Source organism: Tachypleus tridentatus, chromosome 13, assembly GCF_004210375.1.
Source record: "Tachypleus tridentatus isolate NWPU-2018 chromosome 13, ASM421037v1, whole genome shotgun sequence".
NCBI classification, from domain to species: domain Eukaryota; kingdom Metazoa; phylum Arthropoda; class Merostomata; order Xiphosura; family Limulidae; genus Tachypleus; species Tachypleus tridentatus.
The window spans coordinates 76,989,947-77,107,441 of record NC_134837.1 but is presented as its reverse complement, the minus strand read 5'-3'; the positions used below and the strand labels follow the sequence as shown (position 1 = coordinate 77,107,441).

Here is a 117,495-nt window from a genome sequence, read left to right as displayed (position 1 = left end):
GGCTGAAAACTAAGAAATGGAGAGTTCTGGAATGGCCGAGTCAAAGCCCAGATCTTAATCCCATTGAGATGCTGTGGAGTGACTTGAAACGGGCTGTACATGCAAGAAACCCCTCAAACATCTCACAGCTGAAAGAATTATGCATTTAGGAGTGGGGCAAAATTTCTTCAGACCGATGTCAGAGACTGATAGATGGCTACAAGAAGCGTCTTACTGCAGTTATTTCAGCCAAATGGGGTAGCATAGCTATTAGAGGGAAGGGTATCCTAACTTTTTTCCTCAGTTAGAATATGTATTTTTGTAGAATTACATTTACAGAAGATCTTGAAAAGTCTTTTCTTCAGTTTTACTTGTTTAGTTATATTCCTATAATCTCTTAGTATTGTTGAAATTGAGATTTAATATCTATATATCCAAACATGTTACAAAAATACACAGGCTTTCATAGGGTGTCCTAACTTTTTCACACGACTGTGTGTTGCTAATGCTGTGTTTGAGCTACTCTTACATTGTTATAAAAGAATTTAATGAATTCAGCCATTTCTTCCCGCATTTGTGTATGTATAAACATGCAAGTGCGTGCGTAAGTAGGCATTAATTTTATTGACTTCAAACTTGTGGTACAACATAAAGTAATATAAATCTACTTAAAGTGAAAATACTTTGATTGTGTGTTTTGTACTGCAAAATGGGCTATATATGTTGTGTTCATTGAGGAAATCGACCTTCAAATTGTATTGTTATAGGCCTCGAACTCACTGCTGAACCATCAGAGAGCAAATATTTTTGTCTTAAAATCTCACAACTCAAGTTAGGTTATTTTTTTCTTTTATGGCTATAAATGTTTAGTAAACTTTCAACACATTACTAAAACTGTTAAAATGAATTTATTTCAAAAGAGTTCATTTTTGTTTTGTTAAGAAATTATTTTAAAATAAAAAAGGTACACAAACCGTTTAGTATCTTTGTTCGAAAGTTTCACTCTTTGATCAGTCATTCTTAAAACACAAGCTATATTGTTATAATTTCTCATTATTTAGTAAGTAAACCAATAAAAATGCAGGTAATCAAATATTTGAGATAATATTAATGAAAGTTTTTTAGGATAACCTACACAAGGGTTATATGAGCTAGCTGTCCATAATTTTGAAGAGCGATATCGTGGCAACGGAAAGCGAATCATGGACTTTTAGGTTTGATAATTTGACATGTTCTTTAATAGGCCTCGCTAAGACTAAGGTACATCAGCTTGTAAAAAGTGTCCCCACCATAAACATAAACTATACAATCTTTTCCTTTGCATTTTTGAGCAAAAAAAAAGTTTTATTTGCTTTCTGTACTTTCAAATAAATTAAATTTCAGCTCTCCACAGGTTTTGAATTTCGTATGATATAATGCGGTTAACGTTCCTAAACATTAAAAGCTTGGTTTGGTTTTTGAATTTCGCGCAAAGCTACATGAGGGCTATCTGTGCCAGCCGTCCGTAATTTAGCAGTGCAAGACTAGAGGGAAGGCAGCTAGTCATCACCAGCAACCGCCTACTCTTGGACTACTCTTTTACCCACGAATAGTGGTATTGACCGTCACATTATAACGCGCCCACGGCTAAAGATCGAGAGTGTTGGGTGCAACGAGGATTAGAACCCGAGACCCTCATATTAAGAATCGAGTGCCTTAATCACCTGTCCATGTCGGGCCTACTTTAAAAAGCAACATCTGAAAAAATCAAACTTTCACAGCATCGTAAGTATTCTATCTGATAACACGATGTAACAAAATTTTTACTTTTTCTTCTTCCTGGGCAGAAAGTGTTATTTCCCAATTGCTTATGCCTAAAGTAAATGTTTGTTTTGGAATTTCGCACAAAGATACTCGAGGGCTATCTGTGCTAGCCGTCCCTAATTTAGCAGTGTAAGACCAGAGGGAAGGCAGCTAGTGATCACCACCCACCGCCAACTCTTGGGCTACTCTTTTACCAACGAAGAGTGGGATTGACCGTCACATTATACGCCCCCACGGCTGGGAGGGCGAGCATGTTTAGCGCGACGCGGGCGCGAACCCGCGACCCTCGGATTACAAGTCGCACGCCTTACGCGCTTGGCCATGCCAGGCCCTAAAATAAACGAAAAAGAGAGCGTATAACAAAAACATGATGGGGTCTGATGCATGAAAGTGATTTACATTACAGTCGCAAATATCGAAAAACTACTCACTTCTAAACATTTTTATTCGTTTTTGTATAACTTTAGTTATAAATACATGTAAATCTTGATTCATATGTTGTTTCATTCAGACCTTATATAAATGAAAATGTGCACATTTGCCTATTTTTACGTACAAGATAGTTTAATTTCTAAATTTCATTATCCATGTCACTAAACCAAAGTTTAAAGGGAATAATGACCATTTTCTGTACTTTTACAACATGAAAAATTAAGAAATAACACGTACTATTTAGGAACAAAATTTGTGTTACCTAATGTAATCGTTTTGTTGTTACCATGTATTATGTAAAACTGATAACAACTAAGTTACACTTCAGTATCTTAATCATGATTTCCTTTTGCCCTTTATTTTCCAGTTTCTCGACTCTCGAAAATAACGCATAACTCTTACAACCTTGATATTGTAAATCTCAAAAAAAAATTGCTTCCGCTCGTTTTCCTTTTTGTTATTTTATTCAAAAGCATAGCGTTAGAAAACCTCGAAAATAAGGTTTGTCTGTTTTTCTACCGTAAAACTGCATCATAGAGAATATCAAACACCTTGTTTTATATTCAAGTAACTAAGGACGACCACACTGTTTCTACTGTTAGGTTCGTTAGGTGTTTCAGTGTTGTGTTTTTAATTTTAACTTGAAGATAGTAAAATATAAAAAAGTTCTGTTTTCCAATCTTGAGTTTGTGAGCCATGTGAAAGAAAGGTGCCCATGGATTATTATAAATGTGTAGGTAGTGCCTTATAAATAACATTGAGGTTACCATGAGTTACAGAAATAAAAATGGTGTAAAAGGCATCATAAGCTCATGAAGCTCTGAATGGTCCAAACCTTTTTCTTTTATTCTTATAAATAAGTCATTTGACAATACCTATTTTGAGACAGAATTCATGAAAGATGCTCAAATCCACTATTTTCCATAAACCGTCAAGAACTATCGAAGATACTGTTATATCACTTACTTCGGGATACGAAAATAATGGAATGCTTTAATACCCCATTTCCTATTTTCTTACGTTACATCCTTGATGCAACAAAAACACTAAAGTACTGTATCATTTAAAAGTAGTTCTACTGATAGGTAGTTTTCTGAAATTAAATGTGGATTTCCAGGAGAACAAATAATGAATTTTTTACTATTTGATTTTTTATTGGTTCTTTGAATGTGTGTCAAACACTACCAGCTAACTTTTGGTTTTAAACCTCAAATGTCTTAAATTTTTAAAGTACTGTTTGGAAGCTATTATAGAGAATGATGTAAATAAATATTTAGAGAAATTATGTAGATTCATTTAATTTCTGGCATATGGTAGTGAATTTGACAGGAATTGCTAAACACATCAATAATATTAAAAGTTGAAAATAATTAAAGTTTTGTGTATTTAATGCGTTTTTTCATGTATTCGGGAAGATACTGATAAATTTTCAGTGACGTAACACTCGATGTATGCTAACAAAATGAAAAACAACAAGTCAAAGAATTTTAGAGTAAGTTAGCATAAATGAAATAAAAAGTACTTGTTTCTCGATTTCATATACTAAGCTTTTAACAAACGCTATCTAGTAAATAATTAATGTTTTCTTGAGGGAAAATGGAGAGAAACCTAATCTTAAATAATTTGTTCTTTTTATATTCGTTGTAGCATGTGTTTGTTCAACACGCCTTGCAAGCGTACTTTTCCTCATGACACTGCAGTTAATTCTGAAAGCCGACTCAACGATAATGGCCATACTCTTGAAAAGGCCTACTATTCTTACATCAACAAGCACTTAAGAGGAGAACATAACTTATCAGAAAAGTGTGAACAAACATCATACACTGTTTCCTCAAAATAATCTCTATACTTTCAATATCTTCAAAACGAAAAAATTAAACTAAATCATTTATTCTACACTTGGATTTAAATATTCTACGAAGTGATGAACTATTCTATACGTTTTTTAAACAAATATTAAGATTCAGTGTGAGATTTTATGCCGTCACTTTTCCTATGCTACAATATATTAAAATTAATCAAACGATATTTAAAAAGAATTTTAGCCTTGAACAGCTTGAACGATTTGTATAGACGTTTATTTTAGTAACTATGGTATGAGTAACATACTATTAAATGGCTCTATGTAATACGTGTGACTCTTCTCCTCGAGGGGAAAGAATATAAGCTACACGTCTCTTATTTTAATAGTCAGCATCTTAACATATATAATAATGATATTTTAAAGAATTATACGTATGTTTAGCGCTATCAATACAGTTATAATGTTTATATATATGTTTACCGCTATGAATACAGTTATAATGTTTATGTATATGTTTACCGCTATGCATACAGTTATAATGTTTATATATATATGTTTACCGCTATGAATACAGTTATAATGTTTATATATATATGTTTACCGCTATGAATAGTTATAATGTTTATATATATGTTTACCGCTATGAATACAGTTATAATGTTTATATATATGTTTACCGCTATGAATACAGTTATAATGTTTATATATATGTTTACCGCCATGAATACAGTTATAATGTTTATATATATGTTTACCGCTATGAATACAGTTATAATGTTTATTTATATGTTTACCGCTATGAATACAGTTATAATGTACAAGAAAAAGAAACTCATGTAATTCCGCGACGTCGTATTTGTTACTGAACATAAATAAATTCAAGTGCATCATAAGTTACACAATCTAAGAAAAAAATTAAACAAATTATGACTTTGTTCGTCTTCTTCCATCAACTGCTCTTCAAAAACGTGTATAAACACATCAAACGTTATTCGTGGATTATTTAACGTCAGACTCGATGTTACAGACATCGAGAAGCTACAGACGCTATTCGTGGTTTATTTAACGTCAGACTCGATGTTACAGACATCGAGAAGCTACAGACGCTATTCGTGGTTTATTTAACGTCAGACTCGATGTTACAGACATCGAGAAGCTACAGACGCTATTCGTGGTTTATTTAGCGTCAGACTCGATGTTACATTCATCAAGAAGCTACAAATACTCTTACAGAAATATAAAATGCAACTTTCTATTAAAATGAATCTATAATTTCAACAAGCGTTGTCAAAAAACAGTAGAAAGGTATTGATACTTGGTCTGCACAGCTGTGGTTATTCACACAGTTTTCTCATTTTTCAGTATATGATAACTATTGTTTGTAGCTGTACACACTAAAAGAAGTTACTATCTAACACGTTACATATTTCTTCAACATATTTTGTATATGTGACGGTTTTCTTCCCATCGATAGAGAAAAGTTTCGTAAATTTTTACTCTATTGTTTGTTTGTTTGTTTTTTGGATATTTCGCACAAAGCTACTCGAGGGCTATCTGTGCTAGCCGTCCCTAATTTAGCAGTGTAAGACTAGAGGGAAGGCAGCTAGTCATCACCACCCACCGCCAACTCTTGGACTACTCTTTTACCAAAGAAGAGTGGGATTGACCGTAACATTATACACCCCCACGGCTGGGAGGGCGAGCATGTTTAGCGCGACGCGGGCGCGAACCCGCGACCCTCGGATTACGAATCGCACGCCTTACGCGCTTGGCCATGCCAGGCCCAATTTTTTTTTTACTCTAATATAAAAGTCTTACCAAAACCAACTTGAAATTAAAAGTTCAATCAGTTCAAAAGTTCAAAAACTTTAATGCCTCGTTTGAAAGAAATATGAAACAGAGAATATAAAAACAAGTCTACCAGAAAATAAAATAATGGAAAATCTCTGCAGAGAACGTTTCTGAGGTCTCAACAGTGAGCGCTAAACTTCGATACAAAGCTTTAAAATGTCGGTATGTCGTTTTTTGTCTAAATGCTATAGTGGTTTGGTTAGCTGAAAGTCGAATGAAGAATGTGAAATTCTTTTCCGTCAATGTACCGCGAAGCAGTTCAACAAACTTTATAAACAACATCCAGTATTCACTTCTTTCATGAACAAAATACAATAAACGAGATGTCTCTTCTCCAGTTCAGTTTCCCCGGAACGAAAGATTTTCACGACTTGTAATCAAGTTATATTGAAGTAAGAGTAATACATGAAATATATCAATAGGGGTGGTGCAGGACTGGTGAACCCTTTAATATTCTGAGAAACTGCTTATAGTTCACTTGTGTTCTAAGCTTTCAAGCGTTGAATTGTTATTTTGAATAAACACTATTCTTATCCGCTTACAGTTCTTGGCCTACTCAATATTAACTGCACATCTATACCGATAGCTTAAGGAGCGTAAAATAGACCTGAAGAAGGAAGGGTTGAACAGATTACAAGCTCAACATGTATATCACAAAAACCCATAAATAGTAATACACGTTTTTAGTTAGAAGAACGGCACTATTGTAGAAGATATGTCCTACTAGTTGGATGTGAAACTTTATACTGTGACTTTTGGTTTAAGCTACGAATCTGTCGTCTTTAACAAGGTGGTTTATTAGTCAACATATTTTTATGCTGAGCATGACTTTTGATCTAATTTTTAATGACCTTCAATTTAACCAACTACTGTAAGTTTTTGGCTTTCATATCGCTGTGCTACACACAGGTTTTCATGTAGAGAAACAAATATTAATCGTGCGAGTAGACTAATAAACAAGTCACTGGTGGATTATCTTGTATACTTTAAACATGTGATTTACAACTTAATAACCAGTAAATAACAATATACGTGATGTGTAAATAAATTATACTTAATAAGCAAAGCTATCCCTGAAGTAGAGATAGGTAGACAGTAAATATGAAAAAAAATCATATATATTTATATTTAAAAGAAATGGATTTTACAGTGGTTTTTTGTACTATGGATAATCATAAGATATGTTTTTCTGCCAAAACATCTAGAATGACTCGTTTGTTTGTTTGTTTGTTTGAAGTTAAGCACAGAGAAAACCGATGGACTATCTGTGCTCTGCATGGCCAGGTGGTTAAAGCACTCCACTCGTAACCCGACTGTCAGGGGTTCTGAACCCCGTCACATGCTCGCCCTTTCAGCCGTGGGGGTGTTATAATGTGACGGTCAATCCAACTATTCGTTGCTAAAGAGTAGCCCAAGTGTTGGCGGTGAGTGGTGATGACTAGCTGCCTTCCCTCTAGTCTTACACTGCTAAATTAGAGATGGCTAGCGCAGATAGTCCTTGAGTAGCTTTGCGTGAAATTCAAAACAAACCAAACTCTCCACAAGTATCGAAATCCTTATTTTAGAGTTATAGGTCCGCAACCATACCGCTGTGTCATTGGGGAATCATCTAGAGGGAATAAATCTTATCAGTAATATGACAATAGAAAACCGGAATTATCACTGACCGTTAACCAACAAGTGGACAAAGAATTTAGAAAGATTGAATTTCATCAAAAATATAACAGAAAAACTCATAGAAACTGAAGATGGTTTAGAAATTCGTTAGGAAAAAATAAATGAATACAACCGGCGATATGGGTGAATAAACCATCAAAAAGATAGATTTAGGTTATAGTCATTAAGATGCCTACGCTTTTAAACATAAGCAGTGAATTGTTTGATAAAAATAATTTTTTATCAGTGTTGTTTCAGAGAAATGGAACTAAAGTCACTTTCCATAAACTTAATAAAAAAATGCGTGTAGTAATCGAGAGGAAGAAAGTTTGATGAAGCCATCGTCTAATTTTTTATCTCCCAATATATATATATATAATTACATAATAGGGCGTTTTGAGTAAAATTTAAATATTTTTTTCTAACCTTACAAAAGGTTTTAAAGATATAATCACAAGTGTGTTTGCATTTTCTTGCAGCAAAGTCACATCGGGCTATCTACTGAGTCCAACGAGATGGAATCGAATCCCTGATTTTAGAGTTATAAATCCGTAGACTTACTGCTGTACCAGCGGGGCACTGTTCAATATTAAAGATATAATCATGAGAAAAGGAAGAAAAGACCTTATTTATTTAATAATTTATTTCGATATTTTTATACAAGAAACTGATGAATATTTTTTGTGTTTTGTTGTTGTTGTTATAGAGAATTCATATAATATGATTTGATCATTGAATCTCCAAGAAATTTATGAAAAGAAAACTGAATATTTGGTACGCATTTTAGTTTTCAAACACAAAGCTACATAACGGTCTATCTGTGATCTGCCCACCAAGGGGATCGAAATCTGGTTTTTAGCGTTGTAAGTCCACAGGCATGCTACTGTGCTACTGGGTACAGAAGAAAGAAGGGTGATGTATTGTAGACTATACGGAAAGTTTTGGGAATAACTTATAAATAAAGAAGTAGGGTATGTTTTGTATAACAATGATACTGAATATTTCTATAGTTTGCCAAATATTACACAAATTTGAAACTTACAGAACATTTTTATTAATGACATCAGCACTTAACTCCCTAAATCAGAATTATTTTTTATAATTTCCCAATAATTATTACCACACCTTACAAAATTTCAGTTTTCTTAATTTTGTTTTTCCCTTCAATATAAGGGGTATCAACACAAGGCATTGTTGAATAAATATCTCTTGTTGAACACTTGATGATAGAAAGGTTTGTAGAGAGACTGGTGGGTGGCTGATGTAATCTTGAATGCTTAGTCATTTATCAATGCCTTTTGATGTTGTCATCGCAATTAACTTCAGTAGCTCATAGTTGGTAAAAGGAGTCCAGTTCAAATACTTAACTACATCTGCGCATGCGGTTACTTTGGAACTTTGACGTACTACTCGTTGATAGCAGTGATGAAAGCGTTACTTACATCTATAAACAGAGCTCTGAAACAGTCGACAGGAGTTAAAATATCATTAATGTCGGCTTGTACACCAGAATCACGCCTGTTTTTTCAGCAAAAACTCAAAATCATTACTTTTTACCAACTTATTTTGCAGATCTACCTGCTCTGATAGTGTACGTAGATCTGGGAGGTGTATCAGGTTTAGCTGAGGCTCGCTTTTGTGGCTTCTGTGTACCACTAGTTACTAGTTGGGGCGATGAGCCTCTACGATCAGCTGATTGAGAAACACTGAAACTGGCTCTTGATGAGTCGCCTTTATCACTAGAGTCTCTTCCAGACCAAAATTCGATGTCAAAATCATCATCATCACTTCGTTCTTCATTTGACTCACTGAACAGACTCAGCTGTAAAACATTTCACTGGTTTCTTTTTACTTGACATCTTTATTTTACATTTGATGTAAACGAGTTGTCAGAATTCATAAACAAGTGCCGAAAAATAATCGGTCTCAAAAAAAACTTTTCATATAAAATTCATGATACTTCCAGTCTGTTTATAAAAGGTGGATAATGTTGTGGTTTGGATCAGTTTTCAACCAAAGAGACAAATGTTATCAGACGCCATCATCGTCCGATGAGTAAATTGGGATCTTTGCCCGGGCTCTGGCAGCATCCGTTCAGATTTAAGGAGTTGACTGATCCACTGTTGAAACACTTTATTATAAAGATGATAAAAAAGTTGCCAAACGTTTTAGCAAAATCATTCATGTAATACACAATCTTCTATTTCCAAATTTGTCCCACGGTGCGAGGATTGTAAGTCTACAGATTGCAACGTTAAAATCTGAGATTCGATTTCTTATGGTGTAGAAGAAAATGGCTCATTACTAATTTTACTTGCAATATACAGATTATGCATATATTTTATTAATAAAATTCTTAAGAAAACCAAATAGGATGTTATTTATTCTTTATGTCATAGCTGTATTTCACATTACATCAGTATACACACATTTATGGATTAAAATCAACTTTTGATTACTTTTCTCACAGATATAAAGACACTTTGGAATCTAGATTTAACTTTCTCTCTTTCTTTTAGAGAATATTACGTAACGTATATACTTTTGAATAGTATGAAACTGAGTGAAATGATAATATAGAAGTTAAATAAATGTTAATATGTATCCAATTTATGATACTTTCCAACAAGGTTGATACACATACACTTGTTTCTAAATGTAAATATATTTTAATATATAAACAGTAATACAATTTACAGTAACGGTTATTACAAATAATGATCTCGGTATAAAAGTTTTACAAACTTATAAACAATAATGAGTCTTCTAATTGGTTTGGAAATTCCTTGATGCCTTTTCGAGGGTTCACGATGAGTGAATTAATTTCGAGTTGATGTAGATACAAAACATTTAACTAGAACCTAGAACTAGCTCTGTATTCTTTCTGTGTCAATCACACGCCGATTTTTCTACCGCTGAAGTTAAATAATATTTTTGTAAAAATACTAATGTCCAGTGTGAATCGACTGAAATTAAACGGCTTATAACAGCTGAAGTTCCCTATAAGTAAGCTTAATCACACACAGTTGTAGCTTCCGAGGTTTATAATATACCAATTGTAGCAAACCAATAATATATACTGTCTCTTGGCGTGTCGCATTGGTTTATAAGCATTAGGAAAGATTCTAGAAATTTCAGTTGAAAGAACAATGTTGACGATACACCAGTGTTTACGTAACTCATAAATTGTTCACTCTTATTAAACTCGAGATTCGTCTACAACTTTAGTGAATAGGCCGGAATTTCACAATACAGATGTAACAGTGTGTTATGTACATATCTAAATATAAATTTAACTTAAACAAACATCGATATTAAAAGTGATATACAATAATAAACCAGAGTTTTATTTCTCTTTTAGATCACATTCGTGTTAGATTATTGTCTCTGATCTGCATGGCATCGAACGGTTGATTTTAACGTTGTAAATCTGGAGACTTACCGCTGTACCAGCGTGGTACCCAGACGTAGTTAAAAAATAACACTTAAATCACCAAACCCACGAGCTTACAACACTAAACTACGGGGTTCGTATTCTCGCGGTGGACACAGCAGGTAACCCAAAGTGGCCTTACTTAAAGAACGGACAATCACTTAAATTTCTCCATGAGTAGATAATTACTTGATCAAAAACCACAGTATTGTAAGAATTAATTATGTATTACTTATCGAATACTCAGTCAGTCCTCCCGTCCAAAAAAAGACATATCATACTGTAATGGAATGATACTTGAATGATACTTGATAAACCTTTTTATTACGCGATGTGCAACCCCAACTTCGCAAAATGTTTATCTTGTATGCATGTAGACTTGCAATAGGGATCTTTTGTTTTTTGTTTGTTTTTTATTAATTTCGCACAAAGTTACTCGAGGGCTATCTGTGCTAGCTGTCCCTAATTTAGTAGTGTAAGACTAGAGGGAAGGCAGCTAGTCATCACCACCCACCGCCAACTCTTGGGCTACTCTTTTACCAACGAATAGTGCGATTGACCGTTACATTATAACGCCCCTAAGGCTGAAAGGGCGAGCATGTTTGGTATGAAGGTTCACTAGGTCCGTGGGGAATCACACACAAATTTTCAATTTTGCATTTTGCGATTTGTACGAGTGTTTTTGCTGTCGTTGTTTTCTTTACCATTACTTCGCCCCTGTTGATGGATTTCCACCAAATTTGGCATGCAGGTTTATTGAGTGAATGAGGAGATACGTGTAAAGTTACGGTTTCACATTTTGTGTTTTGCTGTTTTTATGGGTGTTTTGGTTTCATTTTACTTATATATAAAAGAAGCAACTCTTCATATCCTAAAGTAAACTTTCATGAATTTACATAACTTTCGTCCAGAGTACGGGTACCCCAGCTAGAAGAAATAATCGACATTTTAAAATGTTGTAGATACAATACCATTTTGATTCTTAGTGTCATCCACGTTTCTTTTATTTGCTTTTACAAAACCGGTTATTTCCCTCATCCGCCTACAACTGTGAAAAACGCTGTAAGACGTCACTTAAAAACTAAGTTAGTTGCTTCTGTTCTCCTCATATAGCAAACAAAAAAAAAAAAACAGACAGTCATTGTCTTGTTGCATATTTTTTATATCATTACTTTTTTGTTTTACCTAAATTTTAACCGTTTCGTACGAGCAGAAAAGGAATGTGTTATAAAAGGGAAAATAAATCAGTTTCTGTTTAGACTAAAATAAAACACAAAAAACATAATTTAAAACATATATCCTAACGATATATATATATATATAACGAGATATATATTCGATATATTCTAACGATATGAGTATTGTTTCACGACGTAAGAATACATGTTTAAATACGTTGATGACTTTAAAGGCTAAATAAAAATTAAGATAATTAAATATGTGTTTCGTTGTAAAATTGTGACGATCGGATACCAATAGTTGTCATTGTTATTAATCTATACTATCATCCAAACCTACGTAATTATTACTTATTTAATATTGTGTTATTATGCAAACATTGCTGACCAGCTTATTTTCTATTGCCAATCTGCTGCTGTAATCTGGAAACTTTTGATAACAATTCTTTCCATGGTGGTATTGGTCATTGTGTTATCCACTCATCCTGGTACACCAGCCTTCCTTGGTCGTTGTTTTACCCATTCGTCACGATTCATCATCATTCAATGCCAATATTCCTACCAACTATCCATGGCACACCAGCCTTCCTTGGCCGTTATGTTACCCACTCGTCACGGTACATTACCCTTCCAAGGCTGTGGTGCTACCCACTCCTCAGGTTACTCTATCCTTCCTCAACCACTGTGTTATCAAATCGTTTTGACACACCAGCCTTCTCTTGGCAGTTATGCTGTCCATTCGTCATGGTGCACCAGTCTTCTCTTGGCCGTTATGCTATCCATTCGTCATGGTACACCAGCCTTCACTTGGCCATTATGCTATCCAGTCATCATGGTACACCAGCCTTCATATCAAGATATATTTTTGATATGTGTAGAAATTAAACTTTCCTACGAGATATACGTTTTTATTTTAGAGATCGACAAGTTTTACTTATAGAGCTGAAAATATAATTTATTGCTATTGGTTTGCACTTTTTGTTCAATCATAAAACAAAAAGATTTTATACCATAAGTTAGAATAACTGAAGTTAAAACTAGCAACCAAAAAAATTACCATAAGTCATTTTCTTTGTAAGTCGTTATATTGTTATTGTTGCGGTGAGTGAGATAATGTGTTTCCTTCTCCTTCTTTCCAACGTATGTACATGCTTTTATGTTTCATTCAAAATACTTAAAATACAGCACAGCGTTTATTAGAGCAATATTTTACTTAACGTCTAAAGTATCATTTAGGCCAAGCAGATTTTCGTGGATTTATATTATATAGATGAGTAATGGACCACAGTGGCTTTGTCCTGTCGTTCATCTGTGTATTGGAATATGTGTGATTACGCTTTGGGGTTACAAAAGGGCTTGTTATGCATCAGCTTTCATTCTTGCTCTTTCGATTTATTAGCTTTTCAAGTTAAATTGGACTATTTTGAGATAATCGTTGACTTCTATGGTTACAATAAGTAGAATTTTTATGTGTTTTATTTTGAAATTTATGACAGTGAAATTGAGGTTTTTGAGATTACTTAAATGGTATGCGTTGAGCACAAAGATTATCTGACGTAATAGATTTTGTAGACGCATTTCAATGTTTTATTTGCATTGTTTTCTCCTTTAATGGTATGTTTTAAAAAAGTGAAAATCTATTTGGCATGAATATGTTCGGCACGTAGTATAATTCTATGAAGAGTTAAACCTAACTCATACTTAAGTAAAGTGATGTTTCACGCTTAAGTACTCTTGCAGGTAATAGGTTTATGATGTTATTACTCTGATGAAACAACGTCTTCCTAAAATCGAAAAGACAGATGTCAGAAATACCACACAACTTGCATTTAGGCCCGGCATGGCCAGGTGTGTTAAGGCGTTTTACTCGTAATCTGAGGGTCGCGGGTTCGAATCCCTGTCACCCCAAACATGCTCGCCCTTTCAGCCGTGGGGACGTTAATATGTGAAAATCAATCCCACTATTCGTTGGTAAAAGAGTAGCCCAAGAATTGGCGGTGGATGGTGATGACTAGCTGTCTTCCCTCTAGTCTTACACCCCTAAATTAGGGACGGCTAGCGCAGATAGTTCTCGTGTAGCTTTGCATGAAATTCAAAAAAATCAACAAACAAAATGATTTCTATAATGGAAAATGTGACATACACCTTTAGGGGAATTTCAGTTCGTTGAAACTTTAAGAAACTGTGCACTTTGCTTAAATTAGGTTTTAGGAGAGATAAGATAAAAATTATATAATATGCAACCGAAAACGGGCTGTCAAACGATGATAAAATGATCATGTCACATTTATTTATCAACCTGTATTTAATCAATATCTGAAATAATTAATAGTTTATTTTGCACAATACAACACAAGCGATACCTGCAATAGCCATCCCTAGTTTTGAATTGATAGACCAAATAGAAGTTAGCTAGCCAACAGCACTTACCGCCAACTTTTGGCTGTCATTCATATGGCCCATGAATGATTCGAAAGTGTGACGTGTAATTTTCGGCAACTGAAAGCGAATGGATCGCTTTTGGATTTATAGTTTGATGCGCTAAACACTAGACCACTCCCAGCTCACATCTGAAATGACTGTACAAATATAGTGTTAATCATTTATTGAAATAAGCTATGAATTCTGACTGTACAAAATAGGTACAATTCCAAAGGCAGAGAAACACAGAGATGGGGTATTTTACCTCAGTTTTTACGTGAGGGTATAAATCGTCTAATATTCGCGGATAAAAAACGAACAAACAAGCAAGTTTCCTTAGAGATAGAAAACCAAAGTTTGATGTCTGAACTTGTTTGTTAATATTCAAAACACCGCTTGTAGAAGAAATAAATATTTTTCTTAGGATTGTAAAATCGTTATGTATTCCAATGAAAATACAAAGAGGATAAAAAAAAATACGCCGAACTTCTAACATGAAATAAAACCCTGCAACAAATATTTGTAAGAATAACTTTCAGTAGTTGGAAACCATGTTGTCACTTATGAGGATTAATTGTTGGAATCGAGCATGTAACACTTCTGAATCAGAAACACGGGGTAAAATCCCATACCCGAGGCCCTAACTACAATACTTGTGCCTATGACCTTAGGGTAAGATAGTCATGTAAATGAAGGAGGATAAATTATGATGAGGCTATCTTAGAAGTTATAAATTTGTTTCACTTTCACAAGTAGCATTTTTTACTATTTCGATTCGATCTCATTCACGTTACTATGATAAGAAACATTTTAATTATATTAGCTAAATTTACATTTTATGGTTTGCATACAAATGACTGATCTTAAGACATAATAAACCAGCTCTTATCCAGGACACGTTTAAATAGCTTCATAAACATATTTATTTATGAAATATATTCTCCCTTGACTTTTGAGAGCTGGGATATTTTAATTTGATTATGAAAATTAGAAATAAAGCCTTCAACAGAAGCGGGCACGGTATGGCCAGGTGGGTTAAGGCGTTCGACTCGTAATCTGAGGGTCGCGGGTTCGTATCCCGGTCACACCAAACATGCTCGCCCTTTCAGCCGTAGCGGCGTTAAAATGTTACGGTCAATCCCACTATTCGTGGGTAAAAGAGAAGTCCAAGAGTTGGCTATGGGTGGTGCTGACTAGCTGCCTTCCATCTAGTTTTGCACTGCTAAATTAGGGACGGCTAGCTTAAATAGCCCTCGAGTAGCTCTGCGCAAAATTCAAAAACAAAACAAACAAATCCACAGAAGCGTAGCTTATAATGTTCACTTATTAACAATATTTTAAGGTATAAGGAAATTTGCACCTATATCAACAATATTAAACACCAAGTACTAGATGTTTGGATTTTAGGTTAGTTAAAACCATCTGCAACAGACAAAAATTAAGTTGCTATTATATATATGTATTAATATTTGCGCTGAAATACAATACTGAATACGCTAATTTACAATAATTTCGAACATATAAATCAACAAGTCACATGACAAGCACAGCCGATATATAAAAAACGTGTATTATCCCAGTTACATTCTAACATTTTTGGCGCTATGTAGGTAGTGTGGTGCACAAAATTACCAAGAAAAGGCAATAAATTATAAGCATATGGATCAATATGGGTTTCAGGAACATCCAAAAAGCGACTTGCAACAAGTCATACCCCAGCCATGATTAGCTAAATGCGACTATGGATTTTAGTTATACCTCACCTTAAAGAGTTACATATCACAAGCAGCTGCGATATGAAGCTTTTATTATCTTATTCTATAAGAAAACATGCAGATGAAATCAATGGAAATTTGCCTTTAGACTTATGTATGATCAAAATTGGCACTGGAAATTCTTAGTTCTCTTACACTAGATATATTGTAAAAAAATAATGAAGGAGGAATGTTATGCTTTTCACACAAAAGCCTTAGAATGAAACTGAACTATTGTCAAAATGCATGGTCATCAGAGAGATCATAACCGGTCGTAGTGTCATGGAGTGTAACGATGTTCTGAAGTAACATTATTCGAGTAAAATAACACCAGTTTTGTAAATACATTATGCATTAGGTTGGCATTGCTGTCAATTTAGAAAAAAACATATGTTTGGTGAAAAGAATAATTCCGTGATGAGTTCATGTACATGTTGACATTTCTACTTTTTGGTTACACATTGCTATTGGGTTTATACTATAATTATTTTCCGGTTTTTTTTTTTCACAAAACGATGAAATAATTATATACGAAGGTTTAGTGAACTTAGTTTTTAAAATTTTATAAAGCTATAATTTGAAATTCGACGTTCTGGCTGACGTTCAGCACACTGTGCATATTTGAACTAAAATAAAAACAATTTAAAAATGTAAGAAGTTTAACCCTTAAATAATGGTACCGTATTCTTCTAGACAGGTTTAGGTTTTGTTCTCACATGTGAGTCATCTAGAAAGAGGTAAATTGTGTTCGAAGGTATTGATTAGTTCGTATACCCACCAACTAAGAAAGTCATAGAAAATCGGTCGAACATAAAAAAGAACAACACGTTTTTTTTTTTTCTTATTTCAGTATCGGATTTTTAGTGTTTAAAATGATAAGTAAAAGTTTTGACAAATCTATATAGAGGGCGATTTAATTGCTACATGCTTATATTATAGGTGTCTGTAGAGAAAGAGAACTTTTGCATTTCGTGAAGTTAATTTCTTCTTCGGTTACCAGTTTATAATGAATTTTAAACTTAACTATAACATAATTTTTTTCTTTTCTTTTTCCAAAAAAAAACACGTTATTTGTATCAGTGATGTCGAGAAACCCACTTGTTGAGAAATTTATATGCAAAAACGGCTCGTTTGGGTTGAGAAAATATTTTACATAGAAGAGCGAACAACGTTTCGACCTTCTTCGGTCATCGTCAGGTTCTCAAGGTCATCGCTCTTATATGTAAAATATTTTCTCAACCCAAACGAGCCGTTTTTGCATATAAACGTTATTTGTATCATTCAAGAGCCGTGATCTGCGTCTTCAGGGGCCCTGCATGACCAGGTGGTTAAGGCTCTCGACTCGTAATCTGAGGGTCGCGGATTCGAATCCCCATCGTACCAAATATGCAGACCCTTTCAGCCATGGAAGCGATATAATGTCACTGTCAATCCCACTATTCGTTGGTAAAAGAGTAGCCCCAGAGTTAGCGGTGGGTGGTGATTACCAGTTGCCTTCTCTCTAGTGTTACACGTCTAGAGCAGATTGCCCTCGTGTAGCTTTGCGCGAAATTCGAAAAACAAAACAAAACAAACAAAGTGCTTTCAGTCCTTCGCTTAACGTATTTCTTTTCAGATGCCATTTATTCGTCACGATCTACTTCACATCAATGTGTTTACAGTTATACCACTAATTTATTTTTTTGCATGTTTTCTCAATATAAAGACTGTTTACGTTTCGAATTTGACGAAAGAGAGAGAAAGAAACACGCGAGGCCTGGGCTGTTTGTGTATTCTTCCACTGCCATTCCTATTTTTGTGGAATTTCATTAGTAATCAGTAATACAAGACCACCCAAAGAATAAAAACAGTACTCTTCTAGTGGTTACTACAATGATATTTGGGCTCATTTACCCACCACCAATGAGCTACTGCTGACAGTGGTATTTAAAGAATATGTATTATTAAATCAACTAATTTATTCTTTCAAATTCTTCAGCAAAAACAGAAATGTATAAAACTAACAATTTTGTCAAAGACTAAATAGTTTGGAGTGGAAAACTTCATACTTATGAAATGAGCTTTGTATCGTGAAGTAAGTGATCCTGAATTTAAATAAAAAATTTATATTGTTCAAAATCCATTATGTACAATTGACTATCTGTGCTGTGCCCGCCAGGAATATGGAAACTGGTTTTCTGAAGATAGAAGACTTACTTCTGTGCCACAGAGTAACAATAATACGAAAACAAGGCTGAAGTGTTCCATTCTCAATCTATTAAGCCTAAATAATCATAAATAAAGTATTTTGCCAAAATATGAATTTCTATAATTTTATGGTTAAATATGACACTGCTCAGTAGTATATTAAATACTGTACTGCTACACATCAAGAATAAATTTGTTTCTTTGTTTCAAATATACACGAAATGTTGTACAAGCGGTATCTTTCAATGATATTGTACTGATAGGCTAGAGGTAAGAAATTATTCGACAACTGTCACCGCCAACTCTTGAACCACTCTAATCAAATAATTGGATCTTATAGTCATTCTGATAATGCGCCTACGGCCCCAAAGTGCGGATAGCGGTTTTGTGTTTCTGTATGTGTGACAATGGGACGCAGACATGAAAACTTGTATCCACAGGCCTGTGGGCTAACCATAACAACAGTAAAAAATACGAATAACTGCTTAAAACCGATTATTGTAGCACTAGGCACACGAAGATAATGACTTCATAATGCTAATCAAGATTCTGTTGCACAAGTCACGCGTGATATTAGAATATTTTCAGTCTCGATGTCGTTCTAGACTTTCGACTCTTTGCATCCAATCTCATGGTAACAACAAGCAAACAACTTAATGCGATACCGTAAAGGCTAACCTGAGGCATACTTGCATCCTAAACTATGTTACATATATATAGTTCATTTCTTTTTTGGCTTGTTATTGGAGAGGGTACCTTGCGTCCCTCGAGGGTGTTCGAGGGCTGCACGTTTAGGTTGCCCATTAGTTTCGGTCACCACAACGTATTTAACTTACATGATTATCTCTACCTAATTACGAATACAAACAGCTGCATAAAGTGATATTAAGACGGATAACGTTATATATATATATATCTTACACAAATTAACGATCGTTTTCCAACCTTTTATTATGCGGACTTTTCTGGCAATTGTGTTTGTGTTGGGTTTAAGAATAATGTATGTGATCGTAACTATGTTAAAACCAAATTTCTCATTAATTTTAAAAGCTAATTAGTTTTTAGTTTATCGGCTACCAATGACCTTTGCCACAAAGTAACAATAACATTGCTTAGCTTAAACATATTATTGCAAACTAGAGATTCTTTTGCAATTTTGGAGAAATAAAAACAACAACAAAACGCAACGGTTTTGGTCAATGAAAGAAGGTCTGTGGATAAAAGTAGCGGATTTTGTTTCGATAAAACAGTAATGGCGAAACAATAACTTAACGAATCTTATCTCCTGTCTCGTTTGTTTGTTTGTTTGTTCGTTTTTTAATTTTGCGCAAAGCTACTCGAGGGCTATCTTCGCTAGCCGTCTCTAATTTAGCAGTGTAAGACTAGAGGGAAGGCAACTAGTCATCACCACCCACCGCCAACTCTTGGGCTACTCTTTTACAAACGAATAGTGGGATTGACCGTAACATTATAACGCCCCCACGGCTGGGAGGGCGAGCATGTTTGGTACGACCAGAATTCGAACACGCGACCCTCGGATTACGAGTCGAACGCCTTAACACGCTTGGCCATGTCGGGCCCTCCTGTCTGGAGGAATTTGACAGTTGTTATTCTGTTTTAATCTTTTGAAGCAACAATAAATTTATCTATAGTTGTATGGTTACATGTTTTTGTTGGCACTGGATGAACATTGTATTAAAGATATATATTTACATTTCGAAGATTCTGTATATAAATCTAATCACACGAGATTAAAAAAGTGTTTGATCAGCACACTGATGAAAATGTGTTTTAACATAAATGCTCTCACAAGAAAATTACGCTAACTAGTAACCGTTAATGTAACAAACCATGGATCAGTGATTCGCGTCCCGTTAACCTCTCTCTCCACCAATAAAAATAAAATAAAATAAAACCCTTAACTTTGTGACCGTGAGTAAGTGGGGGTAAAATATAATTATTTGATCCAATAACGTAGCCGAAGAATTTACAGGGTATAGAGTTAACTATTTGTTATTCTTGCTCTATTCTGTTGGTCTTAAAGTTGCTTTCAATCTGGTCTATCACTTCTCAAATAGAGGTAGCTAGTGCAGATAGCTCTCGAAATTAAACAAGCATTGAAACAAGTTATTTTGTATGATATGGACATAAATAATCTCTGTTATGGCACTCGACTCGCAACTTGAGTGTCGTGGGTTCGAATACCCGTCACACCAAACATGCTCACTCTTTCAGCCGGGGGAACGTTATAAAGATTCGATCAATCCCACTATTCATTAGTAAAGGAGTAGCCCAAGAGTTGGCGGTTGGGTGGCGATGACAAGCTGCCTCCCCTCTAGTCTTACACAACTAAATTATGGATGGTTAGCGCAGATAGCCTCGTGTAGCTTTGCGCTTAATAGTAGAATTGAACGTCACATTATATCGCCCCCACAGCTGAAAGGGCGTCCCGCAGAGATCTCATTCCGAATATTCGCGTTATTTGTATAAACGCTCAAGCTTATCATTGAACATCCAGGAGATTTACACTATATATGCATTCGCTCAACATAATGAAAGTTAAAGTTCATTTGTAAGAACTTAAACAAATAACACCATTTATTTTGATTTCATTTGTTTCGAATTTCGCGTAAAGTTACATGAGGGCTATCTGCACTAGCTGTCCCTAATTTAAAAGTCATAGACTAGAGGAAGGGCAGCTAATCAACATTACTGACCAATAACTTTTGTGCTACACTTTTACCAACCAATAGTTGGATTGAGCGTAACTTTATAACGCCCCCACGGCTAAAATGGCGAGCATATTCGGCGACAGGAATTTGAAACCGCGACCCACAGGTTGTGAGTCGAAAGCCTTAACCACCAAGCTGTGAAACGTCTTTGGTATTTCCTACAATTACGTCATTCATGGAACTATAAACATTAAAAAAAAACCACGATTCACAAAACAGGTGAACAATCTTACCACAATATATTTTGTGGTGTGGTGAATGATAGTGAATCTTGACAATGCAAGGGAAGCTGACTTAAAATTATTTTAGTATAAATTTTTAGACTGTCTAACCACTAAATCTCTCAGTGGCTCGGCCATAAGTCTGCGGGCTCACACCGCCAAAAACCGTATTTCACAATCTGTCGTGGGCACAGCACGGATAGTCCCTTGTGTTTAGCTTTATGCTAAACAATAAACACACTTTGAAAAAATAATTAAAAAATAGTTTCTCCTGAATGAGAATAACTTTATTTTCTGTTTTGTTAAGCATTTTTCTTTCTAAATATTTTGATATAAAAGGGCCAGAGGCCATGGCAGTTAGTAACCATAAAAACTTAGATGTTATCCAGATGATCCTTTTTTTCAAGTTTCAATTTTTATTTATTTCGTCATGCTTAGCAGGTTTGCAACAAAAAAGGGACTATCGTAGTCTAATAGTTAGCTTACCTGGTTAGAGGTAAGAAAGCCCATGATTCAAGTCCGCATTGTACTGTAAAACATTTTCCATATTTTCAGTTGTGGGTATTATAAAAGTGATATTAAACCCGCTACCTAATTAAGTTAAAGAAGCCATGTTGTCAAAAAATGCTTCTGTTTAGCTGCTTTCAATCTTCTTAGCAGTTTAAAATGATGGACAGCTATACATGAACTTTAGGGTCTCTGATTTGACTGTATAACATAATGTGCCATTCAGAATGAATACATCAAATAATGATTCTTACATTTTTCGTGAACTAGCAACTATTTAGGTGTTATACCTCATGTAAATAGTGGACGAATTGGTTTGGTTTGTTTTGAACTTCACGCAAAGCTACACGAGAGCTATCTGCGCTAGCCGTTCGTAATTTTGCAGTGTAAGACTAGAGGGAAGGCAGTTAGTCATCACCACCCACTGCCAACTCTTGGGCTACTATTTTGCCAACGAATAGTGGGATTGACTGTCACATTATAATACTCCCATAGATGAAAGGGCAAGTATGTTTGGTGTAACGGGGATTCAAACCCGCGACCCTCGTATTACGAGTCGAGTTCTATGTCCGGGCCTAGACGAATTGAGAACAGAGTGAAGGCTGATTTGTCTTCTTAATTTATTTTTAATTTTATAGTGAAAGGGTTGTCGTTTTGTAGAATATTCATATTGTTTTATATAGAATGCCTTAAGGTTTTAGTAGATTCTTTAGTTTCTTTTGTTTCACTTGTTTTAAAAACGTTGTGCGCATTGTTCTGGACAACAGTTCTGTGAGAAGAATTTTAAAGCGCATTGTTCTGAGCATCAGTTCTGGTGGAGTAATTTTCGCGCTCATTATTCTGAGCATCACTTCTGTGGGATTAATTTTAACGCGAATTGTTCTTGGTATCAGTTCTATTACAGTAGTATTTTGCGCATTGCTTTGTGAGAGTAATCTTCACTGTACTCTGCTTTAATAGTGAATTCTTAGGTAAAGCACTTTTTTGTCTATGTTTTAGGAACAATGGTAATAATTTCCCTTCAAGAAAGTTCATTTGATGGAAATACATACATAGATAATTAAGCTTTGCACGCGGTTTTTGCGTGTGTTATTTATGCGTCCAATAAGAACAAGCTTTTGTTCTACTTCTATCCAGAAGCCTCTATCTAGATTTTGAGACAAACCGTACTCCAGGAGGTATGTAAACTCTATGTTATTTTATCATGTGCTAAGTTTAGCCACAAGTGAAATCTCATTTGGTGTTGTCTCATTCCTAATATGAATTTGCCACGTAGAAAAAAATAAAGGACTGAAACACTGATAAGTGTAATAACAATTTGTTAAACAATTACAAATACAATAAATATGTCAAAATGTATGACGTAGAAAAGAATCAAGGATTTCGTTTGCTTTGGATATTTGAACAACGTTAAACAAGGACCATCTTTCACTAGTGGTTCTTAATTTTCAACTGATAGACTAAGAGGAAATAAACTAGTCAACAACACAAACTTCCATTTATTAGATTTGATTGTCTCTTTTATAATACATCTATGTCGTGTGCGATAGGCAATTTTGCGATAATAAAGCGCCAGCTACGAACCCTTGTATCCACCACCTATACACCAGTGACCGGCCCCAATCAAAGATTTATAAATACATGATTAGTATAATAACAATTCAATGAACGTTTACTGTAGCTTTACAGTTTTCAATGATCAAATAAAGAAAATCATAAAACACAAAATAGTGTTAATATTAACATTGCTTCTTCCTCTATAATATATATATATACATACGTATAAAAAATGTTATGGTATTAATGTCCTGCATTCTGCCTTACATATAATGCAGATGGCAGGCATTCTTTCAATACCAAAAATATGTGTAGAAAGATAAGAGAGACACGATATGATCACGTCGTGTTTTTATATAGCAAATTGAACATATTTCTTCTCTTGTTGTGTAGCCTCGGAGGTATTGTAAACATGTAGCGTTTTATTTTTTCATTTCGCACAGCAAATACTTCTCAGTTTTTGCTTTACCCAAAAGCTCGTGTTTAGTACAGACTATAACGTTAGATAATACAAAAATATATGTGAAAAGAACCGTTAGTTATTCTCACCGATATAGATACCAAAAATTTACTGGAATCACGGGAAAGTCCATTTTATAGATGGTGTAATAAAACTGTTCAATAAAAGTTTCCTTTCCTATTGAAAAACTCACGATAAAGCATACAGACAGATGTTCAAAAGGAGGTAGCGCCACCTCCTTCATTTCTGGAATTATTAAGCTCAGTAAAAATTTTATAGCTTGGACCGAAAACCCAAGTTCTTCAAAGATAAATATATGGTCATTTATTAACAGGTCTGTCTGACAGAACTATATTTTACGCTTCACTAAAGAAATTTTAATATTTATTATGAAGAAGTAAAAGTATTATTCCAGCTGTACCTCCGTAGTATTTCATAAGGTGCAATTATAACTGTTGATAGACTAACTGTTCCTGACTTGTTTTCGACTTATGACTGAAACGGTTAGTGTTCTCGGAATCCTCTTTTGCAGTTTGATAGTTTGAAGGTCTCAAAAACCAACAGCAAAAGACCAAGTAGTTTATGCGATGTTCACGTGTTTTGAAATGAAACTATCAAGATATTATCTTACTAGTTGTTGCACGTAAATAAACAATTAAATATGGCTTCCGTTCCCATTTAAGTGTTCTGTTTTAATTTTACTCCAACCTAAACCGAACATGAAAAAGCGATATGCTGTATTTACAATAAACCTTAAACGCATAAATCGAATTCTCTCTCTATACTCCTTGCTTTCCTTTGGGATTTACAAAATTTTATTTTCAAAGCCATAAATTTTCTTTTTCCGACTTAGTTCTTCAGTTTATAGACATTCGGCAATTTGACCACAGCTTAACTTTTCAGACTTCTAGTTAATCATCTTAACATTCGTTTATTTGATTTCTCTTTTACATAAAGTTCAGGTCTAATGTAATAAATCTTTGGGTTCTCTATAAAGCCATCTATGTTTTTATTTTTTTAAACATATGTATTCACGTTCAAAGTACTTTTCATGTCTCAGTTCTATCCACATGTAAATACGTGAATTTCTCAACACAGTTGAATATTAACCATTACATATTTCACCAGTATTTAAATTATAATTTAAACACTTAGTTGTAGTACCTTGACTTTGAACCCTCTCACTTTTACAGGAAAGGATAAGCTTTCTAAATGCTAAATACGAAATCCCTTAAAACGGTTAGACAGTCATTCCTCAGCAAGATGTTGAAAATAACCAAAAACAAGGTCTAAATATCGTGCATTATTTTAACTACAAATCTGCGTAAACTTTATATTCATATTAATTTAAAATGTTATTTCGTAAAGATATATGTATATGTCTGTGTGTCTATATATATATATATATATACATATATAGACAGATGAGCTTTTGCTTCATGATTTCAAGCAAACTTCACAGGGACCATCTATGCATAGAGGTCTCTACTTTTTACCTGATAGATTTTAGACAAAAGGGAAGTGTCAACACTTCCCACTAACAATTCTTTGGATACTTTTATCTCAGTGAACAGGAGTATTTGGTCGCCAACCTTATTAGGTAGTCACGATATCAAGGTGTGGAGCGATCCGTGAACAGTGAACCATAGAATTCATAAACCGGTAACTCGCGGCCCATAACGAGTTGTTATTCTTCACTATAAAATAATACAGAAAGAAACAAAGAGAGGATGATAAAATTATGTGACTTTCCAGGTTGATAGATAAATAGACAAACAAATAGAAAGAGAGATATATACGTCTACATGTTCCGCACAATAATATGGGTGTTCTGTTTATCAATAGCATTGTAGTCCACAAGAAAGAGAAATATATATGTCTACATGTCCGCATAATGATATGCGTGCTCTGTTTATCAATTTATTAAACAGCTCATTTAAAATTAATATTCGATGTAAATAAGTTATATGGCTATGCGTTGTGAAATAACAGCTGTGGAGTAACGCTACCAAGGAAATATAGCTCCACTGATCTATGACGTAAATTTCAAAGTAAGTTACATCTAGAAACTGTAAATAATGTGCGTGCACACCGAAGACCTGTCTGAGAAAACCGGTTTCATCAAACCTACTTATCACACATAAAATTTAAAATTTAATTTTTTTAAACGTCCTAAAGCAAAATTTTAATATTTCATATATTTATCTGTATATCAGCATACCTACTTATCTTAAAATCTGTACATTTATCAGTCTCTCTGGCTATGAAGTGAAGATGACCTAGGAAGGTCGAAACGTTGTTCTCTCCTTATCAGTGAAAGTGTTAATACCCATACCAGCCGTTCTGAAATACACAGTGAAGTTATGTTTCGTTATGTAAGAATGCTACAAAGCTTTTCTGAGTCAAAGAAAAATGTTTTATTGGTCGAGGACAAAAATATATTATTCTTGCATAAAGCAGAACTATCAAAGAAAAACTTAATATTTTGAACGTACTGAATGTTCATTGATTGAGTTTTGAATTTCGCACAGTATTTAATTAGTCAAAGAAAAACTTAATATTTTAATTTTGTGTTTCAAGCGTTTTAGGTAAATGTTCATATTCTCGTTTCTTGCAAACTTAAGAAATAACCTTTTAAAAAGTTATGTTAGTGTTTGAGCCCCAAAACGAATATCTTTTGATAACATAATTAATATTTGTTGTAAACTGTGGCATATATGTTACAGAAGATAAAAATTCTTAAGTTTCCTTTTATATACAAAAAATATATTGAAAATGTTTCCTGTTATTTCACAAACTACTTTTAAACGTGCGAAGAAGAATTTGTTAAAATCATTGTTGTCAAGACTATATTCTTGTTTGCTTGCTTTTGTAAACGAAGATCTAAATATTGATTGTTTAGTAGACTGCTTTGATCTCATGTTTTAAAACTTAGTGTAAAGCAGATAAAATTGTTCCTTTTCAGCTATCCTCTCTTTATACGAAAGTTTTTTATCAGATTTCTCAAACATTTCTTCAGGCATTTCTCTAAAATCGACTGAGTTCATAGATATAAATTAAAAGAACGGTCAGATTAAATATCTCAAGATCCAATAAGCCCAAGGTCGTTAGCCGTGTCTCAAAACTCGCCTTTGGTCTCAGGAACACCAGTAAATAATAACTCAGAGGTCATTAGCCATACCTCGAAACTAGCTCCCTGTTAAGTAAATTGTATGAACATCAACTCAGAGCTAACTCGCTCATTGTGAGTGTGTTTGTATGTTTTTTCTGATAGCAAAGCCACATTGGACTATCTCCTAAGCCTACCGATGGGAATTGAACCCCTGATTTTAGCGTTGTCAATCTGTGGACTTACCGCTGTTCCAGCGGGGGACCGCTTATCGTGAATCCTCGATAAGACATCAAGAAAGTTCCAGAACAGATAGAAGACGATACTGTTCATACAACTTTTGTATTGACTCGTAATCCGAGGGTTGCGGGTTCGAATTCCCGTTGCACTAAACATGCTCGCCCTTTCTAATTTAGCAGTGCAAGACTAGAGGGAAGTCAGCTAGTCATCATCACCCACTGCCAACTCTTGGACTACTCTCTTACCAACGAATAGTGAGATTGACGGTCACATTATAATGCCCCCACGGCTGAAAAGGTGGGCATGTTTGATTCGACGGGGTTTGAAACCCGCGACCCTCTGGTTACAACTCAAGCGCCTTAACCACCTGGTCATGCCGGGCCAACCAGAACAGACTATGATTTACTATCGTTGAAAGCATATATCAAAGACGTATCAGTGCATTAGCATATCAAAATCGTGAACTAAAATGCAATTAACATTTAACGACTATTGTACACACACCAAGAAAATAGTACTTACATGCTTACGCAGTTTTTCTAAATTGTTTTATTTCTGCTATTGTTTTGTTTTGGTAATCGTTCATTACAAAAACGTTGATAGTCAATAGGAAACAAAGTGGTGATTAGTACCCATGTGTTAAACCCTTGCACCAGATTATTTACCACTGATGATTAAACTGTTGTAGAATGAAATATTAGCGTGCAGGCTCTCCATGAATGCCATGGTTATTAACAATACATTATTTGAAAGACTTGCCGCGATGAACAACAGTCGATCAAACCACGAGGTGTGACAAGTCAGCCCAACATAAATTATCCACTTGTTCCAAACAGTCACCAATTCTACCATCATGTAATTAAGTGTCTTTTTGTGTGTGTTAGTAGATTACTACAAGAATGCTTTAATGCGTGTTCAAAGTTAAATTATTTATATTTTTTTTTTACAAATGAGGTGGGAAATTAACTTCTTTTTTAATTAATAGTCCAGTTTAATCATATCGTACATGGTTGTAAGCATATGTAATCAGGTACATCTATTTATTATTCAACAAAATATAATGAAAGGAAAATGTTAGGTTTTGAAAAGTAAATTAGTCATTAGTAGAATACTTACGCTCCACAGCTGTGTGGTTATGAAGGAAGAAACATTTATCTTTGATACAGATGGATAGAAAAACACAAGTATGAAAGATCATCTCTCTAACACACATAAAACGACTGTTGAACTGCAATCCTCACTAATATCTAAATAACTGAAAATTTGAGCAAAGAAATTAAATTGAAAAATTAAAAGTAATTTTATACAGATAAACTCTGCTGTGAATTATTTTAGATAACTGTAAGTCCAGCCTAAATTATATATAAAGTACTGAAAATAATTTTGAAAACGATAAAAGGTATTCAAGGCAAATACTGTACGAGAATGCTACAAATTGCATCAGAGTACAATAACTTGTTGATTGTTTACATTGTGATTGGTGGTCATCTAACCATTTAGAAAGTGACATACTAGTACAAAAGCGCAGCAATAACACTATGCCCAGTAGTAGTAATGTAAAATGTGTTTCATTCATAACTTCTGGGAGTTTAGTAGACATTAGATATGTGTGTTTAACTGAACATTAGATGTTATAAAAGATACTACATACGAAAAATTATATTAAGAATTCACGTTTTCTGTGAAACTGTAACCAAGACTCTAAATAGGTCGAGATAGAAAAAAACTACAACGCTCCAAAATTGATGTTTACTATTTCAGGACACGTTCTTTAGGAGTTAGATGAAGGTAGAGTATATATCATGGTGTAAATAGAAATGCGAATGAGCTAGACAAAATTAGTGGCGACTTACCTGTTAAAAGTGCACACAGATTCTGATCCATTCTACCATTTCATCAGAAACACGGTTCATTAGGTAATAATTTGTCTACCAACAAGATAATGATCTCAAGCAATACAACCAATCTGGTGAAACAATATCATGGCGGTAGATCATTGTTTGTTTGTTGTTGTTTTTTATTTCGCACAAAGCTACACGAGGGCTATCTGCGCTAGCCGTCCCTAATTTAGCACTGAAAGACTAGAGGTAAGGCAGCTAGTCATCACCACCGACCGCCAACTCTTGGGCTACTCTTTTACCAAGGAATAGTGGGATTGACCGTCACATAATAACGCCCCCACGGCTGAAAGGGCGAGCATGTTTGGTGCGATGGGGATTCGAATCCGCGACCCTCAGATTACAGGTGGATGCCTTAACTCACCTAGCCATGCCAGGCCGGTAAAAAAGATCATGAAACACTCGTAAGCATGGCTTTGGCCTGCACGAAGTCCCTATATGAAAATTCTTAAGGTTTTATGGGCTTATGTGTAATCGTGGATGAATAAACAGCTTGGCTGAATTTTGGTTAGTAATATTGGATAGTTGGGAGAATGTATGTCAGCACGAAACAAGGTATCACCTTCTGTTTAAGTCAAAGGGCAACTTAATTGCGTTTCGTTTATATTTTGAACCATCACATAAATTTACGTTATTGTTACAACTTCCCGTTGTTTGTAGCTTTGGGTGTATGTTGTTTGTGTGTTCATATAATTATTTTCATTACTTTATATAATTATTTTCATTACTTTATGTAATTATTTTCATTACTTTATATAATTATTTAATCATGTTTTTTGTATTTTATTTTGACGTAAATGAAGTATTTGTAATATTATTCAAAGTGTTCGACTGCTACCAAGAAAGCAAAAACTTACTTATTAAAAACTTGTTTCTCAACAGGTTTTCATTCATATGAAATGTTACTGAATGAAAACTTGGATCATGACATGACACTGAACATGTTCCTCCCTTTCAAATGTTGAAGGGCGGATATGCTTGTAACAGTAAACCTTATTATTCGGGTAAGAATAGTTGCACGAATCACAATTACTCTGGTTATCATTATTAACTGTAAATTTTTGAAGTTCTATTGAGGTTTACTATTATTTAATATAATAATTCGATAAGATGTTTAATAGTATTGTTGACTATGCTGCTGAGTCTTAAGAAGGAGGTCAGTTGGCTATAACCTCATCTTTTTTTAAAATATAATCGTGATTTTACTCTGACAAGCATTGTTTTTGAAACAAAATTTACAGCCAGTGAAGTCTCTACCAAAAGTTTAATAACACAGTCTTGGCCAAAATGTTTGCATAGTTTGTGATAGATAAGATCATTATTATTAAGATGGGATAAATAAAGAAATAGGTTCAATTTTTTTTCCACTATAATGAATAGCTGCCCAAACATGTACTGCGCCACCTGTAAAAAGACAGTCTCCCTCATCTGTTTTTCAAGCAAACGACGAACAAGAATTCTACCATTATCTGTACTAAGCCAGAAACAGGAATCATATAAAAAGATGACATATCATTAGTATCCTAACTGTAAGTTGACATGCTTTCTTGCCCAAGTAAAACAGTCACAGCAGTAAACCCTGATTAACATTAGTTTGCTCAATATATACAGAACAAAGTAACAAATCATATATGTTTGTCTGATCGTACGCTACCTTCACTGTTACTGTTCAGGCATTTACTCAATAATTGCTCTGTGCATGTACACAATAACATCAGTATAGAACAGTGTACAATCATTTTGGCAAGTACTGTACTATAATACATATGAGCCTCTCTATCGTAACCGTTGTAATAACACAAACAAAAAAACATTTGAAAAAAATTGCATTTGTTTGTTTGTTTTCTGAATTTCTCACAAAACTACTCGAAGGATATCAACGCTAACCGCTCCTAATTTTGAAATGATAGACCAAAGAGAGGGCGGCTCGTTTTAGGAATACAAACAATTCGTTTACCTTGCATATTAGAAGTCTCACCGGTGAAAGAGCAGTAAGTGTTCGGCTTCATAACGCTAAAATCTGGAGTTCGATTCCCCACGATGGACACAGCAAATAGCTTAATATGGCTTTCTTCTCAAATGAAAAACCAGTACACATTAAAACTATTTACTTTAACAAATTATCCTAATTATATTTAAAACAAGTTGTGTTATTTCATCATACATTCAAGTACAAATGATTAATTTAAAATACTTATTTTTATATTAATTACTAGTGTAAATTTAATTATTGAGGATTCTATGGAAGAACAGTTTAAGTACAGACACATATAACACGACTTGCTTAATTAATATTTCGCCCTTAACCTCTAACGCTCTCTAAATGAGGTTAAATAATTACCTTTTTTATATTCGTAAAAAACAAGAAAATTTTAACTTATTTGAATGTAAAAAGTTCTCAACTTCAGATTTATGTGTTTTACTACTTTTGGTTTGCATAGTCGCAAAAGCGCTTGCTCGACTTTACGTAATATTGTTCCTTTGTTATTCTTTTAGTGCTTTACAATAATACACAATTACTCGGGTTTTCATTCTTACTGAATTAAGTGAGTTTAGCGGAAATACGCGTGCTGTAATTTTACTGAAACCAATATTTTCCTCTCTAATACAGTAATGTATTTATTCTGATCATCATTGTTATCACATAGGTTTGTTTGTTTGTTTGAATTTCGCACAAAGCTACTCGCGGGCTATCTCTGGTAGCCGTCCCTAATTTAGTACTGTAAGACTAGAGGGAAGGCAGATAGTGATCACCACCTACCGCCAACTCTTGGGCTACTCTTTTACTAACGAATAGTGGGATTGAGTGTAACATTATAACGCCCCTACGGCTAAAAGAGCGAGCATGTTTGGCGCGACAAAAATGCGAACCCACGACCTTCAGATTACGAGCCGCTCGCCCTAACACACTTAGCCATGCCGGTCCCCCTAGGGTGAGAGGAAATAAATGTAATTTTATTGAAAACAATACTTTTCTATTTAACACAATCATAAATTGGTTCTGATTATGGGTCTTATTGAAAGAAATGTTTTTTGTTTGTTTGTTTTTGTGGAAAACATCCTGCGTTAAAATCCTTATTTTTTTATGGCAATCTAATACTGTAAAACAATGTATATCTGTCTCTCTGTCGCGCACTGATGTCATGGCAACTTATTACGTAATTTCAGTAGTTTAGCTTCTTGTCAATTAGAAGGAAGTTGTCTATGATTGATCAAAATTAAAGATACATTTGAACTAAATGTACTAAAATAATGTATCTGTTTTGGAATTTGAAAAAATATCTTTGTTAAATCGTTGAGTTAGGCCAGAAGAGACGTAACTAAATTTCAGCAGACATTGTATACAACACATTAAAAGCTTAGCAAAGTTTTTAAAAGAGGGATGTTACGTCGTATATTAATAGTGGCAGATTATATATTGATAGTATTAAGCGCCGTAAGGGTTAGCCCTACCTCAACTAAAACGTACACAAATTACGATGTTAATTTATCCTTTAACGAATATAGGCCGTAATTAATAAAGGCTTAACTAATGTTAGGACTAAGGCAAGTGGACTTGTAGATTTCAGTGTCTGCGATTAGAATTATAATTAGATAAATATATTACTCTAGAAATATTTTATTTACGAATGTACTGTTACAATAAAGATGCTAATTTGACCGGTAATGTTTTGCGGTTCTCCGCTAGTAAGGAATTACATTACTATTGTCCACGTTAACAACTACTAAGGAAAATAAGAGTAGTCAAAACTTTGACGGTGAGTGTTTCTGGGAGCTGCCTTCCCTCTAGTTTATTAAAATAAGGGACGAACCATTTTATAAATATATCGAATATTTCTTTTTGCTTCACCTATCATGAAATTGAAAATATAATTTGTGACTTAGAGGTTCACTAAAGATTTTGAGTTACCACGTTCTCTGCTGCTGATTGGGTCAGCAAAACTATAAAAACACACAGTTAGGCCTCTTATAATGACGATGTACTTAAAATATTTTGATGTTTTTAAAGTTATTCTTAACTTACCATACGATAACCTAAATTAATTTAGGTGTGTGAATAATATGGCATTCCACCAGATTTATTTTGAAGTAATATATAGATATATATTTCCCCATTTCACCAAAGTTAATATAATCATTGAAAAGTTGATCTGTTATACAATATCCAATAATGAACTAGGTGCAATGCCATGGTATTATTCACGAGTTTCTACGTCAGTTAGTGGTGTGTTTACGATCGTAAACGCTAAATCGTGGGGTTGCATTCTCTTCGGTTAACATCAAAGATAGCTTTGTTCAAAGAAAATTATACACACACACGTAAATGAACTAATTTAGGTCAATTATATGGTGAGTTAAAAAGGACTTTAAAATGGCTAAAATAAAATTAAAGACAGTTATGTTCAGCTCGCCCTTTGTGTATTTTTGCGTGAAAATTCTGGAACAAAGAAAGTGTAAATTCCGATACCAAAGGAAAAAAAATTAAAACTCGTCATACCATACGTTTGACTCCCCTTCTATGAATTCCCGTGGTTGTTTCCGATCAAACAAATTACACTTATTGACTTTTAGCGTTTTAGAATAAGTACTTTTACGACTGATTTTCCACTCGTGTACTCTCGACTTCAGTAATCATTTCGTAAAAGTCTGACAGAGTCTGTACAATTTCCTGTTTTGAAGTTTAAACACTGAAATACGTTTTATATTTGGAATGTATGAATAATCATAAAGAACTAGAATCTGCTCTGCAAACTAAGCAAAAGGAAAGTGTAGCAGACAATACATGATAAAATTCCATGCCTAGATTGCAACGAACATTACAAAATATTATGTTAAACCACAGAAACAATAACAAGTGCTTATGTCCTTTTTTTAGTGGATAAAAATAAAAGAAAACTGCTACTCGTTTCTTCGTTTAAACCTATACAACAGTCGATCTACACTCTATCCTACGCAAGTCACTGAAACCCATATTTTACGGTTGTAAATCTGTAAATTTATCGCTTACTCATCGGAAGATATTTTTTTTAATCTGTAACTGATTGATAAAAATTCCTTATTACTGCAAGAGTTCCCTGTTGGTACAGCGTTAAGTCTACAAATTTACAATGCTAAAATCAGAGGTTCGATTTCCCTCGGTTGACTCAGCAGATAGCCCGATTTGGTTTTGCAATAAGAAACACACACACTACTGGAAGAAAACTGAAATTAAACAGACGATAAATTGTACTTGCATTTGGATGTCACAAGTTGAATATAATGAATCAACTTTTATTTTCATTAAAAGAAATTTAATGATTCGAAATATAACAAACATATAGCAGTTTTTGATGTGAGACTGGTTAACGGTTGAAAACCCAAGTCTTAAGTGAACGTATTTATCTACTTTGGAATATTGTATACCTTTCTTTGTCGTTAAACTGTTATGATAATTTTCTTGTTATAGTTGAAAACTTTAACTTTTCGTTAAACTGTTATGATAATCTTCATTGTTATAGTTGAAAACTTTAACTTCATGTTAAACTGTATGATAATCTTCTTGGTATGGTTGAAAAATTTAACTTTATGCCAACAGTTGGAATATCAGTTGAGATAAAAGTGATAAATGGAAAACACTTTCTTTATTTCCCGATTACGAAATATAAATAAATATATATATATGAGCTTCTTATAATATCGTAACATAAGAATATATCATACGTTTCTTCTTTCTGTATCCTTTATAATTATTCTGATTTTCTTCATTTTTCTATATTTGTGCAGATTTTTCACATGGTCAAGAAAACCGTTCAACTAAACTTGTTTCAAGTTACTTTTGTTTCTTTGTCATTATCAAAAATGGATATCTGTTACCGTTCGCGGAGAACACTGATACGTTACACCTTGGGTAAAGTTAGGGCAATGTTCTTCCCTGGTTGTACAGGTAATATTTATAGATTACGGACTCATAAATGTAGAATTAGAATTACCAGTCACCTGGTAGCTCAGTTTCTTAGGTAAATACGAGATTTCGTTTTGTATAGAAACTTTTCATTTATTTGGTCTGACAGAGATATGTGAAACGAAGCGACTGTCTTAAGTAGCATAAGCAAGTGCACACTTTATGATTGTGTTTTCAATGTTGAAAATAATTATTTTCGCTATGTATTTCACATTGTGTCCACTCGCTTTATTATTCCTCAGCTTAAGCCTAGTCACTCAGCAACGTTCTGCAATAACCTTATCTTGTCGAATCTCTTGTTTAGCGGACTTTTCCGATGAAGTTCAAACTTATATTAAGTTCACCTGAACATAATATATTCGACAAATTTAAAAATAATTATAATATTTTATTGAATTAACAACGATTCATATTAATGGCAGTTTTAACGTTTTATCTGTTTTTGTAGTTTAGTATAAATATTTTCACTCCTTATGATGCAAGATGTGCTTGGAACTAAGCTTTTATGATCTGATATTCTGATTGTTTCACTTTCAATATGGCAAAAACAACTACTTAAATAAAACTTGTAGAGTTTACAATAATCACTACTTTTGTCAGATCTGTGAAGTTTATGTAATTTATAAATTTTTACACCTCTAGAAGTTATAAAAATCTTAAGACTTCAATGTGCTGTTTTCATAGTCATAAAACTCATAAAATTAGTAAAGTTTTCAAACCTGAATAATTTATAGAATTCGCCATATGTTTTCCAAGATTTGTAAAATCCTAGAAATCACTACGTTTGTCAAGCTTGAAAAGTTAATATAAAATGTTTATGCTTTTGTGTGGTTCCCATAAGCTAGTACTTTGTATGACTTGTAAACTTCATAAAAAACACTACTTTCTTACGTCGTAAAAATTTCTTAGAAATCAATACTTTTGTTGGATTCGAAAATTTAAAAAATCAGTACTCTTTCCAGACTCGTGGTTTCATAAAAATAATTACTACTTTAAAATATAAATAATTTCTAGAATAAAATGTAAATAATTAGTATATAAAAATGTAAATAATTTCTACATAAAAATGTAAGTAATTGTTACATAAAAATGTAAACAATTAGTATAAAAATATAAGTAATTCCTATATAAAATTATAAATAGTTATTACATAAAAATGTAATTAATATGTACTGTGTAAAAACACCATTACTATGTAAATAATTTCTACATAAAAATGTAAATAATTACTATACAAAAATAAAAATTATTACTCCCTTACTTTTTATGTAATTCAGCTGAGTATCAACGATAAGTTTGCATACTTACAATGCTCAAATCCGGGGTATGATTCCCAGCAGTAGATAAAGTACAGATACTTCAATGTGTAGCATTCCACTATAAAGTCAGTAATAACCACAACAATTATTTATTAAACTTATATACAACACTACACTTGGTAAAACTAAATGCTTTATTTAATTTATAATTTAATTTAATTAATAATTTTCATACAAATTGGAGATTTCGTAGATAGTTCTTCAGTTCGTACAAATCATTAATTTTGCAAGACTTGATAAAATTAATATGAATCACTATTACAAGAGTGAAGAGATTGTACAATTACTACGTTTGTTATAACTTTTGGGTTTATATAAATATTTACTTTTGTTGATCATTAAATTTTATAGACGTCACTGTACTTTTAATATTTGAAGAATTCATCTAGAAAACTATTTTCTTTTGATTTTCCAAGTTCATGGAAACTCTTCAGATATAAGTCAGATATTAATTATGTTTGTTTATTTGTTTACTTTTACTCAAAGCTACTCAGAAATTATCTGCTTTCCTTAATTTTGCAGGGATGGACTAGATGGAAAGCGACCATTTAACACTACCTGCCCACTATCAATTCTTGGGCTACTTTCTTGCCCGGCCCGGCATGGCCAAGCGTGTTAAGGCGTGCGACTCGTAATCTGAGGGTCGCGAGTTCGCATCCCAGTCGCGCCAAACATGCTCGCCCTCCCAGCCGTGGTGGGCGTTATAATGTTACGGTCAATCCCACTATTCGTTGGTAAAAGAGTAGCCCAAGAGTTGGCGGTGGGTGGTGACGACTAGCTGCCTTCCCTCTAGTCTTACACTGCTAAATTAGGGACGGCTAGCACAGATAGCTCTCGAGTAGCTTTGTGCGAAATTCCAAAACAAACAAACAAACAAACTTTCTTGCCCACTAAAAACTGGATTAACCGTCACCTTTTATTAACCGATACGTGTGATACGTCGCCTCCACGTGACTTTTAATCAGTATCATTCATGTTAGTTCTCTGCGAATTTTCTTTAAAATCTGTTTTAGCTTTACTTTCCTAAAGCACTACTATGAACGCTTAACCACTAAATATCTTCTACACCATTTTTTGTTTCAAGGTTTGAGTTTTCTTAAACATCCAAAACAATCTCAAGGCATTCTGTTTGCCTCCGGTAGTTTGTTTGTTTGTCTGTTAAGCACAAACCTACGCAATGAGATATCTGTACTGTGCCCACCTAGAGTATCGAAACCGATTTTTAGTGCTATAAGTATTCAGTCTTACCGTTAAACGGCAACTTGTGCAGAAAAACATTCTTTGGTGTGATAATGTGTGCTGTCACCTGTTGTCCATTTTATGAACATGATCTAATGTTTTAGATGTAAGAACAATAATTACGAAAGAAACTGCTTTTCAAATACATGTTGAACATGAAGGATATTTTTAGTAACATATTTCCAGAACCAGCAATTGATATTTCAACCACCAATTAAACCTTCATGTAAATCAACTCAATCTTAGTGTATATATTTTTATAAGCCCACATTTGAAAAAATTAAGTAAGTGAAATAATTAAAAAAGAAAAATTAATTTTAAAAGGATTTACGTTAAAATCATTTACTGAAAATGGATAAGTGAATATAAACTGTATAAAAAGTGTAATATAATATTTGCAGTATTCGTATTAGCTACTAGATGGCGCGACATTATATAAATTTATGTAATTTGTTTTTTTGTTTGGGAATTTCGCACAAAGCTACTCGAGGGCTATCTGTGCTAGCCGTCCCTAATTTAGCAGTGTAAGACTCGAGAGAAGGCAGCTAGTCGTCACCACCCACCGCCAACTCTTGGGCTACTCTTTTACCAAGGAATAGTGGGATTGACCGTCACATTATACACCCCCACGGCTGGGAGGGCGAGCATGTTTAGCGCGACGCGGTCGCGAACCCGCGACCCTCGGATTACGAGCCGCACGCCTTACGCGCTAGGCCATATGTAATTTACCAATAATGATAATTATATATCTACATTCTTTTTATTTTTTAGTTGGAACAATTTCATTTGACAAGACAAAACACTGTAACATCTAAATTTATGTTGAGGGTTTTTTAAAATAAGTTTTACATCAGTATTTGTTACAATAAAAACTCAAGCATAGAAATAGAAGTAAGTAACATGTACCCGTGAATTCGGACATTGGAAAAGATGGTGCTGGTAGAAATCTCTCATGCTAAGTATTCTTAGGGTTATTATCTGTGGAGTGATAACCTTTAGACATTATGTTCATGCACTGAGTTAGAGCTTTATTAAAATCCTAGTGATCAATACAGAATAAGGAAAGTCTATTATAATTTTTAATACATAATATATATATCACAGATAAAATATCACTGGTATTATAATTTGAATACATGGTGCACCACTGATAGGATATACTGACATTATAGTCTTTAACACATAATGTTTCACTGCTTCGATCACACTGATGTGATGACTTTTAACACATAGTTTATCATTGGTATGTTTATACTGACATAATATCCGTTAATATAAGTGAATAATGATTATGAACTGTGATCAGCGACTGACGTTGGGCGGACATCAGTGCTAGATGGATATAGGCACTGTAAGCTTATTATCCTTACAGATGGATGCTTTACATTTGGAAAATGTTTTACCATCTTCACCAGCAAACTTTCCCTGATACTCAATGGTTTACATACTTGTGCTGGCTTTTCTCGTTATTAGCTCAGATATTTTTGCTTGAAATAAAGAGCGGATCCAGATGGTCATGATTGTAAACTATGTGTTCGATATCAAAAGATGTCACCTTGTTATGTTGGGATCTTTGTGTCTCACGTATTTCCGAAGCACCAGGCATCAGCTGATCTGGTTGAAAATTTTGTATTCAGTATATTGGTGAAAAAACAAGCTTTGATTCATCAGGTTGAAAACTTTCTATTTGATATGTTGCCGAAAAAAATAGGCCACAGATGATCTGGTTGAAATTTTTGTATTGGAAATAAACAAAACAAAAATAGGCCTGGATTGATCAAGTTGGGTTTATTTGTGATAAAGCACAAAGCTATACAGAGGACTATCAGTGCTCTGTTCACCACGAGTATCGAAACCCTTTTTTAGTGGTGTGAGTCCGCAGACAAACCGCTGTGCCACTGGGGAAGCTATTATTTTTAGTGTGATGTGAGAGGGCAACAGTTATGAAGTTAATGTTTCTAGCGTAATGTGAGAAACATAATAATAGTAGCATTCAGCCTATGGAGTAGATCTAGTAACACTTTAAATTTGTCCAAATGTTTGGTCATGTATTTATAGAGTTACGGCAGTGTGACTTCATGCTTCAAACTTGGCTGTAGTGACTTTCGTGTCTTGCAATCCATCCGTTTACTTACAATCTTTGAACCTTTTAATTTGTTTCGATGTATGTTTTATGATATTTGCCAACAAGGTTGATAGACACAATTTTCTTTCTTAACACAAATTCGCAAACAACAATACAATTTATAATAACGGTTATTACAGACAGTTATTATAAATATTGATTAATATACAAAAGTTTTTTAAACTTACAAACTATACTGAGTCTTCTATCTGGTCTAGAACTGAATATTTTATCGACGATCCAGGTTCACGACGAGTAAATTAATTCTGAGTTGAAATTTTTGCACCTCACTTAAGCTAGCTAGATTGGCTGGTCTCACGCCGCTTATAAGCTGACTTTTTACCGACGAAGATATTTAATGTTTTCGTAGAAATACTAACATGAAATTAATTCACTTGAGTTAAATGGTTTGTAATGCTCGAAATCTATAAACGTTCGTGGTCAAATTCTGTAGTTTTTCCGATTAGTAAGCATTTGCCACAATTATAACTTCTGAAGCTTATGGTACACTGACTATAGCTAACCAAACAATATTCTATTACTGTCGGGTCGGTTTATATACTTTAAGGCGAAATTCTCGAAAGTTCAACAACCTTCTAAGATACGCTAGTGTTTTCGTATATATTTATACAGAGTTAATTCACTGAAATTGAATGGTATGTAATGTTCGAAATCTATAAACGTTTGTGGTCAAATTCTGTAGTCTTCCGATTAATAAATATTAATCACACTTATAGCTTCCGAGACTCATTATATAGTGACTGTAGCTGATCAACAATATTCTATTACTGTCTGTCTCTCGGCGTGTTGCGATGGCTTGCTTTTATACTCATTTGGCGAAATTCTCTAAATTTCACTTGGCAAAGATATATTGTTGATTCTTACGCTCTAGAATCTTCTATGCGTTTAAAGAACAGACAGGACTCGCGCAATACGCATTTAGCGGTATACATTACATGCATTAAACTGAAACAAACGTAGATATGATAATAAATGTATAACAGTAAACCCGTTACACATATTATAATAAACAATAGTTCTTGTAGTTTAACCATAAATTTTGAAAAGTATATCAAGTGACTCAAATTGTGTAAACTCTGAATTAAACCGTTTAATATTTGCCTTCGTTTGGGATGACCAGCTTAAACGATTCGTACTATACTCATTTAGTAAATTTATCATTTTATAAGCATATAGAGACATCTTAGAGAGGTTAATATTATCTTGTTTTTAATATCCGATAAAGATAGAAAAACTATACCAGAAGAGTACATTAAGTACAAATACAGCCTGAAGCCAGTAGTCGATCGTGTTTTGCACAGCAAGTAATGTTTTATCTCAGTAGTATAAGCTTACTGATGTACAAGTCGCCTACACGTTCTCACGCTCACCATATATTTACGAGGTATGCGCTTTGATATAAAAAAGATAGAAATAATAACTTGACGACAACTTATTAGACCAGCTAAGTCATAAATCCACATCTTAGGCCCAAGATGTCGGGACATCACTTTACTGTCACCTTTTGTGATGGACGGCTTACACTCGCGTCGACCGTGAAATTGCGTGGTCGTGACCCGACGGTAATTCAAGTGAGAAGTAACCCGAGTCTAGTAGAGTTGGTACGAGCACCGTTTCATCGACACATAAATTTTTCCGGAGACGACCTCTCTGTCTCAGATTCTTGTATAACAACGTTAAGTATTTAAGCTGTATATCTGTAGAATTTGTGCTCGAAATACAGACTTACGAAATGTTAAGTGTATTATTTGATTAGGAGAGGTTACGAATTTGTTTTTAAAAAAGCAATCGAATTACGTAAGCAGAGTTGAAGTATTCTGACATGCGTATTACAGGTATTTAGTAGTTCGATAAACTTATAAAGAGAAAAATTTAGAATAGGTATATACTGGTAGGCAAACAATACGAACGTTTTCAAAAACAGAATGATACGAGATTAATCAGATATGGGAACTATCGTACGCTGCTTCACCTTTCGGTGTGAATATTTGTTTTAATAATTTATTAATACAGTGCGTATGTAACTACAACATTGCCTGATAAATAAGTTGAAAGAATTAAGTTAGAAAAATTCGTTATCAATTTGGTTGATTAAGAAATATACCTAGAAGTTAGACATAAACTTGAATAACTATTGTTTTTTGGGAGGTGTGTGTGTGATTAAAGCAATGTTCTCAAGATTCAAGACTTTTGACAAATAGGTTAAGTACGTAAGAGATGGCGAAATATAATACATCTAATTAAGCGAATCTTTAATAATAACCATATAGTTTGGTGATTGTTTAACTACGACGGTTCCCTCCAGTGGCACAACTGTAAGTCTGCGCTAGCAATTGTGTTTCGAATATCCTGGGAGAACATAGATAGTCATCGTGTATGTGGTTTTGTGCTTAACTTCCAAAAACAACAACAACTAGCTGTGGCGAATAAGTGACCTTTTGTGCAATATTTTATCACTACTAAAACAGCCTTTCTCAAGGCTGTGTATTTTAATACGCATTATAACCACAGATTAGTCAGTACTACTTGTAAAAGTATGTCATATAATTTTGCTAAGAGTACACGAGTATAAGATTTGTAAAGTTTTAAAAAATATATAAATAATTTTATTAACAAGATATTTCTGGTTCTTCTTTCAACTTGTTAGTAATAATGTTTGTTTTTGAATTTCGCGCAAAGCTACACGAAGGCTATCTAGGCTAGCTGTCCCTAATTTAGCATTATAAGACTAGAAGGAAGGTAGCTAGTCATCACCACCCACCGCCAACTCTTGGGCTACTCTTTTACTAATGAATAGTGGAATTGACGGTCACGTTATAATGCCCTCACGGCTGGAAAGGTAAACATGTTTGGTGCGACGAGGATTCGAACCCGCGACCTACAAGGTTACAACTAAAGCGCCTTAACCACCTGGTCATGCCGGGCCGACCAGAACAGAGTATGATCTACTCTCGTTGAAAGCATATATCAAAGACGTATCAGTGCATTAGCATATCAAAATCGTGAACTAAAATGCAATTAACATTTAGCGACTATTGTACACACACCAAGAAAACAGTACTTACCTGGTTACGTAGTTTTTCTAAATTGTTATATTTCTGCAATTGTTTTGTTTTGGTAATCGTTCATTACAAAAACGTTGATAATCAATAGCAAACGAAGTGGTGATTAGTACCCATGTGTTAAACTTGCACCAGATTATTTACCACTGATGATTAAACTGTTGTAGAGCGTGCAGGCTCTACATGAATGCCATAGTTATTAACAATAAATTATTTGAAAGACTTACCGCGATGAACGACAGTCGGTCAAACCACGAGGAAAGAATATATTACAAATCACAGATAGAGTGGAACTTGCTACAAGGATATCGAATTACGTTCAGGGGTTTGTATATTAAATCTTGTTTTTATTTATATATTTGGCGCGAAAAACAAGCCCATCCTCTCCTTCAAGCCTTACAAAAGTCTGTTACAAAACAAAATTAAAATAATAAACACAAACCAATGGAGAAAAAAATTAAGCAATGATTTTGGAACCATTTCCAATTCTGGTTGCATGCTTCCATCAAAATATTTGTGTTGTGATTACTTCTTTACGTATCATTTAACTTGTTGCTTCCTTGCGTTCTAGTGAGTATCAACTCGACCTTTGTTAAAAATCTTTTACAGTAGGCAGACTTTTCCTCATGTAAGATGCGTTTCTTTTGTGCATTCATTATTCATATATTTTTCTGTTCTTTAGGACTTAACTACTCAATAAATTTGAACATTCAGTTGTTCTTAAGCAATTCCCCTCGGTGGACACAGCAGATAACCCAATGTGGCTTTGCTATAAAAAAAAGCACACACACACTGTTCTTGAGCAAGCAGCTCCACCTGGTGATAATATTAAAATTAACGGTATGTATCCTAGCCAACCGATTTTTCTTTTGAGGAAACTGTAATTGTCAAATATTACTAATAGCATATGAAACTCTCCGTTGTATAAATTAAAGATCGTTAGTCTATTTTGTATTTATTTTTTACCTTATCTTATCTTGTTCCTAGAGAAACGAGCCTTTGATAAATGTGTAGAAGTTTTTGGCAGAAAATTATGACTCTTAAATAAAGTTTGCATTCACATCCTCTTAGAAAAACTAGCAGTATGACCGGAAGTGGTCAGAGGTCATCAGTACTCTACTGTATCCTTCTGTCAACAGCAACCTCCCACTTAACCCCAGCTGGCTGGTCAACAAGTGAGTCTCCACGGGTGATTGTCATTGGCACAAGACGGTTGTCACAGTCCGTCAGTAGACAGAATCATAACTTTCCCTTAGGCCGAAATCAAGGGCGGGTGGAGACAATCGCTTGTTCTAACCTAAGAGATTTGTGGTTGAGGGTTTACAAGGGAACTAACAGACCAAATGCTTAAATTAGTGGCCACATTTGTTAACTGATCTCTGTGGCTGTGACGAGATATTCGCTAGGGAGTTCGGTTAGTCATGGGTTTTTCCTCGCCGAAATAAATCACTCGAGTGGTCGCAGGGAATGCTGTAATGGGAGCAGGACAAAGATTTACTGGCTAAAAACTGGGAGGCAGAAGAGAGAGGAGGGGGTTTACAACAGTGAGGGCTTAGGCTTCTCCCACACAGTTACAGGAATTACATCACTCGTGTCAGAACTGTATGGCATACGGAGTTTAGTTAATACCAGTAGGTTGTGGTATAAATTAAAAAGCAAGTATTGTACATTATGCAGCGATATTGTGTCGCAAAGATATTTGCTGACTTTCGTTTGAAAGGTTTGTTAAATCGAAGACTGAAAGATAGTCCCCAGATGGATCAGCGGCACGTTTCTTGATTTACAGTGCTAAAATTGAAGGTTTGATTCCTGCAGTATACAGAACTTAGGTAGCCCATTGTATAATTTTGCGCTAAAACCCAACAACAACAAGGCTAAATGGATATCATACTATGATTTATTTGTATCTTTATTCTTTGAATAAAGTAACAAAAACAAAATGTTATCACGTTTGGGTATAAAGTTTCATAGTCGTTTACATTTGAAGTTTCACTGCGACGTCACTTTAGATATAAATTACAGTACATCTGTGTGTGTGTCTTTTCTTTTGATAATTAAACATAACTGACAAAAATACCTTCTGTGGTCGTTTTTTAATGATATTTTCCACCTTAAACTTCCTTACTTTGACTATCAGTATTAATTTATCATCATGGTCAGGCAGAAATCCCATTCCGCACGCGATTCGTAAGTCTAATAAGTAAATACTTTACACAGTCGTTACTCTTTCGTTTTAAGGCCTGACAGTTAATTACTGTCTGTATTCATAAACCCGACAGTCAAATATTACTGCTTTTTTATTTTCACGTCAACAGCAGTTTTGTCGTTTTTTTAAATCTAAAGTACAAACCTTTTGTTTAACGTGTTTCGCTACTCCCTACTGAATGGTAAGTTACATTAAATGAATTTTGAAATGAGTTCCTTTTTTAAAAAAAAAAAAAATTGGTTGTTCAGCAAATTGTATTTTAACATTGCTTTAAAAAATCAACAACAAAGTCTCACGGTATTTCTGTTAAATAGAAATGTGAACGTAGAGTTTGCCAACTACATCAGTTAACATTTTTTATCCTCGCGTTATCACACTTCGTTTTGTTTTATATACTTCCAACAGTACAGTTATTAATAAAATAAAGTTCTAAGTTCTACGTAAGGTAGTGCCGATACACTGTATCTATTGAAATGTATATAAATCTTGTGTTTAGACCAGATCTCAGTTGCTGTTGTCAACATCATACCAGTGTCTTGAACAGCTTGTTATGAATTGTCAGTGGTAGTCCCCTTATTAATATATCAGTTCCTTGATGGAGGTCCTTGTTTAGGCTTATTTTGTTTTTGTTTTGTTTTTCCCTTTGCAAGATTGATTGAACTTATTTAGAATTTGAGGAATAATTTAGTTTCAGAACGATTGCATTAAAAGGGAACTTTAGAAAGCGTGGTTACAAAGGTTGACTGTATATATTAGGTCATCCCGTAAGTAATATCTGCACATTTAATAAAGAAAGTGTATCATCAGTTCTATCTTTGCAGAAGGATTTAATGACTAAAATATGTAATAGGACGTGTATAAAAATGTTCAAACAAATAAAAGAAACTAACCCAACTCCACTTTTTCAGATCATTAATCAAATAAACCATTATGAAGATGGATGTGTCTGAGAAGCACATTAGGCATATAATGTTTTATGAGTTTCAAAAAGGCATTAGTGCAGCAAAAACTACAAAAAACATTCCAAGCTTTTATGGTATGGAGACTCTCAATGAAATAAAATGTCGAAGGTAGTTTCAGAAGTTCAAATCAAGTGATTACAGCTTAAGTGATGCGCCACGTTCAGGTCGTTCTGTTGAGTTTAATGATGACTTGGTGCTGGCTGCACTTGATGAAAATTGTGCTGTAACAGTTGAAGAACTAACACAGAAGCTTAATTCAACCCATTCAACAGTTCACCATCATCTTCAACAGCTTGGAAAGGTGTCAAAACTTAGGAAATGGGTATCTCATGAGTTGACAGAAGCCAACCTTAGAGCATGTGTGGACATTTGCACTTTTCTGCACTCTCGTGAACGTAACTCACCTTTTTTGAACAGGTTGGTGACTGGAGATGAAAAAGTAATACATTATACAAATGTTAAGCGCTGCAGACAATGGCTAAACTGAGCACAGCTCAAAATGGGCCTCCAGCTTAGGAATGTCTTGTTAAGCGTTTGGTGGGATATTGTTGGTGTGATCCACTTTGAGTTGCTGCCACTCAGTGTAACGATTACATCAGACTTCTGTTGTCAACAGTTAGAGCATTTCAATGTTGCACTGAAAGAAAAGATGCAGGCATTGATCAGTCGTAGAGGTGTTGTGTTACACCAGGATAATGTGTTGCCTCATACAACAAAGATCATATCTGCAAAGACTGAAGAGCAAGACTGGGAAAATCTTCCACATCCTCCCTATTATCCAGACCTTGCCCCATCTGATTATCATCTATTCTGAAGTTTTCAAAACTATCTTGATGGAAAAGAGCTTGGAATACATGAAGATATAAAACTACCATATCTATATTATTTTCCTCCAAACTCCAATAATTTTATAGAAATGACATTCAGAAGCTTGTGAATAGTTAGCAGGAAGTAATTAATAATAATTAAACATACATTATTGATTAAATAACATTTTTCTGAACCTAAAATCGGACATTACATAAGGGATGACCTGATATTAGCGTGAGACAACAGTAAGTTTATGGACTTACCGTGCTGAAATCCGAGATCTCATTCCCAGCTCTTCTTGTTTTTACATTTGACAAGTAAGTTCTTCAATAAGAAGAGGATCTTCTAACTTATGACTTCATCCTTACTTCATTGGTACTCAGAACTAGTTTGTGCTAAGGATTTCACGAAAGCTCAACTTCGTGGTACTCAAAATAAAAACTGCAATTTTTAATATATTTTTTGTTTCCTCCAACATTTGTCTTATTGCGTTTAATTACAGTTTTTTTTAATTATTAGCTTAACTATAATACTTTTTAACAACTTTGCTAGTCCGATTGTAATCCTATTTTATTTTGGATTTCTTAAAACCAGTTCCCTAAGTTTATTATAGAAAGCGCTAAAGCAGGAATCTTTTGCCTGTTATAATTTTGACAAGAAAAAAATGTATTGGAGTTTTTTTAGTTTTTTTTTATCATTGCTTCTTGGATTAGGCGTGGCTTGGTAACTAGTATGCTCCGATTGTAAATCTGAGGATTCACGATTTGCGCTCTGCATTTAAAAGTGATGATAATTTCCTACTAATCTTTTAGACAAGAACAACGAAAGAGTTCGTTGTGAGTCTTATTAATAAGGTGCCTTCTCAGTTATGTATTAACTTAAAATCAGAAACGACTTCATCCGGATCAGCTTTTGTGTAGTTTTGTACGAAAATTCTGAAACAAATAAACAGACTCGCTTATTTTATTTATCTATTTTTTTATTGTAGACTACAATCTAAGGGGATGTAACGTTTTAAACGAACTCCATTTAATTTTCTATTTTGTGAAGGAGAAAAAAAAGTTGAAATTCTTTCTCTTTAAAGACAGTTTACTGGTCGGAATGTTTCTTGTGCTCAGGGGAACACATGAATACACTTTCCAGTACGCTTTAAGAAATCTTCATAAAGCAGCAGGTGCCTGGCAGGAAACTGGTTTAGTGTATAGAGTAGCAACAACTGTAGCTTTACGATGTGAAACTAGCACTTCATAAATATCAGTGGTATAGCTTCCCTCCCGCTAGGCGCCGCTGTTCCGCTTAGGTTAATCTTTATGTGCCACTTAAAGATTACCCATTTACACCAATAATAATTTCACGTTGTGAAAATCCTATATTGCACATAGATTTAGTTGTGAGATTTGTGTTGCCGGAAGAATATACGGAAGTAGTAAGTAGTCCTATCTGTGTACGTAGCCGGATCAAACTGCACGGTGACACTGATATTTGTATAACTGTGAAGTTCTAAAGATTACAAGGAAAACAGTGTATTATATGGTGACACATTTCTGAATAGAATAATCTAAATGATTTAACTCGTAATGAAATTCGCCACTAATATAAACTAAGCACTGAATATGTTAATACAAACTGGAGGTTAAAGGATCTATTGTAAGTTCAGAGGTTCCTGCAAAAGCAGTAGAAATCACTCACGAATAGAATTAAACTTTTCATCATATTTAACTTCTCTCACATGTTGCTAAACAGAGATTTTGCTATTATAGTATATTTGTATGTATTCCATAAATGTAATATTTATTTTGTTATCTGATTTACGTAGTATTTATTTAACTGACTATTCTACATATTTTGTGAATTTTTTGTACCTTACTTAATATATCAGTTGCTTGATTAAGTTCTCTTCTTATGCTATTTTTGCAATATTTTTCTTTGTAAAACTGAACGAACTGCTTTTGAGTTTTAAAACAATCTTATTTTCAGAACGATTGCATTAAAAGGTATTTTTTTTTAAAAGTAAGATTACATAAGTTGAAAAATATGAGTTTAAAAACCGTGATAATGTCTTAGTTTTATTGTATACACATGAATTACTAGAAAAGAGTTTGAAAAAAACGGAAAAAAGAGAAGTGACAGTTTAAATACTTAATATATAGATGTGTGGACGGTCCCTTCACGTTTAAACTTCTAGGTTTTATTTACGAGAAAACTCGTAAAGTATACGACCAAGTTTAAGTTTAGGTAGTTTGGAATTACACTATTTCCTGATTTTTATTACTGGACTCCTTGAAGTGGATTTAGACATAACTGTAACACAAACCAGTTTCTTGAGATTAAACTGAAAATAACTGAGCCTTGACATCAACCAGAGTCTAATTAAAAAATTTTATAGGCTAAACTTAAAGGCTACATATTTAACTTCAACCAATGGTTGTAGATCAATATAGAGGGAGGTTACAGTTTGCATTACAATTAAAAACTATTTAATCCCATTAAAATTATAAATGACTGTTATAGCTACAGATATTAATATAGCTGTGTATAAAACTGACTCTAAAATCCAGATTCAAAACCGAAATCGAAATCCCATATTTTCTAGTAACAACAGGCGTTAGAGTTGAAACATTTACAGTTAAGGATAAATTTTGTATTCTAGTATTAATAATATAATAGGTGTTGCAAAGTGAAATTGATTTTTCCTTTATTTTCAGGAGATTTGTTTCTTTCGTGTTATCTAGTGTGTTTCATTTGTGCGATAACTCCTGACATCTTGGTATAGCACTAAGCAAATTAGCTTGAACTTCATTGACACACTTACTAGTCTGATTAATTAGTTTATAATTAGAGTAACTATCGTTGGTTTTATATTAAATAATTGTGTTTTTATACAACAAATAAATGTTTTGTTGAAGTATTCTCAAATAATATTTCAAAGTTTAAGAAACAGCACTTACGATAAAAGTTTACAAATATTTAGGATTCGGTTTTTTCTATGTTCACGTGATTTATTGTCGTATTGTACGTTTTATATTTTCATTATTTTGAGTTTATTTGTTGAAAGTTATTAGGCGTTATTGTCACTCAAAAGTTAATGTAGATCTCATATTTTCTTAGGGTAGTCTGGCACGTGTGACATTTATTCACGTACCTCACATACTGCTTAGTAATTATGTTTAAGAATAGATTAAAACGTACAAGCCTAGAACGTTCACTTTCCTACCATGGTATACACCCAATTGTGGGAAGGTGTTGGCTGCTCATTTATAATATATAGATATATACATAGAAGGTTATATGTATATAAACAGGTTATTCGAAGTTACTAAAGGTTCGTTTGCCTAATGAAGTAACTTACTGTTCCGGTTTTCATAATGGGCTTCAACAGTCAACAAAGAGCTGAATTGCTGTGCAGATGATAAGACCTGTATACTGCTGTTAAGTGAACGACAGTATTAACTATTTAGATGTGTAGAATTATTTATACCATACATCGACGCCCGTACTGTCGAGCAGGAAAAACGACACGCTATCTGTATGGCGATAAAGCAATTAAGTTGAAACGTTTCGGGGGTAGAAAATGTTCTACGTGATGATACATAACGTAAGACTCAACTCGTGACGAAATTCGTCAGTTTGTTTCTTGTCGTTATTTAATGGTTGGTTTGTATGTTGTTTTTCGTGTTGTAACTCTGGACATCTTGATAAAGCACTACAAAAGTCAGTTTCCAGTTTATAGGTATATAAAGAGTCAATAGACATCATAACCTTGATACAATATTAATATTTCATAATATTTACTAACTTCTTTTACTTGCAGTCTTGTTTGGCAATAGCAGTTTCGCAAACATTCCATTTGAATGTGTATAACAGCTCAGTTTGACTTTGTTTTATTTTTAGAGAAACAGAATTATAGAGAGAGAAAGAGAAAGGCGTAGGGAAACTGAGAGACGCAGTAAGAGAAATAAACCACTTATGCCTAAAGAAATTTGAATTTTTCAAAGTGAATTATTTCCGACTGCTTAACGCAGAAGGTTGTTTTATTTAATACTCGTTCTATAACACAGCAAACAGCGTGTCATTATAAGCAAAATAAGCGTAAATGTCTTTTTTATAGTGCTTAAAATTACATAACTCTAACTTACTACCATTAATACTGGTTGTTTCTTTATTTTGTAATGCGAATTCGAATAAAAACATATGGTAGTATCACGGGAATTGTTTCGTAGTCGAGCTAGACGTGTTTCCATAAGAGTACATGTCCAGTTACGGTACACTTTGTATTTACCTCAGTAATACCATATCAGTTTTTTTTTATGTCTTTAAACTGTTTAATTTCGCTTAGAGACAATCAATGCAAAACACTATTGGATAAATTTTCTCCTTGGAACAAATGTTGGAATACATAGTAACGATCCAGACCTTTTTAGGGTTTTTTAAAGCAAAGTGTTGTGTGCTTAAACACAGAAATGAGGATTCTCAAAATAACTGTGTTGAATGTATATAGTTTTATTGCACTTTCAATGAACGTGATTATAAAATACTTCAGTAGAGCATCAGTTAAGTCTATATGTTTTTATTTGTATCTCTTAAGGCATTGATTCATATACAAATACAATACTGTGTCCTTAACCGTAGAAATTAGAATTCTTAAAACAATTATGTTAAACGCATATACTTTTATTACAATGAACACGACTATAAAATACTCTGATAAAGTATCAGTTTAGTCTTTCTGATTTTTATTTGTATCTCTTAAGGCACTGGTTTGTATACAAATACAATGCTGGGTCCTTTAATGTCGAAATGAGAATTCTTAAAACAACTTACTGTTGTTTTTTATTAACCACAAAGCTACACAAAGGTCTATCTGTGCTCTGCTCATCACGGATATCGAAACCCGATTTCTAGTGGTTTAAGTCCGCAGACATACATACCACTGTGCCACTGGGGGGCCTTAAAACAACTGTGTTAAACGAATATTTTTATTGCACTTTCAATGAGCATTATTCTAAACAATGTGGTTCTAAGATACTTGACTAAAAGAGCGGTTGGTCTTAAATTAAGGTTTTCTTTGCTGTGTAACTCTTGATTCGTCTACAAAGAAAATGATGATAACATAAGCGAAAAATCCTTGTCACATTTAAGTAACAAATTCTAATGAAATAAGTTATTTAGAAAATACGAAGTTTATATTTAACAAGTATAAACCTGTCCGCTGGTTCGCACAAATGTGTGTTTCTGTTTTTCCTATAGTAAAGCCACATCGGACTATCTGCCGAGTCTACCATGGGGAATTGAACCTCCATGGGGACCTCACGAAAGGAAGACTTGGGGAAGAAACATTGGTCTTCCCTTTCTATAGCTTTAGTCAGTCAACAAGTAATGAGACTGATGAAGAAAGTAGCCAAAAATGACCTATTACATAGACTTGAATCTGACAGCAAACCCAATCATTAGTCGTTTTAAAATAAAAAAACGATTTACTTTTGCAGTCCAAAAATATAACTTAATTAGATTGGGCAATTTTTTTAGTTAAAGAAGTTATTTTATTTTACAACTGTTATAAAATTACAGCTCACCCATTATAACATTTCGTGTAGCTGGAAACGAGATTCGACGTAAATGTATCAGGTTGTTATTTATTTTAGAATTCTTAAATCTAAGGTTATATTGCACAATACGTCAATAATTTTCACACAAAAAAAAATCAAAGAACATAACAAAAACAAAACACACAACATTTTTTTTTTGTCTGACCAACACCGTATTTCAGGTCAAAAACTTTTGCACCGGCATTAATAACGTCTCCAGACGTTAAACAAAGCAGACATACATAAGTAACAACAATATCTCTTTATCCATATGTCTCCAACAGAAGAGTGTTTTGTCTGCTTGGTAATCTCTAGTCATGTTCTGTAGATCCTTGTTGCGAGCGTTTCGTTCTGCTAGAAATATTTAGTTTGTGTTATGTAGACGAAATTCTTCAGCCAAATGAACGTAGGACTTCGTCAACAGGAGAAGCTATCTCAGGAATATCTGAAAACAGTGACAAAGACACCTCTATTTATAATACAATATGAGCTTATTAATAAAAAATGAAAGTAAGGAAGTTCAACCATTGCTCATTACGAACGGATGAGTCTTAGACTTGCTAACATGTTTTACGCGTAGTCTTATTTGGCAAGCGTAATATGGCAACCAATCCATTTGAATTCCTTCTTGAAACATTTTCTACACAGGATGATCCGTTGCCATGGAGAAGGCGTTGATAAGGCTGCCGGAAGTTGGACTGATGCTCTCTACGATTAGTGATAAGCAATCGAGACTGGATACTGAAGAAAGTTGTTGTTCGCCTCCTATAAGAATAGATCGAAAACGACCATGAATAATGATAAACCGTAACTACATTATTATTATTTATTTACTGGTATCACCGGTACGTTTTATTCACTCTTTTACCCAAGTTTTATAAGTATGACCATTAAGCCACAATTCAATTATGAATTCATGACGTCAGCAGTGATATGTATAACTTATTTTAACACATAAATTTTAAAAGAGGTTAAGCACCTTTCTTCATCCTTTACATAAAATTACAAAATACGTTTCAATTATGATTTATATGTTGCCCAAACAAAGACTTCTTAAGTCAAACTTTCTAATGATATTAATATCTCATAAAGATAACCAAGATCTTTAAAATACAAAGTAATTTTTAGTTATTACTAGCAGTAAAATATCTAGTGTAATAGAAATACAGTTTTACTGTGAAACGTTAAAATTTACATTTCACAGTTGGTTGGAACCTTTATCAAGCACAGTGCTTCCAAATAATTACGTTATATATTTACATAACGTGAAAGTTATGTAACTTAAATGTCATAGTTTAAGCTCTGAAATTTCGAGTTCAGAGTTAATTATAACGTTGATGATATTAATATCTCATAAAGATAACCAAGATCTTTAAAATACAAAGTAATTTTTAGTTATTACTAGCAGTAAAATATCTAGTGTAATAGAAATACAGTTTTACTGTGAAACGTTAAAATTTACATTTCACAGTTGGTTGGAACCTTTTATCAAGCACAGTGCTTCCAAATAATTACGTTATATATTTACATAACGTGAAAGTTATGTAACTTAAATGTCATAGTTTAAGCTCTGAAATTTCGAGTTCAGAGTTAATTATAACGTTGACTTTCTATAATTACGTCTTATATCTAGCAGGATATTATATTTTAAACTTTAGACTTTGGATTTTAAGAAAGCTACTAATTAGCATAGAAAACAGGTAGTTTAAAACACAATACATAAACAAGTGAGTTTAGCCATAAGGTAAGAATCTCTTTCAGTACATCACTTATTAAACGTTAAATATGTTGCATATTTTATCGGCTAATTCAGAAGTTGTCTACCTAAATCAACGTATTTAATAACCTAAATGTGTTAATGATGATATTTTATCATAAATAGTTTTCATATTTTATGTGTTATTTTGTCTCAAATAATGTGTATAAGACGTTAAGTCTTTCTTAGAATATACCCTTATGGTCACCCATGAACTTATCACGTAGTTATAATAAAAAGTGTTTTCCTTGTAACTAAATAAGTTCACAATCTAACATGACTTGACTGGTGGCTAGTACATAGGTTATTAATGAAATCTGACTACGCATATATACTTTTTATCTGTTCGAGGCAATTAGAAAACCATAAAACACCATTTCAACAGTGATGTTCCTTCAATAATAATTAAAATGGTTAACGTCTAACAAAATCATTATGTACCCTTTGCAATCGTTTTCAAAAATCAAACTTGCATGTGCTTGAGATAATGTACTTGCCTAGAGGAATTTCTCACTATCAGGTTATTACATGTTAAGATATAGAAAGAAAAACATGCAGTCAAATACTAACTATGAATGCTGATCCACATTATTTTAACTTAATAGCGTAACTAGCACATGAACTATGGTTACAAAAATTGACAAGGTCGAAGTCGTTTTAATGTGTTTATATCTCTTTAAATTGCATTCAAAACTTGTTCTTTAGGAGCCACATAAACTGAAATTTCACCCTAGAAGCTTTGTATTACGTGTCCTCCTGTCGACGACGACGTTCTATCGACAGGCTCATAAAACAAGGTGATCTTCTCTCTAGGGTGTGATTTAACTGTCGCCGGATGTGTTTCTTTTCACATTTCGTCTCTGTAGCTATGTTTCAATGCTGGTTGCTTCCCTACTTTAAACTCTTTAAAATAGCGCTCTTCAAGAACGTAAATAACCACCAGTAAGTTCATTCTTTCCTCTAAAACATGTCTGTTCTCTGGAAGTCAAGTTAACTAATTATGTTACAGTAAGTTTGAGTGTTTAGAAGAATTTCTTTAGAATGTTTTCGGTTTAAGAATGTCAACTATACTAAAAACACCAGTTTTATTTTTCATTTTTATTTGGAACGTATTTTGAATCCATTTGCGCAGATAGCCATAGTGTAGCTTTGCTCGAAATTCAAAACAACAAACAATTTAATCCATTTGCAATAGATGGCGTACAGTATATAAATTGACGTAAGTATTTACTTAGTCTTACGTTCACAAAGTCAGAATATAACCAACCCTTTGGTTTCTCTTTACCAACAAATAGCGGGATTGACTGTAACATTATACTTCTCCCAGAGCTGATTGTTCTTTGTTTATTTTGAATTTCTTACAAAGCTAAACGATGGTTATTTGCGCTAGCCGTCCTTAAATTTGCAGTGTAAGATAAGAGAGAAGGCAGCTAGTCATCAACAACTACCGCCGACTCTTGGGCTACTCGTTTACCAACGAATAGTGGGATTGACCGTCACATTATAACGCCCACATGGCTGAAAGGGCGAGCATGTTTAGTGCAACGGGGATTCGAACCCGCAACCCTCGGATTGCGACCTAAACGTTCTAACCACTGAGCCATTCAAGGCTGAAAAGACAAGCATTTTCGGTGATGGGTTGCAACTAACTGAAGCAAATGGCTTGGAATATATTATTCTGATTATTTTACACAAAGCTTCTTTTTATAAATAAATGAATATTTAATTAATCTTGTTTTTTTTTTCTCCTTTACCAACAAACTTTATTAACTGTAGTTAATAATTTTAATATATATATACGAGGTTTGCTTTAAAGGAAACCTCTCTTTATAGCAATATATTAAACACTAAGAAATTAATAAAATAAACCAGTGGTATACTGTCTAAAGGAAAATCTATTGTATTTCTAGGTTTATTAATTGGAAAATGTTGTAATGATTATTGCATACAACAGAAACGTAATTCGCCAATCAGTAGAAATAGTATTTTAACCCTAACCATCTGCTTCAAAATTGCATTCTAACTCCAATTTATTTATCTATTATAATAGTTTTTTTTTTTTTTCTCGAGTGTCGGAAATTATTTTCAATTTTTCATCTCGTGAAATTAAAATACCGTGAGAACGACTTAGTCTACAGTATGTTAGTTAGTATTAAACGTATATACATTCAATGCTTACAAACATTCTGTTGCCCTTGATACATTGCCCCCCCCCCCAGTGACACAGTGGTATGTGTGTGGACTTACACACTAAAAACCGGGTTTCAATACCTGTGATGGTTAGAGCAGATATAGCCCATTCTGAAGCTTTGTGCTTAATTCTAAACAAATAAACATTACCCCCAAGTGGCACAGCGGTAACTTTGTAGATTTTTATAACGCTAAAAATCGGGCTCTATACCCGCGGTGATAGTTCACTATATGGCACTGCGCTTAACAACAACGAAAAATGAATAAAAAATATATATCTGTGAATCGGTAAAATTACCGTCAAAGAGGATATCAACTCGGAAGAAGGTAGAATATCTCTGTTGAGTAACTGCTACGAACATCTGCCTCACGCAGTAGAACGTTACGCGCCGCATACAAAAGTCCTAGTAATGAGAGAAGTCATTGTGTGTGGGCGGGAATACAGATAAGGTCATAGGTGACCAAAGGGCTGTAAACACTAGTTCATTCTCGAAAAGTATTTGTACTTGGAAGACGCGGAAACGCAGAGAGAAAAAAGTTCGTCGAAGAGGTGGGCTCAAACACTGATATGTAGCAAGGCGTGCAAAGCGTGCTTTCTGCTAACGAGCTATGTATGTAGCGTTTACGTGTGCGACAAATATTTTTCTACTTTCCCTACCGAACGCTCTTTCCTCCTCATTTTCTCTGAAGAAACCGCTTATTGCGTTTAAAGATGGAATTCTATTGTTTAAATGAAATCTCACCGGAACTACGTCAAATTAATCAGTGAAGGTTTTTTTGTTGTTGTTGTTGTTAAATTTCAGCGTGTGTTCCCTTCCAACTTTCCCCCATTTTTATTTTTATTTTTTGTAGTGACTGCTCATCCCCCTACATTGAATAACTCCCACAGTCAGAACTTTTGGTCTGTAAGGCCATTCGAGTAAAATATACAACATACATATATCATATAATCACTGAAGGCGCTGGCTATAGTCTGGAGTGGGGGCATAGAAATATATTAAAACGAATTAAGCGCCTTGATAAAAAAATCTATTTATTTAACCAACGTTTCGGCTTACACCTTCATCAGAGTGCAGCTGTTTTACACCAATGGACACATCGCAGCTATAGTCTAATCCTGATGGTTAAAACAAATAATTATCCCTAAAAGAATAATTGTCGCTTCAAAAAATATATTATAAATATACATGTATAAATGTGTATGTGCAAGAATACTAAGTCAAACTGTTATGTTTTTTTGTTGTTGTTTTTTGGAATTTCGCGCAAAGCTACACGAGGTCTATCTGCGCTAGCTGTCCCTAACTTAACAATTTAAGACTAGAGGGAAGGCAGCTAGTCATCAATCCCTACCGCCAACTCTTGGGCTAATCTTTTACCAACTAGTAGTGGGATTGACCGAAACATTATAACGCCTCCGGCTAAAAAGACAAGCATGTTTGTTGTGACGGGGATTCGAATTCGCGACCATAAGATTACGAGTCAAGCACCCTAACCACCATGAAGTATAATTAAACCTTCACGTTAAATGTAATAAAACGATTTGTATGGATATATACATATATACTTTTATACTGAATCATATACAAACATTAAAATTAATTCTTTAAACAAAAATATTCCCCACCAACACCTGTTAGTTAAACCTCTTGACTAATGTGGTGAAACGTTAGGCTCAGTGCAAACAGTTCCTGTTTCAATACAAGTGGGGAGATCTGAAGAAGAACAAAAACATTAAATTATGGCATGGATACTACACGTTTAACAGTAAAGTTACGTATTTAGTTTAGTCAGCCTTACTGGTCACTTCTTTGATAAAATATTATAGATTTGGTTATTACTTAACAATTAAGTTACAATTTATACTAAGGCCCACACCCATCCCCCCCTTGGTTTATGTGCCTTCTGAATTTATAAACGTTTTCTATCTGACTGTTGAAATGTTTACTGATGTTATATATGATTAATCTCGTAGATTTTTCTGAATATTTAAAATAGTTTGTTCAAAAAATAAAATAACCTGAGATGCCAAGTCGAGTGAATATCTGTTACGAAGTTGTAGCTATTTAGATACAAACTAGAGTGAGTATCTGTTACGATGATTGTAGATCAAAGGATTCGATAGCTTAAGATGCAAGTTAGAGTGGATATCTGTTACGGTGTAGTAGTTATATTAATCAAAGGATTAGATGATATGAGTTATAAAGTAGAGTGGATATCTGTTATGATGTAGTAGTTACATTATTCAAAGGATTAGATAACTTAAGATACAAATTAGAGTGGATATCTGTTACGGTGTAGTAGTTATATTAATCAAAGGATTAGATGATATGAGTTATAAAGTAGAGTGGATATCTGTTATGATGTAGTAGTTACATTATTCAAAGGATTAGATAACTTAAGATACAAATTAGAGTGGATATCTGTTACGGTGAAGTAGTTATATTAATCAAAATTGAAAAGCATACTTGTCTTTTATGGACTGTCTTATATTTAATGCACTGATAGATATTTACAACCTACAGTTAGTAGTCTCACTTGATGTAAGTATAAGCCACGTGTGCGAAGTTATACAACAAAAAATCGTTCAAATATAACGAAACATTTTGGGCGCGCCTACGCAAAGACTCACTAAGAGTAAAAATGGACTGTTTTCAGTTATTTTGTAATTCGGACATCATAGATTACCTTGTAGAGTATTAGTACTTGAATATATGGCAAAACTACTGAAGCTATCTGTTGCCCTCCCTAATTTTGAATTACTGACAGAGAGAAGTTAGCCATCCAGCAGCACCTTATCAAACTCATTTAACGCTAAGAGAATGAATGTCACTTATATGACACCCCAATTTTTCTAACGATTCGAACCCGTCTCGCTAGCACCTAAACCGGAAAAAGGGACAAACATATCTGGTGGAACCGGGATGAAATTAACGGTTTGGTTTGGTTTTAATTTCGCGCAAAGCTACACGAGGACTATCTGCACCAGTCTTCCCTAGTTTAGCAGTGTAATAATAGAGGGAAGGCAGCTACTTATTATCACCCACCGCCGACTCTTGGGCTACACTTTGACCAACGAATAGTGGGATTGACCGTCACATTATAACGCCCCCACGGCTGAAAGGGCAAGCATATTTGGTGTGATGAAGATTCAAATCAGCAACCTTCAGATTGCAAGTCGAGCGCCACCGGGCTGAAATTAACGAAGTTCAAGAGTTGGTTAGTGGTTTAGTGTTTATTGATGCAAAGTAACTGGAGTAACTGCGCCAAACAACCGGTAAAAAGATAAAAAAGTAAAACCACTAAACTACGTAAAAAGGAATCATACTAAAACAAAACATAGTCCAATTTTCAAATTAAAATCTTAAAGTTAAAAAAAAAGACCAACGACTTTTAAAAAATTTTAAACACAACTGAGATGGACAAAGTCACCACCGCTAATGGCACCGTCCAACATGAAGGGTAAACCCATGGTAAAAATATGTTTAAAATGGTGACGTCGCACTCGATCGTAATGACAGCACGACAGTAAAATGTGGGCTATTGTAACCTGAGTGTCACACAAACCACACATTGGTGCGTAGCCAAACCAGAACAACTTCCTCCTTCTGCTTCTTACGGCAATAAGACGGCCAAGAGCAACAGAAGGTTTGATCTGGAAAAGCTTGCTATCACGTTGCTCACTCCTAGTCAACTTCCAACTGGCGAGGAGCCGAGCCTTGAATATAAGGACTGTAGTCCATGTTTGGGACAGGCACGACGGTGATAGTGCCAAAGCAGACAGAATTAGTTGTGATGTCAGCTAATTCGTTCTCGCGAATACCAACGTGGCCTGATATCCGGGAAAATCCGGAGAGAAGTAGATGTGAGAGAGAAATGGGCTAGTTGGTTTTGAATATCGACGAGAACAGAGCGAGAACTAACGTGAAGCAATTCCAGGGCAAATAGAGAGCTAAATGAGTCAGTCAAATAGTACAGTTTGTGTACTGCATAGCTTCTATGTGATCCAGGGCAAGAGAAATGGCGTATAGTTCAGCAGGCAACACAGAAACTATAGAGGGGATTCTGTGTGCAACAAATGAATCACGGTAAACAATGGCAGAGCCTACAGATTCAACTGATTTCGAGCCATCTGTATAAATAAGAGTGGAAGGATGGTTCGAAAGATGTTCAGCAAATAACAGACAGTATTTCCAATCAGGAGTATCTGCCTTCTTCAGAAGACTCAAAGAAAGGTCACATTTGGAGATGGTAATAAGCAATGATGGAATGGGCTGATCAGTGGATACAGCTATGTTATCCAAGGACAGACCCAATTCATCCAACTGTGTCTGGATACAAAGGCCAAAAGGAGTAGCGGCAAACCGTTTATTCTGAAAAAAGCATGGTCCACTGAAGAAATAAAACACAACCCCAAGTGGGATGTTATGGTAAGGATTGAAGTTTTGAAGCATACAGTAAAGACAGTTGCAAATGCAGAAGGTATAGAGGAAGCTCATGAGACTCAGTGTACAAACACTGGACTTGAGAAGTATGGAAGGCCCCTGATGGTGTAAAGGGCCCAACGTCTTTAAAGCCAATGTCCTGGCAGAACTATAGACCAGAGTCCCATAGTCCAGTTTGATCAAATAAGGGTACAATAGATTTTTAGCATATAACATCGATCTGCTCATTGAGAGGTGGAAGAGAGGACGCGGAGAATATTTACTGCCCTTGTACACTTGACACGTATCTGCTTAATGTATGAAATAAAGGTCATCTTACTGTCAAAGATAAGCCCCAAAAACTTTGTCTCAGAGACCAACAGGAAGCACAACTTTTCCAAGACGGAGCTCGGGATCTGTCTGAATACACCGTTGGCAGTAAAAGTGCATGCAAATAGTTTTGAAGCAAGAAAAGGTAAAATCTTTTGTGGTGGTTCACTTGAGTAAGCGATGGAGGGCAGTCTGTAACTGCTATTCAATAAACCTTATGCTCGACGAGTGACCCGAAATGTAGAAATCGTCGCCATAGAGACCATTTGCAACTGTAGGGAGAAATTGTCCACTGATGGGATTAATCTTTATAATGAAAAGTGTAACATTCAAGGCACAGCTCTGAGAGTCTCCAAGTTCCTATGGGAAAGAACAGGAAAGTGTCAAACACACAAAGACTTGGAATTGCCAATTCATTAAGAAATGCTTAAGAAAAATGGGTAAATGACCATGCAACCCGTATAAGTAGAGGTCTTGCAAGATACCATACCTTCAAGATGTACCATAAGCTTTCTCGAGGTCAAAAAATACAGAAACAATATGTAATCGCTTGAGAAAAGCTTTCCTGCTTGGCATTTCAAGTCACTTCAGGTGGCCCATAATGGAGGGCTATCGTCGGAACCTACACTAACTTGGTGAGAGAAGGTTATTTTTTTCAAAGAACCAAACAAGACAATCATTAACAATCTTCTATAAAATTTTACCGCGACAGCTTGTCAAAGCAATGGGACAGTAGTTCGAAGGAATCTTGGAATTTTTTCTAAACTTAGGAAAAGGGAGTAAAATAACATGGCGCCAAGCATCAAGAAAAACATTCTCCTGCCAGATCCAGTTTTAAACAACCAGAAGAATAGCAAGAGAAGCAGGAGAGAAACGGTGCAGAATCTTGTAACGAATATCATCGGGTCCGACTGATGTACTGCCAGACCTATGAAGAGCAAGCTTAAGTTCCATCAGTGTAAAGGGGAGATATAGTTATAGAGACGATCAGCCAAAAAGCAACAAGGCGATCGCTCTGCCCGTGTCTTGATGGCTATGAAGGTATGGTATGAACCAAAACTGCTAGATCCATGAGAATAAACTTTCGCTAGGAACATTGCTGATGCTCTAAGCATCAGCAACTTCCTGGCCATCAAAAAGCAAGTTCGAAAGGGGAGCAAAAGTATACTGTCCACTAACCTTTCGAATATTGAACCATATGACTTTGGAATTAATGGGAGAAGAGATGCTAGAGGTGTGTTTAATCAAATATTCCTTCTGGCTTTGACGTCTGACTTGCCAAGCATGAGTATTGGCCCGTTGAAATACAATGTAGTTTGAAAATATGGGATATTTACAAAAAGTATCTCAAGCCCATTTTTGAATTTTTCTTACCATGTCGCAAGCAGAATTCCAAAAAGTACGAGGATACTGTAGGAAACTTGTTGAGGTTTTAGGAAAACACTGAACAGTTGCCTGGACAATACAGTCACTCATTGCTGTCACACAGTCGTCTATCGATGGTTTACAGACGCTGACAAGATCAAGTTTTGTTAGAGCAATGAAAGAGGGCCATTTGGCCTGGGCCAATTTCCATCGAGGCATGCGAGTGGAGTGGCATTGATCACGGCCAATCTCTCTCAAAATGAAAGGAAAATTATCACTACCCCGTGGGTTGTTGTCAGCTCTCCAAGAAAAGTGAAGGGGAATAGATAGAAAGATCAGTAGTAGTAAAAGACTGACTAGGTGTTTAAAAATAAGTATAAGAAACAGTACTAAAGAGAAATACATTGTGATCCAAGAGCATAAGCTCTATGGAACGACCACTCCCATTAATATCAGCATCAGCCCAGAGGAAATTATGTCCATTAAAATCCTCAATGATTAGAAAGGGAGAGAGTAATTGTTCAATGAGAGCATCAAGGTCTGACTGATCAAAAGTAGACAGGTAGAGAGAACAAATAGTAATGGTACGACCCAAAGAACCACAAGTGGCTACAGCTTCCAAGGGTGTATCACGTGGCAAAGACAGGATGGGCACATGCTGATCAACCAGCAGTGCCACCCAACCATGCATTCGTCCATCACACAATGTGTAATTTCTGTATAAATAAAACTGCCGAAGGGTGACTGTATCAGAAGGTTTCAGAAATGTTTCCTGCAAGAAGAGACACGCGGATGGCAAGAATCAATCAAATCCTTAATGTCATGTATATTTCAATGAAAATCCCGACTTTTTTTTTTCAGAAATGGAGGTAGCCATAATAGAGACGCTACATTTCAGTGCCCACTGACTTCACCCACCATGAAGTCCTACTAGGGGACGCACTACAGGCGGCCTTGGGGTGGTCCTCCTGGGTTAATCGGTTGGTCCACATGAGCTAAGATCATCTGAGTACCAGTACTGGACGTTCTCAACAAATGTTGTGGACATGGTATCTGATACTGGTGTTTGGTTGGCCCTAACCCAAGTGGACCAACCGACTGACCTCGGGGGGACCACTCCAAGGCTGCCTGTCTACATGAATTCAATGTCAAAATGGTTTGTTGGAATGGGACCCCTTAACCACCAGATTCCTCTCCTCCCCTTCACAGGTCGCTACGCACGGCAAACACGTGAATAATTGTTTAGATCACAGAGAAGGTAAACTAAAAGTATAGAATTTTCTCTGGGAGGTCTCCTCACCACGTACAGGAATCTACCTCGAGAGGGGTTCTTAAGTTATTTTGTAGTTCGTCCCTTTCGTGATATGCATAATACAATGATAAAAAATAATTGACTAAATGCTAGATTACTTGCATAACTAATTGATATATTTTTACTTTTTTATAATTATTTATTAAATTCACTGGTGTTAAAATACGATGTATTTTCAAAAGCATTTTTTGTCATCATATTTTTACTATTATTTTGTCTCACTATTCTTGTTAACGTTCAAAATAATATTTAGACTCTTTTTTATCTTTAATGGTGTTGTATAAATATGTGAATCATCTTGTTTGGAAGAAACTTCTTTAACTGTGTTATCAATGCCACTGGTCAAAATCACCTCTCTGACATCTCACGTGACTTGTTGATTTAAAATGTCTACACTTTTATTTTCTGTTTACAATAAGTAAAAACGTGCAAAACATCATAACAAACATATTTAGTGTACCCAACTGTAATACTTACCTACAATATATCACAGCTTGTTTTGCAAGTGATAAAGAATCATAAAACATTTCATTATAAGGCTGTAATATATACCAATCTGTTCTTCAAAAAACTTAAAACACTGTATTATTAAAGCTGTGATAGATCACAGTTTGTTTTGGAAGTAATATAGGAACATAAAACACTTCATTATTAAGGTTGTAATATACGATAGTCTGTTCTTCAAGTGATTAAAATACTTGTAATACAGTGTTGTATTGTATTAAGGATGTAATGTATATTTTTATTAATATAATTATAATTTAATGAAGATTGGTTTCTTCCAACTATGAAATTACCAAAGAGTTGTTATTTTTGCTTACTCGTTACTTCTGACCAACATGTACCAAGAAAGATAGAAAGGGAAATAATAATACAAATAGATGAATAGCATATTTTTTAAAGCATAACACTTTGCACAATTTGGTGTTCAATTTAAGGAATTCTCTTTTATTCCACTGGCTTCGGTTTGGAAGTCTTGGAGTTTTCCAGAGTGTTCTTTATTACATTTAACTATCCTCCTTTCTGCTATCAATCTTGTCGGTTATTCATTATGCATGTCTCCTCCCCCTGCAGATGAGTGTTCTGTCCCCACGTCGTCGACAACGGAAGCTGATATAAATGATTATATATAGGTGGATATGCATGTATTCATGCACTGGGCACGTCTCAAGTTGAAACAAGTGATTTTGTAAGTTCTCCGGTCCATGGACAAACACAGTGTTGTTATTGTCATTTGTGGTGAAAGAACATGGATTTATTAGCTTCTCAGCCACGTGCGTCGTTCTGTACTCAGTTATAGAACCTTCTGATTGATAAGTTTGTCACTTTTGCAAGAGCACAAAGACTGTTCGCCTGCACAAACGCTGGCATAAGCTGCCCGGAACATCTATTGAAACATAACACACTAGAAGTATGAACCTTCGTGCTCGGTGATTCAGGCAATAATTTGGTATAAAATTTATTACAAGTTTATAAAACACGCATTCCTAAATTCTTATAAAACTCTCAATTACATCACATAGTTTTAAATGACTCTCTAACTTCTCATTATTTTTGTTAGGCCTAATACGCCTCATTGTTTCGTTACCAGCGTAGATGTTTCATATCACTCATTTTAAAGTTTCAACGAAAGGGGCCCGGCATGGCCAGGTGGTTAAGGCACTCGATTCGTAATCTGATGGTCGCGGGTTTGAATCCCTGTCACAACAAACATGCTCGTCCTTTCAGCCGTGGGGGCGTTATTATGTTACGGTCAATCCCACTATTCGTTGGTAAAAGAGTAGCCCAAGAGTTGGCGGTGAATGGTGACGACTAGCTGCCTTCCCTCTTGTACTACACAGTTAAATCAGGGGCGGCTAGCCCTGGTGTAGCTTTTCTCGAAATTCAAATCAAACCAAACCCTTACCAGTTCGCGCGGGAAATTTAAAAATAAAATACTATATACGGCACAAGTTTTGGGGTAATATATTTATATTTAAAAGAAGGATTTGTATATGCAACACATTTTTGTTTTAGTCAAGAACTGGTGAAATGCGTTATTTGTATACACTGAACTGTTCTTTCAAGTTAAAAACGTTACAAAACCGAACATTAGAAACGTTATATGCCACACAAGAATGCTAATGAGGATATATTCACGAATATTTGCACTGAAAAGGGTCGGAGCAAATGCGGTTTACTCCGACCCTCATATAACATAAACATTCGACAGGAAACAAAACAACATTACAGTCAGCAGAAAGAGGTTCAAGTGAACCTGACCCTCCCTGGTTTATAAGACCAAAATCCCAACAGTGAGAAAGAGGATAACCACAGTTTATACAGGGTAAAAAAGCTCCGTACACGTAACAGTCGAAGTGAATGTGTTAATAACAATACATGCGCCCTCTTCTTTCCTTTACCTTCTTCGTTCTATATCAAAGCCTTTCTGTTTTGGTTAATTATGTGATGTGCAAACATTAAAATGCTAGAAACAGCCCTAACGTGACAGATAAATAAGTAATTTAGAAACGATTTCTAGAGTCAGTCTTTCTGTATATTATACGTACAATATGATACAATTATATCGAAAAAAGATCCTACTGTCATAACTGATTACTGTCCGTGTAACTAGACTGTGTACAAAACCGTGCACCCCGTTTACTGTCCGTGTAAATAGACTGTGTACAGAACTGTGCATCTCGTCTACTGTCCGTGTAAATAGACTGTGTACAGAACTGTGCATCCCGTCTACTGTCCGTGTAAATAGACTGTGTACAGAACTGTGCATCCCGTCTACTGTCCGTGTAAATAGACTGTTTACAGAACTGTGCACCCCGTCTACTGGCCGTGTAACTAGACTGTTTACAGAACTGTGCACCCCGTTTACTGGCCGTGTAACTAGACTGTTTACAGAACTGTGCATCCCGTCTACTGGCCGTGTAACTAGACTGTTCACAGAACTGTGTATCCCATTTACTGTCCATGCAACTAGAATGTGTACAGAATTGTGTATCCTGTTTACTGTCCATGTAACTATAGTGTGTACAGAACTGCGTATCACGTTTAGGCAGCTACTCTTCTGAGAAAAACAAATGCTTCTCAAAACATGTACCATTTGTCCTTTACCTACGAATGATCACATAGAATGTTTGAATTTCTCTGAGCTTTGATACAGAAGTCTAAGTTGGGAAATCTGTCCGATAAAATCCAGTGATAAGCAGAGCTTTTCCTATTATTCCGCTGTTTTAATTATTATTATTTCTTTCATTTCTGAGCCAGCGTGAAGCATCAAGAGGGTAGGATGATGACATAAGTAGAAGGGCGGTGAACGCAAGTCCAACTCGGAGCGACTCGGACGAAATCGAACCACAGATGGCGAAGTAAACGCGTCAAGGATCTCGACGCCTGGTTCCGCGGGAGCTCTCGGCGATGCGAAACAAACCCGATAAGCATTTGGCAAGAAAATCTACGGTGTGATAGCGATCACTGATATCCAACGTTGGCTCCATAGGCTGCTACCATAAATAACAACATGAGTGCAGTCCAATTTACGGAATATGTTTGGGTTGTCTTTCCGGACTTCAGTGTATCCAACTGCCAGTTTCAATAAAGTAATCAGCTTACGGTACACTTAATACATACTCCTGTATAATCTTCTAGCTGAGAGAATTGTTACATTAGTTGTGTAAGACTTTTAAAAAATATGCTAAGCCTTTTTTCCCCCTCTTTTTACCAGTGTTTTTTTTCAGTACAAGTATATTGTACTCCTTATGTATGTTGCTTGTTATTAAGTAAGTCCCACTTTAGTTTGGGTAAAACTGTAATATTTTGACTTATTTGTTAAGTACAAACCTTTTCAGAGTAGATGTTTATAAGTTAATTAATGAACAAAAGTAACTCAGAATTATTTCGTTGATTAATAGCACGCCACTTTAAAAGAACAGATGAACCACGTGAAGTTACGAAGTCTTTGTGTTTACAATGAGTAAAACTAACTGATTCATGTTTAATAATTATATTTCCATTTTTACACTTCTTCAAACTTGTTTTAGTATTAAGATTTGCCGGACATTTAATGGAGATTCATGTGTAATAGACAAGTTACAAATTGGTAGAATGACATTTTGACATAAGAAATAGGAGAACAAACAAATACGGCTAGGAGGAGAAAACATTTCCCAAAAAATTACAAACATTCACTTCCGAGAAATTTGACAGGTCAACTTGATGATATAAAGAGCTCCTATATCACTATTATTCCATATCCCACACGACAAAATGAGCCCTAGTATTATACGAAAGACCTTATCGGCACTAAATATAGCATGTGTACTGTGGTTGAGGTATTATTACATGTTCTTCTTTCCCTCAAACAAAACCAGACTTATATACCTATAGAGCAAGTTGCAGGCTTTATAAATATATACCTATAGAGCAAGTTGCAGGCTTTGTAAATATATACCTATAGAGCAAGTTGCAGGCTTTATAAATATATACCTATAGAGCAAGTTGCAGGCTTTGTAAATACAAAGGGAAATATGTTCATTGCCACAGTTCAGAAATTGATACATGTATTCTAAATTTGGATCAATGTTTGTTACTTGCAACGAAAGGCAGAGAAGAGATAAAATATTGGTATGAACATACCTTCCGTAAAGACTCATTAGATAAAATATTGGTATGAATATGCCTTCCGTAAAGACTCATTAGATAAAATATTGGTATGAACATACCTTCTATAAAGACTCATTAGATAAAATATTGGTATGAATATGCCTTCAGTAAAGACTCATTGGATAAAATATTGGTATGAACATACCTTCTATAAAGACTCATTAGATAAAATATTGGTATGAGCATACTTTCTGTAAAGACTCATTAGATAAAATACTGGTATAAACGTACTTCTGTAAAGACGAACCAGCTTTACATATATATAAACAAGATGAGAAACCGTAGAAGTCAGAATTAAAAAGTAAGAGTTTCTTGTTAAGAGAGCATTGCTAAGTTAGCTGTATTTTTTATCGTTGCTGTTAACGTGCCAGTAGATAAAGCATTTCTTATCCAAGATAATACTGAGATCCAGATACGTTTATCTACTGTAAAAGTGGAGCATAAATATATATTAGCGAAACTATTAGTCGAATTAGATTTAATAACGATTATCCAAGATAGTATAAATGCGGTGAAGTAAATCAATCTGTTACCTAAGTTAGGTGGAATAACTCTTGTTCAAGACAATAACGGTGTTGCAATCAGTTTATCTATTGAAAAAGCAACAGAAGAAGTTCTGAGGACTTGGAAAACAATTCTTCTTTGTTAGGATGGGAAAGAAGACAAAAGGTTGATCTGATTTTAAACCATCTTTGTGATTCGAAGTAAACGACGAGAAATATACTTTTTTTTCTCTTTCTTTAAAGCGATTATTACAAAAGGTTTTTTAAAGAATGATGCTATTTCCATTACTAGTGCATACTCAGACACTTAAAACAGTAACCTAAGAATATAGTCCGAACCATAACTACAGAGTAGATATACACTGCTGGCCAAAATCTTAAGGCCAATAAACATAAAGAAAAAAATATGCATTTTGCGTTGTTAGACTCAACCACTTATTTGAGTAGAGCTTCGAAAGATGAAAATAAAAATAAAAAAATATTTTAGCATTTAATAGGGAAAATGTGAACACTATGAAATTAGCCTAAATACTAGCTGGTCAAAAGTTTAAGACAATACCAAAAAGAAGTCCTAAACATGATAAGAAATGCCAAACAAGAGATCTAAGTAGTGAGTTACACGGCCGTCATTGCGAATAACTTCAAAAATTTGCTTTGGCATGCGTTTGCAGAAGGCTGGCTGGAATGTTATTCCAAGGGGTGAAGATGGTTTCACGAAGATTATGCACTTTTTGGAACTGACGTCCATTTCTATAGACTTCACTTGCCATCCACCCCCAGGCATTTTTAATGGGGTTCAGTTCGGGCGAACACGCTGGATGGTCCAAAAGAATCACATTATTCGCCATGAAAAATCCCTTTGTCCTGCGGGCACTGTTGATTCCAGCGTTGTCTTGTTGAAAGATCCAGACATTTCTAAACAAGCGAGGGCCTTCAGTCAATAAGGATACTCTCTCCAACATGCCAATGTAGTCAGCCGCTGTTTGACGCGCCTATATAAGCTAAAGCTACATTGTTCCATGGAAGGAGAAAGCACCCCAGATCATGATCGAACCTCCTCCACTGTGTTGTGTAGAAAATGTCTCCGGTTGGATATACTTATCGTGCCAGTAACGTTGGAAGCCATCTGGACCATCCAGGTTAATTTTTTCTCATCAGAAAACAAAACCTTCTTCTACTTTTCTACGTCCCATGTTTGGGGCTTCTCAGGGAAGTTTAACCGAGCTGTTTGGTTGTGTGGAAGGAGGCGTGGCCTTTAAAGACGTTTACGGTTTTTAAAGCCTTTCTCTCGAAGATGCCGTTTTATTGTTTTTTAGCATGCATTCTGCGTTCGTAAGGGCCTTAATCTGGTTTGACGATCGGCTGGTGTCTTGCCGAACAACAAGTCGAATCCTCTTGCTCAACGCCGGCGAAATTTTTCTGGGCCGACCATTTGAAATTTTTCATTCCGTATCCCTCAAGGTCTTTTAAGAAATTTGAAACAGCAGTTTTACTACGCCCAATCTCACCCGAAATGGCACGTTGAAAGAGACCTTGCTTTTGCAGCTTGACAATTCTGCCACGTTCAAACTCTCTCAACTTTTCAGCTTTGCCATGTTTTTACCCAATATAACACAAGAGATGTCAGTGGGAAATGTTTACAACGCTAATGCTTTAACACAAATGACTAAATTTCGTTACATGTTTGCCGATTAACGCTTCGTTTCAGTTTGGTCTTAAACTTTTGACCAGCTAGTATTTAGGCTAATTTCATAGTATTCACATTTTCCCTATTAAATGCTAAAAAAAATTTTTATTTCTATTTTCCCGTTTCTTATTTGTATCTTTTGAAGCTCTACTCAAATAAGTGGTTGAGTCTAACAGCGCAAAATGCATATTTTTTTCTTTATGTTCATTGGCCTTAAGATTTTGGCCAGCGGTGTACTTTAACCTCTAGTATCGCTCGGTGTCAAAATATAATGAAACGTAGGCCTTACGAGTCAGTTAGAGACACGTGTGTACACAATTTATAAAAACAGGTCACACTTGTCTAGAATGAAAGCTCTTTTTGTGAAGGAGGCAAATCAATTAATATTATAATTTTGTAGTTTTGTCCAAAGTCGTGATTTAAAACACATGAAGAATGAACTTAATGAACAAATATAAGCTTACTGACCAGTAAGAGGGAAAAATCCATTTGATTCTCCATAATGGTGAAGCCTTTCGTTCAGGTAAGGAGGACTGTTGATGGCCTAAAGAAGGAAAAGACAGTTTATATATGAATATATTTTCAGGTTATGCATTAATGAAAGAACTGGATGGTTTCTATTTTTCTATAATTAAAAAAAAGAACTCAACTAATTTGTTTCTTTCTCTGAACTCTTAAATTAGGCTATTTACAAATGTTTTTACATGGCTTATGAATTGTATAAAGCTCATTTAAAAAATAAATAAACAAGAGTGTATCACAGCAACACTAATAAGAAAATTTCTTCATACTGTCACAAAACAGTGTCTCATGAAGAAACGTGTATAATAATATTTTAACTACGTTTACTATGTTGTACACACTATTCAAAGAGAGAGGACTTTCAAAGTTTGTTTTGTTTTGTTTGTTTCTTTTTAATACTGGAAACACCACAACAAGCCAGTGAGAAATGAGGCGGTTAAAATCATTATCAATCTTACAATAATTTCGTATCACACTTATTACCCAATAGAACTTATAAATCATAAAACCATATCTTTTAACAAGGTTCGTTCTGGACAAGCGAGTGTTATGTTGATTTATACAATTAATTCTGTTCTGTTGTTTTTTCTTTGTTTTGTTTTGATTTTCTAAGCCTACACAATGGGTTATATGCACTTGTCTACTGTGGGTAATCGAGCCTTTCATTTTAGCTTTATAAGTTTATTTGTTTTTGAATTTCGCGCAAAACTACACGAGGGTTATCTACGCTAATTGTCTCTAATGTAGCAGTGTAAGACTAGAGGGATAGTAGCTAGTCATCGCCACCTGCCGCCAACTCTTAGACTACAGTTTTACCAATGAATAGTGGGATTGGTCGTACATTATAATGCCTGGCTGAAACGGCGAACATGTCTGGTGTGACGGGATTCGATCCTGTCGCCCACAGATTGCGAGTCGAGCACCCTAACCACCTGGAACTGCCGGGTGAGCTTTATAACTACGTAAATTGAACGCTTACCTACCGGGAAGATTAATTTTATTATAATAGTTATCATAACGAAACATAACAGATAATTGTGGAAGGTGATATCTATAATAAATCAATGTTTTTGCTCTTATATCAACTACTGACTTTTTATTTGGTGAGCTACGTGTATGATCTTACGAACTACCAAATAACCAACATTACGTTCAATTTATGATTTAAAAAACAAAATTCACAAGCCAGAATGTATGGTAACTTTTTTCGACATATCTGAAATACTTGAAATATCAAATCACTGGAAGCCAATCTAACCTAAAATTTATTCTCAACAGATTGTATGCTGAATGATCTTTTACGCTGCTGCATGGAATGAATTCCAGAAATTTCTTTGAACGTGGTAGTCGCTTAAACAGAATGATGGATTTTATTGAAAACGTGTACATAGTTTTACTATACTTAAAAAACAAACAAAGGGCTATATTAATTTTGTAATTTAACCAGGTCTTTTTGTTTCGAATTTTTTTGCTTTAGTGATTCTATACTATCAGCATCTTAAGTTATTTGTGAAGGCGCGTGCAGAACTGTATATTATTGTTGTTTATCGACACGCTACCTCACTTTGTTGGACTTGGTAAAATATACGAAGCTACTTAAATCTTGTCTAAAATCAACACCACGCTAGTGATGTCTATAAATAAACGTTGTGGGCCCTTATCAACAGCCCTGAAGATTAACTGTAAATATAATAATAAACATTTTACCGAGTTGTAAAAAAATACGAATATAAGCGGTCTTCGTCAAGTTCCATTTGAATACCCGTCACCACGAGTATTTTCACTATAATAAGCTAAAAAGGTCAAACAGCAGAAGACTACCACCGACCTACAGCTACTTACTAAATACTTTTAGGAAGTCATGACATAATAAATCTATCATGTCCTAATATTTAAATATACATTTTAGGTTAAAAAATGGTTAAGTGAAAAGATAATTTTTTGTTCCGGTTTCGAGATTTTCTTTGAATTAATTAGTATTAAGTATTGCTATATAGTAGAATGTGTATCGATAATAACACTTTTGCGTGATTTATTCTGTATAAATCTAGGTGTGAACTTAAAACTAACTTAAAGTTACAGTGGTAGTAAAATTGTACAATAAATCTATTGAATCTTGATATCATTGAGTTTAAACTAGATGATCAGGAAAAACTTCTAAACCTTGAATTTTATCATTTTATCACGTTTTCAGTGTTTTATTTTTCAGCGTTCTCATAAGTATAAAAGCTTAACATAATATGAAGATTTTGAGTACATATTTAATGATTTACTCCTAAAACACTGTTAAAGTAAATCTATATACAAAACTAAAAATATCAAGTTTGTAGTGCATCAAGGTAAAAAAAAAAAGTCCTTTTTTATTTTATCTTATAAGAAACACTTTTTAAGTGTATTAATTACCTAATGTCAACGTTAATGGTTCTTGTCCTTTTATATATATAATAATCTTCCTGAATGTAACTACAGACTGAGTGACTCAAGACGCCATGACAACGTTCTTGCTCATTTATACGTTATATACATTATTTTAGTTTCAGCGTTTTGTTTACAGAGCAGTAGTTACCAATTACATTTACACAGTAAGACAGTTTTCACTCGTAAGAATAGTTTAAGAAAAGATAAATGGTTACTCCCCCCCGGTAATTGATTCAGCTGTAAGTCTGCAGGATTACGACATTAAAACTCTGGTTTCGATACCCGTGATGGGCAGAGCACAGATAGCCCATTATGTAGCTTTGCGCTTAACATCAGCCAAAATAAAAAAAGCAAACCATAATGATGGCTTGTGATGTCATGTTGAAAGCTAGTGAAACTATGGAAATGAAAAGCTGATTTGTATTTATTATAGATGGTATTTCGCACAAATTTTTGTCTAGCATAGTTCAGTCCACATGACGACTTTAATGTTGAAGGACAGCACTCATACACAGTAACTTGTCTGAAACGTTGTTGATGCACTACCGTGTTCTGAAATTCGTAATGAGTCAATTACGATAAATAAAAAGAAACATCTATATATCTCAGTACGGCTGGTGTAGGTATAACACTTTTACTAATAAAATAGAGAACAACGTTTCGACCTTAGGTCATCTTCAGGATTACATTCCCTCTTTGTTAGCCTGAAGATGACCTAAGAAGGTCGGAACGTTGTTCTCTGCTTTATTAGTAAAAGTGTTAATACCCATACCAGACGTCCTAAGATATATTTTTACTTCAAGTGGGTTTCTCGTCATCACGAAAAAGAAACACCTGTCACCAGGGGTTTCTTCGATACTCGTCTTTAGCCAGGCAACTTGGTACAAGCAAGATTTATTTCAGGTTAAACTTTCAAATGATTCTATATTAATATAGCATAAATAAAGAATATATTTTTTAAATTAATTCACTAAACTGTTTCGCGTTATTGCACAAGTACAAAATAAATTTATTATCTAACTGTCAATGTTGACTGGTTGAAAGGTACAAGTGGTACATACATAAGTATGAACATATATAAGTGCTATAGACTTTTCTATATCTGAGCAAAAATGACCAGTTCTGTCATGCTATCAAATGACAGTACAGGGAGTCAGATTTTCAACACTGACTCCCAGCAACAGTAATTTCGTCTATAAATTTCTGAGTATAAAATATGTTTGGTTGTTTATGAATTTCGCGCAAAGCTACCCAAGGGCTATCTGCGCTAGCTGTCCCTAATTTAGCAGTGTAAGAATAGCGTGTTGTTGTTCTTTTGAATTAAGCACAAAGCTACACAATGGGCTATCTTTTTTTTGCCCACCACGGGTATTAAAACCCGGTTTTTAGCGTTGTAAGTCCGCACACATACCGCTGAGCCACTGGGAGGCAAGACTAGAGTGAAGGCAGCTAGTTATCACCACCCACCGCCAACTCTTGGGCTACTCTTTTACCAACAAATAGTGGGATTGACCGTGACATTACAACGACCCCAAGGCTGAAAGGTCGAGCATGTTTGGTGCGACCGGGATTCGATCCCGCGACCCTCAGATTACGAGTCGAACGCCTTAACCCACCTGGCCATGCCGGACCTATAAAAACTGTAACCTTTACTTAGTTCTTACATCACCAATGTGATGGTGAAACTGGTAAAAAAAGTTATATATTTGTTTCTAATTCTTTCTTAATGCATAGAAGTCTAACACTTTACTGTTGGAGAAAGTAAATTAATATTAAATAAAATAGTTCAGTTCCAGTATTGTGTGAAACACTGAACAAGCTTCTATTTAAAGAAGTATTGTATAAAATGCCATTTTTTGTAGCTATTTTGGTCCTACAGTAGGTAACATAGTAAGTACAAAGAACATCTCATGTAACTCACGCTATTAAACATCTTACTGGTAGGGAAATAAGTATGTATTACTACCCAGCGGTAAGTAAAGTTATAACCCGGTTTTCGATATTTTAGTAGGTTTGGTGTGGTTTGTTTTAAATTTCGCGTAAAGCTACACGAGGGTTATCTGCACTAGCCGTCCCTAACTTAGTAGTGTAAGAATAGAGGGAAGGCAGCTAGTCATCACCACCACTGCCACCTCTTGAGATACTCTTTTGCCAACAAATAGTAAGATTGACCATCACATTATAACGCCCCCACGGCTGTAAGGAGAGCATGTTTGGTGTGACGGGGACTCGAACCCGCGACACTCGTAACTGTGTGCTTATTAATGAAGAAACACTAAAACTTTATAATGTTGCCATATTAGAAAACAGAATAAAATTTGTTAATTCTTCTAGTTTACATGCTTTAACTCGTTCCAGTCATCACCCCCCCCCGAAAGGAAGGTTAAGGTATGTGAATGCAAAAGTCCCCCACCCCTTTAAAAAAAGAGACAAGGAATTTGAGATTTTATGTTTATAAAAATTCGAAAAAGTTCAAAATTGTCGTTTCGTCAAAACCTATTTGGCTCATAAAATGTTACACTTAAAACTATTACCTTAGAATGTTAAATACTAAAACAAAATAAAATGAAACGAAAACCATTAGATACATCATCTTTAACTGTACTGTCTCCTGTTTTACTATAAATAGTTTGATTTCATACTTCTAAAATTCACTTGGATGACTTTATTATAATAAATATCTGAAAAATAAAATTATATATATATCAAAGATAAGAGTGTTTTATTAAAATCTATGTAGCATAATTATTTTTGTCTGTAATGTAGTTCTTCTCAGAAGTCTGTAAAGTCAATTAGACATTTATCACCCTATCTAGTTCTTGACAAGCCATACTTAAGCCAGAATATCGGAGCCACCGTGATTGTTTATTTATCTAAGTGTTCACAAACGACCTCAGTGAAACTCCAAAACACTTAACCAGCCTCTTTTGAAATCTAGCAAAAGCCATAATTTATCTTTGATGTCCTCGTGGCGTTATGTGTAAAAGTCCGTATATTTCCAATACGTCTTTAGTTTCCGACGACTTGCTTTTCCTGGATCCTTACACCTGTTTTAAACCGTTTGAGCTACGGCTTTAGAAATGTGAAAATTTCCCACACTCTGTAGTTCAACAAGTACATGTTGCCGACAGCGAAATGTGCTTGGAAAGTTAATGAATTTGTATAAGAAATTTAACTCCACTTATGTAGAAAAGGACTAGTTTCTTACTTCTCGTATAATTATTATACGAATTAATTGGTCAAAAAAAGAGATTTCGAAATTAAGTAGCTACACAAGTGTGTTAAATAATTCACAATAATCTGAGTTTATGCAGACAAAAATTAATTTATTTCTAGTTGATATTAACGACAACGTGATAAATAACCCGTAGTTATACGGTCAACATTTGAGAAGTTAACGTACCTTAATATTAATGCGAGATTGAAAAAAAGAAAAAAACACAGTCACGTAAATAAGAAACTTAACACATATCCCCGCCCGTAAAAACACAGTTACGTAAATAAGAAACTTAACACATATCCCCGCCCGTAAAAAATGCGTTGAATCAACAACAAGTCTGAATTAGAACGATAAAAATTCAGGTTTTGATACTCGCATGGACAGTGAGCAGATAGTCCATTGTGTAGCTTTACGCTTAAGAACAAATAGTTCTCTTGTTACAAAGTTATTATAATAATCTTTATAGCGATCACTGTGTACACTATAAGCTATCTAATACTGAATATTTTTCAATAACAGCCTTTCTTCGATTCAAATGTAGGTGAAAACAAAAGTCAGTTTTATGATAAGAGAAACAGTTTAGTTTGGTTAAAAAGTTAATCATTTAAAATATGCTCTGCGTCGAAAGTTGCGAAAAGCTGAAATAGAAAGCATTAATAACAGGACATTAGAAAAAATTTCATACGTTTATCAAAATTATGTAATTCTCTAAATAGTATCGTTTTTATATATCACGTATTTTTGATCAGTTACAACTCACACAAAACAGCAAACATAAGCTAGAGTATTTTTACTAAATGCTGGAATCTTCCATTCTAAGATGAAATTTTTTACCTTTTAAAACAAATTTTTTTCGCAGATACGTCGAAAATCTTTACCATTTGGGTCTTTTTTAAAGTAAAATTTTTAGAGCACAAGCATTTTCTTTCTTATAGAACTTTATTCAAAAAAGGTCTTTTGTAACATGAAACTGAGAATGAGATATTTAAAAAAGTTATTTTTAAATTCACATATTTCTTCCTTTATTAATTAGTGGCTTCTCAACGTAAACATTAACAAGCAGTAAGCAACCTATTATGGAGTCATGTTCGTGAAGTACAAATTAATATAAAATAAAACATCTCTCCGAGTAAGCTCCAAATACACGCATGAATTCCGATTCCTCAAACGCTGTTTTATTGTTGTATTAATGAGCCCGATATTGTAAGTTTAATGAGGTGTATTATAACTATTGTTGTTACGTTTATGCGGAAAACAATAAGACGTTTCTGATATAATACTATTAAGTAATTACAACTAATTTTAATGACATGCGAGGAAATGTCAATTGTATGACTTTGCTGGTACACTTTCACTCTGAACTGTTAATTAATGCAATATACAAGTTATTTTACGATCCAAACAATGAGGTGTGAAGGGAATATATTATACTGCCTCTAATTAACGCCCCTCTATACTTATGACCCCATCGGTATTTTTTATAAAGCTTAGCTTGTATGACAGCAGTAGTAATTGAACATATAATCATCTACTGTAATTCATTCTATTACTGTAATTTTGAGAGTAGTAATAATCCAACATATAATCTTCTACTGTAATTCATTCTATTACTGTAATTTCGAGAGTAATAGTAATCCAACATATAAGTATCTACTGTGTGTGTGTTTTCTTATAGCAAAGCCACATCAGGCTATCTGCTGAGCCCACCGAGGGGTGTCGAACCCCTGATTTTAGCGTTGTAAATCCGTAGACTTACCGCTATATTAGCGGGGAACAAGTATCTACTGTAATTCATTTGATTACTGCAATTTTAACAGCAATAGTAATCCAACATATAATACACTTTTGTTATCGTAGTTTTGATTTGAAAAAAAACAGCGCAGATAGCCTTCGTGTAGCTTTGCGCGAAATTCAAAACAAACAAACAAACAAAAACGAAGAAACCAAACGCATACATACACTTAATAGCTTTAAAATCAACAAATCGCATGTACAAAATAGAATCCGGAACTCCACAAATATATTTGTATAATTAGTATCCCCTTTTGCAGTTTGCAACGCCCCCGAGGATGTTAATAAGGGACAATACGGGATCTGCACAGAAAGGCACCCATTTTCTTCACTTTTACTACTATTCTTGTTCATTTAATTTCCTCAGTAAGAAAGTAGATCGGTAGTAAGATAATTTATCTGCTCGTCATTTCGTCTCAGATCCTGAATTTCGTACACAGTATTTCGCGAAGTTCTTTTGTTTATATATGAATTTCATGTTTAAACCTTCTCACAAGACTTTTTAAAGTTCTGAAAAAGACAAGTTCCCGAATCTAGCTAACCTGTCTCTAAGCTGGCTTGGTCCACAAGACCTTGCTGCACTGCAGACCGACCTGTCAGCGGTCGTCGGTTCGCACCATCATTAATTCCAAGAATATCTGGCTATGTGGTTGTGGACACTCCTTGGCCAGTGCTCTCCCATATGATCGCATTGACCAGACGCGTGCATGACTTCAGTCCTGAAACTGATAGCATCATGCTACGACAATTTCTGTCTTCTCTTTTAACTTAGGGAATGGGGTGGAGAAGGGAAATAGTTAGGCTTAGGATAGTAAATTATTGTGCAAGTTCGAAGATTTTATCAATATGCATCAAAATAAAAAGTTTCAAAGCTATTGATCCAGATATATATATATACATATATACATACGTATGTACACACACACAATAATATAAGGAACTACTGTGTTTGATGTGTCCCAGTCGGCCTGTTGAGCTCTGGATTGAGTAAAACGCGTCGTCGGCAGTGGATACATATCTATGAACACAGTGAGGTTGAAATACTATTATTATTATTATTATTATTATTATTATTATTATTATTATTATTATTATTATTATTACACATTTGTAATTCTTGAAAATCACTGGGAGACTATACAAAGAATACAGTATTAAGAACGTAATAGGATTAATACTTCTGTTTTACGACAAATACAATTAAATGAGTAAGCAATTCATTGATAATATTTTAAAGTGTAATCAATATAAAGTTTTGAACACATGTAACTTTAACCAAATAATATAGATCTCAAAAGAAACATGAAAATATAGCTATTCTGTACAAGTAATCTAGCAGCCATTATGTTATTGCATCAACAATTGAACAAACTTGCAATTCGATGACAAAACATCAACCTCAGTTGTTAGTTTGTGACACCATCTCTCTCTGAGCCGTACTTAAAGATCATTCTGAGTTTAACCAGCTATCACACAGTTATTAGTTTGTGACACCATCTCTCTCTGAGCCGTACTTAAAGATCATTCTTAGTTTAACCAGCTATCACACAGTTATTAGTTTGTGGCATCATCTCTCTCCAATTTCTACTTAAAGTTTATTCTGAGTTTCACTAGTTATTACACAGTTGTTAGATTTGACAGCAATATTACATTTTGTAAAGACAGACCTAGTGCGTTAAAGAACACACGCCTGATAAACCCAGAATTCATCAAAATACAATACAATACTGCTGTTACCATTAACAACACTGTAAAACTTAGTTGAAATAATGATGAACTGTAATTATGGATCCATGACCTGATCTAAAAAAAAATACATTTCCTGGACCAATTCAAGAGCGTTCATAAGAAGAGATATAAACAGTTATAACTAAAATACACGTTATAGATAACAAAGAGTTACGTAGCTATAACTAGGACATAACAAAGGGATGTTCGTAAATATATGTTAAATATATTTTATGGGTAATAAAAAGATGAAAACAGCTACAATTGGAATATAGTTTACGAACAATACAGGGGTGAACAAACTACATTTGGGATATATTTTATAAGCAATAAAGGAATTAACACAGACATAATTGGGATTAATATGTTTCCTAGCTAATAAATGGATGAACGCAGTTACATGTATACGGATCGCGTCAACACTTCATTGAAGCGATGCTATTGTTTCAGCTGCTCTTCTCCCCAGGTTTACTGATTAGATCATAACTCACATCCAAAACTGATAAACAGATAGGTTACTTAACTGATTTAGAGAGATGACAATAATAAAAGACAAAATGATAATTTACAGATCTAATAAACAACAAGACTGCAATGATGTCCATGTTTTATTATACGTATGGATTTAGACAATTTTATAAAATAACATAAGGCTATGTCCGAGTTTATGATCTTGTGTTTAGAAGTCTAACTACTTCATTTTCCTAACATACCTTAAGAAACAGCTAATTATTGCATTACGTAGTGAAGTAATCTCTTACTTTGTATTCATATAACTAAAATCTGAGTTTCAGATGTCTTATAAATTTTTCATTGTATGCTTAATAAAATCTACGAAATTCTCGATCCGAGTCCAAATGTTTATCTGCTGATGTTGACAAGGTATTAGAAAACTGTGTTCACAAGTCGTGTTCCAGTTACACTTATGCAAGTCTTAGTTAAGAAATACGTTGAAAGGGATTTGTATTTGAGGAAAGAAGGTGAACAGTAAGATATATGATAATGTGTATAAAGATACTCCGAAGTTGGTGTATCCATGTGTTCCTTTTCTTAACATGCTAATTGCGTACAGATGGATGTATTGAAGATTCTGTGACTTGCTTCTTAGCTCAGCTAACCACAAGTCTGCTCTGCCTGATATCTCACCGTGTACCCTATTGACACAGCCTGCTGGAGCTCCTCATAGCGGAACCGAGGCTTAATTAGATCCAGATGATGGCGGATTGGCTTTCTACAAGAAGCAGAATTATGTAAGTCATTTGCTAATTTACGTAATGATCGTAATTAGCAACCAGCCTATCATATAGAGACACTGAACATTAGAACCCTAATAACAAGGCTTAATTTCAAACACTCGTTTCGTTTTCAATGAGTTTAATTATTCAAAAGTTTTGTGGCGTTTGAACAAATATGTTTTTCTCTTAAATAAATGAGGATCACCGCTCATGAGAATCTACCAAAAGATCACAGACACAATGCTAAAATTCGTGCGCGACGTCTTTACGTATTTTTAGGTCTTAAGTCTAGATAATCATGTCTTATTCTAACGCATTCACTGACCCTCGCTGACTTGCTACGACTCCGCGCAACTAACTAGCTATCGGTAGCACAGAATCGAATCAACAGAACCGAAAAACAAAACTGTTGAGAAGTACGCTGCCCTGGCAGACTTCTTGCTATACAAGAGAGGAAAAAAAAAGTAGAAAATATAAAATAAATAAAAGTGATGAAAGAAACTTCCGACATCAGTGAGAAGGATAAGAAAAATATATCCACGAATTATGAGACGATGAAGAAAGATTTAGAAAATGTAGGATCTCGATTAACCTCAGAGTAACAGATCAGAAAAATAGTGGTGAGAGGTAAAATGTGCTACAATGAATAAATAAAATTATAGAAATTCCATTTAGTCAAGACCAGCAGAAATATTCTGTATTTAGTTTTTGTAAGTACTAAGTACATGAGCTCAAAACGAAGTAGAATCTAAGGTGTCCTGTTAAATATTTTTCCTTAGTTGAAGAATCTTGGAGAAGGCGTTAATAGCATTGAAAAAGTAACTAGATAAACCAATATTACTGTGGAAATCAACACACTATTGGCTTACATTATGTAGTTAAACAAAGTTTAACACAATAAAATTTGTCTTACTTAAGGCTGATCTACTGTGTGTTTGAAACAGTATCTTGAGATGTTCTTATGTACGCACAATATAGCGTAATTTCATACTTAAATAACTTCCACATTGGTTTGATTTAGACAGATACAAGCGACAAAAGACAATGTTTTAATCTTTTACGTTGTCTTTGATTTTCTGCTTCACTTAATACTTCTGGGTATTAGCCACAATCTACAAAATGATAGTATAATACACTCAGGCTTACAGTCGTGACGCACAAAGATAGAAGGTAATTTCGAAATGAAACATAACAGCCTTTCCAAATAAAGAAAAATGAAACTAAAAGGGACACAACAGTAGACTAGTTTCACGTGAAATTGATTTTATTGTGTAAAATAAAATAAAAGGTTGTTGCTTTGAATTGTAGTTTTCACTTAAAGATGTTTTTGATTCTATGCCTTATTTTCTTTTCTATTTTTAACACTTAATCATCAGTTACCAAAATATAACAGTAAATACTTATTGCATTATTTGTGTATTTTCTAAGGGTTTATTTTCTAGCTGCTAATTGGTCAAACATATTGTCGATTACTGGGTTCAATTGTGATTGGAAAGCCAGTTGACTAATGCATTCTATTTATATCAAATAATACAAATATATCTATATAAACTTTGCTATTTTCCTCATCCAAAAAAAAAAAAACATTTAAAGTTCGTTAGTTAACATAATTTATCATCGACGTAGTTGCAGTGCCGCGTCGGCACATGTAGGCCCTGGACAACGTATAACTATTGACTACCGTTTTAATAAAATCCAATACGATTTGAAGAATTAAGTTTATTAATAATAAAAAAATTAAGGAAATAACAAAGAGAAAATTATTTTAAAAACTGATTTGTTATTATCATTATTTTATCATATCCTTATTATTTGTTGTCTATTATTATACTCTCAGCGAGCAGTGGGTCCTGGGCAAGCGTTCCTTTTGCCCATTGGATAAAACGGTCCTGCTTAATTGGATTGACCAAGGCTGATATATCTCGTAACTGTAGCTTTCAGCTGATAATTGGATTCACTGTGAAATATTAACCTTAAAATTTCATTACAAATTGCTCCAGCGGTTTTATGTATTCAAAAATTTGTATTTTAATCAATATTATAGTAGTGACGGTTAAATAATTCAACCTTCTGTGAATAGTGTTTGTTTTTCTTTAATTGCGCGCAAAGCTGCACGAGGGCTATCTGCCCCAGCCGTCCATAATTTAGCAGTGTAAGACTAGAGGGAAGTCAGCTAGTCATCACCACCCACCGCCAACTCTTGAGCTACTCTTTTACCAACGAATAGTGGGATTGACTGTCACTTATAACGTCCTAACGACTGAAAGGGCAACCTTGTTTAGTGCGAAGGGGATTCGAACCCGCGACCCTCAGATTACGAGTTGAACGCCTTAACATACATGGCCATACCGAGCCCTGTGTACAGTGAAAATACGCTTTGTTCGTGTTCAAGCGTTCGTGATTGTCACAGTCAGGTATGTTTACGCAAACCATTATGCTTTCAAAGAAACTACATTTGAATATTCCCTATTTATTTCTATTAATAGTTTATGATTCTTAGAGGTAGTATAAAAACTTATTACATACTGACCTAAACATATACAAAAAGTTGGCCGTGGAATTAAAAAAAAATCACCAAAAACGCAACCTAAAGATTAAGGTTGTGTTACGATAGTCATATCGACATTGCAATTAGTTTAATTTAAAGTATATCATGCTGCACATAATATAAGTGTGACTGTCTTGTAAGTCTTACTTGTGTATTAACATTAATATATAGTTTGTCACGATTCTGGGATATACATATATTGGTTCATTTTTTATGATAACTGGAGACCAAGTAGAGCCATAGATGTTTTAGTTCATAGAACTCGACAACTTTCAGAAGTTTTGTATCCCTTTTGAGAATGAAGTAAAATTATTTTTGACAATTTAATAATTTAATATTTCTCTTTTTTCTCAAATGTTACATCAGTTACTTCAGAGTTCAGCATGGTCAGGCACTCCACGCATAATACGAGGGTCGTGGTCCGAATCCCCGCCACACCAAACTTGCTTACTATTTCAGCCGGAGGGGCATTATAATGTAACGGTCAATCACACTTTAGGGTGGTAGAAGAGTAGCCCAAAACTTTACAGTGGGTGGTGATGACTAGCTGCATGTTCTCTGGTCTTTCACTGCTAAATTAGGAACGCTAGCGCAGATAGCCCTCGTGTAATTCTGCATGAAATTCAAAAACCAGTTACTTTAGAACCTAACAACTGAAAAAACGAATGCTTCTTCTGTTATTATAATTCACTCTGCGATTATTACTCTTTAAAAGTCGCCACTATACATACTTTGATTCCTCTTTTATTAAGGGTCAAATCGAACATTTCTTAGCTCCATAGCGATGTAAGATACACACACAAAAAAAAAACTGATCAGCAATAGGTGTTTTGTGTAGAAGTCATTTTACACTTAAGTTTATCAACTTTGTATTTTAAAAAAATTGACAACCAACAGCCTGTCTTTCCACGAACAACTAAAACACATGACATACATTGAATCTCAAGTGATCAATTCAGCCTTACACCCGCTACTATACGGGTACAGGTATGTTGATAATACAATTGCTGGATTCACATCTACGGAACATACACTTTGTTTTTCAACCACATTAACTCTATACACCCCAGCATTACGTTCACCTGTGAACAGTAAAAAAACTGACCAAATAGTATTTATTAGCCTCAAGATCACAAGAACCAATACACAATTCAAAACAGAAATCCATAGAAAAATCACCCATACTGGATTATACATTCCCTGGGACTCAGCACATGAAACAAAACAAAAACTCAACATATTAAGAAACCAAATAAACACATCCATAACACTATGTTCACCTGATAAAATTAACGATGAAATGAACAAAATAAAACAACACTTCATTAATATCAACAAATTTCCTTCAGAAACTGTTGATGAAAATTATATGCACACACTTAGAACAACAAACAAACAAACAACAATAAATCCCAAGATACAACAAACTACAAAAACTTACATTGCTGCATACCATATATTCCTGACATCAGCGAAAAAATAACCAATATTCGGAAAAACTTATAACAAAACACAACATTCCAGTAAACACCAAATTTATTCAAAAACCAGGTACAAAATTAAAGTCCATACTAAGTGAAAACTACATTGATAAACATAACACCACATTATTTATAAAATACAATGCAACAACTGGAACGATTTCTGTATTGGAGAAACAAGCAAAAAAATGGAAACTAGATTCAAAGAACAAAAAAAAACACCTCTGCCTATTTTTGAACACTGCAAATCAAATAAACACAACATAAGCAGAGAAAACACCCAAACACTAAATAAAGAAAAACATACACAATCGGGAAACAAATATAAACAAACACAAAATCAAAGAAGTCCTACTTATACAACAACTCAGAATTAAACCAATATAAAAGAACATCTTTATACCTATAATAATTAATAACCCATCATCCACCTACAACGCCCCCTATAATCCCGTACACGTTTATACTCTCGTCCATAAGACACGTGTCCGTCAACGGTCAGTTGCAAACTCTCTTTGTTAACCTGAAGATAACCTAAGAAGGTCGAAACGTTGTTCTGTACTTTATTTTAATTAATGTTTTAATATCCATACCAGCTGTCATGAAAACACAAAGAGTGGAGTATGTTTAGAGAGGTAATTTGAGCCTGTGACTCTCAGATTGCGAGTCGAAAACCCTAACTATTCGGCTCGACATGGCCAGGTGGGTTAAGGCGTTCGACTCGTAATCTGAGGGTCGTGGATTCGAATCCCCGTCGCTCCAAACGTGCTCGCCCTTTCAGCCGTGGGGGAATTATAATGTAACGATCAATCTCTATATTAATAGGTAAAAGAGTAGCCCAAGAGTTGGCGTTGGGTGGTGATGACTAGCTGCCTTCCCTCTAGTCTTACACTGCAAAACTAGAGACGGCTGGCGCAGATAGCCCTTGAGTAGCTTTGCGCGAAATTCAAAACAAAACAAACCAAACACTAACAACTAGGCCATACCAAACTAGCTACACCGTCCAACTGTTTTTAGATAAAATATCTTTCTTATTGGCCGCTTTAAACTCGCTTATAAATTAATCACAAGAGACACGCTTATCTTTGTAAAAGAAGGATTTTAACTAAGTTATGCAATGATCATTACAAAGCCGAAATAATCTCCTAACTAGATAATGTGTCGCATTAGTCTATTTTATGACAATTAATTTCGAGCATTTAAGTTTCAGTAAGCTACGTGTCAGGGAATAAACGGAAATTTACGGAATACCTCATCCGGGGTATAACAAACAGTGATTTTTAAAATGTAAAAATATGAAGCCTCACGAAAAGTGAAACAACGCTTATATCATTAAAAGGGGGGTACAACGAACTTCCTAGTATATTACTAATTCTGTGCTATTTCATTTACATCCTTGTATGAAACATTTACGTTACACATTCTTTAACAACGGAGATACACATTTTGAACATCTGTAACGTTAGACTGACTCTGATCACGTGGATTTAGCTAAGCCATGAATAATGGTTTGTTTTAGTTTCTCTTTACACAGGGTTTGGTATGGCCCACTCGGTATTCTAATTCTGATATATGAATCACTGACGAAAAACAAACATGTATCATTCCCCAAAACAATTAGGTTTTGTGTCTGTGTGTATTTGGTATATATGTTTTATACAAAAAATTATTATATTGTATAACATTACACAGTTAGAAAACTGTGATAGTATTAAAAGCGCTTTACATTATTAAGCAAAGATATAGCATGACTATTTTCTGGCGATAGTCTTGAAAATCTTATAAAAAAAAAAAACAACAGCAAGCCTGAACGCATTTATATGTTACAGTACCACAGAAGCCTTACTTATAGAAGGTAATGAGCAAAACGAAACGATTTATTTTCACCATCGCCAATTAAATAATTAGTAGAGACTTCTTATCATTGACACTGATTTTATAACCAATACATTTCTAAAGTAAAGCCTTTGGACATAAGAGGGCGTTCACAGCACGCTTTGTCCAAATATTAGAGAATGCTACTAAAATATTACATAAGTTTATGGAGAAGTTTATGTTGCTAATAGAAAAATACGAAAACGAGTGAAAATTTGTTTCTTTTTTAGTTTGTATATTTTATACACAAATGGTTTATTAAAGAACTTCTGATTAAAACGTATTTATTTTTCCAACCTTTTTTTTGCCATAGGAATGAAATAGGTTACTCAAGAAGAGAATTTTTGTTTAATCAAGTTTATACTGCCTGGCTAAAAGAATGTTATATACGTTAGGGAAACAATTTGCAAAAGAATTGGTGTTTAATCAATTTGATACCGCCTTACTAAAAAAATGTAAACTAAGGAAAACAATCCACAACAGAAAATTGTCTGTATTTTCTTCTCATGAAAGAATTTTTAAAATATGTTTTGTTTTTTCGCATAATACATACCATAACCTAACGCAGCTCTTAGCGAACAAAACGAAGAGAGGTTAAGGTAAATAAAAATGTATATTCAAATATTTTTATTTATCTAGAACAATTCAATCTACAATAATCACTGCAGGATAATATACAGGAATGTTAGTAACATTTTACGCCTAGGGGCAAGATATTCCACATGCACTTAGACGAATATTCTTGGAAAGTAACTTTCGAGTAACTATAAACATTTATTTTTGACATGTTCGTAAAATGAATTAAAGTCTATCATACATGAAAATTATCTGCCTACAACATGCTTCACGATAGGAAAAATATCTTCTTAAAACATGTTTCACGATAGGGAAATTATCATTCTAAAACATCCTTCACGCTAAGGAAATCATAATCCTAAAATATGCTTCACGGCGGGGAAATTATCTTCCTAAACATTTTTCACGGGTTTTACCGTAGGAGTGTTATTTTTGCTATTTTTTGTTGTTTTTTTATTAATTCTCTCTCATTTTTTTGATAGAAGAAAAATACCGGGGTGTTAAAAAACAAATTCTCCTGTCGCTATCTGTCTATTCTAAGGACAAAAAGTTACAGTTTTGGCACTGTTCTGTATATCATTTTTTAAAAAAAGCATGGCACTGGTTAAATAAAAAAAAAACTGTGTCGGCTGACTTTCGTAGTACCACGCAAACAGTGAATTGGAAAACGACGGTCTAATAATACTAGCAGTTTTGTCTATCAATGTCTTGTACGACAAATAACAGAGTTTAACCCAGTAGTCCATTCAGGCTTAACAAACTATCAAGCTATTTTTTATTCGAGTCCCTTTCTTCAAGATTGATTTAAGAGCTCTTGAGATTATAAAAAAATCGTAATTTCATTAACTGAGCCAGCTTTGGGGTAGATATATTATGATTAGTTTTACACAAAAGGAGTGAATAATATTCATAAAAAATATTTTAAAACTGGTCACTTTAACTTTTTCATACACGTAATTAAGAAATCGTTACCTATTTGCCAATATTGAGTGGGTTTACATATTCGTACGAATAGCAGTTTAAAATTTAAGACACCAATATGGCTTCCTTGAACAAACTGAAAGATACAGATTGACATATCGTATATTATATTCCAGTAGAGTAAGTCTGACCAAATTGAAATGCGAAGGTTGAAACACCATGCAAGTTGTATCAGAACAGAAATACGTTTAAATCACATTGAAAGGTACATATGAAATATATTCTGATAGGAGCAAGCTTAATTAGATTGAAATGGACAAGTTGATATACCATAAAACTATATTCTAACAAGAGTGTGTTTAACCACATTAAAAGGCATAAGTTCACACAGTATATACATTTATTCTAACTGGTGCTACTCTTAACCTGAAGATGACGAAGGAAGGTCGAAACGTTGTTCTCTCCTTATCAATAAAAGTGTTAATACCCACACCAGCCGTTCTGAGATACATTGGAGTTGCTCTAGCATTGTCTATCTTATAACATGAACCACTCTCAGTATAACCATATTAATATGCACAGGCTGACTCACTACTTTTACTCTCTTTGTCTATGCATATTAATCTGAATACAGCTCATATTATTACATAATACATAAACTTTCTTATAACACCATCCACCCTAGACTACCTTAAATGAAAGATAAACCCTTAACACATTATAGAAGTTAACTTGTGTCAAACCAGACTAAAAGATACAGGCTGATTCAGTTTGTCAGCGTTATTCTAATAGGAATCAACCTCGGTGCAGCCAGATTAAACGATATATCTGGTCTACGATATAAACTATCTATTAATAAAAGTCAACTTCCATCTAAACAGATATCAGGTATCAATTGTTGCCTAACAGAAGCCAGTCTAATCTCACTAAAACGTACAAGTTAATACAACACACTAACTAACTTTCAATGTATGTGTCATCTCCAGTCTAACCAGATTAAAAGATATAAGACGACACAGTATATGACATCTGTCATCTAATAGCAGTCAACCTGTCTTACCAGATTAATCATCATTGTTTAATACAGGATATAATCTGTCTTTTAACTGAAGTCAGCCTAAGTCTAATCAAATTGTAAGATGTAGCTCGTTTGCTAAATAATCTAACTTTTAACTGGAGTCAACCTCAGTCTAACCAGATTACAAGATAAAGTTGTTCCAGTATATAAATATTATTACAATAGGAATCACCCTCACTTCAACCACGTTAAAAGTTACTGTTAACATCACATACAAAATGTGTTCTAACAGGGTCAACATCAGTCTAATAAGATTAAAAGATATGGGCTGGTCCAGTATACAAATTGTCTCCCAACAAGAGTCACCTGGGTGTAATCACATTAAACAATATAGGACGTGCCAGTGTAAAATAATATCGACTGAACTAGTACCTAACTTGTCTTTTAATAATAATAATAATAATCTTCAGTTTAAGCAGATTCAATTATATTTTATGTAAAACATTTCCCAACCCATACCAGCCGTTTTTACATATATATTAGTCTGGTCCATTGTATAAACTGTCTTCTAAAAGGATTCAACTACGATCTTACTAGACTAAAGTATATAGGATGAACTAGTATATAAATCGTTTTTAATAAGAGTCAGTTTCGATCGAACCAAATTAAAAAGTTTTAGGCTGTCACAGTATATGAACTGTCTTCCAACAGCAGTCAAACTCAATCTAACCAGATTTAAATATATAGGATGATTCGGAATATAATATTTATTATCCTTCAGTAGCCATCCTAATTTAAAAAAAACAACTTAAAATGTATAGTTTGACATCACTTATAAACTATTTTTCAACAGTATTCATCATCAGTATCCATCACCTATATACCTATATATACAGTGTTTTACAAAAGTATTCACCCCTTACCAATTATGTCACATTTTGATAGAATACAAATAACGTAATTTTTTAACGAACTTGTTTTTATTCAAACTGTAATAATCAAACTTAACATTGTTATGTGTGAAGAAGGTTGAACGCCAGCAAAACTTGCAAAGATTTGTTTGTTTGAAACTAGGCACAAAGGTACACAAGGCTATCTGTACTCTGCCCACCACGGGTATCAAAATCTGGTTTCTAGAAGTGCAAGTCCGCAAACATACCGCTGTGCCACTGGGAGGGAAAATTATAAAGAAAGTATATAAACTGAATTTTGCTGAATACATAAGTATTCAACCCTCTCAGTCAGTACTTGGTGGAAACACTTTTGACAGTAATTACGGCTCTGAGTCTTTTTGGATAGATTTGTAACAGCTTTGCACAATGGGATGGTATAATTTTTGCCCATTCTTCCTGGCAGAATTGCTCCAGTTCTGACAAGTTTCTTGGGAATCGTTGATGGACAGTAATCTTTAAGTCTCGCCATAATTTTTCTACTTGACTCGAGTCAGAATTTTGACTTGACCACTCTAGGACATTCACATTCTTTTTTTAAAACCACTCCAGTTTGGCTTTGGCCTTCCGCTTCGGGTCACTGTCCTGCTTAAATGTGAATTTTCAACCCACTTTTATTTTATTGGCTGACTCCAGCAGGTTTTCCTCTAAGATTCACCTGTACTTTGTACCATCCCTCTCACACCTAACAAACATTCAAGTTTCTCCAGATGAGAAGCATCTCTATCATTTTATTTGAAAATCTAATTTAAATAATTATCAGCGTTTTTTTGTTGTTGTTGTTTTTTTCGTTTAGCTTTCTCACTTTGGAGTATATTGTGTAGATTCCAAATATAAAGTTCCATGATTGCAAGCTCAGATGGCAACAAAATTTGGAAACTTTGTAAGGGGACGAAAACATTTGCAAGAAACTTTATATAGTTTATCAACTATCATCTAGCAGGTGACAAACTAAATTTAACCAGACTGAAGTATATAGGTTAAAACAACTATAAACTGTTTTCTTACAGGAGTCAATCTAATATATTGTGTACATTATCCTGTAAGAAATAACCGCGTAGTCAGAGTATAACGTAAGTTGAAATTCATAGAGTGTAAATTCGATGAAGAAAAATGTTAGCCTAAACAAAATAATAACAAAAGATGAAGACGACGCATATATGACAGTGTCTTCAGGGTAAAACGTTTTAGTGGATATGATGAAAAAAATGTTTCATTCTACGCAACAGTCTAACTCGAATAATAAATAATATAGGAAACTAAATATGATGTAGAATCATCTTCTAACAATCGGCAATTTAAATATATTAGGTAGTGTATTTACATAATCTATGAAGTGTCCTGTAATGATTAATATAATGTTTACATAACTTATGAATTGTTTTGTAACAAATATCAATCTAATCATCGTTCTGTGTCAGAGGTTTGTTTGTTTCTGTGTCACGAAGACGTGTACAAATCGGTTTACTCTAATCCGAGTAAAAACTGTACAGATCGGTCCTACTACAGAGAAAGACAAGTAATTTTTTCCAGGCTTGGAAATCAATAGTATAAGTGGACTCATTATACAAAGTGAGCTCTGGTACGTCTGTCCAATCAGAATAAGGAACAGATACTAATATCCAATCAAAATGTTTCGTGTTTGGAAATACAAACATGAGTTCAGTGATTCTCATTCTTATAATGTTTTAAGTAACATTTGTTATTCAGAAAAATTGTGATAAAAGAAGGGTACTAAACTTTCACGTTTTTTTTTTTCATTCGTTATTCAAAGCAGTCATATTTAAAGAAATCTTTTGGTTCCCTTACGTTTCAAATAATTATTACCTGTAATAGTGTACAAAATGTTTAAAGAGAGAATATTTTCAAAGTAAAAATTAGGAAACGATAAAAAATATTTTGATCCTATACATACATACATACATAGTGGTCTGCTTAACAAGTGGAACAGCAGTGCTTTCAGCGATAGCGAAAACATGTTGAATTACATTATATCACTTTATGATACAAAATTTTCACGATAAAACACCTTTAGAAGAAGAGCTGTCTTGTCTAAATATTATACATCTTAGCAAATCGGATATCATTGTCTGTTTAGGCTGGATAAACAGTATTGAAAATGTTAAAGTTTTATCAAATATCAAACAAATAAAACTGTTCTGTTGTTTTGTGAATGACTGATACTGGTATTATCGTAGGTATCTAGTCCACACAAAAGCTTTATTCGACTACTACAACCGCTTTATGAAATTGACTATTACCTTCATAACACACTGTATCACGTCTCGAACTTTAAACCTGCAGATCCACAGGTCGACACGACAACCATTGGGCTTACCCCTGCCCCTTTGGGTATCACAAGACGACCTTAATTTGATTTCTCGATATACTAAAATAAAGTAAGTGAACAATAGTTGTCTTTGTTAATTTGTATTCAAATAAATATTTTAACTAATATATCAATATCATTTAATCTTTTCATTTACTGGACAGTTATCACGGTGTTCCTGAAAGCAAAATATTGGAGACAAAACAAAGAGGTTTGTTTGTTTTTTGGAATTTCGCACAAAGCTACTCGAGAGCTATCTGTGCTCTCCGTCCCTAATTTAGCAGTGTAAGACTAGAGGGAAGGCAGCTAGTCATCACCACCCACCGCCAACTCTTGGGCTACTCTTTTACCAACGAATAGTGGGATTGACCGTCACATTATAACGCCCCCACGGCTGGGAGGGCGTGCATGTTTGGCGCGACGCGGACGCGAACCCGCGACCCTCGGATTACGAGTCGCACGCCTTACGCGCTAGGCCATGCCAGGCCCAAACAAAAAGGATTCTTTACTTTCTGAACTTTCTTTGCTCGAGCTTGAACGAGACTTTAAATGGCAGACATTTAATACTGTTATAAAATGGACCTCATAAATATGAAAGTGAAAATGCATAACACTAACCCGCTAATTCAGGTCAGACTGTTTAAGAACCAAAACAAATAATGCTTAAATGACAATAGAAATGAAGACTTACTGAATAATCACTACCGCCACTGGCAGAGTCAGAATCCCGGCTGAACTTTCTTTTTCCCGGCTTCTGAATGCCTGGTGCCCCATGAAGCAGATCTTCCAGGCTCTCGATGTACTCGATAGCATTCCGGAGAATTTCCACTTTAGGGAGACGCTGGTTAGGGTTAGCGCAAGTTCTTCGTTTCAACGTTTCGAACGCTTCGTTTACTTTCTGTAATCGTCGTCGTTCCCTCATCGTAGCAGCTTTTCTTCGATCAATTGTTACAGTCTTTCGCTTGCATGCCTTACAGGCCCAGAGGAGACATCTTCTCGGAGCGTGCCCGTGGAACGGAGGGGCAAGCACGTGGGGTACATGTTCTTCCGTATCTTCGTCAGCAGAGTTACTACCAGAAAGGGAGCTTTCCTTTCGAACAGGACTAGGAATTTTGGGTGGCGTAGAGCTTTCCCCCTGATGTAGAGTGGGTTTTAAAGGAAGGGATGAACCACTGTACTGTGATGAAGAAAATGGCTTCCTGGCGGAGTCCAGTCTATTCTCGGAAGGACGTGCAAAAATATCACAGCCTCTTGTCAAATACAAACTGTCTTCGTGCTGTCTCAGTACCGACTTGTAGCGTGAAGACACCTCGTTTGAGGCCGCATGATCACGAAAGTTGCTCGAAGTTTGAATGAGAGACAACCGAGACATAGACGTTCTGTCAAATCCTTCTTTTCCGCGAGCGCTACTTTCACCGTGCCAGACACTTGCCGTTGGTGTGTATGTACCGAGATTTTCCGGCGATCCTCGGTAGTAGTTTCCATTGTCCATGGAGCAAATATCGCTAGTTGGTTGCTGGTTCGAGTACATCACCGTTTGGGGAGATACTGAGTATTCCGTTGGTGATGTAGAGGACTCATAACGGCAGCTTCTCATGACAACGCTCCTCATTGGGTTCGCACTATGTCTTGGTAGCAGGGGCCTCAAGAATCACGAAACACCTCCTAAGGAACAAAGAAACGTTGTATATTTTAGCTTTCCACCTCAACCGTCTGATTTATTTATAGCTTAAATAATAATTCATTATCCTACCTTAACCAGGTTTCATTTCAGGTAACTTAGATCACCTTACAATGACAAACCAATTTATTTTGTTTTTGTTTGTTGTTGGTTTTTGCATTGTAAAAATGCATCTTTAGTTTATAGCCGAGTCGTCAACTGTTAAACCTGAACAGTGTGCTAGGAATAATATCAAATCGAATTAGGTACGATAGGGAATACGGATCATTAATACATTAGAGACTTAGGACATTAAACTTTAAATTCTTATGTCTCCAAACGTTCCAAAAACTCTATAATATTTCATAAATAATTTAGATATTTCAGTATTCATTCATGCTTACGTCGCAAAATAACGTTTCTAATATACCTAGTTTCGTATTCATAAATGTTTGTTTGTTTTTTGAATTTCGCGCAAAGCTACTCGAGGGCTATCTGCGCTAGCCGTCCCTAATTTAGCAGTATAAGATTAGGGAGAAGGCAGTTAGTCATCACCACCCACCGCCAACTCTTGGACTACTCTTTTACCAACGAATAGTGGAATTGACTGTCACATAATAACGCCCCAACGGCTGAAAGGGCGAGCATGTTTGGTGTGACCGGGATTCGAACCCGCGACCCTCAGATTACGACTCGAATACCTTAACCCACCTGGACATGGCAGGCTGTGTATTCATAAATAGCTTTTAATTAGTATTCTGTCATAATTTACTCTAACTTTATCTGTTCACTGCTAAGAACCACCCTTAAAATAATGAGTTGGTGATTAACTTCATAAACACAATACTTCTACTATAATACATAATCATTGCTATGAATTCGTTTTAGAAAGAAAGAATAATACCTTACTACTAATATCACATTGAGAATTCATGATTAATCAAATACCTTATCAAAATATTTAATCACTTTATTTGTTCACACTAAACCCCTTAATTTTGGATTAAAATATGTGGTTACTTTATTGGTTCACAATAATTTACACCTCTGCGAATAATTTATCGAAATATCTGGTAATTCTATTAATCCACGGTAAATCCCTAGACTTATGTATCGACATTTTTAATAACTTTATAGGTTCGTGGTAGATCCCTAGATTTATCTTACCTCAATATTTATTCAATTTAATAGATCATGGTATAACCCAGCACGTATCTCAGAGAACTGTCTAATAACTTTATGTGTTCATGGTAAACACTTACACTTATATTACCTTGATATCTATTCACTTCATTCGTTCATGATAAATTCTTAGTCGTATCGTATCTTTATATCTAGTAACTTTTTGAGTTATCGGTTAAGCTTTAAGACTAATCTCACCGAAACATCTATTACATTGCAAAACAAAATTATTGCTTCTTGAACACTGTTGGGTGTTCCTTATAGATTTTTGGCTGCTGATCACGAAAATCACATCCAAATTTGCCCATCACGAACCATTTCATCGAAATCTTCAGTTTTACCAGGACATTGCTACAATGGAAAAACGATATTAGGGCAACAGGTATCCGTCAATGCTTGCTGACTACTGATGAATACTGGAACGTGATGCACCGGACATTGAATACAAACGAAAATCAGGAACAAAACACTTGTAATTATGTTGAATTTAATAGCGTATTAGAAACATAAACGCAATTAAATACGTTATTGTCGGTAAACAGTTAACTGTCTATTTCTCAGAGTTCCTACGTGATGAAGCAAACCCAAAACTATGTTTGTGGATACCCACCAGGTACCTGTCATAATCAGCAAAAACTTTTCAGGAAGCAAAACTTTTCAAAAAAATTGTTATGCAGTGTTATAGGTCCACAGGAAACCTTTACAAGCCATACATTGACTTTACAAGGCGATAGGAACTTTTAGAATTACTTTAACAACTTCGCTGTTTAACGATGAAAAAATAGAAGTTTATCGCTGTTATATCAGTTGTACAATATCTAAGTACATTTTTGTTTTTTTATCATTAATTCTTTAATATTAATTATCAAGTTTGTCATTATAAAGCCTGTGTGTTTTCTTATAGCAAAGCCACATCGGGCTATCTGCTGAGCCCACCGAGGGGAATCGAGCCCCTGATTTTAGCGTTGTAAATCCGGAGACATACCGCTGTACTAGCGGGGGGGCATTATAAAGCCTACCAAAAACATCTGCTGAAATAAAACAATCGTAATTAATAATAATTATGAAGTACCAAAATAAATTATTATAACAGACATGATAAATATAAACACGTGGTCAGATAGAAGAAACTTGTGAATATAATTGAGTTAAAAAGTTAGCTTTCATGCATAAATTAAGCTTGAACTGAAAGGTAAAAAATAATTACTTTATTATTCAGAAATGTAACAAAATGAGATTAAATCTACAAAGCAATCTGCCCCCCAGTGGCTCAGCGGTATGTCTGCAGACTTACAACGCTAAAAACCAGTGTTCGATACCCGTGGTGGGCAGAACACAGATATCCCATTGTGTGGCTTTGTGCTTAATTCAAATAACAATAACAACAACAACAACAAGCAATCTCTCTCGTGTTAAATTGGGTTAAAATCACAAATTCAGTTGGAACCATTACTTACAAGATATATAAAGGGCCGTTTCGGAAATAGAACGAAATTGTTGATTTTTTAAAAAGAACTATTAAAACACTTTTTATAATAATTGTCACACCAACAACAAACGAATGTAACTGAGAAATGGTCTCCCCAGTGGGTCAACGGTAAGTTCACGGAGTTACAACGTAAGATGCGAGGTTTGATTCGCTGCAATGGACGAAATATAGATATTCCATTATGTTCCTTTACCCTAAACAACAACAGGAACTGAAAAACGAAAAAAATCAACTTTACACGTGGTGTGGTGGTCGTATTAACTTTATTCGTTACAGGCCCTTTACTTTCGTTTTAAAGTGTAAATGGGGCTTGTTTCTTTAGCTGAAGCAGGAAGATTATTCTACATATATGTGGTAAATGTACTACTGCTGTTGAAATACGAACAATGAAGTAGAAAAATGAGATCTGATCTTACCACTCCACGTGACACTTAATATGTGTTTTCATCAGGTTGTTTACGCTCCTCCAAAGAAATTATTTGACATTTCTTTGCGTTAAAGCTATTATATTGCCACCTATATTAAGTGCACTCGATGCAAACTTTGATATTATTATTTTTTACAAAGCGTTTTCACAAAAATAACCTTAATAAAAACTCCATAATAATTCTTCATTTACGTACTTACATAAAACCAAAAGTAATAGTGGCACGTGCCAGTTACATATCGTGAGAGAGTTGTTATTTGAACATGTATGGTGCATTTCTTCTCGTGCTTCTCACCTGTACGACCACCAGCGGTTCGACGACAAGCTTATGGCTTATAATGCTAAAATTAGTGGTTCGATCCTTCCAGTGGGCATGAATGTCCCATTGATCAGCTTTATGCTTAATAATAAGCAAAGAATATTTTCAGTAATTTGTTATACATTACTTTTTCGCCAAAATAAAAACTAATTAAAATAAATAACATTTTCTTTGATATAAAAATGCATACGTAAACATGGCAGGCCCGGCATGGCCAGGTTGTTAAGGCACTCGACTCGTAATGGGTGGTGGTGACTAGCTGCCTTCCATCTAGTCTTACACTGATAAATTAGGGACGGCTAGCGCAGATAGCCCTTGCGTAGCTTTACGCAAAATTCAAAACAAACCAAACGTAAACATGGAGTAATTTCTAATATTAATATCTAAGCCATAAAATAATTAGAGAAATTAAATGCACTGTTTGCTCAGGACATGTTAAACATCCATTCGGTCTCAATTTACAGTGGTTTTAAATTTCGTGCAAAGTTACACGAGGGATATCTGCGCTAGCCGTCCCTAATTCAGCAACTAGACATCCTCACCCATCGCCAACTTTTGTGCTACTCTTTTTTTCACCCACAAATAGTGGAATTCATAGTCACATTATAACTCCTCCTACGGCTGAAAGGGCAAAGCAGGTTTGGTAGGACAAGGATTTGAGCACGTGACCATGAGATTGCGAATCAAACGCCCTAACTACCTGGCCATGCCAGACCTCGACAAGATTGTTCACTTACAATATTTGGCTCTTCACACTATGTGGCATCTAAAGGATTGAATGTTCTAAAGTGAAAAGAATATTTTTCTTAAAGTTATATCTATGATGCTTCGACTCTCTTTAACGAAACCCAATAATTGCTTGTTTCTAATTGATCTGAGTAACCAAAAATATCCTGTTAGGAAATATATATTAAACTGTTTGGTGATTTCGAACCTGCGTTAGTAGTAACTAAATATATTCTAGCATACATTGTTCAATAAATATTTTCCTTGGAGAACGTTTTCTTCGAGCATGACCACTGCCTGGCGGGTAGAACGTTCGACTCAAACTATGAGGATCGTGAGCTCGTATCCTATCCCTGAACATGCTCGTCCTATATCGTTGTCGAATGGGCCAGCCACCCGAGTGTCAAAATTCTTGGCTTACAAAACTACCGGCCCACTCCAGACTAGTTAGGATTAAAGTCGTAAAGAGAAAGAGATATCATACACGTTCATTTTCATAATTCTTATATACTATGCAAAGTTTACTGGTAATCTTAGTTCTTTACCTTACCTTGAATCCAAGTGCATTATTGTACTTAGAGTTCCATTGTATTGTCCGTTGATTATAAAATTTGAAGAAAAAAAAAAGGTATCAGTGCGTCTATGTACTTATGTCAAACTTATTGCGATCAGATGAAGCATTTTCTTGTACAAACAAACATTGTTGGTAGCCTCCCTCATAGGTCCGCACAAGTATAGAGGTATTAATAAACGCCACGTCTTAATGACTATTATGATTCGAGAGTATCTTACAAAACTATGAGTAGAAACGTGAACAAGTAGGAAGTGCCCTATTCACACTTACCTTAGTGTCAGAATGTTGCAGGAAAGGAGGGCCGCCTGACGATGTGCCGTTGTCTCCACCTCCCTTAAGTGTCGGCAACTCTAATATCTTGTAGATTGAGAAACTAATAAAAAAAAACTTAAAAAAACCAGCGGGATGGATGCCATATGTAACTGTTACCAGTGCTTGGCGCATCCCAAGTTGGGGGGGAAGACAGCAGCATTCCTCCACTGAGGCTTCTCACCAGGGACAGTAAGATGAGATGGGATGTCGTGTTCGGGCAGCGAGGTCGGCTTTGTTTCCAAATTCCACCGTTACTGAATCAAAACGGGCATCACTGTTCGGGACCTTAAGACTGTTGTTGTGAGAAAGAAAAGAAAATTAAACATCTCTCTTTAAGAAACGTGGGCAGATTCATTGAAATCAGTTGTGCACTTCTCATAAAGTCTGACCTCAATAGCATGAATTCTAAGCTTTCCTACCCAGACTAACTGATTAGTCGAAGCTACGTCTCCGTTTGATGTCTTCTTCAACGTGTAAAACCTGATTCTGCATCTCCTCTCTTTCTCTCTATCTGTTAGGGGGCACGTTGTTTTCCTCTCAAATTCCATCTCTCTCCTCCAAGAATTAGAATGGCAGCGCATGCGCCGAGAAAAAGAAATAGTGAGGCCAATAACATTTGTAGTGTGGTAAATAAAGGATCGGGGGAAGGGGGGGGGGTGAGAGCTCGGCCCACAAAACCTTATCTGCCCCGCCTCCTTAGTTTGAAGATTCTTCACCTAAAAACATTTCTCCTTTCAGCATAATATGTAGCATTAAAGCTTTATTTATTGATAGAGACATTTCCACCCTGCACAACTATTTACTGCTTTAGCACTTAACCCACGCGTACGCTTCCTACACGCATCACACGAGCTTCTTGGAACATTCACGTGCTACTAGATAACACTACGTTAGCAACGAGATCGTGGGAGTTCAAAACATGTTAAGAGTTGTAAAATACTCTAACCATTACTATACAGTTTACCACAAAACTAGCTAAATAAATGAACTTACAAGTTATTTCGGCTGTCCTTTTTTTTCACCTGTGAAAGAACTTGCATAGTTATCTATCGCATCAAGACGGAATGATACAGTTGGTAGCTGTATTAGGTCATGTTTACTTTATCAGTTCAAACATAATATCATAATATTATTATTTTTCTCTGAGACGCCAGAGCCCTCTTTTATCAACCTATGATCACGGAGGATTACGTAAGAGCGAGTTGCCTTCTAACAATGGTAAACTTGTTTTCTGAAAAACAAATTAAATTTTAATACTATATCTTAGTCAGAAGGTAAATTTCTATGAAAAAAAATATCAGTAAGATTACAAAAAGAAACTATTTATTAATGATAATGAAACCTTCTGAAAATAAAATAATAAAAAACTCAAACGAAACTTTAACTTTTCTAATCAATTTATTTGTTTGTCTGTTTTGAATTTCGCGCAAAGCTACACGAGGTCTATCTGCACTAGCCGTTCCTAATTTAGCAGTATAAGACTAGAGACAAGGCAATTAGTCATCACCACCCACCGCCAACTTTTGAGCTACTCTTTTACCAACGAATAGTGGGATTGACCGTATCATTATAACGTCCCCACGACTGAAAGAGCGAGCATGTTTGGTGTGACAGGGATTCAAACCCCCTACCCTAAGATTATGAGTCAAGTGCCTTAACCACCTGGCCATGCCAGGTCTGTGAGTTTTCGAATGTTATAGATTTATATTTTTCCAGTTAGTTTTTATCTATCATTATGTAGCTAATTTATCCATTTTATCTTATGATATGAACTTTGTAATATTTTATAAACAAAAGAGGCTATTAAAATACTCATTTGTGTAATACTAATTGAATTGCTTTTTTGTTATCGTAAAAACATACATTATATACAATGCATTGTTGTTTATTTGGTTGCATAATTTGATACGACACGTGCCATACTGTAGATATTTCATGCGTAACTTCATGGTGCAACATTGTGTAATAATTTTATTTACTATACGTACTATGTATTTGACACTAATTAAAATGCTATTTTTAATCCCAATGTTCTGTATTTTCATGTCTAAAAAACAACGTTAAAAATTATGAATTTTAAAATGAAGTTGTAATCCAGCTTTAAAAGGTAATGAAACAAGAACTAAAACTACAATCATAAACTTATAAAATGTAATCCTTGCTTTGGGTCAAATAGATAAGCGTATAATGCTGTCAAAGTACGGATATAATTTGCTATTACACTACTTATAATGTTTTTATATTTTAAAAAATATACAATAATTCTAAATAAGATAGTGTATCATCTTTAAATGTTCCCTATTTTTAAGGTATAAGGTGCTTTTCGAAGCTTTGTTACATTCTCACTATGAATTGAAAGTTGTATGTCTTTTCAATCTGCTGGTTTAAGACGCAGAATGCGATTCTTAACTTTAAGTCATACATTTTGTAAGTTATCTTGTTCTAACGTGGTTTCGAAATGCAACTTAAACTGCGTTTCTCAAGTGGTAAAATTAAAACTAAAACACGACGTATAAAATCTGAGCTCGAGTATTATCTCGTGCGGGTAAATTTGATAATGTGTATGTCATATGTCATCATATGTTGTGTTTTATAAAATTACGTATAAATTTATTCAAGAGCAGTAAATTTATTTGATATTTAATTTAAGAAATCCCCCCCAAAAAGAAAATCCTTCTCGTAAATTATGTAATTAAAAATAACAGAAAATTTTAAACATTTCTTCTCTTCTCTGGTTTATCAACTTTTAGGTTACATTAAATTTATTTGAAACATAAGACTAGTCGTGGTGTTCCGTTATAGTTGAATAAAAAGTATATGATTCTAATTTGGATTTATTGTTTTAAGAATAATTGCATTCCCCTACTTTTAAAGCTAAGTCTAATCTTAACTTGTGAATTACTTATAGGAAACTGTGATTTATTTTATGTGCATTCTCAAATCAAATACTAACGATAAGTAGCGAAATAAGATGGAAGAATATCTTTATTAAGACGTTCTACGACATTGTACTGTTTGTCACAGAAAAACCTTTCACCCATGTATGCAACCTTATCAGTCTCTGCGTTGAAACGTTTTTATTAGTTTCCATCCTTAAAATTAAGTTTACTTACGATTGATTATTTCATTCCACATGGTTTGCCTTTTTTTTTAATTTCGCGCAAAGTTACAAGAGGGCTATCTGCGCTAGCCGTCTCTTATTTAGCAGTGTAAAGTTAGAGGGAAGGCAACTAGTCATCACCAGCCACTGCCAACTCTTCGGCTAGTCTTTTACCAAGGAATAGTGGGATTGACTGTCACATTATAGCGCCCATATGGCTGAAAAGGCGAGCTTGTTTGGTGTGATAGGGATTCGAACCCTCGCCCCTCGAATTACGAGTCAAGTGCCTTAACCACCTAACCATGCCTGGCCCGTTCCATAGGGAGTAAAGTAAACGTAATAAGAGTGTGTCTTAAATGGTAAAAACATAATTTAAAATTGTAATTAAAGTATAAACGTATTCATATAGATTCTATAAGGTTTACGTAGTAATGCTTTTTATTTGAACCTCTACATAAAAAAAACACTTCAGAAATTACAACACTAAAACTCGGGGTTCGATTCTCACATGCATAGACTGCACATACCCCATAGTGGTAACACTGCACGAAAACAAACGATGAAGCAAACGATTCGAGCACTTTACTCCACATTACTAAATGTTTGTACTAATGTATTTAAATATCTGTTTATATTATACTTAGTTTTAATGCAGATAAAACTCTTAAGTTACTAAAATTTTCTGAATTTATGCTGATTGCAAACGTAACATGGCATCAATTTTCTTTCTTGTGATATACGTTGTAATAGAGCAAATATGTACTGTAAATATTAGCCACTAGTTGAAAAATTGTATTCTATGTATAAAAATTAGGTACGCTACTTTATATTTATATAATTATTTATATGTGTAGACAACTTGTTTTAATCAGAAGTTATTAACAGTCAGCCAGTTTTCTTTTTAATAACTTATATCTCGTCATTACAAAGTTAATTTTAATTAATCCTTAAAATGGATTACTATAACAGTATGTGATCCTTGTTAATTGAAATGTTTAGAACATCTTTCATGTAGGAAGGATACGTAAACTCGCTCGGCTCAATTTTCAGTATTTTTGTAAATCCTAAGTGAAACTGCAAACAATATTTATTTAATTGGATTTCACTAATGTCCCTAAAAGGGGTATGCCGATAGATTCTAAAGCCTTTACAACGTGATATTGGAACCTTTCTTTCCCTTTCTAGATTCGTTAGAATAAAGTCTCAGTTTGATGTTAGTTAAAACCGACGACCAGGTAGTTTATACAGATAATTATAACATATATTTAAACCTTTGCTTTAAAACTGTAAAAAAAAGCCATATTCCTGGTACTGAAAAGAAAACTTTCAACCTTCTCAACTCATTAGGATAATCTGAAAGTCTCACGAAATAAAAATATGTATAGATGTAAACAAAAGGTCTCACGAGATAACAAAAATATGTATAGATGTAAACAAAAGGTCTCACGAGGTAACAAAAATATGTATAGATGTAAACAAAAGGTCTCACGAGATAACAAAAATATGTATAGATGTAAACAAAAGGTCTCACGAAGTAACAACAGTATGAATAAAATGTAATCTAAAGGTCTCACGTGGTAAGAACAATATCCATAAAACATAATCTGAAGGTATCACGAGGTAACAATGCAATATATAAACGTAATCTGAAGGTCTCACTAGATAGCAACAATATACACAAATGTAATCTGAAAGTCTCACGAAATAATAACAATGTACTCTTTACTTTAACGGCCCGTCATGGCCAAACGTGTTAAGGGGTGCAACTCGTAATCTGAGGGTCGCGGGTTCGCATCCCCCTCGCGCCAAATATGTTCGCCCTCTTAGCCGTGGGGGCGTTATAATGTACGATCAATTCCACTACTCGTTGGTAAAAGAGTAGCCCAAGAGTTGGCGGTGGGTGGTGATGACTAGCTGCCTCGAGTAGCTTTGTGTGAAATTCAAAAAACAAACAAACTTTACTTTAACCTTTGTATAATAATTCTAGTCTGACTGTAACCATTTAGTTTATTTTTTTGTATTTAGGATAAATAAGTTACCTTCGTACGTTAAACTGTTTCTACAGATCAAAACAAATTTACTTTTAAACCAAAAGACACACTGAATAAGTTTATTAGAGCTATGCAAGGGCGGGTCCAGGTTATTTTAAATAGTGATTCGACAGGATTGGTTTTAGCACATCCAGGGAAACTTGGCTTTAAGCATTTATGATCTCTAGAAAACGAAAGGAAGAAACAATGTTTTTGGTTAATTTAAGTTCAAGAACTGTTCGTTATTCAAGAATTTAATAAAATCACTTTAATCATGGAATACGACATTCAAATTCTATCTCTCGTTCTCTCTCTTCTAAGCATATAAAACTAAATCTATGCATGTCTCCATCAACCTGCCTTATTTCCATTATACTCTCAAAATCAGATACACTATATAAAATATCCAGTGTTTTGTACTAGAAACACTGGAAAAGTACGATCAGATGAGACTGGACTAAAATGTGTTTAGACAAGTTAAAAGCGCACATCATGTTTTCTGAATAAAAACGAATCATAAATATTTCTGTTACATTTAGTTTTACTGATTCTATTTCTTGTTTTTATAAAATCACATGACGCAATGAACTCTCTTTGGGGGTTCGACGAACCCTGCTAAACTTATCTGCTTACCACAATGTAATGGTAGCTATTCAGAGTATCAGTTCCAGAAAGACCATTTAGATCGCCCATATCGTAATTCCGGACATAAACACTAACATAGTTTCAGCTATTAATCATAAATAGTGGACGATCTGAAATTGAAATGATTCGTTCTTGTTGAGCTGGTTGTTAACATGGTTGATTTTTCTGGCGGCGAAATTTGCTCAACAATAAAATGATGTTTATATAATTTCTGCTGTATTCGTTGATTTTTAGTGTTGTTGTTGTTTTGAATTAAGCACAAAGCTTCTCAATGGGCTATCTGTACTCTGCCCACCACGGGTATTGAAACCCGATTTTTAGCGTTGTAAGTCCGCTGACATACCGTTAAACCACAGGGGAGCCGATGATTATCATTCAAGAAATGTTTTTACCATCTGAAGCTTATGCAAACTGAGGTGTCTTTTTTTTTTAGTTTCATGTGTGTTTTCTTACAGCAAAGCTGAGTCCACCGAGGGGAATCGAGCTCCTGATTTTAGAGTTGTAAATTCAAAGACTTACCACTGTCCCAGCAGGGGACTTTTAACTTCTTAATTTTGGCTTTTATTTCACTATCTGGGATATAAAAATATCTGACGCGACGCTTTAAATCGCTCATACGGCTACTTAGATCATTTGAAATTCATGTTTCTTTGTAGCTAAGCACAAAACTACAAAAATTGACTTTCTAAACTGCACCTATCACGAGTATCGAAACCCAGTTTATAAATTCGCAGACATCCATTTATCACACTGTGGGATTGAAAGTCTTGTAGTAATAGTTGATGGCTGCATTGCTTTTTTTAATGGTATTTTACAAACAATAAAATATCCATATAACTTGTACATTTTAGTATAGAAATCGGAGATACAATAACACTTTCTACTTTAAAAAAAGATACAGGAGTTTTGAAAAATAAAGTTATCTTCTTTTCAAAAGGTAAATGGTCTAATCTAATTTAAGACATAATTATTAACAACAGTTAAATAAGTTTTATTGGTCATTCAGATAAAGTTTTCTGTCTAATTTGATAGGAATTGTAATGATTTTTTCGGTCGAAAAGCACCTTCTACATTTGTTTATTTGTTTGTTCTTAAATATCACGTAAAATTACACGAGGGCTATCTGCGCTAGCCGTCCCTAATTTTGCAGTGTAAGACTAGAGCGAAGACAGCTAGTCATCACCACCCGCGGGGAAACTCTTAAGCTAGTCTTTTGATAACGAATAGTGAGATTCACCATCAAATTATAACGCCCCCATGGCTGAAAGGGCGAACATATTTGATGGGACGGAGATTAGAACTCGTGACCCTCAGATTGCAAGTTGAATGCTTTAACCACTTGGTCATGCAGGGCCGCACCTTATACAGTATGTTGGCTAATCAATTAAAGTTAGAGAACTTGTTAACGGAAGGAGGATAACCAATCAACAGAAATCGTAGCCCACAATAACTTTTAGCCAGACAGGAATTAACTGCATGGCGTTACCACCCAGGTAAATTAGAGTACGGAGAGTGTTCATCAGCTTATCTCTGCTCATACCTTTGGGCTTTTGAAAAGGAAGCGAATAAGTTAACCATGACGTCATGCTCGGATGTTTTTAATTGAATGTTTCCTGGAAGACGACTAGGACACTAGACTCTCAAGTTGGGGATAGCGAGTTTGAATCCCAGTTCTCGAACATGCTCACACCTTCAACAGTAGGAGTACATTAAAATGTAACGGTTAATTCTGTTATTCTTTAACAAAAGAGTAGACAGAGGCTCAGCTGATAAAGTCTGAAAGAAACTGTCACAAAAGTTATATTTTTAGGCCTACTTGTGGGCCAAAAGTCAGGACTTCTAGGTCAAATGCGCTACAAAGATGTATACTAAACGGAAGATACATCCCAGTGGCACAGCGATGAATCTGCGGACTCACACCGCTAGAAACCAGGTTTCAGTACCTGTGGTGGGCAGAGCACAGATAGCTCATTGTGTAGCTTTGTGCTTAACTCCAAACAAACAAACAAAACGAAGGCTTGTGATAGCTCCAAACAGAATCCTGCAAAATATGTGCATCTTCCTTTAACCTAGAAACTGCAGTTTATTTACTTTACTGAAAATGAGAATAAATTATTTAATCATTTCTTCGTCTTTATACATGAAGTAGGTTGAAGGTTTTCATGTTTAAATGTAGGTTTAATGATGTTATGATACTTGTGTTTTGAACCTAAACGGTACTTAAGAAACAAAAAGATTAAGAGAGAACATGCTAAAGACCTTCAAGGCTCATCTACATCTGTCTCTAATTTTGAAATATTAACTAGTAGCTGCCACCAACACGTTTAATCTTAATCGAGAGCGAAATTATTTATTTATTCTTAAGTACATGGCTACTCAATTGTCTACATGTTCTATGCCAATGACACATATCGAAACCCGATTTTTTGTGTCGATAAGTCTAATGGCATATTTTTGATCCACTAGGAGGTTAGCGAGATTGAGTTATATTTCATAGCACGTCCAGTTGTCCACAGCTGAAAATGCTGATTTCAGACCTACTGATCCGTAACCATCAGACTAAGTCTGGCCTTTTAAATCAGAAAACGAAAACTTTTACAGCGTTAGTTTGGATTTTTGCCCAAACATTTTACATATGTAGAATGTGACATTGTAATTATGCTTTATTTTAACGATTTTACTTTACCATTTCTAGGAATATCTGTTATTTATTATTAAAATTATGAGAAAATTGTATTTCTTATTCATTTCATTCTATACTTTTAGCCGACCATTATACTACGGAGCCGGTAATAATAAACGAGAAATTCTCTCTTTGGAGTGCGTGTGTGTGTTTTTTATAGCATAGTTACATCTGCCATGTCCACCAGTACACTTACCGCTGTAAATCAGCAGACCTTCCGCTGTCCTAGGAGGGCCAATCTTGGGATAGAAGCACCTATTTAACAGTGTGAACAGCACGTTTTCATTGTATATTTATAATTCGTATTATTTCAGTTTTCTTCGGAAGGGTAATAGAAGTGCATTAATAGTAATAAGCTTGTCTCAAGAAAATATTATGTGAAAATTCAACATTTAAAACCTGCTACTTCTGGTCAGACTCAAACTTCGGATTAAAATTTAAAGTATAATTTTAAAAAGTAATATATTACAAAATTTGATGCTTAATTATTTCGTTAACACAAAACTCACGCGCCCACATGTCTAATTTGAAGTAAATATACTTAAATCAATGAATACATTAAAAAGTAGTTTATTCCTTGTAATAATTTTCAATTTTCACTTGTTGTTTTTTATATTTGTACGTATATACAATGTATATGTTTATAAAGATTCGGGTAAATTGAAATACTTCTGCTTTAACAAGCACGTGACGTTGGATTGAAATCCGTGAAGTGAAAATACTCATCTGTTTAAGGGCATCAAAGGCGCTCAGTCCGTGTTTAGAAGCATGCTAGTTCGCTAATATTATGTTACCTTCGTGGGCACCGGATATAGAATTAGCTTCTTAGATAGAGATAAAGTTTTTAGTTTTAGCTGTTGTGTAAGAGTTTCTCTTAATTCTCTCTTTGAATAATCACTTTACACGTTACACTTTGGCTTGTCTTAAACGTATTTTAAATTTATCACACGGGCGTAGCAACTCATTAGATTCACAACTACTTAGTCAACAAGCAATAGTTACTCACAAGATTTTCCACATAGTCTATCAGCCTTTTTCCTTTTCTCCCAGTATCACAGCGGCGTGCCTGCAGTCTCAAATATCTATAAACCAGGTTTCGATACCTGCGGTTGACAAGAACAGGTTGTGTAGTTTTGTGTTTAATTCTAAACAAATAATTAATAAGAATAGTTTTTCATTGTTTTTTAGTTTTTTTTCACACTAAGAGAACTGTAAAGTGAGAGTGTAATTTTATGGATAGGGGTTTAAATTAAAATAATAAACATGTAATTATTTGCATGTAAAATTACACATTGATTTTCGACTCGTAATCCGAGTGTCGCGGGTACGAATCTCCGTCGCACCAAACATGTTTGCCCTTTCAGTCGTGGGAGCGTTATAATGTGACGGCCAATCCCACTATTAGTTGGTAAAAGAGTTGCCCAAAAGTTGGCGGTGGCTGTTGATGACTAGCTGCCTCCCCTCTAGTTTTGCACTGTTAAATTAGGGACGGATAGCGTAGATAGCCCTCGTTTAGCTTTGCGCGAAATTCAAAAACAAATAAATCATTTACTGGTAAATAAAAATATAGAGCATTTAATGTCAACAATTTCCGTTTTGTTGAAGGTTGAACAGAATGTTATGTGTTTCTTTAGGTCTGGGTAAAAAAAAAAGAAAGAGAGATAGCTCACTTTGGGGTGAAGCCAAAACTACAAGTTGTATACGTTCTCCAAGACTAAAACAAACGTTCTTAAAAATAAGAGCACGTTGCGTTTTGTACATTACACGGTCATCAATTTTGTTTTAGTTCTTGGCAAAATTGAGCATAAAAGAAGAGCATTCAGCATAGTTTGAAAAGACTGGTAATTTTCGTTTATATCATTATTATTAACATTGAGTATATAGGGTTCATGTGCATTTTAAACAGCGTAAGCAGTCTATGTTCTGATCTATTATTATTTATTGGTTCTTATCACATTTGGTAATTATGCAATGATATTGCCTTATATTGCAATACTGAGAATCATTTGATATTTGGTTTTGATTTTTAAATATTTATTACATATCAATCGTTAGACAAACAAAACAAAAACAAATAATAGTCCAGCGAACAATAAACGTCTGATGTGCGTTGAACTGTTTTCAAAAAAAAAAAAAAAGTTATTTCTATGACAAATGAGAACATTAAAGGAGCTTGTTTGTTTGTTTTTTGAATTTCGCGCAAAGCTACACGAGGGTTATCTGCCCTAGCCGTCCCTAATTTAGCAGTGTAAGACTAGAGGAAATGCAACTGGTCATCACCACTTACCGCCAACTCTTGGGCTAATCTTTTATCAATGAATAGTGGGATTGACCGTCACATTATAACGCCTCTACGGATGAAAGGGCGAGCATGGTTGGTGTAACGGGGATTCGAACCCGCGACCATCGGATTAAGAGTCGAGCGCCTTAACACCTGGCCATGCTGGATCACAGTAAAATAGTTCAGTTGGAAAAAAGTGACCAAGGCCAAGTTTGTGTTGGAGATACACACTAAGATTCTATACTTTTCAATACAATGGATTTAAGTATGAACCCAGAAAGCTATCAGGGTTAATTTTATTTGGTTTGAATTCTCCACTCTCACGTGACGGTAAAAAAAATCTATAAATCGAATTAAATTTTCAAATTTAAATTGATGTTCTTGCGTTTTTATACTTTTAATGTTTAATACCACTAAAGACAGAGGGAAGTTCTCACGACGTACACTTGAAATATCATTTTTATATTTTTAATGTTTAATACCACTAGAGACAGAGGGAATTTATCACGACGTACACTTGAAATACTGTTTTTATACTTTTAATGTTTAATATCACTAGAGACAGAGGGAATTTATCACGACGTACACTTGAAATATCGTTTTAAAAGCGAAAACAATAAAAAGTAGTGTTATGACAAATTGGGCACCAGTTTTGTTTTGTTTTCGCGTCATTAATTTAGTAAATATTATAATTGTAACAAATTTAATTTTTCGCTAATGTTAGAATTTCTATAACATTGTGCAGCAAACATTAAACTAGCAGTGCTCACACTGAACATTATCATTCAAGAAATATAGAGTACACAATTTGGTTTGGTTCGAATTTTGCGCAAAGCTACACGAGGACAATCTGCGTTAGCGATACCTAGCAGTGAAAAGCTATCACCATCCATCACCAAATTTTGGACCACTACTCCTTTACCAACAAATAGTTAGATTGACCGTATATTATAAAGCCCAATCGGCTGAAAAGATGACATGTCTAGTAGGAGAGGGAGTTGATCCCGCGATCCTCAGACACGAGTTAAGCAGTGCTCCCAAACCACCTGGCTCTGCCGGACTAACAATTTTAAGAGTTACAGACATGTTCACAATAACCCGTAATGATGAAAAAACCTGCTTGTAAAGAAAATTATATATTTTAAAACGACTGGTAAAGAAAGCACTAATAGAGAAATAAACAACGTGTCGACCTTCTTCGGTCATCGTCAGGTTCAGAAAAGAAGAAAGGGTTGCTGGCCGATAGCTGACCACATGTTTGAAGGCGGTTGTGTGATTGAGTGTAGGAATGTAGAGGGCGTGCTTAGATGTTGGATTATATTTATTAGTATAGGTATAAAGGTGTTCCTTTGTATTGGTTTATTTTGGGCTTGAGTTGTTGTATAAGTAAGGCTTCTTTAATTTTGCGTTTGTTTATGTTTGTTTCTTTGTTTGGTATTTGGGTGTTTTCTATCGTTATGTTGTGTTTAGTTGATTTGCAGTGTTCGAAAACGTGTGAAGGTGACTTTGTTTTCTTTGAATCTGGTTTCCATTTTTCTACTTTTTTCTCCGATATAGAAGTCGTGGCAGTTATCACATTGTATTTTATAAATAATGTTGGTGTGGTGTTTCTCAGTGTAGTTTTTACATAGTATAGACCTTAGTTTTGTGCCTGGTTTTTTGAATAAATTTGGTGTTAACTAGAATGTCATATTTTACTTTTAGGTTTTGCCAAATGTTGGTTATTTTTCTGCTGATGTCGGGAATATATGGTATGCAGCAGTATACGGTTTCGTGATTTTTTAAATCGTGGGATATATTTACTTTTGTTGGTTGATTTTGCTTTTTGTCTAGGTGCGTGTGTATAATGTTTTCTACGGTTTATGGAGGAAACTTGTTATGTTGATGAAGTATTGTTTTATTTTGTCTAATTCGTCGTTAATTTTATGTAAGACAAAAAACAAAATCAACTAACAAAAGTAAATATATCCCAAGATTTGAAAAATCACGAAACCGTATACTGCTGCATACCATATATTCCCGACATCAGCAGAAAAATAACCAACATTTGGCACAACCTAATAGTAAAATATGACATTCCAGTTAACACCAAATTTATTCAAAAACCGGACACAAAACTAAGGTCTGTACTATGTAAAAACTACACTGACAAACACCACACCAACATTATTTATAAAATACAATGTGATAACTGCCACGACTTCTATATTGGAGAAACAAGTAGAAAAGCGGAAACCAGATTCAAAGAACACAAAGTCACCTTCACACGTTTTCGAACACTGCAAATCAAATAAACACAACATAACCATAGAAAACACTCAAATACTAAATAAAGAAACAAACGCAAAATTAAAGAGTTTTACCTATACAACAACTCAAGCCCAAAACAAACCAATACAAAGGAACATCTTTATACCTATACTAATAAATATAATCCAACATCTAAGCACGCCCTCTACATTCTTACACTCAACCACACAATAGCCTTCAAGCATGTGGTCAGCTACTTGTCAGTAACCCTTTCTTTCTTTGTGAACCTGACAATGACAGAAGAATGTCGAAACGTTGTTCGCTCCTCTTCATAGTGCCTTCTCTATCCATACCAGCCGTTTTTAAATATATAATGTTCACAGTAGCAACATACTGAGAAAGTTAAATGCCTCGAATGCCATGCAAACCATGGCTTCAAATATTTTATTAACCTCGACCTTACACATGTGCGTGTATGTGTTTGTCTGTTTGAATTTCCGTGTGCGTATCTCGAAAACCGATAGATAGAGGCACATGAACATTTTAGAAAAGATAGAAAGTTAGTGTGAAAAAGTCCTCCCCAAATTTAATCTGGATCTAAATATAATCCGGATTTTGGATTACTCTATATCATTTTTTTTTTTATAACGGGGAGATAGGGCATGAAAGTGGATTTGTGTAACAAAACGCTGTAAAGTATGATCGCACTGTTATCAAACTTCATGAGCACATAAAGGTCAAGACTGGCTCCTCATCTCACTACAAAAAATGATCCGGATCGATGATCATTCTGGACCTGAGTCGGACATTCTAAGTTTTCGAAAATAAAATTTGACGTTATCCAACATAAACACGTGCAGTCTCAAAAAAAAAAAAGCGGCGAGATGAAGATATGCAGTGTCTGTGATTAATTTTGTTACATCACTGGTGCAGGGCGTGGCTCAGCGGTTAACGTGTCGGAGTGAAGAGCTGGGTTTGTATGGTTCGCGTCCCGATACTTACAGCCTATAAAACCAAAATCATGCTCCAAACTTTGCGGCCGGTGGGTGCATTATAAGAGCAACAGTTAAATCTACCTATTCGAGCTGATAAGAAGCAGATTGACTAGCAGCCTTCTTTTCTAGTCTATCACTTAGTTAGGCACAGTTAACGCAGATCGTGCAGGGCTATAAACAGATAAACACTAACGTTGGTGACGTCATCACGCCTCCTAGCTTTGATTAATTTAAAAAAAATTAACTTTAAAACAGATTTCTTTACTAGTTATTTTAGGTATTTCATAAAATTCGTTAATACGGATGGAGTTACATTTCTTACATGACCCATTTTTTCCTTCAGTTCACTACGGTCAATAAACATATACAGAGAGAGAAGCGGGAAAACAAGTGCTACAGTAAGAAATACAGTGGAGTCACTGATGTGGTAAGCAAGTATTTGACACCCTTGAACTTGAACGGTACCTTATGCAACTCATGGACCAGAGACCACAAGTCCATAATTTCGGAATTCTGGCTTGTAAGAATCACCTGCCGCCTACAGAGCAACTCCGAATGAATAGGGAAGTGACTATCACTTGTATAATAATTCCATATTTGAAAGAGTCGAACGTGTTCAGATGCATATCACAAGCTCAAACCTCGAACCTTCGAATTCCATAGTATAGAATATTAACCACTAGGCCACATGATAAAGAAAACTCGCTTTCTTTTGACATTGGTGTATTTCCATAATAATTTTGCTTTAAAATTATAAGTTAGAAAAAGAATATGCATAATATTTCGTAACTGTAAAAGAAACGTTCACTCTGTTCTTGCATTATTACACTAACTACTGTTCATTTACCGATTTTACACAGTAATGTGTGAAACAAAAAGAATTCTCAGCTAAGCATACATAAAATGATATAATATTTAAATATTCCTTACACATGAAAAAATCGAATTTTACAACACATACTTACTTATCCCTAAACGTTAGTTCCTTATTTTTATGTTTTATTTATTTTGTCTACTTCTTCTTCATTTTGGAGAGCAGTCATTTTCCAAGAATGTCCCACATCTATATTACCTTTCACTGCCTGCTTTCTATTATTTTTATTGTTTCAGTTTGATTGTTTTGTCATCTTTATGAAGTTCTTCACGTGAGACGGTGTGTCCCTACCGCAATGTGAGTCCTACTTTCGCAGCCACCTTCGAAACCTAGGGTACATTTTATATCCCCCACTATAGCCTGTACCATAGGATCTTTTCAATTGATACAGTGTTTTTTGCTTTTTAATTTAGTTTCGGCTGGGTTTTGGTTATAACAAACTATATCATAATTAATATACATGGTCAGCCAAAAGCTACTATACAGTTGATTCAGTTGGTATTATATGGTTGGTACTGAAGATAATATTATGAATATAATCGAGATAAATTTAATTATTGATTGCGTGTGTGTGTGTTTTCTGATAGCAAAGCCACATCGGGCTATCTGCTGAGCCAAACGAGGGGAATTGAACTCTTGATTTTAGCGTTGTAAATCCGTAGACATACCACTATACTAGCGGGGGCTATTAATTGCGGTTAAAGCACCCGACTCGTAATCTGATGGTCGCGAGTTCGAATCCCAGTCATACAAACATGCTCGCCCTTTCAGTCATCGGGAAGTTATAATGTGACGTCAATCCCACTATTCGTTGGTAAAAAAGTAGCCCATGAGTTGGCGGTGGGTGGTGATCACTAGCTGCCTTCCCCCTAGTCTCACACTGCTAAATTAGAGATAGCCCTTGTGTAGTTTTGCGCGAAATTCAAAACAAACAAACAAACAATTCACCTTGTGTTTAAGAAAACAGAAATAAATCAGATGTTTACACTATAATACTGATAATTCTTGTTTTTTATTCATAGTATGACGATCTTCAAGCGTTAAAGAAGAAAGCTCTACTGGTTTTTGGCATGCTACAAAACATATTATATAATTCTTGAAAGCGACTTAAAATTTCAAGTATATATCGCATGCAAACAAATCTGTGTCAATAACTTCATTATATATTTTCTAGCTTTTAATGTGAATGAAAATGTTCTGATATAACATTATTTTTCGAATTAAACCATTTTTTGTTGAAAATAATGTTTGAAATATTCAAAGTAATCAGTATAGAATTATCAGAATTGTGCTTTCATGAGTTTCGGTCTCTTCGAAATGTTGTGTGGTGTACATTTCATAGTTGGGTGTTGAAACAACGTAAAAAATTATGCAAACGGGTAGAACGAATGAATGTTTAAATTTCCTGCTCACGAACAGCGATAAAGACACATACGTTTGTTGATAGGTGTCACTGGCTTCCGTCCCGTGATGATGAAAGATTTAACAGTTGACAGCCACGTTAGTGACCTCCGGTTTGTGACCGTCACGCAAGCTCTGTGCCCGATATTTCTTGAAATTCCGTGTTATATAAATAGTTATAACACAGGGATGCGATAAAAACTGACACGAGGAACTAAAACAAATGGAAGAATATGAGAAACCTTTTAAATACTACATCTCGAAATAAACTCATACAATAGTGTAAAGAAATAAAAACTGTCGTACAGCAACAAAACAATTACCTTGAAACACTTCGTGTTAAACACAGTTGTACAGCAACAAAACCATTACCTTGAAGAACTACATGTGAAAAACTGTTATATAACAACAAAACCATTATCTTGATAAACTATGTGTTAAAAACAGTTGTACAGCAACAAAACCATCACCTTGAAGAACTACGTGCTAAACACAGTTGTACAGCAACAAAACCATTATCTTGAAAAACTACGTGCTGAAAACTGTTGTACAGCAATGAAACCATTATCTTGAAAACTACGCGTTAAAAACAGTTGTACAGCAACAAAACAATTGTCTTCAAAGCTACGTGGTATAAACTGTTGTACAGCAACAAAACCATTCTCTTGAAAAACTACGTGGTGAAAACTGTTGTACCGCAACGAAACCATTATCTTGAAAACTCCATACTAAACACAGTTATACAGCAACAAAGCCATTACCTTGAAAAACTACGTGTTAAACACAGTTGTACAGCAACAAAACAATTATCTTGAAAAACTACGTGTTAAAAATTGTTATATAACAACAAAACCATTATCTTGAAAACTGTTGTACAGCAACAAAACAATTACCTTGAAAAACTACGTGTTAAACACAGTTGTACAGCAACAAAGAAATTATATTGAAAGACCACATGTTTAACACAGTTGTACAGCAACAAAACCATTATCTTGAAAAATACGTGGTATAAACTGTTGTACACCAACAAAGCCATTACCTTGAAAAACTACGTGTTAAACACAGTTGTACAGCAACAAAGAAATTATATTGAAAGACCACATGTTTAACACAGTTGTACAGCAACAAAACCATTATCTTGAAAAATACGTGGTATAAACTGTTGTACAGCAACAAAACCATTATCTTGAAAAACTGCGTGCTGAAAACTGTTGTACAGTAAT

General features: G+C 34.6%; 1 protein-coding gene and 2 long non-coding RNA genes across 17 annotated transcripts; 1 reads left to right on the top strand and 2 right to left on the bottom strand.

Annotated features, from left to right (window-relative positions):
- Positions 1–5,697: 5,697 nt before the first annotated feature.
- Positions 5,698–50,559, bottom strand: LOC143238535 (uncharacterized). The gene is made up of 3 exons (XR_013020629.1): positions 50,257–50,559; positions 36,472–36,540; positions 5,698–7,478 (listed from the first exon to the last, which is right to left on the bottom strand). It is a non-coding gene; the product is annotated as an uncharacterized LOC143238535 (long non-coding RNA).
- An 899-nt stretch (positions 50,560–51,458) lies between these two features.
- LOC143240757 (uncharacterized) lies at positions 51,459–101,127 on the bottom strand. 13 transcript variants are annotated; one of them, XM_076483746.1, is made up of 5 exons: positions 101,007–101,127; positions 99,972–100,305; positions 94,016–94,989; positions 71,181–71,256; positions 51,459–53,257 (listed from the first exon to the last, which is right to left on the bottom strand). In XM_076483746.1, the coding sequence occupies exons 3-5, from the start codon at positions 94,934–94,936 to the stop codon at positions 53,133–53,135; spliced, it is 1,122 nt and encodes a 373-aa protein (XP_076339861.1). In that variant the 5' UTR covers positions 94,937–94,989; positions 99,972–100,305; positions 101,007–101,127; the 3' UTR covers positions 51,459–53,132. The 13 variants fall into 13 exon arrangements, 9 of the variants coding, with proteins under 9 accessions (XP_076339861.1, XP_076339860.1, XP_076339859.1 ...); XM_076483745.1 differs by lacking the exon at positions 101,007–101,127 and adding an exon at positions 100,433–100,834; XM_076483744.1 differs by lacking the exon at positions 101,007–101,127 and adding an exon at positions 100,403–100,829.
- Positions 101,122–116,557, top strand: LOC143240759 (uncharacterized). 3 transcript variants are annotated; one of them, XR_013021928.1, is made up of 3 exons: positions 101,122–101,231; positions 114,341–114,424; positions 115,894–116,300. It is a non-coding gene; the product is annotated as an uncharacterized LOC143240759 (long non-coding RNA). The 3 variants fall into 3 exon arrangements; XR_013021930.1 differs by lacking the exons at positions 101,122–101,231; positions 115,894–116,300 and adding exons at positions 109,432–109,593; positions 116,319–116,557; XR_013021929.1 differs by lacking the exons at positions 101,122–101,231; positions 115,894–116,300 and adding an exon at positions 109,432–109,593 and having other exon boundaries at positions 114,341–115,070.
- The last annotated feature ends 938 nt before the right edge of the window (positions 116,558–117,495 follow it).

Bases quoted from the DNA above. Each gene is read 5' to 3' on its own strand.
- LOC143240757 (XM_076483746.1), bottom strand. From the start codon at position 94,936: ATGAGGAGCGTTGTCATGAGAAGCTGCCGTTATGAGTCCTCTACATCA. The intron at 71,257-94,015 runs GTAAGTCTTCAT...TTCCTTCTTTAG, and splicing joins GTGGCGGTAGTGATTATTCA to GCCATCAACAGTCCTCCTTA. The intron at 53,258-71,180 runs GTCAGTAAGCTT...CTATTCTTATAG, and splicing joins TGGATTTTTCCCTCTTACTG to GAGGCGAACAACAACTTTCT.